Source organism: Mustela nivalis (assembly GCF_964662115.1).
Source record: "Mustela nivalis genome assembly, chromosome: 3".
In the NCBI taxonomy this organism is placed as follows: Eukaryota; Metazoa; Chordata; class Mammalia; order Carnivora; family Mustelidae; genus Mustela; species Mustela nivalis.
This window is the reverse complement of record NC_139022.1, coordinates 102,554,940-102,695,281: the sequence shown is the minus strand read 5'-3', so window position 1 is coordinate 102,695,281 and position 140,342 is coordinate 102,554,940. Positions and strand designations below refer to the sequence as shown.

At 45.3% G+C, this 140,342-nt stretch overlaps 4 protein-coding genes and 1 long non-coding RNA gene across 45 annotated transcripts; 3 read left to right on the top strand and 2 right to left on the bottom strand.

The window, feature by feature from the left end:
* Positions 1 to 25,363: 25,363 nt before the first annotated feature.
* Positions 25,364 to 41,402, top strand: DELE1 (DAP3 binding cell death enhancer 1). Of its 11 annotated transcripts, none has more exons than XM_082725265.1 (13): positions 25,489 to 26,146; positions 26,816 to 26,930; positions 27,022 to 27,145; positions 29,522 to 29,669; positions 30,627 to 30,788; positions 31,047 to 31,135; positions 31,236 to 31,332; positions 33,974 to 34,116; positions 34,948 to 35,106; positions 35,192 to 35,284; positions 37,491 to 37,656; positions 38,184 to 38,423; positions 40,577 to 41,402. In XM_082725265.1, exons 1-12 carry the CDS (start codon positions 26,116 to 26,118, stop codon positions 38,420 to 38,422), a joined length of 1,566 nt encoding a protein of 521 aa, XP_082581391.1. In that variant the 5' UTR covers positions 25,489 to 26,115; the 3' UTR covers position 38,423; positions 40,577 to 41,402. The 11 variants fall into 11 exon arrangements, with proteins under 11 accessions (XP_082581395.1, XP_082581390.1, XP_082581389.1 ...); XM_082725262.1 differs by lacking the exon at positions 40,577 to 41,402 and adding an exon at positions 39,213 to 39,772 and having other exon boundaries at positions 25,770 to 26,146; XM_082725266.1 differs by lacking the exon at positions 40,577 to 41,402 and adding an exon at positions 39,213 to 39,772 and having other exon boundaries at positions 25,992 to 26,146; positions 37,491 to 37,650.
* A 3,549-nt stretch (positions 41,403 to 44,951) lies between these two features.
* PCDH12 (protocadherin 12) lies at positions 44,952 to 59,438 on the bottom strand. The gene is made up of 5 exons (XM_082725246.1): positions 59,360 to 59,438; positions 55,625 to 58,902; positions 52,038 to 52,135; positions 49,920 to 50,071; positions 44,952 to 45,810 (listed from the first exon to the last, which is right to left on the bottom strand). Exons 2-5 carry the CDS (start codon positions 58,502 to 58,504, stop codon positions 45,335 to 45,337), a joined length of 3,606 nt encoding a protein of 1,201 aa, XP_082581372.1. The 5' UTR covers positions 58,505 to 58,902; positions 59,360 to 59,438; the 3' UTR covers positions 44,952 to 45,334.
* Positions 59,439 to 67,977: 8,539 nt separating this feature from the next.
* On the top strand, positions 67,978 to 87,446 carry RNF14 (ring finger protein 14). Of its 30 annotated transcripts, none has more exons than XM_082725291.1 (10): positions 69,770 to 69,874; positions 72,190 to 72,350; positions 74,183 to 74,352; positions 74,796 to 74,896; positions 75,405 to 75,556; positions 78,726 to 79,253; positions 79,917 to 80,145; positions 82,783 to 82,955; positions 84,344 to 84,474; positions 86,032 to 87,446. In XM_082725291.1, exons 6-10 carry the CDS (start codon positions 78,798 to 78,800, stop codon positions 86,087 to 86,089), a joined length of 1,047 nt encoding a protein of 348 aa, XP_082581417.1. In that variant the 5' UTR covers positions 69,770 to 69,874; positions 72,190 to 72,350; positions 74,183 to 74,352; positions 74,796 to 74,896; positions 75,405 to 75,556; positions 78,726 to 78,797; the 3' UTR covers positions 86,090 to 87,446. The 30 variants fall into 30 exon arrangements, with proteins under 30 accessions (XP_082581424.1, XP_082581417.1, XP_082581426.1 ...); XM_082725290.1 differs by having other exon boundaries at positions 69,812 to 70,090; XM_082725289.1 differs by having other exon boundaries at positions 69,812 to 70,090; positions 74,735 to 74,896.
* An 8,463-nt stretch (positions 87,447 to 95,909) lies between these two features.
* Positions 95,910 to 108,189, bottom strand: GNPDA1 (glucosamine-6-phosphate deaminase 1). 2 transcript variants are annotated; one of them, XM_082725305.1, is made up of 7 exons: positions 107,588 to 108,189; positions 106,565 to 106,694; positions 103,113 to 103,214; positions 101,525 to 101,707; positions 100,111 to 100,295; positions 98,298 to 98,493; positions 95,910 to 97,326 (listed from the first exon to the last, which is right to left on the bottom strand). In XM_082725305.1, exons 2-7 carry the CDS (start codon positions 106,686 to 106,688, stop codon positions 97,226 to 97,228), a joined length of 891 nt encoding a protein of 296 aa, XP_082581431.1. In that variant the 5' UTR covers positions 106,689 to 106,694; positions 107,588 to 108,189; the 3' UTR covers positions 95,910 to 97,225. The 2 variants fall into 2 exon arrangements, with proteins under 2 accessions (XP_082581431.1, XP_082581432.1); XM_082725306.1 differs by having other exon boundaries at positions 98,298 to 98,472.
* LOC309862017 lies at positions 106,708 to 110,929 on the top strand. The gene is made up of 3 exons (XR_014310285.1): positions 106,708 to 107,056; positions 109,019 to 109,121; positions 109,324 to 110,929. It is a non-coding gene; the product is annotated as an uncharacterized lncRNA (long non-coding RNA).
* The last annotated feature ends 29,413 nt before the right edge of the window (positions 110,930 to 140,342 follow it).

The following is a 140,342-nucleotide window of genomic DNA, read 5'->3' as shown; positions in this document are numbered from 1 at the left end:
TGTAGATATAGAAATGGTACTGTGTTCCCCAGAAAGGAGGGCAGGCAAAGGGCAGAGACTAGGAGAAGGCATCTGAAGAGGAGAGAAGCCAGGCTCCTGGGCTCATACCAAACTGGGACCTGTTGGCAAGTAGAACACTGTGCACTGGGGGCTCCTGGAAGTGATGCTGCCTGAGATTTCAGCTGAGACTGTTGCCAGGGATTGGAGCCTGGGGGATGCTACGTGTGGAAGCGGTTGGTATTCTCATGCCTATAGGCTCTTGCTGTGATACATGTGTACCTGGGATGAGCTCTGGCTAAGAGGACTAGGGTCTTGGAGGGCCTGGCACTGTAACAGAAGGGGTATTGTTTCTGATGGCAGCTCAAATACTGTTGCAATGCTACAATGCTGGTGTGCACGGGCTGTAGTCTGAACAACAACCAGATTACCAAAGAGTCTGTTGTAAGCTGTGTATGTACATGTGTGTGTTCATGTGTGCATTTTGAGGGGAGTGATGAAATTGAAATGCCATTGGGCCTGGAGCTCTAAGTGTAAGCTTTGCACCCCTGAGAATGGCTACAGCAAAGAAGCAGTTCTCCGATAATATGACGTAGGTGAGCTGTAGCTGGAGCCATTGCCTAGGTCCTAGGAGATGAGAGGCTGTTGCTAGGAGCCTATACCTGGGAGGAAGACTGTTACCTGGGATAAGAGCAAAGCTACTGTTGTGTATACGACTGTAGCTGGGATGCTATTGGTCCTGAAGCAACAGCTGTGATGACAGCGTACCAGGGATTGGCTATAGCTAAGATGCTGTTGCCCAGGCTGGTGGCTGTGCTGTTACTGTGTGCAGGATTCTAGCTGGAATGCTGTTATGCCTGCAGCCATAGCTCTGAAGCTCAAGTGTAGCGGGGAGGCCATTTCCTAGTAATATGGCTGGACCACTGTTGTGTGGGGGCCATAGCCCAGACTCTGTTGCCTAGGAGACGAGAAGCTGTTCCCCGAGATGCTGTTCTGGGAGGCAGTATGCAACCTGAGATGGGACTGATCTGTTGGAGCTGATTGACTGTTGTGCTTGGGATGGTTCTGAGTGTCTGTTGCTGCACTTGGGGCTGGCTGGGTGGGGGAAGGCAAGCAAGGTCTGCCTCGAGGTCTGGGAGATGCCAGGAGCCGGAGGCCTGGCGGGGGCTGCTGCTCTGGGGAGGCTTCAGCAGCTGCTCTGCCGTGGAGCTGGGAAGCCTGTTTTCATTACTGTTTTAACTCTTTTTTTAACCTTGTTTTTCTCTCGGCTGCACTTTCGCTCACTCATTAATTTTGGTATTTTTCTCACGGTGCCTCAGCCCCTGTCACGGCTGCCATGGCAACAAGAGGCAGTGTGCACAGCGCCAAAATATCTGATCAAAAAATAACCAAAATAAGCAAACACCAAACTGGCTGAGCTAGGGGCTATGGCCAAGAGAGAGCCCATGGCTTGGGTCCAGGAAAGCCAGGGCTTCTAAGGGACCCCTTTCACTTACCCCCTCCCTTCCCCAGGGAAGATTTGCTGAAACTCCTGATAACCTGGGAAGCTCCTTTCCAAGAGACACCCCCGCCCCGCCACATTCTCCCAGGACTCTGAGACTTCAGGTGGTCACTCCCCACTAGGCAGCTTTGCCTGAGGTGTAAACATGGGGAGGGTGTGAGGGCTAGTGCTCTCTTCCCAGGACCTGACAGTCAGGCCCCTAAGAAGTTCCCTACTTGCCCTAGGCATACACATCTACACCCACTGACTCACCCTTCTCCTCACCCCTCCTTCCTCAGGCTTCTTTCACCTTCTCTGCTCCCAACCCCTACTTGGCTACCTCTACTTTCTTCTCATACCCCAGCATCCTGACGGGATGGATGGGGGGCAGGGAGCTGCAGCCTTCAGGCCTGCTGCCCCACAACTCAGTAGAGGTGCTAGGGAGGGATGCCATGTAAGTACCCAACACTCCTAGTACTCTGGCCGCCTCTAAGTCCAGCTGCCTATGGGTGATTCCTGAACAGCCCTGAACACCCATACTGCTCCAATTTCCACTCCTCTTTCTTGTGAGTCTCTGGTTTCCTGGGGCCACATTCTCTCAAGTGAACATGTCCACAGAAGAGGTGATATGATAGGGCCTCCATGTGAAATAGGAAGGGGCAGAGATCTTGGTATTACTCATCTCCTTTCCTTTTTCACCCATTTGTTTTCCTTCTGAGGGGGCCTTCTAGATATCTGCAGCACTGAGAATTGGAGGAACAAGGAGCTCCCTGACTCTCCCTCAATCGCATCATGCAGTTATATCTCTGGCTACTCTTCTTGATGTTCTCTCCTCCAACAGTGAGTTTGGTTTTCAGCAGGTCTCTGTCCCTACCTGGGAATGGCTGGAACTCACCTCCTGCTCCTTACTTTCAATTCCTGTCCCCTGCCACCCCCTCCTCCTCCACTTCCAGCAGTACTGGCCTTGCCCTCCCAGCAGAGCCATCCTGGGCCTGTTTCCATAGAAACTGGGTAGTCTCTGGAGTTTGGGAAGGGGAGGGGAGACAGGAGCAGGGAGGAGGGACCAGACCCTAGGGCCAGCCCTGTCCGAAGGGAGGATGGGATCCTGATTTGGGAAAAAGAAAAAGGAGGTAGCAAAAGCTTGGTAGGTTCTGTCCCCACGCAGCTTGCTCTGCTGCCTCCTGAGGAGGGGACACCAGTTGTGTTCTCCCTGGCAAGGGAAGGGAGATTCCTCTCTCCCCAATCCCCTAAAATCCTTCTTTAATGGGAACTGCCCGATCCAGGAGAAACTCTTTCCCATAGCTACCACTCTCTAAGACAGAGACCATAGGATACCTTACTCCTCTAAGAGCTCCACACTAGCTCAAGCTTAGTGGCTCCAATCTCTGGAGGCTGGGCGGCCCTGGGACCAGTGGCCGCTGCTGACCCCGTGGCGTGCAGCTCTCAAAGGCCCCATTCATCTCTGGGGGCTGAAGGCCCCATTGTCTGGGGCTTGGGGGTGGTGGGGGCAGTGGGGGGTCTCGACTCAGAAGGAAAGAATGTGTCTGGAGAAGTTGCCCCCAGGGCTCCAGTCTCCAGATCGCCACCAGATCTCCATCAGGACCCTTTCACGACCCCAGCCCTTTCCCCCATTAGCTCCCAGCAGCCTTCACGCTTTCCTCAGAGAGGGAACTGCCCCACCCCTCCCTGTCTCTTCCAGCAAACCTTTTCTGGGGCTGGGAGCTGTCCAGCACCTCGGGTCCTGACAGACTTTAGCCTCGCCTTGATCGGACAAGAGGGTGCTCAGGACTTTCGGGGCTTGAGAGCTCTCCTCCACCCAGGCCAAGACCACAAACCACACCTGGACTGGTTGGGCTTGGGTGCAGTTCTGAACATGGGGATTCATCAGTGCTGAGAACTGACCTGAGGAGCAATTTGACTCCCACCCTATCTTACCAGAATTGAAGGGTTAAGATCCATCCGGCCACTTCCCCTGGAATTTTGTCTCCAGTAGGGGCAGAAGAAATAACCATGAGGTGTCAGGCCCTGCCTCTCCCTGCCCCCAGTCTCTCCCTCATGCCTCTGTTTCAGTTTTCCTCCCCCTCTCTCCCTCCTCTTCTCTTTCCCTCCCTGCTGGGTTGGGGGCTGCTGAATTATCATTTCTCGGCTCTGCTAATGTGCTTCCTGCTGCGGGGAGGGATCATAATTCTGGGAGATGATTAAGTTTCAAATTGTTTTTCTTTGTGTTGTGTAGATGAGGCTTTAATGTGGTCCCTCCCCAGACAGGGGGCCTGGCCTGGTCCCAACTGCCTGCCCCCATCCCTCCTTTGCTAGCCCTCTCCTCTCTTATTGCCTGGAGGTCTGGGACCATGTTCTTTGGGGTCCCCACTGAACTTGTGACTAGGAGATGGGGTTGTGAGGTATGGACCTACCCCTGATTCAAAGGAGAATACATATGATGTAGTGGTGAGGAACACTGGTTTTGAAGTTAGACAAGTTAGAATTCAAATCCTAACTCTGCCACTTACCATCTGTGTGACCTTGGATGAGTTACTTAAATGATCTGAGCCTCAGTTTCTTCATCTACTAATCGGGGATAATTTAATAATTGACTCATTCAGCGTTTCTGTGGATTTAAGATGATGCATGTAAGTGCTTACCAGAGTGCCTGGCTCATAGTAAAACTTAGCAAATGTTAGTGGTTATTAATATATGCATAACCCAACACACAACCACCCAACACAAAACAATCATGTGTGATCCTGCCTCCCCCATCCTCCCTAATTTTGTTCTCCAGTTCGGTAAATGTATATCTAATGCCTAGTATTTTCCAATACTGTGCAATCGAGATGAAGTTATCCAGGAATGAGGAGGTTGGTTTGCTTGCTTATCTTCCTTAAAACACCCTTTCATTCACCTCCATCCCTCCTTTCAATTTACGTTCACTTTCATTATACCCTCCCACCTACTTCTAGTTCTTCCTTCGTTATTCCCACTCCATTCTTCCTTCATTCACTGCAGTCTAATCACCTCACTTTGATTCTTATCCTCCTAACTCACATGCATCTTTCACCTTCTACATCATTCTTAATCCCATTTGGGGCCATCAAAGGGAATAAAGGGGTTGGATTTTCAAATGAGGAGAGAGAATCCTGAGTTGTACTCTGTGTGTGTGTCTAAGGGTTCACATTCAGCAGTCGGTCTATATGAACACTCGTATTTGAAGATTTTATATATTTATTTGTCAGAGAGAGAGAGAGAGCACAAAAAGGGGGAGCAGCAGGCAGAGGGAGAAGCAGGTTCCTCACTGAGTAAGAAGCCTAATGTGGGACTCGATCCGAGGACCCCAGGATCATGACCGGAACCGAAGGCAGATGCTTAACTGACTGAGCCACTCAGGCATCCCTGAACTGTCATATTTGAACTATGTGCTTATTTGCTTGTTTTCCCCCTATGTATAAGCCTTACTACACTTAATATAGAAGTCTGTTTCTTTGCCTACCTATCTTCCTTCTCTGCCCCTGCCTCTATCTTCTTTTTCTCTGAATGGGAAACCCTGCTGTTAGTCAGTAAGAGAAGCTGATTTATGATAATGTATTTGTGTCTCTGCTCAACTGGCTTCCTACCCTTCACCATACTGTTTTTTTTTTTAAGATTGTATTTATTTATTTGACAGAGAGAGAGATCACAAGTAGGCAGAGAGGCAGGCAGAGAGAGAGGGGGAAGCAGGCTCCCTGCTGCGCAGAGAGCCCGATGCGGAGCTCAATCCTAGGACCCTGGGATCACAACCTGAGCTGAAGGCAGAGGCTTAACCCACTGAGCCACCCAGGCACCCCACTATACTGGCTTTTTTTGCCCAATGTTTCCAAGATGTCATTTCACAACTCTTTGAGGGTTTGGTTCAGTGCAAAAACAGTAACTACTCTATGTATTTAAAAAAAAATTTTTTATCTATTTATTTGAGAGAGAGAGAGAGAGAGAGAGAGAGAGGGGTAGAAAGCACAGAGGGAGAGGGAGAGGGAGTACCAAAGTCCCAGCTGAGTAGAGAGCCTGACATGGGACTCAACCCCAGGACCCTGAGATCATGACCTGAGCAAAGGTGGCTTAACTGACTGAACCACTAAGGTGCCCCTACACGATGTATTTTAAACTGAAAGGAAATTAACATAGGGAATTCAGTGCTTACAAAAACAATATAAACACTTGTGGAATAGACCAATAAAGCTAATACCAGGAGAACTATGTATGTGCCATGATTAGGAAGATAGAGCTTAGAATGCCACCACTGAAACAACGGAACTAAAGAACACATTGCCTGAGATTTGCAATCTAGGAATTAGAAGAGACAGAACATTGGAATGGCTGTTGTAGGAGAACCCCATGTCTGCAGGATCCTGCTTACCAGCAGGAAGCCCAAAATAGCAGAAAAAAAGCCTCTTCCTCCTTTTTGTCTTCCAGTCACACAAGTGACTATAAGAGAGTGAGGGAAATGTATACCAGCTTTCTAGTCTTTGTAACACAGCAGAAGAAAGTAGGAATGCAGGATGCATGCCAGCTGACCATATTCAAGCTAAACTGGACTCTGGCCTTTAGGTGTTCACAAACACCTGAATCAATGTAGATGGAAAGGATGAGCCAGAAAGTGTCTGTGACAGACCATACTTCAGCCACATGAGGTATGGGACCTTAGTAGTCTTAAACTGATTCCAGATCTCATTTGGACTATGGAGCTCAAGCTTTGCTAATCGCTGGCGGAACAAAGCTGAAGACAGTCTAGTAAGGAAAGGGGAAAAGAGGAGACCATGACCCATTGTCCAAGACAGTTCTCACTTTCAGCAAGGGGCTGTATGTGGTAATCTAGGGGCAACCCTGGGTGCAGTCCCAAGAAAGAAGGGCCTATATTCAGTGGCAGCTCCTCCCACACCCTGGCTGGTTTTGGTTTATGTGGCCTTATCAGGCTCACTCATCACCTGCTTCAAGATTATCATTCTAAAGTGAGCCCCAGGATCACCACTGGAAGAAGAAAAGCATGAAGGAAAAAAGACTAAACTGGGCCTATTTCTTAAGCAGGTGTGCCAGCACCTAGGAGTGTTTTGCTAGGCAACTCTGAGGAACTGGCACCTTCCAGCTGTCTATATTTGCTTCCTCCAGTAATTCCAGATGTTTTGGCATCTCTCCTCTTCTATGACTCCAGGAATCAGGAATCAGGTCCAGTTTCTGGTACAATAATGGCAGCTTCCAAGATCCCCAATCAATCTCAAGTCCATAAATGACTTTAGTTTATATCTACTGAGTTAGTATGAAGGTCTAAGGATAAGGACTAGACTGGCATCTTCTGATGGGCTTAAAGTGGAAGGTAGCATATGCTGGTGAATAAAAGTGTGGCCCCAAGAGTCCTGTCCTGGATTAGCTGCTTCCTAGTTGTATGACCTTGAGCTAATGATCTAATCTCTCTGAGCTTGTTCCCCTTCTGTAAAATAAGAATAATATGTACTTATCTCAGAAGATGGTTGGATCATTAATTGAAATAATACTACATAAATATATATGAAGTGCTTACTCCAGTGCCTGGCATATAGTAAACTTCAAATAAATGGTAACTGGTAGTATTTTTGTTATTACTGTCAATATGGTATGTTCTCAGCAACAAACATCTTCCCTCTTAATTACCAGGAAACATATAGAAAAGGAGGTTCTTGGCATGCCTGGCTGGCTTAATCAGAGGAGGATGTCACTCTTGGTCTCAGGGTCTTGAAATTGAGTCCCATGCTTGGTGTAGAGATTACTTAAATAAGTAAAATCTTGAAGAAGGAGGAGGAGGAGGAGGGAGAGAGGGAGGCAGAGGGGATGCAGAAGGAGGAGGGGAGGGGGGAAGAGGGGAAGAAGAAGAGGTTCCTTATACAAAGCTTGTCCAGAAATATGAGCTCTTAGTCACATTCTGGAAAAGTGGTGAATCAGATAGGTCAGGATGCCCCCTCAATCCTGTTCCCTCCAGCTGAGAAGTCTGTCCCCTTCAATCCTAGTGCTGTCTCTGTGTGCTTCCATTGGGCATCTTAACACAGCCCAGGAAGAGAGAAGCATGCTGTCACTTGGACAGGTGAGAGACTGGAGATATTCAGAGGTCCAAGATCAAAGTAGTTTGGAACATCTGCTCTGAACTTGTGTGCCCCTTTCCCCACTCTGCTTTCCTTTCTCCAAACCCTCCAGCTTAATTTCAGTTTCATTGAGCATCTACTATGCACCAGGCACAGTGCTAGGCACTGCTGGTACAGTAAAGAATAGAGAGAAAGGCAATCCCTAACCAACTGGAACTCTCAGTTGAATGGGTCACAAACAATACAAATGTAATCACACAAATAATCACTTAATTATAGTTATAATAGGTGCATCCAAGGAAAATGTCAGAGAGTAATGAGAGTGGATAATGGGGGAAATTAGCCTCCCTTGTTAGTCTGGGGGAAGAGGGTACAGGAAAAGAAGGCCAGATCAGACCTGAGGATTAAGAGTCAGCCAGCCAAGGAAGAGGAAGTGCCCTGGGGAAGAGTGACTTCCTGCCAAAATGTTAGATGATAACTTTATGGTGTGTTGTCTTGACCAGAGGTATTTGATTCTTAACTGGGGACTCCCAAAGGGATAAATAATTAATGGTGGGATTTTTGAGAAGCATGTGACCAGCTGATAGGGTCAGAAGGCCTTCTCAATAGCATTCACACCAAACCATTTGGCCAGGAGTCCTCTCTCTGGGTAATTTGTGTGAGTGAATGTGAGTGTGTGTGTGTATGTAGGAGTGTAAATGCATGTTTGTGATTATAAATATCAGTGCAGGTGTCTGTGGATAAATGTAGAGCTGTAACTAATAATTTTGAGATCTGGGCCAAGCAGGAGAAACATACCTTTAAATCCAGGGGTGTTCCAGCTCATAGTGGAATTGAGGGAGAACAGAGAAGGAAGACCATTTCTCTACGGGCACACAGGAGCCCCAACAGTTGGGTTTCCTGCCCTTGACTTTGGACATCTCAGGTCATCCATCTCTGCCAAGTGTCAGGGGCAAAGTAGTAGCCAGCCCTGCTAGGAAAACATCGGTGCTAAAGGTCAGGGAGGAGGAGAGATTTTACATTTCCACAGGCTGTTAGAAAGTCAGTATTTAGAATGTTGGCACCCTCTATATTTTTATTCTTGGGCTCCTGGTGAGCATACCTTTATTGAGACTTTGAATGTATATATATGCATATATATGTGTGTGAACCTTAGTTGTATGTGCTTCTCTGTGTATCTGTATATTAGGTGTGTGTTTATTTTTTTAAAAAGATTCTATTTATTTATTTATTTGACACAGAGAGAGAAAGCACAAGCAGGGGGAGCAGCAAGAAGAGGGAGAGGGAGAAGAAGGCTCCCAACTGAGCAAAGAGCCCAGCACAGCAGGGCTCGATCCCAGGACCCCAATATCATGACCCAACCTGAAGGTAGACGCCCAATCAACTGAGCCACCCAGGTGCCCCAGATGTGTGTTTCTGAATAGGTGTTTGGGGACTACAATGTAAATTCTAATAATGAAGAGCCCCTGTGTGCTTGGGGCCAGCAGACATGTTCCTGCCCTCCTTCTATCCCACTATGCCTGTCTCCACTGAGCTCATGAGGAACAGAGGCAGGGATTATCTGCTGGTCAGAGCTGAGTACCTTCATATTAACAACAGTCTGCAAATGTACTGACCACAACAAGGCAAACAGAAATAATACGCTCACATTCACCTCCATTCCATAAAGTAAGTGGAATCTGGGCCCATTGCAGTGAATGAGCTTCAATAATTCATCCCAGCTGCCAATGTGATATTGATATAAAGCTAATTTAATGCTGGGGAAGCCGAGGAGGTGAGGAGCAATTATGCTTTCACCTGCAGCACAGTCTGCTGGCTCTCGGGTGCCACGGTGGAAAGCAGAACCCCAGAGTGGGAAAAGGGTCGAGAGTTCACTTACCCCCTTTTCTTTTTACAGACAGTTGACTTTCTGAAACTGTTAGAATGGTGTTCTATTGTCTTCTTGATGATATTTTTTTAAAGGTTTATTTGTCAGAGAAAGAGAGCACAAGCAGGGTGGAGAGCTCAATCCCAGGACCCTGGGATCATGACCTGAGCCAAAGGAAGATGCTTAACCAACTGAGCCACCCAGGTGCCCCTGCCCCTGATATTCTTTTGTTTTGTTTTGTTTTTTAAGACTTTATTTATCCATTTGACAGACAGACATCACAAACAGGCAGGGAGGTAGGCAGAGAGAGAGGAAACAGGCTCCCTGCTGAGCAGAGAGCCCAATGAGGGGCTCGATCCCAGAACCCTGAGATCATGACCTGAGCCTAAGGCAGAGGCTTTAACCCACTGAGCCATCCAGGCACCCCCCTGATGTTCTTGAATAGAGACTTTCTCATCCCCATCTCAGGATTCAAACCTGCCAACAGGGAAGGAGATGTTTCTTAGATCAGACCAATGTTTCTTCTATATCTCCTTCCAAGGAATCAAAACCACTGGCACTTTCAATGGGGTATAACAGTTAGGAAAGTGAGATTGAGGTTTGCCAGAGAGAAAGGGAATCTGTGGTTTTTAAATTATTTTTTATTTTTTTTTAAAGATTTTATTTATTTATTTGACAGAGAGAGAGAGAGATCACAAGTAGGCAGAGAGGCAGGCAGAGAGAGAAGGGGAAGCAGGCTCCCTGCCGAACAGAGAGTCCGATGCAGGGCTCAATCCCAGGACCCTGAGATCATGACCTGAGCCAAAGGCAGCGGCTTAACCCACCGAGCCACCCAGGTGCCCCTAATTTTTTATTTTTAGTAGGCTCCATGCCCAGTCTGGAGCCCAACACGGAGCTTCAACTCACTACTCTGAGAGCAAGTATAGTTACTATCTTAAATGATAGCTCACAACCCACTTGGTTTTCTTTCTCAAAAATGAAACTCACTCATTTAATGTCCCCAAAACATTTGAGTTCCTATCTTTCTTCCTTTATTCAATAAATGCTTAGTAAGCACCTATTGGCCCTAGGTGAATCAAACAGTCTGGAATCTTGCCTTCATGGGTTGACAATCTAATGGCAAAGAGAGGCATTAAACAAATACACAAATAAATATATAATTCCAAATTGTTCTTGTTGCTACTTATTTTTATTAATGCATTAATTCAACCATCAATTGGATGAGGGAGAATAACTGTAAGGAACAGCTTTGGAGGGGCGCCTGGGTGGCTCAGTGGGTTAAGACTGCCTTGAGCTCAGGTCATGGTCTCAGGGTCCTAGGATTGAGCCCTGTGTCAGGCTCTCCGCTCAGTGAGGAGCCTGCTTCTCCCTCTCTCTCTGCCTGCCTTTCTGCCTGCTTGTGATCTCACTCTCTCTCTCTGTGTCAAATAAATAAAGAATCTTAAAAAAAAAAAAAAAAAAAGGAAAAGGAAAGAAACATAAAGAGAACAGCTTTGGAATGGGATGACTTCTCTGGGCCCTAAAGAATGAATAGCCTGGAGAAGAATGTGGAAAGAATAGATTGGGGGAGGAAAGGGCACAGGTTTAATGTTTTGCTTCTTGCCGTAAGCACACGATTAAACCTTACTGGGGTTGGTGGGAGAAAAGATATTGGAAAAGAAAGATCTGAGTTCAAATTTTGCCTTTGCCACTTTATAGTTGGATTGCCTTGGATAAATTAATGCTCTCCTTCAAGTCTCAGTTATCTCATCTATAAAATGGAGATGATAACGTCCCCCACTTTATGGAACTATTGTGAAAAATTAAGTTAAATAATGTTCTAAAGTGCTTACCAGTGCTTGGCATATGGTGTCAATAAATTACTATTATTGCTATTTTGATTAGCCTCAGATGCTCCAAGTTCATTATTACCCCCAGGCTTTGGCACAGTTTGTTCCCTCTGCCTGGATAACGCCCCATTCCCTTTTCTCACTTATATGCATCTTTCAAATAACAGCTGAAATGCATTCCCTGAAAGGACTTTTCTGACCCCTATATCACTAGCTCTCCAACTTCAGTGCATATAAGAATCACTGTGTGTGTGCAGGCATGCACATGCACACTTATTACAAAGCAGATTCCCAGGGTTTTTTTTTTTTAAGATTTTATTTATTTATTTGATAGAGAGACATTGAGAGAGGGAATACAAACAGGAGAAGTGGGAGAGGAAGAAGCAGCCTTCCCAGTGGAGCAGGGAGCCTGATGTGGAGCTCGATCCCAAGACCCTGGGATCATGACCCAAGCCGAAGGCATCCGTTTAATGACTGAGCCACTCAGGTGCCCCTGATTCCCAGTTTTGACAAACTACCATAGTAATATAAGATGATAACATCAGGGGAAACCAAAACTAAATGAAAGATTTATAGGAATTCTCTCTACCATCTTTACAACTTTTCTGCCAATCCAAGATTATTCCAAAGTAAAAAGCTTATTTAAAAAAAGCAGATTCCTATCCAATCAAAATAATGATGAGATACCACTGCACACTATAAAACCAACCAACAAACAGAAAGTAACAAGTGTTGACAAGGATGTGGTGAAATTGGAACCCTGGTCTACTATTGGTGGGAATGTAAAATGACCACTTTGGCAAATAGCAAAAAGCAGAGGCTTTAACCCACTGAGCCACCCAGCCGCCCCAGTCTTGTCAGTCTTGTTGAAACCAGTTGGCCATAGATACATGAGTTTATTTCTGGATCCCTAATTCTATTTAATTGATCTATATGTCTGTCTTTATGCCAGTGTCACACTATTTTGATTACTATTGCTTTGTAGTAAGTTTTGAAATCAGGAAATGTGAGTGGTCCAACTCTTCTTTTTTTCAAGATTGTTTTGGCTATTTAGGGTCCCCTACATTTCCATATGAATTTTAGGATCAGCTTTTCCATTTCTTCACTGAGTCTAAAGCTCTGAAGTTGAAGTCCAGAAATCTGTTGTTTAAATTTCTTTACGATTTCATTTTATACATTTTTTAAAAATTTATTTGACAGAGATCACAAGTAGGCAGAGAGGCAGGTGGGTGGGGGAGCAGGCTACCTGCTGAGCAGAGAGCCTGATGCTGGGCTTGATCCCAGGACCCTGGATCATGACCCGAGCCGAAGGCAGACGCTTAACCCACTGAGCCACCCAGGTGCCCCTAAGATTTCATTTTTGTTAAGTAATCTCTATATATCCCATGTGGGGCTTGAACTCACAACTGTGAGATCAACAGCCAGATGCTCCACTGACTGAGCCAGTCAGGCACCCCTTTAAATTTTTTTTATTATGGTAAACACATATAAAATTTATCATCTTAATCATTTCTAAGTTTACAGTTCAATAGTGTAAGTAAATTTTTTGTCTTGCAAAACAGAAACTCTATATCCAATAAGCAAAAACTCCCTATTTTTCCCTCCCCACAACCCCTGACATCTACCCTTCTATTTTCAGTCTATATAAATTTGTCTATTCTAGATCCCTTATATAGATAATATCGTACAGTATTCTTCATTCTGTGACTGGCTTATTTCACTTAGGTTCATCCATGTTGTAGCAAATGTCAGAACTTCCTTCCTTTTTAAGGTTGAGTAATATTCCATTAGATGTATAGACCACGTTTTGTTTTGTTATTCATCCATCAATGAACATTTGTGTCTACTTTTTTGGCTGTTGTGAATAGTGCTGCTATGAACATGGGTGTACAATGATCTCTGAGATCCTGTTTTCAATTCTTCTGGGTATATAACCAGAAATGAAATTGCTGGATCATATGGTAATTCCATTTTTAATTTTTGGGGAAACCACCATACTATTTGCCAATAGTATGGCAAATGCAGGGAGCCTGCTTCCTTCTCTCTCTGCCTGCCTCTCTGCCTACTTGTGATCTCTGTCTGTCAAATAAATAAATAAAATCTTAAAAAAAAAAAAAAAACCTGACAAGACCACCCAATGGGACAAATAGTGCAACAAATAGTGCTAGAACGACTGGATAGCCACATAACGAAATGAACAAACAAAACAAAATGGAAAAATAAAAAGCAAAAAAAGAAGCTGGATCCCTACCTTACATTATATACAAAAATTAATTCCATTTGAACAGAGTTAAAACTATAAAACTCTTAGAAGAAAACTTAAGGGCATTGGAGTCCTCATACAATTTTAGTCAGCTTGTAAAATTGTGTAGCTGCTGCCAAATACAGTTTTGTGTTTTCTTAAAGAGTTAAACATGGAATTACCATATGACTCAACAGTTTGACTCCCAGGTATATATCCAAGAGAATTGAGAACAGGTACTCAAACAATTGCTCATACAAGAATACTCACAGTAACAATACTCACAATAGCCAAAAGGCAGAAACAACACAAATCTCTACTGATGGATAAATGGATAAACAAAATGTGGTATATCCATATAATGGAATATTATTCATCAATAAGAAGAAATGAAGTACTGACACAGGCTACAACATGAATGAGCCTCAAAAACATATGCTTACTGAAAAAAGGAAGACACGAAAGGGTCAGGTAGTATGATTTAATTTATTTATTTGAGAGAGAAGAGGGTCAGAGGGAGAAGCACACTCCCCACCAAGCAGGGAGCCCAATGATGGACTCAATCCCAGGACTCCAGGATCATGATCTGAGTCGAAGGCAGTTGCTTAACCAACTGAGTCACCCAGGCTCCCATGTGATTTCATTCTTATGAAATGTGCAGGATAGGTAAATCCATAGGGACAGAAAACAAATTAGGGTTACCAAGAGATGTCAGGAAGAGGAATGGGGTGTGACTGTTTGATGGGCATGGGGTTTCTTTTGGGGATTATGGCAACGTTTTGGAACTAGACAGAGGTAATGACAGCACAACGTTGGGAATGTACTAAATGCCAGTGAAGCATATACTTTTAGATGGCTAATTGCATGTTAGCTAATTTTGCTTCAATTTTTAAAAAAGCATATTCCTGGCCCCAGCTTCAGAACTTTTGACTCATTGCATTTGGCACGAGGCCTAGGAATCTGAATTTTGTACAAGTACCTCGGGTGCCTTTGATGCAGGTGGACCCACCTACCATATTTTGAGAAACTTCACTAAATTACGTTAAGCCTTATTTGAGCCTCTTACGTAGATCCCCGAGCCTCTCCTTTTGTAACACACCTCGTAATTGCAATTATCTTGAGCTTCTTTTCCCCTAGATTGTAAACTCCTTGAGGCAGGGCCCATGTCTCCCTCATTCACCACAAGATCCCCAGCATTTGAAAAGCACGTGGACATTGAATGTTCTCAGCCAATAGAGAGTGAATTGAATTACTAAACTGAATTAACGAGAAGGGGTGAAGGTAAAGGGGGAAAATCCTAAGGTGTCTCTAGCCCAGGAACCCAGAGTCTGTGTGGTGAGTCCAATCTTTCAACTCCTTTCTCTCTGGGATATCTACCGCATGACAAACCCTATCAGCCCTTGGTGTGGAAATCAGCACACTCTGGTCTGGAAAGGCCTTCCATAGCACCCCATGCTGGGCTCTTCACGGGAGGTACCTCTAGGGAGTGTCTGTACAGCCTGGGCACCAGTCTCTGTTCTGAGTGCTGGAGTTCTGGCTGGAAGACCCCGGTCAGGTTTTCTTGGCTTCCTGGCTAATCCCAGTGCCTTTTGGCTGGGTGACAATTCTTATGCTTGGCCATTTCCACGGTGTCTTAGAGCCCACAGTCAGCAGAATGGCTCCTCTCAGTCACTAAGCTGGGCCTGGGCCACCCTACTGTGTCCTGTGCTGACTTCTGAGGCCACATCCACACTGCAGGAAGAGTGACGTAGCCATGAGGATGTAGGTGAGACATCTCAGGGACTGGCTGGAGCCTGATGCCTAGGCCTCCCACGTCAGGCCTGCACAGATGCAATCGTCTCCTCACTGCTCTTAGCCCTCTCATCCGTGTCTCCAGTGTCCTCCTCCCCTCTGTGTCTTATCGGAGTGGAAGTCAAATTTTCTGACTCTGTGCTAAGTTTATGACTGTGAATCATATCATCACACCTTCTTAGCGCACATGGGAGTTCCAGAAAACAGCATGTATGGATGAAGGGTGAAGGGCATGTACATTTCTAGGGCAAGTTTAGAACCAAACCATGGAGCCCAAGATTTGCAGCTCCACCCCACCCTGCAAGGAGAGTCCCATATCACATCTGCAGAGAAGCTTGGACTGGGTGGGATAGACATCAGGAAGGAATGTGTGTTCAGTATGTGCTTCACAAAGGATGGTGCTGTGCAATCAGTCTCACACTTGGAGTAATCCCTCCATTCTACTCTGGACTGGAGATACAGCCTTGGGCCTTCGCAACAGTAGGTCTTACGGGGCTTGGTTTCTTACATTCAGATGATCCCATTCAGGGGTCTGTGGGTCTCCTAATATCTAGAGACATCCTCAAATAGAACAGGTAGCTCTGTAAGTGGGTGAGTTTTCTGCAATTCTCAGGGAAGTCTGCAGGGATTAGGTAGGAGACAGGATGTGATGACCTTAGGATCCTTTCCATATCTGGGCCTATGTTCTAAGTTTAAATGGATACTGTTTCAAGGTGTCAGACCTTCTGAGCCACTAATTTCTAGTCTTTTCTTCTGCCTCATGGAAAAGAGGGTACACCCTTTCTGCCAGGCAGATGGCTGATCCTGGGAAGCTTGAAGGAGCAGCTGGACAAGGGGTGAGGGTGAGATGGGATGAGGATGAGAAAGGCCAAGAAGTGTGTTTTGGTTCTGTTGTATTTCAGCAAATCTCTTCACTACTCTCGGCTGCAGTTTCCTCATTTGTAAAATGTATCTGAAAAAGAAGTCATCCCCATTTTATAGATGACGGATCGGAGGCTCAGAGATGCTAAATTGCTCAAGAATTCATAGACTCAGGATTCGCACTCAGGTAGTCTGACTCTAAAGTTGAAGCTCTTCCTTACTAAGACTTACCACTGGGGTAGGGGCTGTGCAGGGTGAGTTCGGAGGAGGAGGAAATACTGTAACTATTTCATGCGGACCTCCACTGTTAAATGTTTCCTGGCTTCCAAATGGTTAAACCGAGAGTAAGTGTTTTAGCTTGAAGGGAACGCACGGTATTGTGGGTGGGCAGGAAGGAGAAGGAATGGAGACCCTATGTGATTTGACTGTCTCATGCTGTTTCTTTCTTGGGTTTACAGCCTCAGGCAGGCCCCAAGCAGGGGAAGAGTCACATTAGCACGTGCCTAGGGCGCCTGTCCCCCAGGATGAGAACGTGGAGCAGGCCTTTTCTGCAGGGTGCCACTGACCGCCCCCCCCCCACGCGCCACCCCCCCACCCCGTGAGCCAAGGTTTAGAGGAGGGAGGTTGCCGTGCAGGCCGTTGCCACAGTTTATGCTCCTCTAGAGCTTCGGAGCAAGATTTCCCCAAAAAGCCATATTAAATAAATAAAGGGAACTTCAGCAGATGGGAACATGAATCAATGAAAACTCCCATATGAGTGTGAAGATTTATGTCAAAAAACAAAACATCAACATCTGGGAGCTGCCGAGTCTCCTCTTGGCTGCTCGCTCGGAATGGATTCTCAGTGTCGCTTTCCGCCTCTTTCTGGCCCTGGGAGAGGACAGAAAGAAATAAAGAATGGAGCCCATTTAAAAAATAGCCATTTTTTAATCAGGAGTGAACGCAGCGCCCCCCCCCCCCACCCCTACCCCCCGCCAAGGCTGGAGGGAACGTGATCCAGGCAGCGGGGGTGCGGCGCTCGGCCCCAGGATGGCGGGCAGACAGAGCCCCCTGCCGGATGCCGAGGGGCGCCCCTCGCTCCCTGGCCCCCGCTCCTCTCCGGAGTCCATTACTTCCAGATGTCACAGCTGCCGGGCGGCGCGAACAGACACCCGCTGCGGCCCTCCGCACTGCGGCCGCGCTCAGCTTCTCGGCGCTCGGCGCGTAGGTGGGGGCCGGGCCGGGCCGGGGACGACGCAGAGCCGGCCACCCGCCTGCCCTCGCTGCTCCTGTGGCCAGAGCCACCTCTGCGTAGGTTTCCGTGGAGGAGAACCGCACACACGCATCTGGTGAAAGAGGAGCCCAGGCCTGAGGAACACGCGGCTTGGATGAAAGGCCGCACACCACTCTTGGATGGCACTTGGCAGGCGTTGTGAGGGTCCTGACGTTTGGGTTCAAATTCCAGCTCTGCCAGACCAATTGTGTGACCTTGAGCAACTTAACTTTTCCTGGGCCAGGGTTTCATTATCTGTAAAATGGGAATAATAGCACCAGTGTCCTAGGGAACTTGTGAAAAGTAAATAAGAAAACTTATGTAAAGTACTTAGTACAGCCCTCATATACATAACATTGAATGTTCACTATTATCATTAGGATAAAGGCTCAAATTCTCATAGCCTGCAAGACTTTGCATAACCCGTGCTGCTAGCTCTGTGGCATTCCAGAGGCTACTGCCTACCTTCATCCCTGAGCTTTGACTGCATTCACCTTCTCTGGCTGCATTTAATCACCTGACAGCCTAGTTCCCTTCTGCCTCAGGACCTTTGCATGTACTGTTTCATCTGCTTAGAAGGCTCTTTTCCACCCTCTGCTTCAAACCAGCCTGACCTTCCTTTGAGCCTGAATTTACTTGTCACACTATCCAGGAAATTCTCCCTGATTTTCCCCTCCCCCTGATGTAGCCTCTTCTCTATGTTCTTATAGCAGCCTGGGCTTCTTGCTAGCACTGCTCCTACTTAACATATATCATCAGTTTTGTCATGCTTAATGTCCACCACCTCCTGAAGAGTTTGTTCCATGAGGCCAGAAGTCCATCCTATTGCAATCATCTGGCATCCCCAACCCCTGAACAGTGCCTGGCCTGGGTCCTCTATCTGTTGTAAATGACCCACAGTTGGTGGTGAGACCCTGAGGCCAGAGGGAATCTGGAGTCTTCCATACTGTTTCACCAGTTCCTTCCGATGTTCCTTCCCACGTTCAAACAGGGGCACCTTCTGCTTTAAAGTCAAAGCTCCTGTGTCTTTGGCCACTCTGGCTCAGAGCAAAGAGCTCTGAAGTTACCCTCAGCACGTTGCTGCCAGTAGGAATCCAGCCATCCAGAAGCAGAGAGGCAGGTGGGAACAAGGGGCTGAGGGCCAGGTGAAAGCTGTACACTCTGCTCCACACATTGAGCTTAATGAGGAATGTTCTCGAGGGTGGCAAAGGAGACCTGCAACGGCTCAGCTAGAAACAGGAGTGCCTCTGGCTTCTGTGCAGCCATATCCCAGGCACTGGCGGGAAGCCCCTGCCTAAGCAGCCTCAGCGCCCTGAGGGTGCTGTGCTCGCCTTTCACACCCACCTCAAAGCTCCACTGATCCTGCTACAGCTTCTCTCACTACCCCTGGGGCCTTTTTTTTTTTTTAAGGTTGGATTCACATCCTTCATTTGCTCTCTTAATGGCAGTCCTGCCTGCTCTCCTGGATTCCAAGAGTCAGCCAGCAAAGGGTTTGGAGGCTTACAGGGGAATGGTTCCTCAGGGTTTTCTCTGCTGAAGCTTGGCTGAAGTGATGTGGGGGTTCCTTCGAAGATTCAATGAGACCACCCTTCTTTGTTCTGGTCCCCTCCACCCTCCAGGGCTCAGAAATCTGCATCTTCCAGGAGTATCTGGTGAATTCTGACAGGTGGATCTGAGGTCACAACAGGACATCTAATGGAAAAGTCTAGCAGATGATGTCAGGCTAGAACTCAGGAAAAAGAACAAGGGTAAGGCTAATAATTGTTGCCATTTATTGAGTTCTTTCTGTGTGCCAGGTGCTGTGCTAACTAAGCACTTTACATGTGATTGCTCAGTGAATCTTCTCATCAGCCCTGTCAGGAAGGTACTGGTACTATCCCCATTTTACAGATGAGGAATTTAGACTCCCAAGTTCGCACAGCTAGTAAGTGGCGGGAGATTAGAATCCAGGCCGTTAGGACTCTGGAATTCAAACTCTCAACCACTCCGCTCTCCTTCAGGAGTCAACAACACAGAAGAGAGTTCGAGAAGAGGTCAATGGACAGAGGAGGACCCAGATCAGGAGGAGGAAGAGGCAACGGCAGACACAGACTGATCAGGAGGTAAACAAACAGGGGAGATGCAGAGAGGAGACAGATTCAAGGACCTGATGCAAAAGATGGTGATTTTTTATGGGTCTTAAATGTGGGAGTATTTAGCACCTTCAGGATATCTGTGCAGATCATGAGAAATCCAGAAAGAAAGCTAGAGAGAGGAGACTCACTTGATTGAGTCCTAGTTCCATGGTCCTGGTCTTTCCTGGGTTCTGCCTGTAGCCAATTTCCCTCCACTCCTCCATATCCTGATAAAACTTTTCCAAAAAGGTAGCTTCAGTGAATTTCCAATATTCACACTAAAAGTAAAAACCAGTGTGGGGAGGACAGAGAAAGGAGTTGAGCCAACCCTGAGTTCAGGGTTTCTTTCCTGAATGGCTTGGGGAAATGATACACTTGACAGAAATAAGGACGTGGGATGATGAGGTGGCTTTGTATGTAGAATTAAGGAGTGGACAGTCAACTGAGTCAAGTGCTCTGGGCCAAGGAGATTGAGCAAAGGCCCACTGGTGGTTAATGAGGTGGTCTTTGATGACCGCACTGACAGCTGTGTCAGAACAGTGATGGAAGCTGGGAGACAAACCTGAAAAGCAAAGGAGTCATGAAGTCAAGGGAGGCAGTATGTGCTACTTAATTAAGAAATCTGGCAGTAGAGAGAATGAAACAGAATGGTAGCTGAAAAGGGCAGGAGGATCAAATAAAGGATCTTCTCCCCAAGATAGGAAACGTTCTTGTGTATTTCATAGGCAGAAAGAAAACAACTAGTAGAGAGACATGCTTTGGCATGAGGGTCAGGATAATTATAGAGACAAGGTTCTAGAAGAGACAGGAAGAGAATAGGAGTAAGAGCAAACACAGAGTTTGGCCTTAGAACAAAGGGAAGAGACAGACATCTCCAAATGAGTCTATGTTCTTGTCATTTCCTCTAAATCCTCTTTATGCCTTACATTTATTTGTATAGTGTGCAACTAAACATCCACAGCTATACTCACAGCAGCTCTCAAGTTAGAACCTTCTTCATCGTCATCATTTATTGACCATGTGTGTGCCAGGCAGTTTATCTACTGATATCTCACAAGGAGACTATGATTGTCATTCCCATCTTCCTGGTGAGGAAAGTGAGGGAAAAGATTTTATAATTTGTTCTAAGCCTTTTAGTACTGTTTGACTTTTTCCTAGACTAGGGACTCCTTTAACCAATCTGTTACTTAACTGAAGGGTAAAATCCACTGAGCCTGGTCTGTTCCCTGTTCTTGGTAGGCAGGTTCTTCCTTAACACACTTTACACTTACACTTAGCTACAGATTGTTTGGCCACCTAGCCAAGGTCACGTCCAAATCCTACCAGGTAGCAGGCTTCCTATGCCATGTTCTTTTTATTTTTAAAAATATTTATTTATTTATTTTTATTTATTTAGGGAGGGTCAGAGGGAGAGACTCTCCAGCAGACTCCCTGCTGAGTGTGGAGCCCTACTCAGGGCTCCATCCCACAACCCTGGAAGGTCATGCCCTGAGCCATCCAGGTGCTCCTGGTGTGCTCTCTTTAAAATAAAAACAAAACCAAGAAGAGTTTTACAAAGGAGCTTGCATTTTCTCAATAATGAAAATTTCCACTAATGGGGTGCCTGGCTGGTTCAGTTAGTAGAGCATGTCTTTTTTTTTTTTTTTTTTTTTTTTAGATTTTATTAATTTATTAGGGAGAGACTGAGAACAACCAAAGGGAGTGGCAGGCAGAGGGAGAAGCAGGCTCCCCACTGAGCAAGGAGTCCTATACAAGATTCAGTTCCAAAACCCTGGGATCATGACTTGAACTGAAGGCAGACACATTCACCCAGGCATCTTGAGAATGCCACTCTTTTTTTTTTTTTTTTTAAGATTTTATTTATTTATTTGACAGGCAGAGATCACAAGTAGGCAGAGAGGCAGGCCGATGTGGGGCTCTATCCCAGGACCCTGGGATCATGTCCTGAGCCAAAGGCAGAGGCTTTAACCCACTGAGCCACTCAGGTGCCCCCTGAGAATGCCACTCTTGATCTCAGGGTCGTGAGTTCAAGCCTCATGTTGAGTGTAGAGAGTACTTAAAAGTAAAATCTTTTTTTTTTTTTTTTAAGATTTTATTTATTTATTTGACAGACAGAGATCACAGTAGGCAGAGAGGCAGGCAGAGAGAGAGGAGGAAGTAGGCTCCTGCTGAGCCCGATGTGGGGCTCGATCCCAGGACCCTGGGATCATGACCTGAGCCGAAAGCAGAGGCTTTAACCCACTGAGCCACCCAGGCGCCCCAAAAGTAAAATCTTTTAAAGAAAAATTCCCACTAGTAAAAAGTGAAAAGAACTGGTATCAGTGCTAAGGTGATGACTCAGTCCTCTCGGTGACAAAAGTGAGGTTGGTCACTGGATAGAAGGGTTTGGGTGAAAATGAAGATTTAACCCCCTGCAATCTGTGCCCCACACAGAGCCAAGAGCCTGTGTAGGGTCCCTCTGGCCTGATCATGCCCCTGCTTCTTTCCTTGGTGTACCATGCCCTCAGGACAGAGTCTAGACCTCTTGTGGGACTTATAAGACTTTATGATCTGGCCCTGTTTATCTCTCTAGACTAAAGGACTATCACTATCCCATACCATCCTCTCTATTACTTCTCCCCCCTACCTCCCACTCTACTCCCCATCCAGCTACAGCCACACTGATCTTAAATTGTGCTCTCTTTGCCTCTCTGGGACTTTGTACCAGATGTTTTCCTTGCCTGAACTACTTCCCCTTTCCTTCCTCATCTGCTTATTTCCCATCATTCAGGTTCATTAGTTAAGATGTTGCTGTTTCCAGGAAGTCTTCCTGACTTCCATACCTAGATGTTCTCCTTGCTAGCAACCTGTACTTTCCCCACTAAACCACACTTTCTAGTATTTGTGCTCACATGTCTTCCCCTCTGCATTGATTGTGGGCTGACTGTATGAACTGCTTTAGCCAGCAGAGTATAGGTGCAGGTTCTAGGCCTAAGGCTTAAGAAGCCTGGGCGCTTGCACTTTTGTACAGTGAGAAGGTCTGAGCCACCATGTAAGCTCAGCTGCTCAGCTAGAGAGACCTTGAGACTATGTGGAGAAGGAAAGAGGCTCAGCCATTCCAGTGTCCTAGTTGAGCCTTCATAGGACTCCAGCTGCAGCTGCCAGCTGACTGCCCTCTCATGAGAGACCAGAAGGGAGACCAGCAGAATTACCCAGCTGAGCCCAGTCAATCCACAGAACTGTGAGAGGTAATAAAATAATTGTTTTAAACTGCTAAATTTCAGAGCATTGGTTATGCTGCACTAACTAAAACACCATGCTGTATTTTACTTGTCTACTGAGTGTGTCTGCCCTGCTAGACTATTTTCTCTGTGAGGACAGGGACCACATCCATTCTTTTTTTTAATATTTTATTTATTTATGTGAGAGAAAGAGAGTATGAACAGGGGGAGAGGCAGAAGGAAGAGAGGGAGAGAGACATAATCAGACTCCCCAGTGAGCAGGGAGCCCAAGGGGGGCTCGATCCCAGGACAACTGGGATCATGACCTGAGCTGAAGGCAGTTGCTTACCTGACTGAGCCATCCAGATGCCCCGACCACAACCATTTTTTAAAAAGTTGTAATATACTCAGGACATTCTCTGTAGAATAAGCACTAATTTATTTGATTAATGTAAATTAAGAATCTTTACAAAAACAGACAATAAAAAATGTCTAGAATATTCACTCTGAGGAGTATAAAGTGTCATCAACAAGAGGTGAGGCCTGGATAACTGGATAACTGGGCAGTAGCTTCCTTTTTTTTTTTTTTTTAAGATTTTTAATTTATTTATATGACAGATCACAAGTAGGCAGAGAGGCAGGCAGAGAGAGAGAGAGAGGAGAGGAAGCAGGCTCCCCGTTGAGCAGAGAGCCCGATGTAGGGCTCGATTCCAGGCCCCTGGGATCATGACCTGAGGTGAAGGCAGAGGCTTTAACCCACTGAGCCACCCAGGCTCCCCAGTAGTTTCCTTTGTAAATATTTTATTCATTTATTTTTCAGAGAGAGAGAGCATAGGCAAGGGGAACGGCAGGCAGAGGGAGAAGCAGCCTCCCCATTTTGAGCAAGGAGCCCGATGCCAATCCCGGGACCCTTCGGATCATGACCTGAGTTGAAGGCAGACACCTAACTGACTGAGCCACCCAGGCCTCCCCAGGCAGTAGGTTCCCAATGTTAAGTTAGATAGCTTATCTCTGTAGAAGGATTGAGTCAAATTGTCTGGGCCACAAGCCAACAACAGACAGCAACTTTGGGAGCTAAGAAGAAAATAGTCAATGGCTTTAGCAAAGGTAAAGGCAAGGGAACAAAGTTGTTCTGATGGTGCTCCTCTAGGCAACACTGAGCAGGTGATCTGGTGTGCCACTGAGGACTCCAGCTGCCCTTGCCATGGCACATAAGTGGTCAGTGTTTAGATTTCTAGAGATAAGAGATGGTGTCATTTTACATATGAAAACAACATATGTTATCATCACAATGTTTCAGCTAGCTTCAAACATGAAGGACCCTCAGGATTTATATGTGGAATGAATATGTTAATACCCAAATCAATAAATCCCTGATTGGGGTCTGGTGCTCTTGTCTGTAATTATCTTCAGCACAAGGTGTCCAGTCAAGAGACACTGTTTGACAGTTCTTGTCAAGTTCTATGTGGGACACAAAATGGGAAAATGCCATCCCTCCCCTGAGGGAAAGAACTGGGGAGAGTAGACTTACACAAATGAGATAATTAAATAACAGGACAACATATAATTACTGCTAAATTGTGTGGTAAGAAATTAAGTGCTACAGGAATTGGGAAAAGCAGAGAGCAGTGAGGGCTCAAACAATTGGGGAGTTTTCACTGAAGAGCTGGATGTGGCCAAGCCTGGGGGCATGAAAAGGATTGCAGACAGGCTGACAAGAAGAAAGGTGCAGAAGTCCCTGGAGGAAGAACAGAGCCAAACCAGCACGCTGGTTATTTTGAGGCAGCAACACAAGGAATGTGAAAGGTGGCTGTCCCAAATCCCAAAGCAAGGGTATCTCTGAATAGTTTCCCAATATTTGCACTCCTGGGCCTTTATTTTTTGTTTCTTCTGCTTGTAATGGCTCTCCTTTCTCTGCCTAACCAACTCTTTACTCATATGTAAAGGTCCAGCTTGAATGTGACTACTTTCCTGAATCCTTTCTCAGTGTCACCAGTGCTCATACTTCTATTGGGACATATCTATTGTTCTTGTCTACTCACCTCCTCCACCATTGCAATTAACAGCAAATTGCATTAGGCTCTTACTATGTGCTAGGGGCTATGCTAAACATTTTAAATGGATTATGTAATCTTCAATTTCAGAGGGTATCTTTTCTATGTTATAGATGAAGAACCTGAAGCTTAACGTGCCTAAGTAAACTGCCCAAGAACACATAGCTAGGAAGTAAGAAAGCTAGGGTTCAAACCATTTGCGGAATTCCAGAGGCTATTCTTAAAACACAAGATGGTGTATTCAGGGAGGTCACAAATGCTCTTTACTTAACTGTCTTCTCAGATTCTAGGATGGTGGCTGCCATATGGCTTAAATATTGTTGAATAAATACAAGTGTCTTGTCATGCCAAGGTCTAAAAGTAGGTGATCCCAGTAAACTGTTACCCCAGCTGTGGACTTCCACCCAACCATAAGTCATGTACCTGGGGGAAAGGAGGGTGGAAGTCCAAGCATCTTACATTTGAATGAGTTCCTTTATAGATCCGTGTGAAAGCAGAACCATTCTCTTCCACACAGAATAACGCACAGATAACACTGGGTGGGTCTGTGGCAGGCTTTGATTAACAGGTGTGTGTGTGTGCGGTGGGGGGTGGGGGAGTCTTCTCTTAAGTATTTGGCAAGCAACTTCCGCGGTTCCTGTTGAGCCAGCAAGGACTAGTCGAGATCACTCCATCAGATCCTATCATGGCGCAGGCTGAGCCCCGACAGGAAAAGGGGTCGTGCGGAGGCTACACGGTGACACAAAACTGAGCCACAACTGGAACCCCGGAATCAGAACGCTGCCTTTTTTCGATCGCCTACCCCTTTGGTCCGGGCCGCATCTCTAGCAGCGGGCCTTGGACGGGAGAGCTCGGACTACGAGCTTCTCTCGTTGGACCCTTGAGCTCCTCTCCTTCAGCCACTGGCCCTGGCTACTCGTCCAGTGAATGGCTGGTGTCTACAAAGTGGTCCGGCACAGGCGCGACCGACCTGCGCAACGGAGACCCCCAGGCCCGCCTCTCCACAGTCCCGTTTCTGACGTGGTTCGGCTCCGCCACCTGCGAAGCCCCGCGGCTGCGCGCTCTCCCCGCTCTCGGGCGGGCGGCGAGCGACGCCTCTTCCAGGGGGAGGTCGGGCCCACGTCCATGTCCTTGCTGCAGTTCACCTCCTCGCCAGCCCTGAAGACGCCTACACACCCCCCACTTCCTTTCGTGCAGCGCCCGGCCTTCCGGCTGTGCCCCTTTCTAATTGGCTGACAGAGTACTTCCTCAGGACTCGGCCATTCGGAGGGCGCCACAGCGGTCCCTCTAGCCGCCGCCCCGTGGCCGGCCCTCGGTCTTGGGACTGCGAGTTCTCTATGCTGTTGGCGACGGCATGTGGCGCCTACCGGGACTCCTGGGCCGCGGTAAGAGGCGTCGGAGCCGCGGGTCGTGAGGCAGCTGAGATCCTGAACTGGAGAAGGAGGACTGACCATGAAGACTGAACCGAAGCCTTAGCAGGAGGGGTTGAAGTTGGGGGAAGGCGGAGTCTAAATGGGCGGGGCTACACCCGCCTGTCAGGGCTGCGGAATTCGAGGTGTAGGTGGGGCTCATGGGAAGAAGGTGGAACGTAGAGCCACGGAAATGGGTGGGGCTATTGGAAAAGGGGAGGAGTCAAATAGCCGGGCCTTGGAGTCCGAAAGACCAGTACGGCCCGGGGAGTAGGCGGAGCCAATGAAAAGAGGTGGGATTTAGAGACGGAGCCTTCAAACACTGAGCGAGGTTGTGTGTAACTGCCCGGTAATTTTATTATGACAGTGATCGTCAGCCCTGGGAGGATTTCAGAGTCACCTGGGGAGCATTTTCAAAATATGCCCTGAATGATCCTGATTTATTGGTTTTGGATGGCACCTTAGAAACTGCACTAAGCAAGAGTCACCATATATCCTTGTCTAAGAACAGTAGAGGCAGCCCGCCAGTGATTCCTGGGTTCCTGGGGTGTGGCTCTGTCAAGCGGACAGAGGAAAGATGGGTGGGGCCTTCACTGCCAGAGTTCTGTTCCTGTCAAGGTGACTGATTTTTGTTGTTCTACACAGCTCTTCCCCGTCTGCTGGGACCTGGCCTCTGGGGGGTGACCCCCAAGTCCACTAACCCAGCTGGGCCGCAGGCTGCATCCTCCAACCTGCTGGTCCCTGTGCCCAGCTTTGACAGGTGAGATACTCCCATTCTGTCACCCATCTCTTCCTCTGGCCTCCTTCTCCCACTTGGGCTAGAACTTGATAGTCTTTCTTGCCTCGTCTAGGTCAGGCCCCCATGGCCCAGGCCCAGGCACAAATAGGGGCCCAAGGTCCCATGGGTGGAAGGATGCCTTCCAGTGGATGTCTTCCCGTGTTTCCCCAAACACCTTGTGGGATGCTGTATCATGGGTAAGGCTTCCCCAGTCATGTCCTTGCCCTTCTGTGTGGATGAGAATGATCCTACATGGAAATATAGCCTAGAAACAAGAGCTAGGGCATCAGTGTTCCCACACTCAAAATTTGAGTAACCCATGGCATTGGAGCATATTTGGTGTGAGGTATTGCTGCTCCCCTTCTCCCTGCCTTCTTCCTCCTTTCATTCAGTAAGAATGTGTTTAACACCTCTGAGCATTTTTGTTAGGCACTAGTGATACAATGGAGAGCAAGGTAGATACGATTCTTACCTTGATGAAGCTTACAATGAACAATACTAAATTGCTGACATTTTATGTATTAATGAAATATTATATATGCATTATCATTTTTAATCCTTATAAAAATCTTGCAAAGAAATATAATCTTCGTTTTATAGATAAGGGAACTCGGTCTCTGAAACTTTAGGTAACATGCTTAAGGTCATACAGCTATGAAATAAAGAAACCATATTTATTCTGGAGCTCATGATCTTAGCTCCAAGGCTCTAGAGCTTATTGTTTATTTCTCTGTGTACTTTAATTTTGTCTTTCTCCCTTAATGAAGATGTAAACTCCATGGGGACAGAGACTGTAACTTGTCTTTGCCAGTGTACGCAGCACCTGTTGTAATAAAGAAGTATTTGTGCACAGAAAGGGACAGGGAAATGCTAGTACAGATCTTCGTATATGATAATTGCTCAGAAAATATTTGTTGGGGTGCCTGGGTGGCTCAGTTGTTAAGCGTCTGCCTTCGGCTCAGGTCATGATCTCCGGGTCCTGGGATCGGGTCCTGGGATCGAGCCCCACATCAAGCCCTGCATTGGGCTCCCTGCTCCATGGGGGAGCATGCTTCTCCCTCTTCCACTCCCCCTGCTTGTGTTCCCTCTCTCACTGTGTCTCTCTCTGCCAAATAAATAAATAAAATCTTTTAAAAAAAAAAAAAAAGAAAAAAAGAAAATATTTGTTGACTCTCCCATAGGTCAGTTGACTCTAACCTATAAAGTCAGGTGCTCAGTAGCAAATATGCAGTCCAACAAGGCAGAATGTTTGCCATCCAGGTTCTGTACACATCACTTTCGTATCTGTCACATCTTATCCCTATCACTTTCATGCTGTATACTTTGGGCAAGTAACTTGACTTACCTGAGCCTTAGTTGTCTCCTTGTAAATTGGTTTTATCAGCAGAATGGAGCCTGGAATGCCTCTGTGGCAAGGCCTCTTCTCTCTGTGGAGCTGTGGACTAGGGGCATAGCATACCCTGGAGAGCAGAGCATTTTCCCAATTTGTTGAAGACCTGAGCCCTAGAGCAATTCCACAGTGAGTCCCTTTGGAAACTGTGTCTGGATTCCAGGGGTCCTGATGCTGTCCCTCAGCTCTGTCACTGTTGACCATGTGAAAGGGCCTGGGTACAAGCTGTCCCCACTGCCATGGATACATGTCCTTGTTATTACATACTGGCACCTTCTCTTCCTTCTGGTCTCAGTTCACACATCACGCCTCCAAGAGAGGCTTTCTTTGATGCCATATTTTCTCAGACCTCCCTCTTATGCTCTGTGAAAACTTCTGATTTGTTTTGTTGGCATTTAGCATAACTTGTAGTTATTGTGTTTATATTTTTGTGTACTCAAAATCTGTCTTTCTCCCTCAGTGAAAATGTAAACTCTATGAGGACAGAGACTATAACTTACCTCAGCCAGTGTACTCAGTGCCTGTTGTAATAAATAACTATTTGGGTGTTCACAGGAAGGGAAGGGAAGGGGAAAACCAAGCAGTCACTGGGCTAGGAGCTAACTTAGGTCTTCCACAGACCTGACAGAGAAGAGACACCGAGACACTTTCAGCAGGCCTGTACCTGTGACTGTGTCTCTGGTGGGGTGGCTTGGACAGAGGGAAGGGAAGACTTGTGCCTCAGGCTACAGAAGGAGAGTGAACCTGATGGGGAACTCTGACCTGTCACTATAATTGTGGCCAAGCCCCAGCTTACCACATTATCCTTTTGCCTGCTTAGGCTTTATTTATTCATTAACTTATCATGCATTTGATAAATACATGTATATATTTATTAGTATTATATCTTAGTACTCTCTTAGGCTCTGGGGATACATCAGTGAACAAAACACACACGATTCCTGCCCTCATGGGGCTTAGATACTAACAGGAGAGACAGAGCTTAGGTAAATAATTATCGAGGTGATTGTTGAAGCCCCAGTGTAACCAGGGCTCTATAGGGGAAGTTGGGGCACTGGGAGATTAGTTGGCTTCAGCCGGGAGTCTGGAAAGACTTCTTAAGGAAGTGATGTTTGAGCTGAAGGGTGAGACTGAAGGAGGTGACTGGTGCAGAGCTGGGTCCCTGATGTGCTGTCTTTTCCAGGGCACTCTGGCTGTGCTGGCCCTGCAGCTGGCAAGGCAGATCCACTTCCAGTCGTCCCTGCCAGCAGGACCTCAGCAAGCAGGGTGCTGCTCTTGGCACAGTCCCCTGGACCGTTTCCTCTCATCTTCCTTGTGGCATCCGTGCTCCTGTGAGTTCTCAGTCCCAGGGATAGCAGGGCTAGGCTGGGAGTTTCTCTGGGCCAGGAAGTGTCTCTGGACACACCTCAGGAAAAGAGCCATCAGCAGCTCCTTGCCTTTCCTATCTGAAGTCAGAGGAAAGGGAATGTGAGGAAGTTCTATCCGCCCAGGGTGTGGGCCACACCTGCTCTTCAGTGTCCTCCCATGTCCTCCCCTCACCTTCCATGGAGGGAGCCCCACAGGGATCCAGGCTACTTCAGATCCTGGGTGTGGCTTCCTGCTTACCCCTGAGCTAGTTGGGTCATTCTCTGGTTAGTCATTCATGAATAAGTGAATCTTCATTGAATAGCTGTCATGTAGTATGGTACCCAGGCAGTACAACCCAAGTGGTTAAGACCCTGGAGTTAGTGCCAGGGTTCAAGCCCCAGAGCTGTCACATACTAGTCTTATGTCCCTGAACAAGTCACTTTTAACTTCCTTGTGCCTCAGTTTTGTCATCTATAAGATGGGATAATAATAAAAATCTACCTCATAGGTTTCTTGGGAGAAGTAAATGAGTTAATATATATCAAAGAATTAGAACAGTGTTTTGCACATAGTAAGTACCCAGAAAGTATTAGTTTAAGTTCTTGTTCTTAAGATTACAATCATGATCCATATTATCATCAAAGTGCTAGGTGCTGGGGCTACAATAGTGACTAAGGTAGATGCCTCCATGCTACTGGAAAACTCTAGGCAGAGGAATGATTTATACCCAGAGCAGGTGATCAGCATAAATGGTGACCTGTCTGGACCCCTACAGATAGAAACCAGCAAACGAAATGGAGGAGGGAGGTCAGGGTGTGTGAAGGAGGTGACAGGAGGGAGATTCCATGTTCTTCCCCCAAACCTCGGGGAACCCTTAGGCCAGCTCAGGCAGACCATGCTGATCCCCTCCTGAAGGGACTGCTCTTATTGGGCATTTCCAGCACTTCGGAGACACATCCTCCCCAGCCCTGATGTCCCAGCTCCCAGGCATACTGATCCCAGGGAACCCAGGCTGGGCCAGGAAGAACGCTCCACTCAGCCCGAGAACCTCTCTTCACACAGCTCCTTGAGGGCGTCTGGTCCTCAGGGCCCTTGTGAGGAAGGTATGTTTCCACCTCCTATAATCAGCCAAAGGTGGGGGTGTGGGGGGGAATAGGGCAGATAGACCATTGTTGGTGCGTATGCCGGATGAGGGGATTGTCGTTTGTGTAGGGCACCTGCTTTCTGGGGCACTTCAGAATGAATCTGTTACCTGGTAGTGGCGCTGGCTGGAGGGGTTGGGAAGACTGGGACAGGGAGAGAAAAGGAGAAACCACACATTCTGCTTTGCCCTGACTGGGTGCCACCCATTTTCCTTGCAGATCCCAGTGATCTCAGCTTCCTGTCCACCAGTGGTAACTTTCAACCCAGGGCAGAGCCAGCCCAGCTTCAGTCCACTGGAGAAAAGCAGGTATTGTTCAGATTTGGCCTCCAGATCCTCCTAACATTCCCCCGGGGCGGGTGGCAGTTCCAACAAACTGTCCCACGGTGAGTCTTTATTTCTTCCCCAGGAACAAGAGAAGTCAAAAACTCTTTCCCTTGAGGAGGCTGTGACGTCCATTCAGCAGCTCTTCCAGCTCACCATTTCCATTGCTTTCAACTTCCTGGGTAATTGGGTGGACCTTACTTCAAGGCGGGTGGATGGGAAAATGGAAAGGCTTTGGGGCTGGTCAAACAGAGTTACGGTAGGGAGTACTTCGAACAAGAGAGAGTTTATTTTCGCCCAGGTAGGTAGACCAAATCTGGCATGGTGGCACAGTCAAGTCAGGGACCCATCCTCTTGATTCTGCCATTCTTAAAACTGGTTTCCATCTCAAGGCCAGTTTGGCTGTTCTGGCTTTTTTCTGGAAGGGGAAAGGTGCGCAAGCTAAAGGATCACCCTTTGCAACCTGCAAGTTGTATAAATCATTGTCCAGAGTATAGGCTTATGGCCATGCCTACTTGCAGAGGAGACTGGGAAATGTAGTCTGTAACTGAATGACCAGGTGCTTACCTGAAAATTCTGTTACCATGTAAGAAGGAGAAGAGAAATCTTGGAGGATACCTTGCATCTTCTAACACATCTAGGCAAGAACAAGCTCCTGAGGTCTGGAGCAGGCCCTCAAGTACACAGACAGGAGCACTTTACCCACATCTGGAGACTCCAGGTGCCTTTCCAATGTCTGTCCTGTTCTCCATGGTGACTTGGCTTAAGTTTCAGGCCTTTTAATGTGGCGACTCAGATAATTGGCAGATGGGTGAGAAGCTGGGATTCATTCAGTACAAATTTCACCTTTTGCTAGGCCCTATTTTAGGTTTTAGGGATACAGTGATTCATAAGACAGAGTCCTTACTCTGATGGATCTGACATGTGAATCAAGGTGGTGGCGGGGAGGGGGTGGGGGTAAATAAGTGGGCAAACAAGAGGATTTCCAGTGGTAGTAAATGTTATAGAGAAAGGTAAATAGGGGAGTGTGTCAGTGACTTGGGAAAGTCCTCACCGATGGGAAGAACTTTGTGCTAAGGTCTGACTGACAACACAAGCTAGTCTTGTTTCCATCCAGAGAAAGAGCTATCCAAACGGAGGGAACAGCAAGTACAAAGGTCCTGAGACAGGATTGAGTTTTGCTTGTTAAAGGAACAAAAGAAAGCTGAGTGTGGCTGGGACTTAGAGAGGACCAGGAGTTTAGAAAAAGATGAAGTCAAGAAGCAAGGAGGGGCCAGATCAGGCAAGGCCTTCCGAGCCACAGAGGAGTGTGGTTTTTTGAAGCAAGATAAACCAATGGAGGTTTTACCCTGGAGCAGGAGGAGGGACCATCACATGATCTGAATTACTTTTTCAGATTTCTCTGGTTATTATATGGGCAGTCGTGGAGTACAGAGATGTCAGAGGAAACAGGAGGCTAGATTGGAGCTGTTGCTGATAGCATAGCAAAGCCTCATGGTGGCTTGGTTTTGGTTAGGGGCAGAAGAGAAGGAGAAGAGAGATGGATCAGGGAGCCAGTGGGGTGGGGGGAATGGGCTCAGGGTGGTATCCTTCGCCCTCTCTAGTCTTCTCAAGGACAGAGGGCTCTGAATCCTGGACAGCGAATTTTCAGGGAGCAGGGAGGTGACTTTAATTCACTGTGGGCTGAATGGAACCTCATTAGCTTTTTGTGATTTTGATGGGCAGACAGTCTCTTCTGAGAATTTTCTTGCCCATTCCTTCATTCATATATTCATTTATTCAGCAATGCTAAGCAGTGTGGCAGAACACAAAGGGAGCATAAGCCCTAATCATATTTTGCATTTGTATAGAGCTTTCACCCAATGCAAAGTTATTTCTTCTACATTCTTTTTCTGCTTCTGCCTCCAGGATTTTGCAGTCTAATTGAGGAGACAGGGCTTGTACTCTGGAAACAGTCTAGTTCAGAGAAAAAGGCTTATATATTAAGTAAATGCCAAAAGAGTGTTTAAAGCCTGAGTGTGGTCTGAGGTTCTAGAGATACAGGATGGGAAGGCCTGATGGTGGAGGCAGAGAGATACCCCAGGCAGGAGAGACAGCTCAGGAAAAGGTTTGAATGGGAACTCAGGGACTTGACTGCACCCAGCCCTGTCTCTGTTTTTCATTTGTTTGTTTGTTTCTTTGGATGAAACAAAGCACATGGGCTTGATTGTCGGACATCCCTGAGTTCATCTGTCTTGTAGTTCTTATATTCTCTCTGATGAGTTCCTCCTAAAGCAGGATTAACAGTATCAGCTGTTATCAGTTACATTTAGATCGTTACAAGCAGCTCAAACCCCCTCTGGCTAGCTTAAGCACAGAAGGAATCCGTTGGGATCTGTTGACTTGCCATGTGTCAGAAAGAACAAGAATGAGGGGGGCAGTGACTTAGGGACAGTGTCTTCAGAGTGACAGTGTCTTCAGAGTGCTGCTTTTAGAATAAACCTACAAAACTGTTTCTCTCATGCCTCAACCAGGTTAAGATTCCAGTTCCTGAGTGAGGGACTTATTGGTGGGAAAGAGCACAGTACATAGATTGGTAGCATGGGGAGTGGGGAAGGGGGAGCGTCTCCTCCCAAAGGGAGATTGGGATGCTGTCACCAAGAGGAGGATGCTGTATAGGAGGACAGAAGCCACTGAGGTCTTTGGCAAACCAGTGGAACATTTGGAGGATGGAAACATGCAAAGTGTCTAGTACCAAAAAGCAAGGAAGCAGCCTATGAGTTGGCCAAGGATGTGGGGACGTTCACAGAGAAAGCTGTATTTCTGCCCTTTGCTTTCTCACAGGCACAGAGAACATGAGGAATGGGGACTATGTGGCAGCCTTTTCTTACTTCCAGAAAGCAGCAGACTACGGCTACAGCAAAGCACAATACAACGTGGGCTTGTGTCACGAGCATGGCAGAGGCACCCCCAAGGACCTGGGCAAGGTACCAGACCTTCTCTCTGTCCTAGGCCTGTCCACCATGTTGCACTGTCGAGAGGTGACCTCCAGAAATGAGTAGTGGGCAGGGCTTGGAGAGAGTTCAGCTTCTGTTTCTCAGCCACAAGGGAAGAAGAAGCTCCTAACTTCTAGGAATTTAGACTCAAAAGGAGTCAGGGACCTTGTTGGTCTTTGCAGCTGTATCGTCGCGACCTAGAACCTTACCTTGGGGAATGAATTAATTCATTCTAAACAAGTAGGAAAGTAGACAAAGATGTTCTATACGAGAGTGAATTTCTTAGAATTGTGTATGATGGCAAAAGAAGAGGGAAGCAATTTGAAGTTCCTTCCATAGTGCATTGGTTTATAATATCTATGTGGGTCTTACAAATAACGGGCTAGGTCTATATTAACTGGCAGGGAAAGACATTCTCTGTGTATTGTATTGAAAAAATAGGTTACAAAATTGTGAATGTTGTTCTCTGTCTCTCTGTTTATTTTTCCCTGTTATACACACATACATTTATATACGTCTGTGTGTGTGGATGTGTATGCGTGTAGGTATAAACACATGTGTGTGGGGGAAGAAATTTGCAAAGCTGTGAACTAAAAGGTGAGCCGAGAATGATCTTTAGAAGGCAGAATCTCTTGGGATTTCATGTTTCTATTTTCAGTTTATCTGTATTTTGAAATTTGGGCTTATCTGTATTTCCTGACTAATCTGTATGGATTAGGTTCTATTTAATTAAAATAATTTTTACAAATTTCATTCAAAGGGAAAGCTGGCTTGCAGGGGTACCTGCTAACTTAGGGAGGGGGGTCTCTCCCTTTGTCCCAGGCAGTCCTTTCCTACCAGCTGGCTGCCAGTCAGGGCCACAGGCTGGCTCAGTACCGCTACGCCAGGTGTCTGCTGCAAGGCCCGGCCTCCGAGGGGGCTCCTAAGCGTCAGAGGGCAGTGTCCATGCTGAAGCAGGCTGCTGATTCGGGCTTGAGAGAGGTGAGTGCCCAGGCGGGGTGTCTTCTGGAGCACGTGGGGCCAGGAAGGAACCAAGATAACATTTCTCCTTCCTCCCTGGCCACAGGCTCAAGCTTTCCTCGGGGTGCTTTTCACCAAGGAGCCACACCTGGATGAGCAGAGCGCTGTGAAATACTTTTGGCTTGCAGCCAACAATGGGGTAGGACATCTGCAGCGTCCCACCATGTTGGGGGATCAAGTTTGAGGAAGGAGGGGATTTGGGAACTGGTACCGAGCTCCAGGATGCACAGGATATGGTTGACAGGGACACATGGGTTGGGCTGGCTTCAACTCTTAACTGTCACTGACTTAACTTTGTGACTCCTGGGCAGGTCTAGTCGCACATGGGAGCTGGCTTACACCAGTCTGCAAGAGGTGCTGGGGGGGGCCTTAAAATCAGCTGTGGAAGTAGTGTGTGCCATACAGAAGGGACTCAGGATTACAAAGCAGGGCTGGTTGGACTGCTGGTTGGACTGGCTGGACAGCCGTGATTACATTTATCAGCACACAACTAGGCTGGTGGCTTCCTGTTTCCCTTGTCTCAGACTGCCTCACCTGTCTGCTGCTTCGCAAAGTTGTTGTTGTTGTTGTTGTTGTTGTGAGGAGCCCAGTGTACCTAAGGTAACAGGTGTGTGAGCGAGCACTTGGTAAGTGGTGCACAAGGAAGGTGCATCCTCACGAGCTGTGCGGTTCAGGGAAGTCAGAAGACACGGAGCAGTTTGGGGGTGGCGGCACATGTAGGGGGGTATTGCCGCCCAGCCTGTAGGACCCAGAGTATATCCTCTGGAGTATTTGTTCCAGGCGGTGTTTGTAAGTAATCCCAGGGAAAACATGGTCCGAGGGGTTTGGAAATACTGAGCCAACCAACGGTCTTCAATGCAGGAGATCTCAGAGCTTTCTCTCTGTGCTGATCACCAAAAGAGCATCTCTGGTTTGCTGTACTCCTCAAGTGTACTTGACCAGGATTTTTCTTTTTTTGGTGTGGCCTCTTGGAGGACCAGGAGTACTGGATTAACACGAGCCATGGCCTTGGATGAGAATTGCCCTGCAGAGGGGCCCCTCTGTGTTTTGGGGCCAGCACAATGATAGCTTCATCAAACTCTTGAGCATCAGAATACTTTCTTATTTTTACTTGGTGTTATCTGTCATTGCCATCGAAAGGGGGGCAGTGTCACTCACCAGTACTGCCTCTGTGCCTGCCTTCCTTGAGAGAGCCCCAGGACCTTCTCGGGCTGAGGGTGCCTCACATCCTTCACGAGCTGGACAAGCCTAGGGGCCCCTTGGCCTGCTTTAGTCACCCAGCATGCTAGGAGATGTGCACAAAGTGTGCTGGGCACAGTCCTCACACTCACCCACTCCAGCAGGAACTGGGTCTCTGTAGGTTTGTGTTGAGCAGTGTGGCAGGGTGGGAGTTTTGGACTTAAGAGTGTCCGGTGCTGGCTGTGAGCCCACTATATTTATGACGTAGACTTTGATGCGCACGTTATAGAAACTCGGTCCAGAAATTTGACACTAGAAGGTAGAAGAGAAATGGGACCGTGGTTGGGAATACAGAGTATTTTGGTTTTTTTTTTTAAGTTGGGGGCTTGAATATAACGATAATATTCCACCACAGAGGGCAAGATTAATGATGGGGGCAAATAAAGGTATGAAAATAATAATAACAGTAATTTAAGCATTATTCATGTATTAATGTATGTTATCCTTGTAACAATGCAGTAAGGTAGGTACTGTTACTATTTCACACTTTATAGATGAGGAGACTGAGGCACAGAAGTGTGGAGTACTTGCCTAAGGTTCCTCCACTGTAATTGGTGGAGCCCAGGCAGTCTGCCTCTATAGGTTGTGCCCTACCTGCTCCTAATTGTCAGGGAGAGAGGGTTCAAAACCTTTTAATCTTTCAAACGGGGAACATTCTCTGGACCGTATGTTTTGCGGGGCCTCAGTAGAGGTTCAGAAGACATGCAGGGCTTTGGGGAAGCTTAGCCTCCCCTCTCGCTCCTGGCTCTTTCAGCTGAAGTAGGAGCCTGACTCCCGGGTTCCCCGTACTTGGGCTGGCTGCTCCCCGTGGCCCTCATGTCTGCCCGCCTTCTGCACCAGCCTCGGCCAGAGAAGCAGCCATGCTGCTCTGGCTCGAATCTCCCTGGGCAGAAGGATCCCCAACTCCTCTGTGTTGGGCACACTCCAGGCCTCCGGCTTTTTGTACTTGCGATCCCTTGGTCCAGAAAGGGCCAGGACTGGGCCTTGAACCTGCACAGATGAAGCCCCGGCTTGTCTGACTGCTCCACCTTCCTCCTGCCTTTGCATTTCAGTTCTTCACTCCTGCAGGTGTACACATCTGTGTGTCTGTCCATCTTCCCCTTTAGGACTCACAGAGCAGGTACCACTTGGGAATTTGCTTTGAGAAGGGCCTTGGTGTGCGGAGGAGCCTGGGAGAGGCTATAAGATGTTACCAGCAGTCCGCAGCTCTGGGGAATGAACCTGCCCAGGAGAGGTTGCAGACCCTCTTTTCCATGGAGGCGGCAGGTAAAGGTGCGTGTCGAAGCCAGCAGGTTCTCTCCCATGAGCTAATTACCCTGTGACAGAGAAGGGGGTGGCTTGGTCCGCTTGCTGTTTCCTGCCCCAGTAACGGGTAAGAGTATAGCTTTTTGAGTCAGACACGCCTGAGTTTTAACTGCTGCTCTGTCACTGAACTTGGACTTGGTGTCTTTGAGCCTTAGGTTCTTCACTTCTGAAAGTGAGGGTACTACTGGTACCTCTGTCACTGGGTTGTAAGGATTAAATGGGATGACTCTAGAGGGTTCAGCACAACCTAGCACAGAGCAGATATTGGATAAGTGGGAGCTAATCTGATAATTTTTCAGGAGAGACGGTCTCCCAAGATATTGCCTCATTGTCCTGAATTACCCTTCAAGTCCTCTGAAAGTCCTGTTCACTCATGAGTCACTCGGGCTGGCCTGGGTTAACAACGCTAGAGCCCACTAAGTCTTTGAAGAAGTCCTTGCTCTGAAGTAGGAACCCACAGTATGAGTAAGAGCTGCTCTCATTTCTCCTCACAGCCCTGGGGACCAGCAACCTGGCAGTTAAAGGATTGAAGTCCTTCTCCAGTCCCTCCCTCCACAGCTTCAACACTCTGCTGGCAGGGGCCTCCCACCTTCCACATGCCTCGACCACAGGGAACCTTGGCCTCCTCTGTAGGAGTGGGTGTCTCAGAGCCAGCCCTGGAGCCCCCAACATTACTCTCCCCCCGTTCAGCTATCCCTTGGAAAGGAGTCTCGTCAGACTGGGTTTTGGCTAAGGTGAGATAAGACCTAGTCACTGGTGCCTCTTACTGGTGTTGGGGGGCAGGGCAGAGAGGTTGGCTGGTAAGAAAAAATGGTGTCAGTGTCCTTTTCCAAAGGTGGACATGCCAGTGGGAGCTGAGGGTCTCAAGCAATTTCAAGCACATGGCCCATGAATGACTTTGACCTTTCCCCCAATTGGTAGCCTCCCAGATGAGAAGTGGAAACATCCATAGTGGTTTCTGGTTCTGTGCACAAAAGGGATTCATTCAGTGACCTGTGAAAAACTCTCCTGAAGGGTCCAGAGACCCTGGACCTCACCTTAGCCTATGACCTTGAGTAAAACCCTTACCTGTTTCCTCCCATGCCTCAGTTTCCTCAGGCTCCGACTATATCAGTTTTTGCCAACATCTGATGTATGTGCCTCTGGTGGTTCATGAGAGGATTTTAGGTACTCAATATTTTCTATCTTACTAGTTGGATATTTAATAAATGGATAATTAATAATGTAAAAATGTGACTAGCACATCATGGTTTCACAGATATTAAAAATAATCCATTTAAAGAAAAACATTGTGAAATTGGATAAAGGGGAACACAGATCCGGAGAGGTGGCAAAAACCATGAGGGTGGTTCCATGAATGGCTAAAACTCAGAGAACACTTAATCAGGCCATTCTCAAGATAAGCCCCAACATTCGCTTTTATTCATCCCCTGTGAATTCATGATCATCTCCCATTTCACCTTTGATTTGGAAGGAACGAGTTTCTTGCCTACATGCTTACCGTATCTGCTTGACTTTTTCAGATCCTCTCACTTCAGCCCTAAAGAAGGGAGCCTGTAGGTTCTCAGAGAGATACCACAACTTGAGCCCCAGAGCAGAGGCCAGTTGTTCTCAACTTCCTAAAGAACCTTAAGTACCTGCCCCAGCACAGTAAAGAAGAAAGTGTGTGAAGACCCAGGTCTGGACCATGTCCGCTTGAAGCAGTGACCTGACCCACTACACTGTTTTCTCAGTTGTAAACCAAAGGCACTGGTGTCTGCCCTTCTACCCTACTGAGCCTATGTGGGGCATTTTGTGGCAGAAAGGACCTTGGTCCTCACTGAAGCCCAGGGAGGCGGAGTGGTGCCCATGGTTACCAGGAGAAGACCCAGGCCCCCTGACTCATAGCCCAGGGCTCTTTTGTGCCTTTCACACTGTAGATTTACCTGAAAGTGTTCTTGTCATCTGGCCAATGTGAGGGAGGAAGTGGAGACTGAGCGCCTGGAGGTTTGCAGCAGGGAAGTGTAGATTTAGAGATCCTTGTTTGTGAAAGGTATGCCAGAAATGGATTAGAGTTTAATAAAATAGATATTGGATTATCTCATCACTCTTGCCCTTGAGTATGTTGGGGAGACCTGGGGGTTGGGCAGGGGGAGCTGAAAGCTGAGGCTCCAGCCTCATTTCTAAACTCTCCATTAACCAATTTGAAGGGTCTTAAAAGCTTCTCCAAGAGAGAGACTTAGGAAAAAATGATTTCTGAGTCAACGCTAATGACTCCAATTACTGAATTTGTGCATAGCTGTTCCCTGGCTTCTGGATGTTAGCCCAAGTTCAATAGCATAGATGTGGTGGGGGTGGGGGTGGGGGAAGGACTGAGGACCAAACCCTCTAGTAACTGTTCAAATGGGAAAGACCACCCAGCTCCGCTATTTGAGAGGTGGGAGGAATTGGGCAGGAGAGGGTTGTCCATGTTTCCCCCATCTCTCTCCCACCGCCCAACCCTGCCTAGTGGATCCTACCATACTCTTCTAGCATTTCCTCTCACTACTGGCTTCCTCCAGCTCCAGCACCTCCCCCTGACTGCTGTTCCCTTTCCAGGGCTGTCTTGCACACTGGCCACCACCCCCCCCGCCCCACCCCCACCACCTTCCAAACCTTATGCAGTTGCCTCCCACAAATGGCTCCTTGGGATCTAGGACCTTGTTGTCTTTGTAATCTGGAATCCTCAGCACTTAGCACAAGGCCCCTTGCTGTTATGGGCTCCATATACACATTGGTTAAAGCTCAGGTTTTTACATTGTGCAATGCACTAATCTCTCTGCAAAAAAAAAAAAAAAAAAAAAAAAAAAAAGGTTTCTGTGGTCAAATAAGTTTGGGAAATGCTGTACCAGACATCCCTTTTTTATAGATTCACAGTGCACATCAGCATCTTTAAGGTTCCAAGAAGTCCTGCAGTGAAGAACTTGGTTAACCCTTTCCCAGCCTGAGCTGAGCACAGAGCCCCGGCTCCATGCAGACTGCCCATCAACCCTCCCGAGGCACCTTCTGGAGACTGTCATTTCATGCCCTCCTGCAGAGCCCAGCTCTTCAGCCTCTTCCCTTCCTGTTGTCATTCTGGGTTCCTGATTCCTTCCAGGGAAGGAGGGGCAGTTCACACAGCCCTGGGACAGTGGGTGTCCTGTGCTGGTGATCAGAGGCCACTCTCCCTTCCAGTCATTATAAGTTAAGTACTGATTCAATTTGGGGTACCAGCCATGGAGGTAGGATATTTTTAAGCTCTCCTGGTGGAAAGGGAGGATGGAAGAGTCATGAGAGAGGTGTTGTCAAGGGACCAAAAATCCTTGGCTGTTCAGTCTCTGCAGGCTCCACATGGCCCCAGGGGATGGGCTTCTTCCACAGATGGGGCCCTGCTGTGCTTTGCCATTAAAATTCCATTATTAATGACTCATCATCATTGCCCTGAAAGGACATACTAAGGGGGAGGACAGGGAAGTGGCCCTAGCCTGGGTTAAAATACTGGGCGACTCAAGTCTGGGGACCTAGGGCCCTCAGTGATGAGACTTTTGTGCAATTCTCTGCTGCCTCAGTTTCCTTATCTAGAGATGCTGTTTTCAGGGAGTCCTGATGCTATAGTCAGAACAAGGCTGTTTAAGTCATTATATCTTCAGTGCTAATACACTGAATAAATATTTATAATAAATAAATTTATAATAAATAAATATTTATTCAAAGAATGTGTGGTTTTATGCATTGTCCCCCTCTCCATACAATACCTAGCACCAAGCCTAGCTAACACATAGTAGGTGCTTTAAATGTTGCACCAGTGTTTCTCTATACTCCCCACTGCTATTTCTGACACAGCAATCACTCAATAAACACAAAGTGTTTGTTGAATGAATGTTTCTGATCATGGCTCTCTCCTCTCCCTACCCATTACATTGTACTCCCTCCTTAGTAGGAGCTGGAAAAGGCTGGCCTATTTTCTAGGTGCATACTACGTGCCCAGCCAAGCCTGTGCTAAGACAACCTCCCTCCCTCTCCTCTTTTCCTGTGGGGATTGGGTTCTCTCCAGAGTCCCCTGGGTAGTGGTTGCCATCTCACGCTTGTTTCAGCCGGAGGAGAGGCAGGGTCAGTGAGCTGCCAAGCTGAAGTTGGGTGACAGACAGGAGGCTGCTATCAATCTCTGAGCTGCCCCCAGGCTCCAAGTGAGCACTGCAGCGCACGCCTCGTGCTGAAGAATGGCTGACTATTGATAAAAAAAAAAAAAAAAAAAAGTCCCTCTGCGCTTTCCAAATTAAGACGACATTTAACTGAGTGCTGGCTGGCTTGCCTGCTCCCTCAGTCTCCCAGGGGAGAGAGCCCATCTTGGCGAAAACTGTTCTGAGCATGTCCGAAGTCTCAGCTTTGACATCTGGGCTGATGCAAAGACGTTCAGCATGCCCCATTCTGTCAGCATCCCCCCTGTCACTCTCAGCCTATTGCTGGGAAAAGGCTGAGTGTCCCCAGACTAGGAGGGGGTTGCATGGGGCCGCAAGAGCGCTGACCTCATGTACATACGTCCCCATGCTGACTGGACATCAGTTGCCCTAGAACGGAAACTACTCTAGCCAGGTGTTCTCTAGGGTCTGTGGGCAAGGCAGAACCGAGGACCAACAGAGAGGATCACAGGGGTCCTCCATCTTCTGTAGGTCACAGACCCCTTTGACAATGTGGTGAAAGCACCGACTCCTTCCCATAGAAAAGTGGGCATCCTCCCAACTGTGCACACAATTGAGCTGATTCTGGGATCCTGAAGGCCAACCATGGACCCCAGCTCAGGAACTGTTGATATACTAAAAAGAATGTTAAGGGCACCCAAGTGGCTCAGTTGGCTAAGCGGCTGTCTTTGGCTCAGGTCATGAACCTAGGATCCGGGGATGGACACCTGAGTTGGGCTTCCTGCTCAGCGGGGAGCCAGCTTCTCCTTCTCTCTCTGCCCCCCCCACCCCCGCTCATGCTCTCTCTGTCTCGCAAATAAATAAATACAATCTTTAAAAAAATAAAATAAAATCCTGTGAATCCCAGATTCAGATCCTGGCCCTGCCACACACCTGTCATGACGGCTTTGCGCAAGGCAGATTTTTCAGTCTCGCCTTTTCCTTGGCGATAAAATGTTCTAGCTCCTTATGACTAAAATTGCCTGTGTTTGTGGAGATCGAGGCCTTGCCTTAAACCAGTGCAGCATAACCTTTCATAGGTCAGTATGTGCCTTAGAGAATCTGATAAGGATTTCCTATCCTCTGCCTAGAAAAATCTCTGTACACAATGATTCTCTAGTAATCATGAGGTCTAAGGACTACAGATTCAGGACTTCTGACCTAGAGTGAAGCAGTGATCCACGGTATCTAACAATCCAGCTGACAGCCATGCTTCCAGGTTTGTTTTTAATTAATTAATTCACTAGGTGCCAGGTTTCTTAGGTTGCCTCTTCCCTCATCTCTTCTCTCTACCCTCCCAACACCAGCCCTGTGTCAAAAATCCACTAGTAATTGAGGAGGGGGGTGATGGCAGTCAACATTGTCTACTCCAGTTCTGTGGTTTTTAGACTTTTTCACTTAACGGAAACTTTTTTTTCTTTATAATGACATCTTAGCTAGAGCTCCAGTACAGATAAAAAGGGACTTTGAAACACTGATTTATTCATTTATCCGTCCATTCCTGCCTTCAACAAGTAAGTATGCATAAGGTGTTGCTTTGGGTCAGTCTCCTGGCTGGTCAGGCTGGTCTCCGTGCCTGCTGAGTCTCCCCTGGCCTCTCTCATTGGCTTGGGGAACCCAACAGCTCGAAAATCACAGATCTTGGAAGGAAGTCACTGGCGCCTGAAGTGATGTAATCAGAGCCCCAGAGATTCTGCTCTTTAAGCCCTTAACTTTGGGGAGCCTCATTTTTATCATCTGTAACGTGGAATAACAGGATAATGGTGCCACATTGGATTCCAAGTTTACATGGCTTTCATTATCCTTGGTGAGGAGTATGATTGGCCCATTTCTTTGGACAATGAACATGAGTATTGGACTCCAAGAGGGATGGAAGGAAGAGCACAGAGAGGAATTTTTGCCTTCAGTGTCAAGGACAGCCCTATGCTACTGAGAGGCCTGAATGGCTAACTGAATGACTGCTTGGAAATTTCCAGGAAAATTATAAGGCTGAGCCTTGGAAAAATATGGGCTATTTCTTTGCTCCCTCTTGCTCTGGAAGTTTTGCTGCTGTCAGTATTGATTTCATAGACCCCATTTGTACACTGTCTTCTAGGGCCTGAATTCATGGGCCCAAACCTGCTACGACAGAGGAAGGTTTACCCACAAATGCTGGGTCCATGAAGATGACTACTATACTTGAGGGGCTAATCGCTGGGAAAGGACAGGAGCCTGCAGAGGCCCAGGCCTGCATCAGATCAGATCGAAGTCCCTCTTATTCTATGCTTGGAAATGCAGAGCCGTTCCGGCCTGAGCAGCTTTAGAAATGTTCAAGTGTTTCATGAGGGGAACACAGACAAGTTCACTACTGGCAAAAGCTCACCTGTGGGGTCTTTTCCTTTCTTCTTCTTGGTTGGCAGTCTAGAATCAAGTTCAAGGGTACAGGTTTTGGTGTTGGTCAAGCCTAGTTCCAAGTCTTGGCTCTGCCTCTATTCTTTCTTTCTCTCTTTCTTTTTAAGATGTATTTATTTATTTTAGAGACAGAGAGTGAGAGAGTGTGCATGTGCTGGGGGAGGGACAGAGAGAGAGGGAAAGAAGCGACATCCTGCTGAGCAGGAGTAGCCTGACCTGGGCTTGATCTCATGACCCTGAAATCTTGACCTGAGCCAAAATCAAGAGTTAGACGCTTAACCAACTGACCCATTCAGGTGCCCCTCTGCCTCTACCCTTGATCTTGGGCAAGACCCTCTATTTCTCCAAACCTCCTGTCCTTGTCTGTGAAATGGGGATAACACCTCCCTCTCAGGGTTGTTGGAAAATTAAATTAAATCCTAGTGTAAAGCCTGGGGCCTGCTTCACATAAACATTCTATAAATAGTCATGCTTTTCTTAGCCCTAATTTTGCAGCCGAGAAGCAGATTATTTGATAATGTAGCAATAGAGAAGTGAGGTCAAGGGTCCACGTGTTCATCACTGTGTATTGACCTCTGTGTACCCATATGCCCTACTCATGTCCAGGTCCAGCTTATCTTCTTGCCAGGGAACAGGCAACAAGGAGCCCTCACTCTGTTACCCTTCCCTCCCACTCTTGACAGGTGCACACAGGAGAATAAGCCAGCACTTTTCCTTTATTAGGAGGTCAGAGAGCTTCACCTGGTACCCCAGGATCCAGCCCCTACCCTTAAGTATATGATGAGGCCAGCTTTTCTTGCTTAGGACACTCCTTGGCATCTGTCCCACGGGGAGGACTGACCCTCCGTGCTCTACATGTGTTTTGCCTGCAAACACTCATTTCAGCCACAAATGTCTCCATCCTCCAAAAAATTCACAGGCAGAGTCAGCCCCTAACAAGGGGCTGCTCTGATCAGCCATCGATTAGTTGTGGGGCCCTTGCCTCCTCTGTGGGGCACCATCGGTCACCTTAAAGTTCTTGGGCCACCTCTGGACCTCGAGTTCAAAGATTCTAGAAAGCAGCTCATGTCCCAGCATCCTCAGGGCCTGGGCTCCCTGCTGTCCCCGGGGGCCCCTGGTTCCTGGATCCACAGGCCCCTGCTGCTGCTGCTGCTGCTGCTGCCAGTCCTGCCCCCGGCCCCCTTAGTTCCCCCTGGACCCCCCTGTTCCTCCATGCCCGAGGCCCCGCTGGTGGCCAGGTCCAGACTGAGGGTCCTCCCGCAGACAGACAGCCGCCGCAGCACCTCGGACGCGGCCTCCATGGGCACACCGGAGCGCTGTTCCAGCAGCATTTCCAACAGCGAGCTCATCTCCGAGAGGAAGGTGCTGGCCAGCCGCGTGCCCGTCAGGCTCAGCTCCGGCCCCGGCGCCTTGCCGAACGTCTGGAAGGTCCTCGGCTCCTCCACGGCCGGAGTGTCCGGTGAGAACACGTTGTCGCGGTAGTTCGTGGTGAGGGGCAAAGAGAGCCTCGCCATCCAGGCCGGGTCGGGGGCGCTCAGGCGGTCCAGGGCCAGGCCTGTGCGGGGAGGAGGGGAGCCAGTGAGGGCCGGGCCCGGGGCAGGGCCAGGCAGCCCAGGGCGGGGCTGTGGGCCAGGGCTCCGGACAAAGGAGGGAAGGGAAATGGCGGGGGACAGACAGGGAGCCCCGAGGGGGACGGGAAGGAAGAGGCCCTGACAGGGAAGCTTGTTGGGCAGGAAGGCTGCCGACTGAAGTACCCACAGGAGCTGAGTGGGGAGGAGGCAGGAGGAGGAAGGAGGCCTAGAATTAGAAATTGGCCCTTTTCTAAAGAATTTCCCGATCCTGCTGTATTTCAAGCTAGGTGTCTTCAGCCAGGCTTTTCACTCCCTCAGGCTGTGAGTAGCTGGAGCAGCTGCGGATGGAGGGGACACCCCTTTTCTTAGGCAGGGGTGGAGTTCCTGGCTTGGTTGCTGCCCTCTGTTTGTATTCATAGTAATAGTGACCATTTATTAGGTTCTTCCCCACCAAGCAATTTATGGAATCCTCTTATTTAACCTCCGCATAAACCTTTGAAGGGAAGAGTGCTATTCCTTTTTATGGATGAGGAAACGAAGTTCCAAGAAGTTGAATCACCCATCCTACTAGACAACCAAACCCAGATTTGACCCCATATCTGATGACTTCAACCCCCATATGCCTGTACTATCCTACCCACTCTCTGAGTAGCTTCCCCCCCATTTCCCCCAGGGCGCTGAGGGTGTGCACCTGTGGCCTCTGGGTTCCCCAGGCCTGTGAAGGTTTGTCCAGTCACCATGCCCTAAACTCCCCACCTTTGCTTCTCAGGCCGCAGGAAACAGGCTTAGAGGCAGGCTGAGAAGGGGTTGTCTGCTAAGCACTGTCCCAGGAAAGGGAAGGGGAGCAGTGAGAAACTGTCCCCTAGATCCTTAATATCACCATCACACTTTTCCTTTTCCCATCTCTTCAACAAAATCGCTATCTCAAAAAACTAGCCCTAGACCGGATGGTAGAGGCCAAGCCAAAGAAAGAAAGTCTCTATTATGGTTAAGAAACTGTGCCTTTAAAAAAAAAACAAGCCCAGCATACACTTTAGCATGTGTTTAATGTTTGCTTAAGGTGAGCTACTTTAGAATCTGTGCATATAATAAAAGACTAAAAGGAAGTATGTCAAATGTGAATCTGTGCATATAATAAAAGACTAAAAGGAAGTATGTCAAATGTTAACTGGAATTACCCCTGGACAGAAGTGATTTATTTTCTTCTCATTTACCTACATTTTTCTACCTTAACCAAATGTTACTATTGTAATTTGGGAATGTTATCCCAAAATACAGCTAATGGCGGTTTATATTGATAAATGAGTCTCCATCATGCCTTGTCAGGGCAGAGTCTTGAAGGCTATGAGGCAGGGCAGGCGTCTTCCTACCTGGTCCAGCCACGCCTGGGACTTAGTGAGCATTTCTTGAATGACTCAGTGAACATAAATATTAACCCTGGGCATTTGGGGAATGTAAACCTTAGTTCCCTGAGCCTCAGGGGTAATAAGGTTGAAACTCTTTTGGCTACAGAATCAGGCCTTTGTACCAGGGTCAGAGAGCTTATGAAGCTTGGAATTAGAAAATCGCTAGAGTGTGTGAGAATAGCTGAAAAGCAATGGGGAGTCCACCTGGAGGCAGGTGGGTGCTGGGCAGGCCTGGGCTTGATTTCTCATCTCTGCCATTTATGACCAGTGTGACCTTGGGAAAATTGCTTAACCTCTCTGAGCCTCCTTCATCTCTCATAAAGTGGTGAAATAGTAATACTCATCTTGTCAGGATTCCATGAGCATTCACTGAGCTCATACAACCATTAAAATGTCCCCATCACATCATAAGATGGATGCATCCATGACCCCTGGGGTCAGCAAGCTCACCAAAAGCCCCTGGCAGTCCTGTCCTGTGAGCAGCACAGGTTTTTCTATCCCTGCTGCCCTCAGCATCCCCCCACATCCTCCATGCCCTCTTTGCCATAGAGAAGCAGGACCATGTGGCAGCTGAGCCCACAGGTTCCAGCCCAGAGCTGGCTGGAACAGATGTAATGTGAGCCATAGAGGTCATTTTCAATTTTCTAGGAGGCAGGTTAAAAAAGTAAAAAGAAAAGGTAAAATCAAATTGTAAAACATTTTTAAACTTAATATCGTTTTATCATATCATGAATATTTTTTAAATTAATGAGATTTTTTACATTCTTAAGTCTTCAAAGTCTGAAAGTATGTTTTATATGTTTATCACATCTTTTTAAAAAAATAGTAAGGTATACTTTTTTTATGCTTTTTATTTTTATTAAGCAAACTCTATGCCCAATATGGGGTTTGAGGATGGATGATTTTTTTTAAAAGATTTTATTTATTTATTTATTTGACAGAGAGAGATCACAAGTAGGCAGAGAGGCAGGCAGAGAGAGAGAGAGGAGGGGAAGCAGACTCCCTGCTGAACAGAGAGCCCGATGCGGGGCTTGATTCCAGGACCCTGGGATCATGACCTGAGCTGAAGGCAGAGGCTTTAACCCACTGAGCCACCCAGGCGCCCCGATGATTTTTTTTAATAGATTTTTTTCCTTTTTAAGTAATCTCTATGCCCAATGTGCAGCTTGAACTCACAAACCTGAGATCAGGGGTTGCATGCTTTGCGCACTGAGCTGGGCAGGGCCCCCCATCTATCACATCTTGACTGTAACTGCCATTTTCTTATGTGGCTAGTGGCTACTGTATTGGACCTCACAGCTATAGAGTCTAGACAGTGCTGTCCTATAGAACTTTCTATATGTGTGCTGTCCAAAGCAATATCTGCTAACCATATGGGGCTGATGAGTGCTTGAAATGTGACTGGTATGACTGAGGAACTGAATTTTTCATTTGACTTCATTTTAATTAGATTTAATTTTACTTACTTTTAATTTAGAGCCATATAGCCAATGTTAGTAACCATTTTCTGCACAACCTTGGGAAAATTATTAAACAAACTTGCCCCTCGGTTTTGCCTTTATGAGATGGTGATAATGAATAATTCCTATCTCATCAGATTTTCTCATGAGGAACATAGAACAGGGACTAGCGCATAGAAAGCTCTCAATAAATATTAGCTCTGTTTTTTTAACCAAGGAAAAGGAAGCCCCTGCCATGCTTTCAATGTGTTTGCAGCCAGATGGAGCACACAGGATACGTCCAGTTGAGAAATGGATTATTAAACTAAAGAAACAGAACACCGCAGTGTAGGGATGGACAGAGTATAGTGTGTAACCCAAAGGAGGCTCACCAGTGTCCAGTTAGCACATTCTTTTTTAATTTTTTAAATTTTATTTTATTATTTTATTTTAATTTTTAAAAAGATTTTATTTATTTGAGAGAGAAACAGAGAGACAGAGAGAGTTTGAGGAGTGGGGGAGGGGCAGAGGGACAGGGGGATAGGGGGAAAGGCTTGATCCCAGGATCCTGAGATCATGACCTGAGCCAAAGTCAGATGCTTAACTGACTGAGCCACCCAGGTGCCCCAGCTAGCATATTCTTGAATTAAAGTCCATACTATGGACTTAACTGTGAAAATAAATTGTTTCTCTAGAAAATATTATTTTTATTTCAATTAGAAATGTTAACACATTAAAGAGTTGACTCAGTTCTCAGGATGGAAGGATATTTAAACCCACCAAAGAAACACAAATGGGTGGTTTAGGAAGTGGGGAGAGGTCTCCTGATGGCAGGCAGACCCAGACTGGTTCCCCATCAGTCCCTGATGAGCTAAGTGACTCTGGGCAGGCTGTGGTACTTCTCTTAGCCTCAGTTTGCTTATCTCTAAATTGGAGTTCATAACATCTACTTCCAAAGACTCTCTGGAAGCTTAACTGAGCTAATGTGTATAAGATACTTCCTAGTATCTGGCACACACCAAGAGCTCATTTACTATTCTTAGGATTTTTAAAATGGACAACCAAAGTAGAATCTGGTCTTTAAACAAATGAAGACTGTCTGAAGCGTTAGGGAAAGTAAAATTTTCCTGATATTCCTGCCCAGAAAGAGAATGTCTGTGTTCTCCTGTGGAGAAGGCTGATACCTAGACATGCTGGCGGGACCATGAGTACAGAAGCAGGCTCAGGGCAATCCCGAGGAGTCCCTACCTGTGTGTGGGTCCAACAGGCTTGATAGCTCTTCTTCTAGCAGCTGTTTCACAGAAAGGTCCTCTTCAGGATCCATGCACCCTTCCTCCTGGTCTGGTTCTGCCTGGCCACCAGCCCTGGCACCTGTGCCATCTGGGTCTGGGATTGTGCTCCTGTAAAGGAAGCCAGCCAGTTCACAAGGGAGGAAATTCACACACAGATTTATTCATTCCTGCTCATGAGCCTTCTTCTACTCATGCCAGCATTCATCCATCCACATAAGGAGGTGGATACACAGCCTGGCCTTCAGAGTCAGATCCACCTGGGTTACTTGGTCCCAGGCCTCCTGCCTACTTGGCCTCTGTTGCCTCATCCGTGAAATGGAGGTAATAAATAACACCCACCTCAAGGGGCAGGCAAAATGAGACAGTGTATGTAAAGAAAGTGGTACCCGGCCCCTTGTAAGCACTGAGCAAATAGAAGAAACAATGAATGCATTGATATCATTATTCACCATCATCCCTCCCATTCCTTCACAGTGCGCAGCCCAGAGTAGGAGTGTAGTAACTCAGCTTGAGATAACGCAGTCATCCGTCCTTCCACCCATCCATCCACCTCCATCCATCCGAGTATGAGCTCCAGTGAGAGCAGAAATTTTTGTCTGTCTCGTATCCTGGTCACCAGAGCTCAGAACAGGGCCTGGCACATAGTAGGTGCTTCATAAATACTTTGTGGACAAAGCGACTGAATGTTCCCTCCTTCCTATTTGAGGTCCAATCCCAGACCAGAATAGCAGGGCAGAAGAGGACGAAGCTGGGGTGAGGCCACAGAAGGCCACTGAGACTCTCCCTGACCCCTGTGGTCTCCATCCTGGCCCCTCCCTCCCACAGACCCTGCCTGCCCCCTGGAAGAGGCCAGTTCCTGGGACTGCCTCAGTATGCATAGCCAAGTCTGGCCTCACATTCCAGCAGGTGGGAGGGCTCCTTAAAGGGCTTTAAGGTCTGGGGTCCTTTCTGCTTTTTTTTTTTCTGTGATGGTTTCTGCCGTCATGAAGGGATCAGTAGGGAGACAGCAAGTTTGCAAGTGATGATGAAAACAACAAATGTTTATAAAGCAATCACTCTGAATCAGGCCTTTTGCTGATTCAGAGTGTATAGGCACCTTATCCTTAAACTTTTCATATCTATAAAGGAGTTCTCTTGTTATCATTCCTATGTTGTGAATAAGAAAACTAAGACTTGTGAAAATTATGCACCTTGCCCAAGATCCTGCAAAAATTCAAATCCAGGCTGATGTGGCTATGGAGTGTGTGCACTCACTGCTACTCTACTCTACCTCCCACCATATTTGCAAAAAGGAAGCTACGAGTTGGCAGGACAAGAGCACCGAACCTGGAGTCAGTGAGGTCCCCTGAGCTGGTCTTAGCTTGGCCACTCACTGGCTATGTGACCATGAACAAAGTCACTTTGGGAGGAAAGGATTTTAGCACCAGTTGTATACCTTCTATGTGCCAGTCACTGGGCTATGGGTTTAAAATACATTTGCTCATCAAATCCTTACCCCTTCTTGGCAAGGATGTGTGATGATCTCCAAGGATGTGTGATGATTACCCTAAATACAGGTAAGAAACTGAGGCCCCAAGGATTTACCTGGCTTCCTCAAGTTGAGCATAGCTGGGTTGTATCAAAATACTTAGAGCCCCAGTTTCTACATCTGTAACAAAAAGGAGTTAGATTTGATGTCCTCTTGAGCTCTCTTTAATTCCAGGACTGCCCAAAAGAACACACCCACACACTCATGTCCTTAGCCAGGGAAACTTCATATTATGTTTAAGATTCAAGACAAAGAATGCTGAAACTTACACATTTAAAGCCCATAGCCTAGCACCTCTGCAATCAGGGGACAGATAGAGCCTCAGGGATGAAGTCATTTCCTTAGAGACTCTGGGTCCTGTAAAAACTATAAATACAGTTGCTCCGGGACCATGCTGCCTGGGATGGGGGGAAGGATGCTGTCCGCTGCTCTCCCAGGGGTCTGCTGTCTGGGATGTGCTCACCCTTCCTCAGATCACAGAGGCTCCAGGGGTAAAGGCAAGCCAGTGGGGGGCTTGAGAAGCCTGTGGGTCCATGTGTTGCTTACCTGCTGCCGCTGGGCTTGGCCAAGTACTTATTTCCCCGGTGGTTTGGTTTGGGCTGGAATTGGCCCTGATGCAGCAAGGACAGCAGCTGGGAGATTTGCTGCAAGACAGGAAAAATCTGTTGACTCCACACAATTCCGACCCAGCACACTTCCTTGCCGGATGTTTCCCTCAATGCCGGCGCTTTCTTTTTATAGTCTTTCCTCCAGCTTCAGATGTTTGTGTGATCAGATGGGGGATGGTGAATGGTGACGGAGGCAGGGAACTGTACAGGCAGGATCCTTGCTTTGTCATGACACCGCAGGACCTGGATGTCTGAGGGTGAGAAGAGGGACCCCCTGGGCCGACCCCTCGTTCTCAGAATTAACGTGCTCCCGCTGGAATCTGTGGGATGGGGCTGAAAAGGGCATTTCCTGACCATAAACTCATTCTTACTTTGATGAGGATTATCTTAAGGAGTTACTTCCCCACCTTCAGCGGTACTCAAACACTCAGCCAGTTTTGGCGGGGCCAGATGCAAGGCTCTGCTGTGGAGAAAGCAGAAGGCTATCATTCAATCATTCATTCAACAAGAGTGTGAATGAAAACAAGGCACTGCAGGCTGAAAGTCTGAAGGAGAGGGTGGAGGTTCAGGGAGGCTGTGGAATGGCTGGGGGGCGGGGGGTGGTGGGGCTGGCTGAGATGTCAGGGCCAGACCCTGCAGGGCCTTCTGAAGGCGAAGGCAATACACCAAGTCTCAGGAGACTAAGTTCTAGTTCAAGGTCATTTCTAGTTTGTGTAATGTCAGGCAGGTTTTTAGACATGCTCATACCTCAGTTTCCTCGTCTCTAAGTTGGAGCTGAAAATACCCATCCAGCCTTCTTTACAGGGCAGTCAGGATTAATTCACGCAGTGGTATGAGAATTTAAAATGCTCAGAGAAAATGCTGTTTCTCTTAGAAAGACGGCCTCTGGCTCTTGGACCTACCAGGAGCCAGTCTTCCCTGAATCTTCCCTGTCTTCTCTGAGAAGGCCAGCTCAGCCTCTCTAGGCAGCTCAAGCTAGAAAGTGCCAACCTCAGAGGACAGTTGGAAGAGAGCTGGGGCCCAGTTGCCTGCCTCAAGGCAGATCACATCTCCTGACCCAGGCCCCAAAGCCCTCCTAATGTCCCTGCCACTCTTCCAAGCGTTAGCTGGTAGTTCAGGGACACTCCCTGAGTGCCACGGCCTGAACATAGCGCTGTCATTCAGGGTCTCTTCATAGTCAAGAGTGTAGACTCTGGAATCAGTCAGACTCAGATTCAAATCCTACATCTGCCCTGCCCCAATTCCCTCTGGATTTTTTTTTTTTTTTTTTTTTGAGAAATTCCTTCAGCATTTTGAGCCTCAGTTTCCTCAGCAATAAAAAGGGAATAATATCAAGGTCCATGTGGGTTGCAGTATAAGGATCAAAAGAGTGAAAGTATATCTTTCATTTATTTATTTAAAAAAATTTTTTTTTCTAAGTAATCTCTGTGCTCACTGTGGGGCTCGAACCCATGACCCCAAGATCAAGAGCCAGCCAGGAACCCATATGATTCATTTATTAATAGATCTTTTGAAAAGCACTTAATAATTCTAGTGTGGTATATAATCTCATTTAATTCTTTTTTTTTTTAAAGATTTATTTATTTATTTATTTGACAGACAGAGATCACAAGTAGGCAGAGAGGCAGGCGGAGAGAGAGGAGGAAGCAGGCTTCCCGCCGAGCAGAGAGCCCAATGTGGGGCTCGATCCCAGGACTCTGGGATCATGTCCTGAGCCGAAGGCAGAGGCTTTAACCCACTGAGCCACCCAGGTGCCCCTCATTTAATTCTTATAATAACCCTAGGGAAAATATACTATCATACCCATTTTGCAGATGTGTAATATGAGGCTCAGAGGGGCTACACATTCAGTTAGTGGAAGGGCTAGAATTTAAACCCAGATCTGACTCACTGTGGTACTGTGCTGCTGGAAAGACATGAGCATTAGGCAAGCTGCCTCTTAACCTCACATTGATCTCAGCAGAGCACCCTTCTTTCCATCACCCCAGTGGGTTTACCCCCAGTGCCTGCTCTCTGCTGTCTCTGTTCAACAATAACCAGCACAGTGTTTGATTCAAAAAGCTCACTCAGTATCCATTTAAAGAAAGAATGAATGAATGAATGGCTCTGGGCAGCGTCTGGAGCTACAGAGGGCTCAGGGTAAGACTTCTAAGAGAGCCGTGGGGCTCTCCAGGTGGCTTCCTGGGGAGGATATGGGGGAAGGAAACTGTGTCCTTGCTCCACAGGAAACCTGAGTCGATTGCCTGGCCAAACACACATGTGTCTTGAGCGGGCAGCCTGGCACAGGGAAAATGTTTTCTTTTTAAACAAATTGTTTTAAATTTTATGTATTTATTTGACAGAGAAAGGCATAGCAAGAAAGGAACACAAACAGGGGGAGTGGGGGAGGGAGAAACAGGTTCTCTGCTGAGCAAGGAGCCCGATGTGTGACTGGATCCCAGGATCCTGGGATCATGACCTAAGCCAAAGGCAGACACTTAATGACTGAGCCACCCAGGCATCCTTGGCACGGGGAAAATTATCTTAAGTGCAGAGGAACAGAGGTGGGTGTGAGATCGGGTACTGTCCCTGAAAAAGATTTCCAATTTTTGTCTAGTAAATCCCAGGTCACTAGCTATTTTGTCCTTTGTTATGCCATTTAATCCTCAACCCCTGGGAGGCAGACACAGGGTAAATTTGGCATCATAACTGCCATTTGAAGAAAATGAGGCTCTAATATTAGACAGACTTGCCCAAGGTTGACCAGCTTCTGAGTGCCTATACTGAAATGTAAACCCAGATCAGATTTCCAAGTTCTGAGACTTTTTTCCATTACCCCATGCCGTAGGCTTCACCATCACACTCTAGTCTCAGGCAAGTCAAATTCAGTCCCTGAGCCCAGAGTCAATGATGCCTGTGCTGGCCAGCTTCATAGGAAAGCTGCCCAGATGAGAAGAGGGCAGGAGGAGATGAAGAGCTTTGCGGAAGTCATTGTAACCATTTGCTGAGTGCTGACTGTGTGCCAGACATTATTCCAGGCCTTAAGTGCACTCATTTCATCTTCAAGCAAATTTAGGAGATGGGTGCTATTAACATAGATATCTTCAACAGAGAAGCTTGAGTAACATTCCTGTAGTTCATAGAGAGGAAGAGGTGGAGGCAGGATTTGAACTCAGGCGGCCTTATCCCAAAGCTTGTATTCTCAAATGTGCCTTTTGCTGTGTGTCTACTTGTGCCAGGCACAGTGAGTACTTGCTTTATAGGAATTAACTGATCAAATCCTCAGGACCACTCTGCAAGGCAGATGCTCTTACCATCATTTCTGTTTTATAGACAGGGAAATGAAGGCTCAAAGACAATAAGTTGCCCAGGATCACACAGCTAGATTTTGTTAACCCTAGAGCTGTGCCCTCACCCACTGCCGCCAATGTACCATAAAGTCCCTGGAGAGCCTAAGGAACGAGTGTGACAAACATAAGGGTAATGGGGGTGTCTGATGTGGTGGTCCGAGGGTGACCACAGAAAGAGCTGCCCACACCCGGGTACCTGAACAGGAGGAGAATCCATCGTGAGCTCCTCGACGGGGTTCCGCTCTGCAAAAGCAGCCACAGAGAGCCGGACCAGACTCCGCAGGATCTGCCGGGGACCTGACTCTTTCTCGGGGGTCACTTTGCCATGGAGATTCGGCTGCCGCCTCAGGGTTGCAGAGGAGGCCGGTGGACTCAGTGGAGCCTCCTCGCTGCCTGGGTCTCCTGGAAGCCTCCCTGTGGGGCTGCCCGTAACCTTCGGGGGCCTTGAGCGTGGCTGTCCCATCACAGACTGGGGTTCAGGAAGGTTCAGGTTCTCCCGGGAGGCGTTCCTCTGCCTGGGATGGTTGAAAAGGAGGTTGACAGTATCTTGCAGCACCTCTCGGCTCTCAGCCTGTGCTCCCTGGTTGCCTTGGTTACGCAGGGTTCTGTACAGCGTTGGTGTGAGGTGAAAGGGGGCCTGCAGGCAGGGGTCCCAGCCCGCTTCCATCATCCCTTCCTGACCTGCTTCCTTGTGGGGCTGCCCCACTTCACCAGGCTCGTCTGGCTGGCCCCGGAGTACAGGCACAAGATGGATATCTGCCTTCTGAATGTGTTTCTGGGGCCTCTTGGGCTGGTGGCGGTAGGTAGATTCAGCCTCCCGACAGTTGTAGGCCCTATTGTCCTTCTTCTCTGTCCTGCAGATGGACATAATCAGAGCCAAGATCAACCCAAAGATGGCCAACAGCACAACCAGGCAAATCACTGTCAGCACCGATGTGCTCAGGGTCCCAGGCTCCCGGGCCCGGTCCCTCAGGTGATCCACGCTGGTGACAAACAAGACCCTCAACAGGGCTTGTGTCTGCAAGGAGGGGCTGCCACGGTCTTCCACCACTATCTCCAGCTCCCACTCACTCCCAATGAGGCTGCTGGCGTTGGTGATGTTGATGAACAGCTGGCCCAGGTGGGGGCTGAGGACAAAGAGACGGGCTTCATTCCCACGCCTAATGCTATAGAGGAGCTCTCCATTTGCCCCCGAGTCTGCATCTCTTGCTACAATGGCAACCAAAAGGAATGGCCTGGAACTGGGGGTTGCCAGTGGCAGTGTGTCAGCCCCTGCTGGTCCCAAGGCGTTAGGAGTTTCAACAGGCACCAGAAGGTAGCCTGTGGAGGCATTGACGAGCACTGAAAGGCTGGCTTTTCCATCACTGAGTATAGGGTGGATCACCTCTGGGGTATTATCATTGACATCCAAGAGGCTGACCCACACAGAGACGCTGGATGCAAGCATGGGCTGGCCCTTGTCCTCTGCGATCACACGGAACTCAAAACTGGTCATCTGTTCATAGTCTAGTGACTTCTGGGCAGTGACATCTCCTGTGTCTGAGTCAATAGCTACCAAGTGAGAAACTGGGGAGTCCTGGATACGGTATGAGATTTGTCCATTTAGGCCCAAGTCTGCATCATGAGCCTTGACACTAATGAGGTGAAGAGAAGGTAGGTTGTTCTCCCGAGTAGAGACCTCATACCTGCTCCTCTCAAACACAGGTGCGTTGTCATTGGCATCGCTGATCTGAATGCTGAGCTGTTTCTTGGCTGATAATGGCTGGAGTCCTTGGTCTTGAGCCAGCAGAGTGAGGGTATATTCGGGCCACTGCTCTCTGTCCAGTGTGGTGTTGGTTAATAGCATGTATGTATTGCCGTTAGTCCTTTTCAGCCTGAAATGGCCCAGTTCTTGGCTCAGCCAACAGTGGACCAGACCATTATTTCCTGAGTCCAAGTCATCTGCCATGACGAGAGCAATGAAACTATCCTTTGGAAGAGCCTCTGACACCAGAGATGGTTCAGACGCCCACGTGATGTGGATGCTTGGGGCATTGTCATTGACGTCCAGGACCTTGATGAGGACTTTGCAGTGGGCTGGGATGGGATTGGGACCTAAGTCCTTTGCCTGGACGTCCACCTCATAGGCAGGATTCTTTTCATAGTCTAGGCGTTGACGCAGAATCACCTGCCCCGTCTTTGCATCGATACTGAAGGTGTCCAAAACCTCTGGAGGCACATGTTTACTGAGGAAGAATTCCACCTCCCCATTGGGACCTTGGTCAGGGTCTGTGGCAGTCAAGTTTATGAGGAGAGTACCAGGAGCAGCATCTTCTTGGATTTCTAGTGCCAGGGAGCTCTCCGCAAACATAGGACTATTGTCATTGGAGTCCAGGACATTGACCTTGACCAAGCTGGTGCCTGACTTTGGGGGGCTCCCGCTGTCATAGGCAGTTAGTACCAGATCAAAAAATGAGTGGATTTCCCGGTCTAGCTCTTTCACCACTACGAGTTCTGCATGTTTGGTTTCATCTGGCCCCACGATGACATCCAGGGCAAAGTGCTCACTGGGAGACAGTGTGTATGAGTGCAAGGTGTTGGAGCCAGTATCTGGGTCCAGGGCTCTGTCCAGGGGGATCCGGGTGCGCAGAGAGGCACTCTCAGAGATTTCCAGCTCTTGCTCACCTTTGGGGAACTGTGGCTCATGGTCATTGATGTCCAACACCTGGATCTCCACATGGATCAGAGCCAAGTCCCCTGTGGCAAGCACGTCAAAGGAAACCAGGCAGGGGTCCTGCTGCCGGCAGAGCTGTTCTCGGTCCAGCCGGCTCCCCGTGCTAAGCAGGCCGTCCTCAGGGTCCACCTGGATGGGGAGTGCCTGAGACAGCTGCAGGACCTGGAAGGCAGTCTTCGTCTGCCCACGCCCCTCCTCCCAGCCCAGTTCCTGGGACAGCTTCCCTATCACCGTCCCAGACGGCACCTCTTCTGCCACTTGGTATTTCACAGTGAGAGTGGCCACTTCCTGACCATGCCCTGGAGGGAAAAAGTAGCCACCTGGCCCCAAAAGCCCCAGCAGAAGTGGCAGAAGTCGCATCATGCTTACCGCCAGAATGGGCTAGACTCAGAAACCACTACAGTCCTTCAAAGGCTAGGCAAGTCCTCCACGCTTTCCCGAGGGGCCTGATTAGCCCCGTTCTCCTGCCCCCAGACCTGCTGTCACAGTCTCGTCCCATAATTAGATGATGATGGAAGTAGCAGGATTCCCAGGCAAGGCCATTTTCATCTGAAGAGATATCAGAGGTCCAAGCACTGACGAAGTGAAATTGCCAAGGGGCACCCTGCACAGGGGCACCCGCGGGTCCCCTTCAGTAAATGATGGGCAAAAGCCGGTCCAAGAGGGACTTGACCCAGTAAAGCAGGATGTGGGGATCCGACTTCCAAACAGTTGCTGGGCTGGGGAAATGGAGAAGCAGCTTTTTCCTATGGAAACCCCACCTACAGGAAAAGGGAGGGCTGTAAGTTTCAATGCCAATTAGAGAAAGAGGGCTTCCCGTGAAGCCCAAGGGGCCTGCGGTGGAGGAGGATGGGCTGCGGCTCCGGGACAGGGCAACAAGGTGCTATCCACGCAAGGTGGCCCCTGAGGGAAAGGGAGCCACTGTGTAGGCAAGTGGACAAAGAGCCTGAGACCCTGCCTACCCCAGTACCCCTCCTGGGTGTGTCATGCTCTTTTCCACTGCTCTCTTTGTTTCCTTCATATCCCCATGATTCCTCCCCCGATCCAGTCTTCTCTCCATACTCATCTACCTCTAAGTCCTGACTCTTCCCTGATCATCCATATTTGTCTCTTGGGAAGCAGCTATGATCAAGAGCGTGGCCATCAGAGCCAAACTGCTTAGGTTCAGATTCTGACTCTGCAATTTACCAGCTGGGTCGTGTGGGACAAGTCACTTACCCTCTCTGGGCGTCCTCCACTTCATCCTTAGAGTGTGGATGGGAATAAGCATAGTAGCCCTCACAGCAGGAAATTGTGAGGACAAATGAAATGATGCATGAAGGGCTGGGTCCTGGCTCAGAGGACAGGCAATGACGTTTTGAAAGTGGTAGCGAGTGGTAGGTGTTTAGAATGGAATAGCTAGTCTCAGCTTGTAGCTCTGGCCCTTGCACTGGCCCCAGGGCTGTCCCTGCTTACACGGACCCACGAGGGTGCCTATGGCCTTGGCTCCTGAAGCCCTGGGATCTCTCTGACCTGACCGTGTGGCTTCCCTCCCCCTTCCCTTCCTGCTCTCCAGCCTGGAGGCCCATTGTTCTCTGCATCTGGTCCAGCCTGAGTCCCTATCTGGGGGAATCCCCGGGCCTCCCGCTCCCCTTTCTTGGGAGGTTTTTATACTTGTCCCTCTCCCACGCCTTCCTCTCCTTATCCCTCCCTTCCCCTGATTCTTCTCTCCCCCCCTGCTGTTTATGACTGATTCTCACCAACAGTACTCCATCCCCATCACCACCACTTCTAGGGAGATGGATGTTTTCAGATGTGCCCTCCCCTCATTTACCTCCTCACAGAGGTAAGGCCCAGGATCACCTGGGTGGCATTTGTGGTGGCTTGTGGCTTCTCATTTACCTCCTCACTTGCTGCACCCAGCACCCTCCTGGTCTTCTACCCTGCCTCCGTCTGAGTTTAGAGGTTTGTAAAACATTAGAAGTGTTGGGAATTTAAGGCCTGCTTCCTTTAGGTGGCTGTTTGCAACTGAGTCTTTGAGGCTGGAGGTGCCCATTGGGACACAGGGGACCTCCATCAGGGCCTGTTGGCTTGTAGGCCTGTGGCCATTAGGACAGGGGCCGCTGAGGGAGTCTCAAGCCTCAGAGCCATCTGTGCCCATCCCTGCCCCCATGTTTTCTTTCCCACGCTCTGTCCTTTACTCCATGTTCCACTCCTTGAGGTTCCCTGTCCTTGTCACTTGTTGAACCACAGCAAGGGCCTGAATCCATGGGCCCATCTCCTATAGTGTGGCCCTACAGACAGAACACCCACAAGCTTGGAGACATTGCACGAGTCACTTAACTTCTCTGCGCCTCGGTTTCCTTCTCTGTAGAGTGTGGCTGTCACCCTCCTCAGGAGATTATGTAAGGATTCAGTGAGATGATACCTAGAAGGGCCTAGCAGAGGGCCTGGTCCAAAGAAAGCATCCATTCCATGTTTCTGTAGCTTGTATTATTTTCCAGGTCTGATGCAAATGGTGAGGATGACCTTGCATTTGTCCCTTCACTGTTTTTTTTTTTTTTTTTTAATTTAAAATTGTATTTATTTATTTTACAGAGAGAACAAGCAAGGGGAACAGCAGGCAGAGGGAGAGGGAGAAACAGAGCCCCCTGCTGAGCAAGTAGTGGGGCTCAAACCCAGGACCCTGGGATCATGACCTTAGTCAAAGGCAGACATTTAATCGACTGACCCATCCAGGTGCCCCTGCCCCTTCGCTGTTTTCTCTGCCTGCATGGCCAAGGAAGCTCAATTTCCAGGGCTTTCTCAGCCCAGGCTGGGGCCAGGTGCTGCCTGTGCTTCAAAGGGAGCAAGCACAGGCCCCAGGCCCCTGTTGCTCAGAGATGGGCCCTAGGCTTACTGCCCTTGGATGACAGCCTGCATGGCAGCCTCACTCTCTGGCCCTCACTTGTCCTATCGTGTGCAGTGCACCTAGCAAGACAAGGTGTCCCACAAGTGGCTTGCAGTCTAAGGAGGGAGTGGGGAAAAGGAGGAAGGGGGCACAGTAGCTCTGTGTTTGGGCTTAGTGGTCATGGGCGGCTCCTCACGGAGGGTATTGGGCCAAATCCTGAAGACAGAGGAGTTAGCCAGAGGAAGGTGAGTAAGCAAAGGAGAGGCAAAACAGGCAGAGGGAACAGAGTAGACAAAGGCTGGAGGTGAGTGAGCTGGCTCCTTACAGTATCTCCAGAGGTCTGTGTGGAGAGTGGGGAGGAAGAAGGTAGGCAGGGGAGGTCAGAATGGGCTGCCAGACCCTCCTGGAAGTCCTGGAGTCCCATGTTTAGGATTTGGACCTTGTCTTACCGACCATGCGGAGCTTTTAAATGGCCCCAAGAAGGAAGATGAAGACAATAGCTCTATGCCAGGCCTTGTCTCGAGTGCTTTACCTATACCCTCCTGCTCCTCCCTCATTGCCAGGCCATCAGGATAAGGGGTAGCTAACTTGCCCAAGATCACACAGACTGGACCTCCATAAAGCCCCTTGGGCTGCACTCTGGAAAATGGAATGGAAGAAAACAGAGGAGGGAGTGGGGAGGGCCATTGGGAATAATGCAGGGGAGCTTTGGTGCAGAAAACTCTTGTGCTGAGAATGTTTCCAGAATGCCATCTGGTGGCCAAAGGCAGAGAAAAAAGCCCAAAGGCAGAGAGGTGGGTACCTGGAGCTCACACATAGGCACAGCTCTAGACCTGTCCTGCATAGAACACACTGGAAGGAGCTTACATGCGATGACAGTCACTTATCATGAGAAACCTAATGTGACCCACTGCCCATGGAAGGATTTATGGAACTCACGATTTTACCAGTGTTAACATTTATATTCTCGAAAGGACATTGTCCTGTTCATGCTCTGTGTGTATGTGTTGCCTTCACTGTACCCTCATTGCAAAAAATGGACTCCCAGGTCACAAAATAAGAAAGTTTTTGTTTTGTTTTTAAGATTTTATTTATTTCTTTGCGAGAAAGAAAGCACACAGGAGTGATGGGGAGGGGCAGAGGGAGAGAGTGAAGCCTACTTCCCACCTAGCAGGGAGCCTGACACGGGGCTCAATCCTAGGACCTTGGGATCATGACCTGAGCCAAAGGCAGATGCTTAACCCACTGAGCCACCCAGGCACCCCGCAACAAAGTTTGATTCCGCAGACAGTTTTTATGGCTATGGTTTGTTTGTTTTATTCATATTGGGGGCAGAATCCCAAGCCAGCAAATAAGACTTTTTTAAGGTGATAATCTCTGGGAATGAGGTCCCGCTTAGTAATTTTCTCTCCTCCTTTCTGGCTTCAGGGATCAGCCACATGTCAAGGGGCAAATGGAGATGTCACTGGAGTTTGCCTGGAGAGCCTTTATCCCTCTGAGTTTTGAAAATAGATGTGAAGTTGCACAGGTCCCCTGAAATTGGTTTGGAAACGCTAAGGATGCCTCCCTCAAGCCTGAAATATTTTTTTAAAGAGGGCAAGAATCAGGGCTGGTGTTTGGAAGTCTGGCTTGCCACCAACCTTGAGGTCATTCACACTTGGGCCCTTGGCTATGGGGGAGTGTTGGGGGATGAAGTGGGAGGTGTGGGGGTGGGTCAGGATTTTTTTTCAAAATGCCTGATGTCGGGGCACCTGGGTGGCTCAGTGGGTTAAAGCCTCTGCCTTCGGCTCAGGTTATGATCTCAGGGTCCTGGGATCGAGCCCCGCATCAGGCTCTGCTCAGCGGGGAGTCTGCTTCCCTTCCTCTCTCTCTGCCTGCCTCTCTGCCTACTTGTGACCTCTGTCTGTCAAATAAATAAATAAAAATTAAAAAAAAAAATGCCTGATGTCCTGAGGATCCTTGGGGGGTCAGACCAGCAAGGTGGGACTCTGACCCTTGGGGGACTCCCAGGTCCACTGGGTGAAGGCTAGGATCGTGCCTCACCCTATGAACAGGTTGAATGGCTGGTGGCCCACCCTTGGGGCTCCTTGTGAATATGCCGAGCAGCTGTCACAGTCACTGTCACCAAGGCCGCTTGGTGAGGCTTGGATGCTTCCTCTTCCTTAGGATCGTTCCCATTGGGAGGGTGATAGAAACACCCAAGGTCAGCCTCTTTCTTTGAGCGAGACCTTGTTGAAATTGGAGCCAGTGTGGCCAGGAATCTTGACTGGGAGACTCAGGTAGATGGGTCACCTGCTCTTGATGTGACACTTTGTGCTCTTTGTTGGGACAGATGACATCTACTCCCACACAATAACACCTCTTTCTGGGCCCAGTGTAGGAAAAAAAAAAATGTACTTTGTAGGTAGATATCTGCCAAATAATAGAATCTTTCAAGAAATGAAAAGGCGTTGTGTCTTGATTGTCTTGCATTAGAGTGGTAGCTCTCAAAAGGGGACAAATATCAGAATCACTTATCTGAATACCAAGGAAAGGGCGAGAGAATTCATACTCTTCCCCTTTCCACCCTGCTAAAGAGAATTTCATAACTGCCAGCTCCCTTCGAAAAGACTTCCCTTTTCATTTGGGACAGAGTTGGGGAAGTTGGTTTGAAGTTTTTTTCTGGAAAGAGAGGCTTAATTGAGCTACATAATAAAAGGAAAATAGGAGAGGGGGATTGATGAAGGCTGAGGGGACCATGGAGGGGGTTCATGAGAGAACAGGGTGGGGGGCTGTGAGAGGAAGTAGTGTGAACATGAGGACTTGCCAATGAATCGTTGTGGACTATGGATCTCCTTCATGATTTTCAAGAAAAATGCAAGAGGAGACTCAGAATTTATTTTGTGCTTTAGTAACCATAACCGGGCCCCATAAATTCTGAGTTAATAAAGGTTACCCATATGTTTTGTCTTTCTCTCCAACCTTGGAGGGAAAGTGAGCCACTTCTAGCATGTAGATTTTAATTCTGTATGCAGTCTGACACATGCCCCGTCTCCACCTCAATGTCATTGAGAACCACTGATTTAGAACTTCTTAGAACTACTAGCAACTTTGTAAGGGCCAAAGCTCTACAGCCATCAGGATTTCTTACTGAGCACCCTTCTGGTCGCCCCTTCTCCCTCATGCCTGTGTCACTGTTCAGCTAAGGTCTGTCCATAGCCGGTTCTCCCCCCATGTTTCTACAGACTCTTCCTTGGTTTTCCTTCCTTCTGACTCCCAGGGATGGGCATGTCCCCAGACACTGTCCTCAATCTTCTCTTCTCCATAGGGTTATTAGCCCAGAAATTGTTTGTCAGATTTAGCAAATAAAAATACAAGTGCCAGTTAAGTTTTAATTTTAGGTCAACAATGACAATTTTTTTAGTATATTTTCACCAGGCCATCCTACTCAGAAGTAGTATATACTCTCAACACGAGTTTCTCTTCTGTTTTTCTGTTTTCTTTCCTCCTCTTCCTCCTTCCTCTCCTTCTCCTTTTCTTCCTTCTCCTCCTTTTCCTTCTTCTTTAGAATTTTGATTTACACTGTGAATTTGAAAATCTATCAGCGAACACAAAAATCAAACACATTGACTGGAAGCATCATCTGTACATGAATATTCAGAAGCTGACTGTGTTGATTGGCCTTGTTATGTATTCAGCATTTCTGGGTGACTCCAGGATCGAACTGTTCTCACACTGACAGAACCACCCTTGGGGAAACCTGGCTCACACTCATTCATTAACTTATTTGGTCATCCAATCATTTAATCATTTATCTGGTGGAATTTAGCATGTTCTTCTTTATTTACAAGGTTGTTTTTTTTTTTTTTTTTTTTTTTTTTTTGCAAGGGAAGTAGCTGAAGTTGACCCACATTTTTCTTTCCTCTCAACCACTGGTTTGGTTCTCTTTCTTCACATAGAATCTAATCAACCTAATTCTTGCGTTGCTTCAGAAAGGTTCTTGCAGGAAGGAAAATGAGTCTTCCCGTCATTACATAAATTCTCATGGGGCTTCCCTTTATAAGTTTATGACAGCCAGGAGTTGAGCCTGGAGCTCTGAGAGAAACAACCACACACTGATTTATGATGGCAGCTGCTGCTAAATCTTACCCCTTTTCCTTCTTACAGAGCCGTGTTACCTTGGGGTTACAAAACTCTTTTCCCTGTTATTCAGGGGAATAATAATAAAATGCCAGGTTGCAAGTATAAACATGATCATTCTGTGCCTATTATTGTAAATCACATTTTACCTTGCATCAGAAGCACAGAAAACATTTTATGCTGTCAGCCACCTCAAGTCTCTTTAAGAATCTGTTTTTATATAACCCTGGGATGACCTGAGGTATTGTTGGATCTGCCTTGACCAGGGAAGCTGGTCACACAGGTGATCCGTTTCTCCTTACACACCCAATTAATCATTTTCCTTAAGCAAAGCGTTAACTTGATCTGAGCATAGCAATGGGGTTAAGGATGTGGGCTCAAGTCTGCAGTTGCTTGGGTCCAAAGCATTTGTGTGACAGTGAAAAGTCACTTCACTTCTCTGTCATCAGTTTCCTTAGTTTTATTTTTTAATTTTTTTTGAAGAGATTATTTTTATTTGCCAGAGAGAGACACAGCGAGGGCAGGAACACAAGCAAAGGGAAGGGGAGAAGGGGAAGCAGGCTTCCTGCCAAGCAGGGAGACTGATGCAGGGCTCAATCCCAGCACCCTGGGATCACGATCTGAGCTAAAGGCAGCCACTCAGGCTCCCTAGTTTCCTTAGTTTTAAAACAGGAATGATAATGATGCTGGTAATTATGTTTTCAAGTTCTGTAAAGTTTGGCGTAGTCAGTACACAGCATTTAGAGCAAGGCCTGGTATGTGGGTAGCCCTTTAAAGTTTAGTTATTTATAATTGTGCTTTTAAGGTAGTGGTTCCTCATTTGTTTTTTACCCTGAAGCCCCTATTTGAAAGAAAAACCAATGTTTCAGATTCCCATGTGATGACTGGAAACCTTTTAGGAGGGGCATCTGGGTGGCTCAGAGGGCTAAGCCTCTGCTTTCGGCTCAAGTCATGGTCTCAGGGTCCCGAGATCAAGCCCCACATTGGGCTCTCTGCTCAGCAGGGAGCCTGCTTCCCCCTCTCTCTCTGCCTGCCTCTCTGTCTACTTGCGATCTCTCTCTCTCTGTCAAATAAATAAATCTTAAAAAAAAAAAAAAAAGAAAGAAACCATTTAAGATCTACATGGTGAGGGAACACACAATGACAAGATGCTAGTAGGAATCCAGTGATACCCCTGTCTTAGAGTGGAGCTCACCACCATCCAGACCTATCCCAGAGTTGGGGCAGGGTCTTTCCTTCTACACTGCTACCCATCTGTTGTTAAGGCTTGTTTCAGGGCTGCTCAGGAATGGTAGCCATTGAAGAGGTGACTGTTAACACCAGGCAGGTGGGAAGAGCTCAGCAAAGTCTCTGGAGCAACCACTGGATGCCCCAGTGATGGATGGGGAGAGGTACAGGCACTGATGGGAGCCTTCTGGTCCTTCCAGTCACCAGCATATTCGGACTCACTCCTGCTTCTCTACTCGATGGTCCAGCCATGCAGGACAGAGTGCTGACCTCTGTTCTAGGTCACACATCCCATCCTCTTCTAGCCTGCAGCTCCATCATCTTCTGTGCTTGGGGACAGGCGATGGAGGTGAGTCTCTTTTCTTTTTCTCTCTATTCTCATTCTCACCTAATCTAAAGTCATAAAATCTATTGCTGACTTCCTTAGGGTTTTCCCCCTTAATTCTTTTTTTTTTTTTTTTTTTTTTTTTTTAATTTAAGAGAGAGAGCATGATTGGGGGGAGGATCAGAAGAAGGGGAGGGGTGCCTGGGTGGCTCAGTGGGTTAAGCCTCTGCCTTAGGCTCAGGTCATGATCTCAGAGTCCTGGGATGGAGCCCCGCATTTGGCTTTCTGCTCAGAGGGGAGCCTGTTTCCTCCTCTCTCTGCCTACTTGTGATTGCTGTCAAATGAATAAATAAAATCTTAAAAAAAAAAAAAAAAAGGAGAGGGGGGAAGCAGACTCCCTGCCGCATGGAGCCCAACATGGGGCTCAATTCCAGGACTCCAGGATCATGACCTGGGCCGAAGGCAGCCAGGCAGATGCTTAACACACTGAACCACCCAGGCGCCCCTCCCCTTTAACTCTTAAGGGAAGAACGATTTTGTTCTCTCTGTATTTCTGCTACAACAAACGCAATTCTTTTAGAGTCTACAGGAGAGTGTCGAACCTTGGAGGAGCTGGTCCTAATCCTGTATTTCCCCACCGTATGACAGACATCGGTCAGATAACTTCACCCATTAGTGCCCCAATTTCCTTAACTATAAAATGGGGAAACAAAATTGCCTCCGTTCTGAGATCCTGGGTATTTAAATGCAATGATGCATGGAGTGCCTGTGTGGCTCAGTCAGTTGAGCATCTGACTCTTGGTTTCAGCTTAGGTCATGATCTCAAGGTTGTGAGTTCGAGCCCCATCTTGGGCTCTGCTCTCAGTGGGGAGTCTGCTTGAAGATTCTCTCCATCTGCACCTCCCCCCACTCACGCGTGCGCTTCTGCGCTCTCTCTCTCAAAGAAAGAAATAAATCTTTAAAAAAAAAAACCCTAAAGGAAGTAAATAATGCATGATAATGCTTAGCACAGTGGAAGGCTAGGCACACGGGGAAAGCTGAATTTAAAAAACTCTACAGGCACATAAAACGAAAGACACAAAAGTCTCTTATTTTTATGGAGTCTAAAACCGAAATTGATTGGAAAACGCTCTTTATCCATTCCTCACCTCAACACTGGACTCTAAATATTTAGTCCACATTATTAACACTGCTTTGACATTCTCTTTTCTAGTCCCTCCATCCTGTGACCTCTGGCATGATGTCATGATGTGATGTCATAATTCACCTCCTGCTCCGATTTGTGAGAATTTCCCGAGCTGGTTCTTAGGCTCCCTCACTTCTTGCATCTGGGAGGTTGCTGGCAGGATTCATGGTCTCATCTGTGAACTCTCAGAGGTAAGTTTGCCATACATTTTGCTCTTGGTTTTACTTCCTTGGCCTAACATGAATAATGATATTAGTGAATGGCTTCAGATACTCTTCCTCCATCTTTGTGTCTTTAAGGAATATGTTTCTGGTTTGGGTATGATCTATGACAGTACAGAAAATTAGGAGTGATTATTTAAATCTCAAAAGTTTTCCCTCTGTGGAAGTCAGGTAAGCACCTTTAATGCCCTGATTCACCCACTTGGTTTTCTTCTCTCCTGGGTGCAGGATGAGCTACATAATTTGTGGAACCCAGTGCAAAATGAAAATGGAGAGCTTCCTGTTGGAAAATTAAGAATTTCAAGATGGCTATAGGAGAGCATTAGACCAAGAGCAGTTTTCAGCTCTCTTGGGTATACACCTAGGAGTAGAATTGCTGTGTCTTACTGCAACTCTATGTTTAACCTTTTGAGGAACTGTCAAACTGTGTTCTAGAGCAGCTACACCATTTTATGTTCCCAGAAATGTATGAGTGTTCCAATTTCTCCCAGTCTCATCAATACTTGTTATTATCTGTCTTTTTATTATAGCCATCCTAGTGAGGGTGGTTTCTCCTTGTGGTTTTGATGTGCTTTTCCCTGATGGCTAATGATGTTGAGTGTCTTTTCATGTGCTTCTGGACCATTTGTATATCTTCTTTGGAGAAATGTTTATTCAGAGCCTTTGCCCATGCTACAACGAGTCTAAAACTTAAAAACATTTAAAGTTGGGATTTTTAAATCTTTTTTTTTAATTGTTGAGTTACAGGAGTTCTTTATATATCCTGAATATTAGATAAATGATTTGCAAATATTCCTATTCCGTAGGTTGTCTTTTCACTTTCTTGATAGTGCATTTGAAGCACAAAACGTTTTGAATTGTGTTGAGTTCAATTTATCTATTTCTTTTTATTTTGCTTGTGCTTTTGGTTTCTTATCTAAGAAACTGTTGCCTAATCCAAATTCATGAAGATTTACTCCCACATTTTCTTCTAAGAGTTTAACAGTTTTAGCTCTTACATTTAGGTCTTTGATCCATTTTGAGTTAATTTATACATACGATGTAGGGTAGAGGGCATGCAATTTTAATTCCCGCTCTGCCTCTCAATAATCATGTACCCTTTGGTAAGTTCCTGAACATCCCTAGGTTTCAATTTCCTCATTAATAAAGTGGAAATAACAAATAGTACCTAAAATCTCAAGGTTACGGTGAAGATAAAGAGAAAATGTACATAAAGCCCTTAGCAAAGTCCTTGAAGCATCCTAACCGTTCCATAAACGTGGTAGTTATTACTGTTATAATATGAACAATGAGTAAATGCTTTCATGGAGGAGGTACCATTAAGATGGGCAGCATCTCTGAGAAAGAAATTGGGATGCGGGAGACTTGCTTAGTCTACCTGAAGGAGCAGGTGTGGGATTGTTACTGGAGTGTCTGTTTTGAATAGACCACTGCCTTTCGTTCACCTCTTGGGACTGGCAAAAATTTTAATTCCCGGGCCCATCCCAGAACTACGGCAAGAAGCCCCCGGGGCACAAAATCTGTATATATGTCAACTCGTCCAGAAGCACACTTAATTTCCAGGCGGGGATGCGGAGGTGGTGACGCAGATCGCGCCGGCAGCGCCGCCGTTAGCCTTCAGGGGGCGGCCGAGGGTCCGGGGCGGTCATGGCGGCTGCGCAAAGTCCTCCCCTCGCCGGGCCGCCCCAGCCGGATCCGCCGGGCTCAGCTGACAGCTCCAAACACGGAAGAGGCGGTGCCGAGCGCTGGTTGAGCCGGGCGTCTGTAGGCCGGCGCGGCGGTGGTGGTGAGGAGACCAGGGCTAGGGCGGAGGGCGGAACTTTCGGGCCCGGAACGGCGGGGTGGCCGGAACGTACGGTGTGGACCGCGCTCCGGGCGCGTGAGGCCGAGAAGAGCGGCCGGGCCGGGACTGCACAGTGGGCCCGAGCCCCCGAAATCCCGGACGGGGCGTCCCCAGCCGGGGCCGGCTGACATCCCACCCACCCCCGGGCGCTCCGAAGAGGTAGGGGAAGGTCCAGGCCCTGCTGGTTGGGGACGCCTGGGACCGGCTCCTACCTCCCACGTTCGTACAGCGCCCTCCGTGTCCAAGGGCTAGGGCCGGTGGCGAGGCTGGGGCTTGCTCCCTGGTTGTAGGTGAGTCGCACAGACAACGACTCAGCACGCCTGGTGGTGCCTTGGCGGCGTGCTGATTCCGGAGCCAGGGCTGACCCCAGCTCTGCAGTTTGCACGGTGTGGCCTGGGAGAATGAGTAGGATTTTCCCAGGCCGAAGGGAAACCCGGCGGAGGAGGGCTTCCCTCCCTGGTGTAGTTGCCAAGGCTAATATTAAACTTGCTGTTCATCTCTCATCGGATGGCGCAGGGGTTTATTCTAGTTCCTGGGTTCCAGATGAAGAAACAGAGTGGTCTGAACCCAGATTTAGTTATCTACTAGCGGTGTGACCTTGGGCCCTAAAGGGACTTAAACGGTCATTTTTCTCATTTGTGTAATGGAAGCGGTAAGAGGACTCGTTTCATGGAGTTGTGGGAATCTAACAGGAGGTAATGCATTTAAAGGGCTTAGCACAACGCCTGATACACGCTTAAGAGCCCAGTGTTACTTTCTTGGTGTTATTGTGAATCCTGCTACTAGTGGGATGTGACAGAGCGGTCATTCAACCTTAAGGTTCTGGTCCCCAGTTTCACCACACTTAATCTCACACCCGTTCAGTTACACTTTTTTCCCCAGTGCCAGACACAGGGCACTACTAGATGGCGAGGACAACACACAGATGGAAAAGATCTGATATTTGCCCTTAAGGAGCTAATGCAGTCTGATGATACAAGTTCAGAAACTTCGATAGTGCCAAGGGTTGATGTGGTAATGTGGGAAAGTTAGAGTAAAAAAATGTTGTCTGGATCTTTAAAGACTTAACATGTAATTGGAACATTTTTACATAGAATAGGGACTTTGGACGTGGCTCTTGAGAGCTGAGTGGATAAAATGAAACTGTGGGTCTGCCTTGTGAGTTAAGGGACTGGACCAGGTGGCAGCTTTAGATGGTGGGGTCAGGTGGGATAGGTTATTGGGAGCTGTTTATGGGAGCCAGTGTTTGGAGTAGAGCTTCTAAGTCCTAGCTGCACTTCATCACCTGGAGAGGTTGGATAACTACTAATGCTGATTTAATTGCTGTAGAATATGGCCTGGTTATTGAGAGAACACAGTTCTCCAGGTGATTCTAATGTGCAGACAAGCTGGAGAACACTAACCTAAAACCAGAATCATTATAAATTCATCTTTCACCTTATTTATAAATGTTCAAACAGAAACGTAATTATGTTATCCCCACGCACTATGTCTGGTAAAATTGTTTAAGATTAAATAAGATAGTGTGAAAGGACGTAATACAACATAAAGAAGGTGCTCAATAAATGCAAATTGATTTCTGAATTTCATTCTTATTTGGGAGTCACATCTGAGAATCTGGTTTAAAAATTCTGCTTCATATAATATTTTTGCACATAACTTCATGGTGTTCTTAGGTTTCTCTGTAACGACCCTCTCCTTCCCCCTTACTCGTAGTTAAGAAGTCTGTCTCTCAGATTTCCAAAATTGAACTTAAAAGTGTGTATGTGTGCATGCATGTGCACGCTTTTGTTGTTTTGTTTTAAATATCTTGCTGTCATGGTTAAATTGACCTAATGTTGAATGTCCCTAGCAGGAGTAATTCATTAGTAGGTGAGAGGAAAAACTGGAGGGGGATAGGAAATGAAGAAGAGGAGAAGCTGAAAAGGAAAGAAGAAACAAAAACAAAAACCCAAGAAGATGTTTAGATGCTTGTTATGGGACTTAGTGCGCTCCTGTCACGTGTGACCTTGGTAGTCCACCTTGGCTCCTCCCAGGGCTGAAGGCAGTCAGATAAGGCTTGTCTCCTCACTGGGGACATGCAAATACCCCTTTAACCACTTGGCTCAGTTAGGCTCTCCTAGGGAAAGTAATATGCAGCTGTAGATTGGCATCAACTCTGTTAGGATGTGTTTGACTTAAATGGTAATAACAGAAATTCAGAATTTAAATTTGGAGAGTGTCTTAACACCATCTTTTGTATTTTTTTTTTTCTGCAGATGGCAGGATTTCTATGGTATATCTAGTATGAGTTCCAGATCTTGGCCTTTTATCCAACTTCAACAGTCACATCTCCACCTTCTGGAGGATAAATGGGATTTGCATAAATTCCAAATTCTGAACTGAAAACAGGCTGCATTGCTAATATCCTTTTCTTCTGGTTGTTATCAACAGGTACCAACTCACCTCAACTGGAACATGTCACTGTATTCTGTTTGGGGTAGGGATGCTGCTTAAGCAGAACCAAGATCATCATCTGGCAAAAAAATATTTTTTGAAAACAGAGTCATTTTAAATGAACTTGTTCAGGTTTTGTAGTGTTACTTTTTATAATGTCCTAATTTTTTGGTTGTGTACATTTCAATTAAATTTTTTTTTTTAGTTGAGAGGGTGCATATTCGCAAATCCAGTTATAGTCCAACATTTTAATTGATGGAATGGTAATTTTTATTGTTGCCTTAATAAAGTAATTTCCTTAGATTCTCATTACACATTTTTCCACATATACATTACCTGAAACTGTGCATCTTTCAGCTGATGCACTTGAAAAGCCTTGATTTTACATTGTAATTGTAGTGTATTTTCATTCTTAGTTTTGCCTAAAATAATGGTGAATTTTATAATTGTTGTGACAGAGTGTTGTACTTGAAAAATTTAGTGTTCCTTTGCTGGCCTCTAAGTTATCTAACCTCTCCTATAGTATCTGTCTCTGTAACATTCTTGAGAACAGAGTGTTCTCAACTGGGAGCAGTCCCTCTGCTGCACCCCTGGGGGGGCACATTTGGCTATGTTGAGGGGGAGGTATGCTGTTGGCATCTAGTAGGTTGAAGCCAGGGATGTTGGTACATCCTGTAGGGCACAGGACAGCCTCCCACCACAAAGAACTACTTGTTCCAAAGTGTCAGTAGTACTGAGGTTGAGAAAACCTGCCCTAGAGATTTCTATGCATTAAAAAAAAAAAAAAAATTATTGATTTTTAGGAAGTGTATCACATATACTTTAATCTTTCTGTGAGTAAGGCACTTTGCTTGTTTTGGGTGGCAAGTCAAAATAATTTGTGATTTGTTCTTTTTTTTTTAAGATTTATTTTAGAGAGAGAGCTTGAGCAGGAGGGGCAGAGGGTGAGGGAGGGAGAAACTCAAGCTGACTCCACGCTGACGTTGGACCTGATGCGGGGCTCAGTCCCACAATCCTGGGATCACTACCTGACCCAAAACGAAGAATCAGAAGCTTAACCAACTGTGCCACCCAGGTGCCCTAATGATTTGTCCTTTTTAAAAATTTTTTTTAAATTCATGCTTTTTCCCCCCTAAATCAGTGATACCTATAGCTGATATAGTCGGCAATTAGAAGCACCACAGCTGGGGCGACTGGAAGCTTCAGTGGGTTAAGCCTCTGCCTTCGTCTCAGGTCATGATCCCAGGGTCCTGGGATCGAGCCCCACATCAGGCTTTCTGCTCAGTAGGGAGCCTGCTTCTCCCTCTCTATCTGCCTGCCTCTCTGCCTACTTGTGATTTCCCTCTCTGTCAAATAAATAAATAAATCTTTAAAAAAAAAGAAGCACCACAACCATTATTTTTGAAAAAGCTGTTACTATTGAGGCATCTGGTTGGCTCAGTCATTAAGCGGCTGCCCTCAGCTCTTGTCATGATCCCAGGGTCCTGGGATCGAGCCCCGAATTGGGTTACCTGCTCAGCAGGGATCCTGCTTCTCCCTCTCCCATTCCCCCTGCTTGTGTTCCCTCTCTTGCTGTGTCTCTCTCTGTCAAATAAATAAATAAAATCTCAGAAAAAAATACACTGTTTAAAAAAGAAAAGCTGTTATTATTGCAAAGTTACTAGGATATTAGATATCTCTTATCATTTCTAGTTGAGCAGAAAAGTGAGAATATTGATTCTTCGCAGTTGTTTGTGAGGAACTTTACTTTTTTTTTCTTTGGTGCCAAACTCTGTGCCTTTTCTATTCTTAACTAATTGGAATAATTGTCTTCAGCTTCTCAGAAAATTAAATGTCGTCAGAAGATCGAGAAGCTCAGGAGGATGAATTGCTGGCCCTGGCGAGTATTTATGATGGAGATGAATTTAGAAAAGCAGAGTCTGTCCAAGGTGGAGAAACCAGGATCTATTTGGACTTGCCACAAAATTTCAAGATATTTGTGAGCGGTTAGTTAATAATATTCTCTTAAACAGATTTTTCTAAATAAAGGTTATTCTCAGTTTCTTAGTGTACCCTAAATTATTTGACATCTTGTGTTCACAGGCATTAGTAGTAAATGATAGTATTACAGATTGAACGCATGTTTCTCTTTTAATTGAAAATTGGACAGAGGGTAAATAGTTCTCAATTTGATTCGCCTTTTGACCACTGAATTGGGATATTATCCTACATATTTTGTGTGTTCTAATCGTCTAGCTAGCAGTTTATCAGCTATGAGTCATTGGCTGTTAAATAGGGATAATAAAAGAGAAAATGACATAATGTATGTGAAAATGCGTGGAAAGCTTTAAAATACCGTGGTGGTTGTTAATATTATTTGGTTTCCAGAATCATTTCAACTACCATAAACCTGTGATATATGCTGTTACTCTGTGACCTTTTGCTTCAGAAAAAAACAAAAAACTGCTGCTTTTGATAGAAACGTTCACAGAAGACTTTGGTGCACACTTTCTCAAAAAGTTTCTACTATAAAGGCATTGAGTAAAGAAAGTAAGTGTGATAATTTAAAATGAAACTTTGATTGTGAGAGTGTTGTGTGCTGTATCTTGCCCTCGAGCCTGAGATCATTGTATTGGCATAAATTCTCCTAGCTATGATTCATGGATAGTTGGCACGTGCTGCTCTAAGTAGGTCATGGCTCTTAATAGAAATAAACATCCTTTTCTCTAGATGGTGTCCATAATCATCTACTGTAAAACAACAACAAAAGAAAACATTGTATATTACTTGCTTTCAGTTAGTGTTAGGAATTTGTACTCAAAAGTATATGCGATAATAAGTTATGTGCCTTCATTAGAAATTTCATGGTGCTTAGTAGATTTCTCAAGGGCTTACAAGATTTTTTTTTTTTTAAGGTGGTGGCTACGATAGAAAATGCTTTGGGGGAGGGTCTTTATCCCCTCAGCTAAAGCATTAGTCTTTCTTGAGCACCGCTCAACAGTGATGGACACTCAAGTGTTGACCAACTGATTCTTTCTAATCTTTGTTTTTGGTTCAGGCAATTCAAATGAGTGTCTCCAGAATGGTGGCTTTGAATACACCATTTGCTTTCTGCCTCCACTTGTGCTGAACTTTGAACTGCCACCAGATTATCCATCCTCCTCCCCACCTTCATTCACACTTAGTGGCAAATGGCTGTCACCAACTCAGGTTAGACCCGAAACTTAATTTCTCCTATCCATTTTTAGAAACTTAAAAAACCATCTTTAATTGAAGACTACCTTGATGATCTTAATTCAGTGCATGAAGAACAAATGGCTTTGATTTTGTAATTTTTTCCCCTTGGCTTCATGAATCCTAATGTTAATGAATTGAAAATGTTGGGTATTAGAAAGGAATGGCAATGATTAGGATGACTAATCATTTTGAATTGCAGTAAGAATAATTTTTAATCAAGTATATATATATTTTTCTGTATCTTGCTATTTACGCATTTAATCTGCATTGTAATAGAGACAATAGGGTCCTCCTCCTGTTCCTTAGATGTTGGTATTACTTTACTTTTATCCAGTCCTTAAATAAAAAATTTAACTGTAATTAGGAGGACTAAAATTGAGCTGATGTACTTAGAATAAACACATTTCCTAAGTAAACATAGTAAGTGCTTTTATTTTTAGAGATCTGTGTATTAATAACAGATATTTGTTGACTGGTCTGCCATGGATATAAATGCACGCAAGTAGAAATGTGTATGATTCCTACATCTCCTTTCTCATGAACCTCGTATTGTGAAATCTTCATTTCCTCCGGCTTACATATCCTTTCCTAGTAACAACCTTGGCTCTTGATTGAGATGTAAATAGGACTGGAAGCTAATATAAAGTACTCTGGATAGATAATGGATCAATAGCAGCTACTTTTCTAGAACTCGTGATGAAGATTGATAGGCTGATGTATATTGAGACAAAAGCTGTCAGAATTACTTGACCTCAAGGAACAGCTTGTCAGTTTCTCTCTTTTGATCCATGGAGTTTTCATTCCACCCCACGGACTAGTCTAATCTTTCAGATGAGAATGGTTTTGTAAAATTGAGCTTATGATTTTAAAACAGTTTTAAAAAAGGGTAATACATGTCGAATAAAAAAAGGATATTACCTAACATCCTGATATCTGTGGCAGAGGCAATATATGCAAGACAGTGGATAATTTGCTCAAGAATATCAAGGCTATTTGACATTTAGATCACAGAGAGTTGACTGAATTCTTTAGATACCGATAATCTCATTCCTCCAGAGAGCTCATGATACTTCATATCCATGCATGTGTGCACATGCGTACACACAGGTAGGAAACAAGGACGGATTCAGTGAGTGTGTGGTTGCAGTTTCAGATTCCATCCAACTAGCATCTAGTTTTTCTTCTGGCTTTTGGGAGTGTGGGGAGAGGAGAGTTGTTCATTATTTAATGTGTTACAGCTGAAATTACATCAGGATTCTCTATCAGATAAATTCTTGTGCATATGATTGATGTTTTTTTTTTTTTTTAAGATTTTATTTATTTATTTGACAGACAGAGATCACAAGTAGGCAGAGAGGCAGGCAGAGAGAGAGAGAGAGAGAGAGAGGGAAGCAGGCTTCCTGCGGAGCAGAGAGCCCGATGCGGGGCTCGATCCCAGGACCCTGAGATCATGACCTGAGCCGAAGGCAGCAGCCCAAACCACTGAGCCACCCAGGCGCCCCATGATTGATGTTTTAATTGGCCTCATATCCCTTCTTGGTTCAATTCTTGTTTGCTGGACCCTGATTTCTTTTTTTTTTTAATTGATTTTTTTTTTTAAAGATTTTATTTATTTATTTGACAGAGAGTGAGATCACAAGTAGGCAGAGAGGCAGGCAGGGAGAGGGGGGAAGCAGGCTCCCTGCTGAGCAGAAAGCCTGATGTGGGGCTCGATCCTGGGACCCTGGAATCACGACCCGAGTTAAAGGCAGAGGCCTATCCCACTGAGCCACCCAGGCGCCCCTGCTGGGCCCTGATTTCTTGTGATTGTGAATCTCACCTGTTGATAGAGAAGTTGACACATGGTCCTGGCTTTCCCTGGATTGGTTGGTACAGAGAAGGGAAATGAATTTAGCCTCATGGTATTTTCCATTATGCTTCTCCCACTAGATATACAAAAACACAGTCTCTCTTACTCTTTTCCTCTCTCAGTTCCCCCCACCTCACATTTATGTGCATTCCAGCTGCCTCTTTTGAGAAGGGGCTGGAAAAGAAAAGAAGATGAAGGAGAATGTCTTCTTCATTGGACTTGGTGGCTCAAATAGCACTCAGAGCTCCCCTTTTAGTATTTATAACATTTTACACATTTCAGCAGGTTTCTCAGAAGTATGATTTATCTTAGAAGCATATTCATGTAAATGTGAAAAAACATTTTGCATGGTATTTAACATAATAAGTTTTCAAGTTCAGGAAGTGTTTATGTTTGTGCCTATGGAGGGTTTAGTGAATGGCATCATGTAGAACAAGGAATAGAAAATGTGGCCCTTTTTCACTTGTTATTTAAATTTACACAATTTGTCTGCATCTGGAAGGCTTATTTTTTGTGTTTGGCTAAAAAGAAAAGCTGCTTATAATTCTGAGCTCTACTTACTAATATTCTACATTTCTAATGGAAAATCCTCTTATATTTCCCTTTCAAATTGAACAAACCACCTTTAAAGAGGAAAAGTCAAAGTAGTTTAAACTTTGGTTGCTTAGCTTAGGAAGTGTGAAACCATGTTGAGGGTTTATAATCATGTCCAGGTTCCATATCAGTCTGTCTCCCTCCGTTAATCAGGATCTCGTGTAAGCCCAGATCGCTTAGTTAAAACCGGCTTATAAACCTGACTAAGGAGGCTTCTGAGGTTGGATTCTGTTAGTGATTCTTTCCCATGAGTTGACTTTTTGATGGGACTGAAAAAGTTAGAATTAATAACTTGGATGATATTTTTAAACTGCTCTCCTTCTTACCATTATGCAGGGTACCTATAGGACAAGGACCCCAGAGGAATAGAAGTAGTGCATTTTAGAGTTCCATCTCATTCTCCTACATGAGATATGTAGCAATACTAAAAAAAAAAATACAGACAAGATCCTCCATTTCAGTGGCTCATACGTAAACCTGTAGTCTTGCCATTTCTCTCGTTTTCAGCTTCTTTTAGCTTCTGACTGTGTGTTCTGCTGTGACTCACATTGTTGAATAGTGTAAGAAGTGCTCCACTAAGATCGTGTTAGGAATTGTAAGGGCTTAACTCAGAAGTTAAAAAGATTTCAAGGGAAATGAGGAGTTGACAGTATCCTCATCTTCCCACACTCACCAGCACCCTCCTGTGCTCTCTCCTAGCTCTCTGCTCTCTGCAAGCACTTAGACAACCTGTGGGAAGAACACCGTGGCAACGTGGTCCTGTTCGCTTGGATGCAGTTTCTTAAGGAAGAAACGCTAGCATACCTGAATATTGTCTCTCCTTTTGAGCTCAAGATGGGTTCTCAGAAAAAGGTGCAGAGAAGGACGGCTCAGGCCTCTCCCAGCATGGAGCTAGAGTTTGGAGGAGCTGCTGGATCAGATGCAGAGCAAGAGGAGGCTGTGGATGAGAGAGCCGTGCAGGATGTGGAATCCTTGTCGAGTCTCATCCAGGAAATCTTGGACTTTGATCAAGCTCAGCAGATAAAATGCTTTAACAGTAAATTGTTCCTGTGCAATATCTGTTTCTGTGAGAAGCTGGGGAGTGAATGCATGTACTTCTTGGAATGTAGGCATGTGTACTGCAAAGCCTGTCTAAAGGACTACTTTGAAATCCAGATCAGAGATGGCCAAGTTCAGTGCCTCAACTGCCCAGAACCCAAGTGCCCTTCCGTGGCCACTCCTGGTCAGGTAATCCTCTACTCTGCTGAGAGCTGCCTCCTGATTCTCTTTCACCAAGGGGGGACATCTTCTCAGGAACTTCCTTGATGGGGCTCCTCTGGGCAGGCTGAGGCCTTGGTGCCAGGTTCAAGTTCTTTCAATGTATCTGTCAGGAATGCCTTGATCTTCCTCAACTTACTCAGCTGTTGAAGTGAATGTAAATGCTTCCTCTGCTGGCCTGGGCTAGTTCTTGGCAATTCTTGGCAGGGATGAGTGTCAGAAAAGTAATTATAAAGCATTTTGGTGATTTACTTTATCTGCTGGGATCCCATCAACCTTGCATAATCACTAGCCTCCCTCTGTGTGAGGTTGAGATCTGAAGGGCGCATTCCTTGGCATGGTTAACTGAAGCAGGGACAACATCCTCGCTTTGACCTTTTTTTTTTAAATCAACTTTATTAACCCATAAATGTACCCATTTAAAGTGTACAGTTTACTTAGCTTTGACACATGTGTAAACCCATGTAGCCTGCATCTCAGTCAGGGTGTAGACTTGGCCACATTCAGTTTGGTTTTGAAGTAAAAGAGTTTGAGTTTGTGTGCGTCTAGTTAGCACCGGCATTTTAAGGATCGCCTCAGAATCAGAACTGGTTGGGAAATCCTCACATTTATGTATTTTCTATTTCCCTTCAGGTCAAAGAGCTAGTGGAAACAGAGTTATTTGCCCGTTATGACCGTCTTCTCCTCCAGTCCACCTTGGACCTGATGGCGGATGTGGTGTACTGCCCCCGCCCGTGCTGCCAGCTGCCTGTGATGCAGGAGCCTGGCTGCACCATGGGCATCTGCTCCAGTTGCAATTTTGCCTTTTGTACCTTGTGCAGATTGACTTACCACGGGGTCTCTCCATGTAAGGTGACTGCAGGTGAGTTGTAACTGTGTGAACGCAATACTCCTGTCCTCTGCACGCATGTACCTTTGCACGCACACACACATACCCCACCCCAAGAAAAAGCTTAAACACTTATACACACACACACACACACACACACACACACACTGCCCCAAGAAAAAGCTTAAACACTTGAATCGTGCGATTTGGAAGTGTTCGTCTAACAGATACTTTTTTGTTTCAGTTACTATCCTAGCTAGGCTCTGGAGATACGGGAGTGACCAAATACCCCCATGGAACTTAAATTTTAATGGCAGAGACAGGCAAACAACATAACAAGATTAGATGGTCATAAGAACTATGGAGGAAAAAAAAATGGGGACAGGATATGAAATGTTGTGTTGGGGAAGTGGCTAAGGATTTTACTTAGGGAAGTAAAGGGGGAAGACCTCAGTGGTAAAGTGGTTTCAATAAAGACGTGGAAGAACTAAGGAAACAAGCCATGGAGATAGCTTGGGGGAGGGGGGACATGACAAAGAAGGAATGGCAAGGTAATTTCTGTCTAGGAACCTAGGATAATGCTGCTCCTACTTGGCCAGTGCAGACCATCTTAGCTGTCACTCTTGTTTTCATGGCACGTATGTCTGATTAGTCATCAAGTTCTTTATCATTGGGTCAAGGAAAGCCTCAGAATCTTCCTTCACCCTCAGGGCTTCAGAAAGCCACCATTTATTGAGGCAGGCACAGGAGGTGAAATCTGTTCCTAACTCTGATCTAAATAAGGATTGAGAAATCAGGCCTTTGACCTCAGTTTTACTGGACTTTGATAGCTTAGTCTTCTTACACTAAGGGGGTAATGATAATAGCTATTTCATAGGGTTGTTTTAAGGTTCAGGTAAACTATCTAGTGCTTACTCGGAGCTCATATCCTTGTTACACTGATTTGTGACAAGAGAAATAAAGAAATGGAGAGACAGGGCTAGAAAGTTGCAGCGATTTCACAGTAATTTTATGTGTGAACTAATAAAAATTAAAGCTTATGTTTCTTGTCTTTTTATAATTTTTCTAATAATTCATTTGATTGTATTTTGCAGAAGTTTTGGTTTTTGACAGAGTGGTGGGGGAAAAAACTGGTCCTTTACCATGGATAGTTTGAGAACAAAGGGCTTATCTATGGAAAATGCAAAATGGTAACCATTAATGCCATTATTAGGATGGTTGCTAATTGTTCCCATTAGCAGAGTGTTATTACCTCCAACAAAGTGACCCTAAGAGAAGAACAACTAGATTCTTCCAGTTGCCTAGAGCAGAGTCTTGTAGTGGGTATGGTCAGATGGGGTGGAGAATTCACCAGGGTAAAATAGAAGTCTTTGCTTTAGACTTCTATAACCTTACCCTTGAGAAGCTGAAGTACGTCTCATGTGTTTCATAGCATTTATGGAAGAAATCAAAGAAGCTTAGGGGCTTCAGCAAGATTAAAACTTGCTTTCTATATCTATATCTGTATATATATATATATATATATATATATATGTACATATTAGATACTATATAAAGTATATGAAATACTAACAATTATTTTGAGAACGCTGGAGCAGTAATCTTTGTTCTTAAGAAATCTGGAGACACAAACATGCTTTGAATTTTTAGAGCGATAAAAATGACAGGATAAAAAGGTACATGTCCGCTCCATCTAAGTAGAGGTGATGGAACATGGAAGTGCACCGTGCAAAGATATCTTCCACAGAAGATCCACAGCGTAAAAAGGGAGTCAGACATCTAATTAAGACAAGGAGAGTAAACTAATAAAATAACTAGGACAGTGTTGAGAGAGGTCTTCAATTAATGGTGTTGAAAAATTAAGTTAACAGAATGTGAACAAAAGCCTCTGTCCCCAAGTAAAGCCCTTGAGAATGGCTGCCCGTTCCATCCAAGCTAAGCGGTGGAACAGTACCATGAGATTGAAGAATATCAGGGGAAGGGTTGACAGGAGGAACTTGGCAGTACCTGTGGGTGGCAAATTTTAGTCACTGACTTTTTTTTTTTAATTTACAGAACTGAACAGTCTTTGCTCTTGAGCCAAAGATGCTTTTGTTTATTTGGTAGGGCTTTTTATTGTCATATGATGAATGATGCTGACTTTGTGGAGAATCAGTGTCTCTTTCCATCTTTGTGTCTTTTAGCTATGTCATTTTTAAACTGTGTGCTACTAGTTGCACAAACGTGCCAATATTAATAAGTCAGAACCAACAAAAAAGATGACCTCTTATTCTGATACCTTGCCCAAGTCCAACTTCTCTAGCTGGAGCTTTCTTTTATGTTCTTTGTCATTTGTACTTGTGTCATTTTTACCTACTTACAACCTAAATATTCCTTCTGGATTCTGTAATGAGTGTTTTAATTGAGTTGTAGCCATCTCATAAGTTTTTAATAACTAAATATTATGCCATTAAGTGGCTCTTTCCCATGTGGTTATTCCTTTGGACATTTAATTTGTTTGCCTTTGTTATATGCATCTCCATGCATATAACTGTACTTTGGATTATTTCCTCTTGATTAAAGTTCCAGTAATAGCATTACTGAATAATCAAGGGTTATGACCATTTTTTAATGGTTTTTAGTCAGCTTTGCTTAGTTGTATAAAAGTTAATTTTCCATTTCACTTTCCAGAGAAATTAATGGACTTGAGAAATGAGTACCTGCAAGCAGATGAGGCCAATAAAAGATTTTTGGAACAGAGGTATGGTAAGAGGGTGATTCAGAAGGCACTGGAAGAGATGGAAAGTAAGGAATGGCTAGAAAAGAACTCAAAGAGCTGCCCATGCTGTGGGACTCCCATAGAGGTAAAGCTTTGGGCCCGACTTGGCAGACACACTTAATGAGCTTGTTACGATTGCCTTAAGAAGCCTATTAATTTTATGACTAAGAAAATCCATTTATTAAACCTATTTATTTGTACAGTGCAAATTCACTACCAAATATTGTTATTGATCTTAAATGCAGGTAGACTTACCTTTTTAAAATAGAGTGGTGGGTTATGAGGAAGGCCTAGTAGAGCTACAATTAACTCTTAATTCACTTACATGATTAAAAAAAAAATCAAGCCTGACTTCTTAGAACTGTTCATCCTGGAATTTAACACACCTGCTTAAGAAGTATATTGGGACGCCTGGGTGGCTCAGTTGGTTAAGCAGCTGCCTTCAGCTCGGGTCATGATCCCAGCGTCCTGGGATCGAGTCCCCCATCGGGCTCCTTGCTTGGCAGGGAGCCTGCTTCTCCCTCTGCCTCTAGCCTGCCACTCTGTCTGCCTGTGCTTGCGCTCTGTATCTCTCTCTCTCTCTAACAAATAAATAAAAATCTAAAAAAAAAAGAAGTATAAACTTAGGAAATGCAGACATTTTCCTATTAATCTAAGCCAAAATAGACATTTTAAATCTATTGATTCTTGACAAAATCACAATGTTTGAAAATCGGAATTTACCTATGGTTTTGATTTTCCTATTCCAGTCTATTGTATCTGAACTGGACCTGGTGGTGATTCCCCAGTTACTATATTAAGGAAACTGGCATTCTGTTTAACTACATCAGACGTGTTTCAACCCCATGTTATTTTTTTTAATTTTTATTTTTTTTTAAAGATTTTATTTATTTATTTGACAGGCAGAGATCAGAAGTAGAGAGAGGGGGGTGGGGGGAAGCAGGCTCCCCGCTGAGCAGAGAGCCCGATGCAGGGCTTGATCCCAGGACCCTGGGATCATGACCCGAGCCGAAGGCAGAGGCTTTAACCCACTGAGCCACCCAGGTGCCCCTCAACCCCGTGTTACAGTGGAGTACTTGATACTAAGTATTTACCTAGATGTGTGTAAAAAGTTTAAAGTCACACATATTAAATCCAAATATTTTAATCGTAGTTTACACGTTCAGCTTATAATATCTATGTTTGGTTTGTGTCTACTGTTTATCGGAAAAGATTTGGGGGAAATATCTAGTTGTAACTTGCTAAATATTTATAAATATGTAATAGCTAAATATGCTAAATATTTTCTGTATTTTACTTGTAAAGCAACAGAGAAAGGCATTTAATAGTTACAGTGTGTTCCTGTATAGCTCAACCCTGCATGGGGATAAAGGAGATGACTTAGAGAAAGTATGTACTCAGTCTTGTTGGCATGTGCTTTTCTCTTTTGCTTTTATAGCCTTGATACTATTCTCTTTCTGTCTTTTCCACCAGAAACTAGATGGATGTAACAAGATGACATGTACTGGCTGTATGCAGTATTTCTGCTGGATTTGCATGGGTTCTCTCTCTAGAGCAAACCCTTATAAACATTTCACCGATCCTGCTTCCCCGTGTTTTAACCGGTATGTATACACCATCCCCTGCTCTCAGCAGCAGTTTTTGGTACTTCATTTGTAGGCCACTTTGCTTAAAGAGTTCTCCTACATATTTTCTCACATATATCGTCTTACATTTTCTTGAAAGTGAATTTATGACCAAAAATATGCTGTCCGGAAATTTTCTTTTTTATCCTCCTCAAGTTTTTATAGTGAAAATTTTCAAACACACAGAAGAGGTGAAAGTTGAAAGAGTATGATTATTAGGATACTGTCTAGCAAAATGAACAAGTGATAATATTTTGCCATATTTCTTTTCTAATACATGATCCTAAGTTGGAGATAGGGTGCTTTCTCTCTAAATACTTCAACATTGTCTTCTAAGATAAGAATAATTCTTCTATACAATAATACTTACATTTAACAACGATGGCATATTATCATTTAATAAACGTGTTTTAAAACTTCATAGTTATCCCTAAAAAAATCTTTTGAAGCTGTTTTACTGAACCAGGATATAATCAAGTTCAAAACATTTTACTTGGTTCTGTCTCTTCAGTCTCTTAATATAGAAGAGTTTTGCCTGCCTTTTTTTTTTGTATGTGTTGAGGGGCATGTTGACATTTGAGAGAGTCCAGACCACTTGTCCTGTTGAGAACATCTTACTTTCTAGAGTTTTGTCTGTTGCTGTTGTCTTTTTTAGTTTCTTTGTCCTATTTCCTGTAAATTGCAAGTCAGATCTGCACTGAGTTTGAATAGATTTCGAGTAACATTTTTGGTAAGACTACTTCCTGAGGGATGATGTGTACTTCATATCAAATCACATTAGGTCCATAATGTCAGGCTGTCCTGCATTAGTATGTTGCTCAGTTCTATTGTTGGCTCCATTGTAAGTATAAGTTTTCTTTTCTGTTGTCAATAAGTAATCTCTGGGGTGATTTCTTGGCACAGTGTGAATATCCTGTTTTTCAGAGGCTCTGATTTCAGCATCCGTTGATGACCTTTGTGAAGAGGCATCTCTCTAGTATCTACAGTCATTGGTGTTACTAAATTATAAGAGAAGTTGAAGAAACAAGCTCTGTCCATGAACCATTGTAAATCTAGTGTTGAAAACTGCATACATTTTAGATAACATAGGGAAGGAAAACAAGTTGGCAGCTTTAAAACATTATACCAGTGGAGCGTTCAAGGGCAATGAAGCAGAGAGTAGAGTGATTCACATGTAATAGAATTATGGTGATTTGGAAGAGTTCCCCTTCTAGATTGCCTGACTTCCCCAATCCTGGCTTAATTCCATTTACTGTGTACATTGAGTATCAGTTTTTTGATTCCCATTTCCAATTATTGTTAATCCTTGGCCCTAGAGAGTTGGTCTGGATCTGAAAAGGGCTATTCCTGTAAGCTTCAAGACAGCTTGTTCAGAGGGAGCCGTATTTCAGCCTTCCCTGGTGTAGTAATTAAAGGAAGGAAAAGATACACAAAAATGTTTTCAGAAGAGTACAGAAAGTAATTTTGAGAGAAGGAAAGAGATGATAATGAGTTTTTCCCATGTACCTACAAATATGCCTTATTTTATGGTTCCAGGTTGTTCCATGCTGTGGATGTTAATGGAGATATTTGGGAAGATGAGATTGAAGACTAGTTAACTCCTGCTCAAGATAAGGAAGTGGAATGGTTTGCCCTAATCTTTTGTTGAGTATACAAAATAACTTTGCAGGATATTTAGGGTACCATTAATTCACTCTTCCTTTATAGAAGATGTGGAAGAACAAGGTTTCTATTTTCGTGTGGTACTACTGACTAAGGCACATTCTTATGTTTTTCAATGTAACATAAATTATAAGCCAAAGGTTCAGAAAATGAAAACTAGAGAATATTAAATACTACAGTGTGCCCGAAGCTCTGAATAGTTAAAAAGTAAATATTTATTTTCATCCCCAAGCTTTAGGTGAGGAGAGGAGTAAAGGGTTAAACCTATAGACCTTTTTATCTGAAAGCATCCCTCTGAGGCATTATGTGGGAGTCCCCTCAGTACTACGCCTTAGAACTGGGGTGGGTAGAAAGAAGCCTTATTAAAATTGTACTGAGAGCCTGATCTCATTAACTCCGTGTTACATTCCTTTAAACCTATGTTTCTGCCAAGTTCGTTTTCTTCGGAGGAAGCCCTTTACTCTGTAACTGATTGGCTGGCTCAGCATCATTTTGATCTACTGCTTCTCAGAATAGAAATTTATAGATAATTTTAAAAATATTTTTTATGCCACAAACACTGTGGGTTGCCTGGTATTTATTAGTGGTGTGCAGTCTACTGGTTTTGAGCCAAGTCTAGAATTTAATGATCCTGGCCCAGAAGAATGTCAGTCCCATTCAACTCTTCTGGACCATAGAGCCCAGATTCAAAATGACTTGTCTTTGCTACCTTTTGTTTATCCTTCTCTTCCTTCACTCTGACCCTACCTTCCATCAGTAAGGACGATTTTAATATTAACTCCAGCGTCTCATATTTTTATTTCTGCTGGTGTAAGAGAAAACCTAATATATTCCCAAGCTGAACAAGCTGTACTTTCCTTAATTACCTCCATTTTGAACTCCATACTATTGTAGTTCCAGTCCTCATTTTCTGGATTCTTTTTAAAGGTCTTCTCTAATGGCTTCCTATCCTTTTTTGTAACAACAATGTTTGGGGCGATAATTTTAATTCCTAGATCCCTGTTTCTGGGTTCTGATGGCTTTTTGAAAAATTCTTTCCTTATTTTGAAAAAATGTCTTTCCATTGGTGAATGGCGTGGTGAGAAAATAAGATTTTTTTGAAAAAGAGGACAGAGGGATCCAGCTGCAGCTGTGAACATGTTCTTTTTCCCCAAATTGTCATTGAAAACTGGGGAGTCACTTTCAACCATTTGTGTGTGTGTATATCCAGAGTCAGCAAGGACTGTTTCTGGATTGTCAATGAGGCTGCTTAATCTTAAAATAAAAGTAATTTTAAAATTGTCTTATAATTAGAGCAGAGTTCCTGCTATTCTGTCTCCAAGGCAACTGATCACATTAAAAAAAAAAACTGTATGGCATGTAACACATGTTCTTAAAGTGAGCAGAAAAAAGTCATGGAATAGCACCTCCTCTCTTAACCAGACTCGTGACTGAACTTAGGTTTTAGTGCCCATATTTTGTTTGAACCATATGGTTCATGAGCTTTCATTTTGCACATTTTATATAAGAACTAAAGTTAAAGAATAGAAATGGAAATTAAAATAGTTATACAGTATACACCTAAGAAGAGTGGCTTCATGATTGAATAGGAATTGAGGGGAGGTTTTTTTAGTAGGAGCCACTCAGAAGCTCCTCGGTTCACAGACTGGTCGTTATTTACTAGAGGTTATTTTATTTTAGGCTTTTGCACATTGTGTTGATGATATAGTGGAAGTAGGACAGAAAGCTTCACCATGAAGTTTTGAGAAAGAAATGGGAGGTTCCTCTTTCTTCATGATTTTAAAAAACATAGCAAGTGGTCAGTCTCAGACTTGTTTGTTCATCTGAATGTTTCATCCTTTTTTCCTTAGATACAAAGCCGTCAATTTTAACAAGGAGTAGGGCTTGTAAGGTCTTAATTTTGAGATATGAGTTATGGGGTAGTTTTAAGGTAGTGTAGTTTGGGGTAGAATATTTTTGTCTTTGAGTAAAATGAAAAATTGAGATAACCCCCTGAATGCCCTAAGAAATAGCTAGAAGGTTGGCAGATAAAGAAACTATATGATAGAACAAAACAAATTACACCATTTAATTTCATGAAGGCCTGTTGTGTTGTGTTTTGTGGGTTTTTTTTTTTAAAAAAAACAAGTGGGCCAAGATTTGTCCTACATTGACAACAAACCTTCATGTGTGCTTTTGGTGAGAGCGAGAGCCAAGGATCCCTGTCCAGACTGCAATTTCATCATGCTCAAGGCAGTTTGAAGAGGTCCCGTCTCTTGATTTAAATAAAAGTTTTGAGTCTAGAACAGATAGATGAAAATAAGCTACTAAATAACTTTTAAAGCCAAAAAAGAAGTTTTATGAGTTTTTATGCTTGTGATTGAACTGACTTAAGGGCCCGCTTTTGTCAGTTGAATTGCATCTTGTCCCGTTCATTTTTTTAAGTTAACATTTTTAGAAGTTTCGGATTGACAGAAAAATTGCAGAGGTAGTACATTGTTCCCATATATTCCATGTTCCTATTACTGGCATCTTCTGTTGTTATAGTACATTTGTCACAGTAATGAACAAATATTGGTACATTGTTCGTAACAGAAGTCCATACTTGATTCAGATTTGCCTAGCTTTTTCCTGTTGACCTTGAGCTGTTCCAGGTTCCATCCAGAATGCTGCATATTAGGTTTTGTCATGGTGTCTTCTTAGACTCTTCTTAGCTAGCACATTATACCACCTATTTTTATTATTAGTAAAACTTAAATACCCCTTAGATCTTGATGTACCTAGATTGGTCAGACCCTGAAAACCTTTTCTTGGAAACTAATGACCTAATCCTAGCAGGGTCAGCAAATCACTGAATTTTTTTTCTTTATGTCTTTTGGTGGCTTTAAATCAGTTATTTCTGCAGACACTTCACTTAAGTTTTTTTTATGGAGTTTTATTGCATGTACCTGTTATGGTCATTTTCCTACTCAGCTTCACGAGGAAATCATCAAACTGGATTCCAGGTTTTTGTTGTTGTTTTTTAAAAGATTGTATTTTTAAGTAATCTCTGCACCCAGCATGGAGTTCAAACTCAACAACCCTGAGATCAGGAGTTGCATGTTCCACTGACTGAGCCAGCCAGGCGCCCCTCACCTGGATGAGTTGATTAGACTTGCGGGTCATCTGGACCCACAGGTCTCTGCCCTGGCGTGAGAGGATAAGCTTGCAATCTCAGCTAAGTACTGAATCCAGTGAGTGAGCATTGAGTGGACATCTCTTGCTAAAGAAGATGGATAATGGAGTAAACACTTGGCAGCCCTTGGCTACTTGGCTAGACTGATAGCAATCTCAGTGAGGTGTTTTTTGTTGTTTGTTTGTTTGTTTAGTTTATTTATTTCAGTAATCTCTGCACCCGGTGTGGGGCTCAGACTCATGACCCCTAAGACCAAGAGCCATCCGCTCTTCCAACTGAGCCAACAAGGCACCACAGCAAGGTCATTTTTTGGTAGTAGAGGTTCTAGTTTACATTAGAAATCCCTTAATATACTTAATTTTTAATTTATTTACTTACTTGTTTAGATGAAGAAAAAAATAGAGTTAATTAGTTGGGATAATCATTACACCATTCATTCACCAACAATTTGGAAGGAATTTTTGGAGATCCCAGGGAGTATTAACTTTGTCATAAGCATGACCTGCAGGTGGCAGCAGTTCTCATGTTATAAAAACGCAGTAAGGAAGACCGGAGTACTTTATTTGATTAAAGAAACAGGTTTCTTTTGGGGATTTTAGTTTTCCTCCTTGAGTCCCATTATAGTCCGCTATACATACTGGTAGCTAGAATGGCATCTAGTGAGACCATCGAGGCAGAAATAGCAGTATTAACAAAAAAATATAAGGCCAATTAAAACTACACTTGAACCATATAGTTGGCATTGTGTTGTTACATAGAAAGTGTCAGTCCTGATAATAACACTTGTCTCCATCCACTGAAGGAAGCAAATTAAGTTCTCTCTGACGCCCCTAATTATGACGGATGTGGTACCCGCTGATACTGGTAAAAATAGCCAGATGGTCTGCTCCCTGAACTTGGGCTCAATAAAAAAAATTGGCCAGCAAACCAGGCTGAGGCTTTGTGGTCGGAGAGCTGGCTTCGAGATGTTCTCACCAATGTTAGTGATAATTATCAACTTGCAGCATTCATGGGTAATTACCCAGGTCAGCTAAAGGTTTACCACTCCCAAGAATTCGCATAATTTTTCTGAGCCAGAGGGCACTTTGGAGAGGATAGTGCATGTTGAGAACATAGTGAAATTCTGATGCCAAAGTTGTAAATACAAAGTCAGCACAGTTACTTCTTTTATTTGCTCAGCTATTTTTCCCCCTCCTTCATTGAATCAACAAACTAAACTAAATTAAACTAGTATTAATGCAATGTCAGTGCATAGGAATTTGAAAGATGATGGTGTGTCATACTCTCATTCCCGTTCCATTTCTTGCAGCCTTTAGTGTTTCCAAGTATTCATTTACTTCCTTAACAAATATTAATTGTACACCTCATGACGGGCCTTACTGTCTTTCTGGGTGCTGAGAATGTAGCAGTGAATAACATAAACATAAATCTTTCCCCTTATACAACTTAAATTCTGGTGGAAGGAGACAGACACTAAGGAGATGACAAGGATTATCACCAGTGAAGTGCTAGGGAGAGAAGTTGGGAGAGGCCATACGGAGTTAGGCAAGACAAAGTGTTGTTGGAATTTTCAAGAAGGTAGAAGACTTCCTCAAGATAGCACTTGGACAAAGGCTTGGCAGTACCATGCGGGCACCTGGAGAAGAGAGTCTAGATAGAGAGTATGGCAGGGGCCCTTGGAGTGAGAGCATGTTGGAGGGCTCTGGGCACAGCATGGGAGCCAGTAAGATCTGATGTGGATTAAGGAAGAGAGAGTAGTAAGAGGTGGGGTAGGAGAGAATAGCGAGAAGGGAGATGGTGGAGGCCGACTGCTTGACTTGAGCTTCTACCCTGAGATGGGAGCTTTTTGAGGGCTTTGAGCCAGAGGTGTGATAGGGTCTTAGGTTTTAGGAGAGTGTGTGAGCAAGGGTAGAAACAATCAGTTAAGAGACTTCTGCATTAACTCAGGTGACAAGTACACGTGGCTTGGAGCACTGTGCCAGCACTTGGAATCCTGATAAGTAGTCAGATTCTGTACTTACCTTGAAGATGAAACTTCAAGGATTCACTAAAAGATTGCGTGTAGCAAGGAGAAAGTAGGCATCAGAGTTGATTTCTAACTCCTTTTGTCTCAGTAGTTGAGACGGGAAAAGCTATAGGTAGCAGAGATTTGCTGGTAAAGATCAGGAATTTATTTGTGGATAGATGAGTTTGAGATGCCTGGTAAGGATCTCAGTGGAGATGTTGTGTAGGCAGTTGGGTATTATAGTCCGAAATTGGAGAGAGTCTCAGCCTGAAGATGGAAATGCAGGAGTCAGTGTATAGATGGTATGTGAAGTGATGAGACTGGATGAAATTACCAAGAGAGTGAGTGGTATGGGAGGAAGAGGTCCAAAGCCTGAGTCTTAGAGCCCCTTTCTCAAATGCCACGAGTTCAGGGTGATGTAAAGGGCCCAACAGAGAAGAGAGCGACTGGCCAGTAAGGTAAGAAAATTGGAGTGTGATGTCCTGGAAGCCAGGTCAAGTGGGAAGGAAGGAGTGGTCAGCTGTCAGGTCAAGTAATAAGAGCTCTAAGTGTTGACTTAGTGATGCGTGTGATCATTGGTAACTTTGACAAGTGTCAAAGTGACGAGGTGAAAACCTGGAGTATGTTTGGGAAAGAATGAGGTATCACAATAAGATAAAATGCTAACCAAACTGAAAATCAACTTTTCTTTGATCCATCAAAGAATGGAGATCACAGGGAAAACCACCACAAAAACTAAAGAAGAAAGAAAATGCAGAAAATACAGATCAGTTCACCTAAAGGAGAAGCTGCTGGAGCCAATTAGGATTGAAGGAATTACTGGGGGCTGAATGTGGACTCACTTGAGAGTTTAAAACTCCTGGGCGTTAGGCTAAGCAATCCACTTTGGTGGGTTTTACCTCTAGAAGTTTCCCCAGGCTCTCAATGTAAAGATGGCAGAAAAATCCCCTCCTGCAAAGTGGAGGGGGAGAGGAGCCATTTCAAAATAAACCCATGGCTTTGTTTCCATGGCAGAAGGCCGCATTCAAGGAAAACTGCTTTGCTAGAGTCTTCTCTGACCTTGGAGAAAGGCAGTTGGATGTCTTAAGCCCCCTCTAGCCTTTGTGTCTCACATTAAAAAAAAAAAGGCTAAGATAGTTCTGAAGGTCTTGGCCGAGGGACTCCAGCTCACTAAAAAAAGAGAAAACAGATTTAATCATAAGATAGAGAATAATTCTCCTTAATACCACACCATCAGTAGGGCTCCAGTATTATAACAATGATTACAGCTTTTGAGAACGCTGTAAGACACAGACTCTATTTCAAGGAGTTTCTGGGGAAACCCAAACACAGAAAGGGAAGACAAAAACAAGGACACCAAAGGAAATTGAAACCTCTGACATAGGAGACATTGAACACAGCCTAGCTGCTAGTTGTGTAAACATAAAACCTCACTCTCAAGGCCCATTGACCTCAGTTCCTGTTACCCAAGATATATCATGTCCAGCCACCAATAGAAGGTATACAAGGATGCTAAGACACAGGGGGGAAAAGGCTGCTGAAACAAAGCAGGCATCAGAACCAGACTCCGATATGGCAGAGGTTTTAGTTACCAGGCTGGGAATTGAAAGTAACCATGATCAACATGCTGAGGTCTCTTGATGGAAAAAGCGGACAATGTATAGGAACTGTACTGTACACAAAAGAGAAAAACTCTAACAAAAAAAATGCTAAAAAAAAACAAGAGAAACAAATGCCTTTAAGGGGCTCATCTGTCGTCTCAAAACACCTAAGGAAAGACCCAGCGAGCTTGAAAATATGTCAAGAAAAATGTTGCAAACTGAAATCTGAAGAGAAAAAAAATAGTTTTTAAAAACATATGGAATATCCAAGAACTGTGAGACCATTACAGAGGTATGACATATGCATAATGGGAATACCAGAAGAGAGTGGGGGAGAGAGAAGAGAGCCCCAGTAGAGGTAACTCCAGAAGCTTTGCAATAAATGGGATCAGAGAATAAGGCTATGATAGGAGGGGGCAAACGGGGTGAAGAGTTGTGTTTTTAGGGGCTCCTGGGTGGCTCCATCTGTTAAGCACCCAACTTGATTTAGGCTCAGGTCATGATCTCAGGGTCATGAGATTGAGCCGTGTTGGGCTCTGTGCCGGGCATGGAGCTGCCTTAAGATTCTCTCCTCCTCCATCCCCAACCCCCAGTCTTGTGCATGCTCGATCTCTCAAAAAAAAAAAAAAAAAAAAAAGTTGTTTTTAAGGCTGGCTTTGGTTGCTGCAGGTTGGCGAGCGTCTTGCTGGAACAATGCCCTCAAGGAGGCAAGAGAAGGTGGGGTCTAGTGCACAAGTGGAGGGACTAGACAAAGAACAAATCATAGGAAGAAGGCAAAGCCTGAACGCAGGGCTGGCAGGTGGGTGTGTGTGATGGTGAAGCTTCTGGAAGTTTTATTCCTGATTGCTTCCATTTTCAAGGTCATAGCTGAGAGAAAAGCTGGGAGAAGAGCAGGTGGAGGTTTGAGGCCTTACAAATTAGTCTTAGAAGAGACTGAACAAACGGGGCAGGGGGAATATAATGTGGTTGCCAGCTGGTGTTGAGGCCTCCTATAAAGCCCAAATGATTATGTTCTGTTTATTATTATTACATAACTCAGTGTTCTGTCACAGTAAAATTTGTTGGGAATGTATCCCTGCTTCACTAGCATCTCCTCACAGTAAGGACTGGGGTTCCCAGGAGTTAGGCATCAAATTACACAGTTAGATCTCCTTAGTAGGCCAGCTGACTAATCTGTTATCATACGATATGCTGTTATTTCCGCTGGTTATTGTGTATGGTCATTTCTCTTGGCATATAGTTGAATAAATTGAACAGGTGCCTTCTGGACATCAAGGTACTGAGAGGGATGGGATAGAGCAGTATTTAAGGTCTGCCCTCATGACCCTTTCATTTTGTGGGGAACAAAACTCACATCAGGTAGTAAAAGAGCAGGATGAAGGGTAGGGATTCTGGATTGCTGCTTGATATTGAAGAGTCAGGGAAGATCTCTGATAAATTATATTGAAGCAGAGACCTGAAGGAAGGAGGGGAGTAAGCCTTTGATATATATCTGGGGGGAAACTGTGGGCCAGGCCCTTGCTTGCATCTATGTCTGCTTTCTAAGCAGATTAAATAAAAGAGATGACACCCATTTATGTCAACATACTGCTGGCTTTTCCGAACTGCAAGAAAATGTTAAACACATTCACTCCTATCTTCCTGAAATATAATACCATTTATACTCCATGGTACCTTTTTCCTCTTTGGGTATCAGATTTGGGGTTTTATAGATTCAACTTGTTCCACTTAGCTGTATTTAATATTTCCTTACCGACTACACTGTCGCAACCTGTCCACGGGGAGCCCCCTTAAACTGGCTGCTTTGTCCTTTCAATACTGCCTCAAGCCTTTTTAAAAGCACCCTTATTTTTTGGCAGCAAGGTATTCTAGGCCTGCTGTAATCCCTCTCACCCACCAAAATACAACTAGCTGTTTTCCACAGAGTCCTGAGTAGTACCAGAGGCCTGGTCCAGCTGGGGAGTGTACCTCCCACTTGACTGGCCTAAGAACTGGTTGTAGCCCGATTACACTGCTGTTGGGCCACCAGGAAAACACAGGCCTGGGAAATAGATCTTTCTTAAAGTCTCGAGTTCACACAGGCATCTCCAGTGTAGCCGTTCTGACTGAATTTTTTTCATTTCATTCTAATATTTTTTTCTCGAACATACCTACTTAAAATGTAATCCCTTCTTTACCAGATTAACAAAATACGGTATTTCTGTACCACACAGTACTGTTTAGCAATAAAAAGGGAATACTCATACATGTTAAGTAGATTCGCATTATGCATCAAAAACATTATGCTTAGTGACAGAAGCCAGACCCACAAGATGCCATGCGGTAGAATTCCACCGATACGAAATATCCAGAAAAGGTAAATTGTAGAGACAAAGCAGATCTGTGGTCACTTAAGGCTTGGGTAGGAATAGGAAGCTCTTGGGAGGATGGAAAAGGACGTGGTAGGAAATCGCACAGCTCCATAGACTGACTAAATATCATTGAGTTTATATTCAAAATAGATGACTTTTATGGGCATGTAAATTATTTCTTAATACAACTATTAAAAAATTGAACCCTTCTGCCAATTTCTACCTGTACCTCAGTTGGTTATACTAATCTAAGATGTTCCATTGTATTTTCTTTTCTAACCAAAAAATCCCACCTAAACCTATTTTCCACACCCTGTGGTTTTTATAACCCTCCTGATCACAAGTCTCCTTATTCTTTTTAGAAGCCATGTCCTTGTTTGGATCCCAGGTACAGCCAGAACATCACAATTCATTGCTCATCTGTTCATGCTCTCCATTTTACATGGGTGCCTCATTTTTATGAACTATTTTATTTCCCCCCTGATGACTGAAGAGGTCAGCAGTTGCCAGTGATTGTGCCTTCCTTTAGAGCTGCTGTGAGGAGTCAATGTGAAGCTTTGCTCACCAGCTGTTCCCAAAATACGTAAATATCAACCCAAACCACCCTCTGACCTCCAGTGGTGCAACTCCACAAAGACACATTTTATTTGAAAATACTGGATTTAATAGAAAACATCACATTGTAAACAATGATCCATTGATCCATTAGCCTAAGACAGAATGACAGCACAATTATATAAAAGCTCAAGACCAAACACTGGTACCAAACACAGCACTTGAAGAGAGACCTGAGCTGGTCTCTGAAAGATCTTTCCAGAGGAAGCAGCAGCTTCAAACAGGCACAGAAACAGGGAGGGGAAGGCAGCATCCACTCCACGAAGGCTTGAGAGTCAAAAGGCAGAGCAGTAAACTCATGTTGTGAACAAGGAGTGAAGGATAAAGGGGCAAAAGGGCTGTATTTCCCGATGGAACAACAGAGCATGCCTTAGGAACCTGAGCAGGTTGGAAGGGCAGGGTATTTTAAGTGGGGAAAGGCTATTATTAGGCAACTTTAGAAGCATTTGGTATGCTGTCTTGGCACTCACCACTCAGGGCAGCAGGAGAACATGTCACTCGTGTTGTGACTAAACTTTGGCCTAACTGAGCTATTGCCCTGGCCCCTATCTCCTTAGCTGAACACACTGACCCTGTGGCAGGATCTGTTGCCCCAGTGAGACCTTGGAACAAAAACATGGGGCTCTGGGGGAAGAGGATTTCCACCTTCCTCCAGGTGCCAGAGGGTCCCAGAGGGAGGGGAGTTTGACGTGGTTAGGCCCCTTGAGGCTCTGAGTTTATCAGCAAAAGCCTTCTTTTTGGCCCTAGCCACCCAGGTCCTCCTCCCCCAAGGAGTCCTCCAAGTTCATGGAAAGGCCAACTGTGAGAGCAGGAAAAAAAGAAAAAAACAACAACTATGGAAAGAAAGTAAGGAATCATTTTCTTTTCATGGCACTTATAACTGAACAGAAGGTTGAGAGTTTGTTCCTTATCTGGAACAGTGATTCTCAAATGAGAGGCTGGCCTACTACCCAAAGGGCTTTCAAAGGCTCTACTACCCCTAGTTGAGAATCAGTGTACGTAATGGTAGAAATTCCTGACGGGAGTGTGGTTGTACAGGACAACAGTGCCAAAGGCAGAACAAAAGCTAAAAAACCGTAATCTCTGTAGGGCAGACATCAAAATTATGGAGTACATTTTTCTAAGACTTTTTTTTCTAATTAAAGTAAGTTAACAGAACAAGTCCTTCTCCCTGTAGCTACACTCATGACTGGGCTCTGTGCTACATAGCCAAGAACAGTAAGAGTACACATTGATCTGGAGTAACCATACTGGATTAAAGAAATACAATTCTGTCCTCCTAAAGGCCATTTCCAGAATTGCTCTGTCCTAAAGAGATACTCAATGCTAGGATGAACACAGGCTAATCACCATATGGTTTCTCGGAAGACTGGTTTTTCTCTGTTTCTTTCTCTTTGATACTGTACAAGGGATCCACCAACTTGTTATGAACAAGCATTAAACCTGTGAAAAATTAAAAACAAAAGTAGTAAATGCAGGTAGAGGCAGAGTTCCATGATTATGAACAGTAATCTCAGAGCTCTCAAATTTTGTCCTAGTACTAAAAATCATCTTTTCTCTATGGCTCTAAATGATAAAGCTACTAAGAGTAGGAAAAGAATTTATTATTCCCAATAAATGCTAGAATGAATGCTAGAATGAATGCTAGAATCCACAGCCTTCTGTAAATTCATTCTTTAGAGGTGCTGGCTACTGAAAGGTTAATTTTTTCACCAAAGCATAAATTCCTAATTTGCCTGCTTCGTTAATGATGGTTTTCCCCTAAGTTGGCTTAAAGCAGTGTGTCCTTTTTCTTTTGTTTATCTACTTTTAAGTATTTTATTTTTAAGATTTTAAGATTTTATTTATTTAGCAGTGAGAGCACAAGCAGGGGGAGTAGCATAGGGAAAGGGAGAAGCAGGCTCCCCACCAAGCAGGGAGCCTGACTTAGGGCTCGAGCCCAGCACCCTAGGATCATGGCCTGAGCCAAAGGCAGACACTTAACTGACTGAGCCACCCAGGTGCCTCGCAGTGTGTCCTTTTTTAAAATAGAAAGAGATCCTCATGAGAGTTCAGTGCCCTACCTAGAGGGAAAAGGCCTGTATGAGACCTTGAAAGATTAAAAAAAAGAAAAAAAAAAAAAAACCCAGAGCTTCAATAACCCTGCCAAGAGATCACCGCATAGCCCATGGACTACTTTTCATTTCATTGTCTTTTTGCCTCCTTAGAATGAACAGGCCTCCAGAAATAGACCTTTGCAGTCATGGATGGAAGAGCAATGACTCTGTATTCAGGGACCGTTAAGGTTCGGTTTTTATTAAAATCAGAATTGTCTCTGAAAATGGACAGAGCAAGAAAATGAGGTCCACTTCTCACGCCCGGCATACCCCAAATTTGGCCGCCCACTGCCATACCTACCTTTTGCCTCCCCTCACCTTTGAAATACTTGACCGTTTTCACTTTCAGCTCCAGGGTGGCGTCCTCGTCACACACAAACACCGTGCGGGGATGCTGCTGGAAGGCGGATACGGTCCACATGTGGCTCACTCCCTCCTCGATGGCCTTGTATAGGGCAAAGGCCTTGTGAGCACCTGTGATGAGGATCATCACCTGGGGGGTCAGAAAACAAGCCTGTGCCAGAAGAGAATGAGCACTGGGACCCAGAGTCCAGAAACCTGAGTTTTGGTCCCGTCACCACAACTGGCTGTAAGCACTGTTGTTTTTAACAGACCGTTTTATGTTGTTAGCCTGCAGCACACAGTGCTCACTGCTGTCCGCCTTCCCGTGGATCCCCGGAGGCTGGGAGCATCACAATCCCCATGTTCTAAGATGAGGAGATGCACTCCAGGGGCTTAAGTCAGTTCTGATCTGGAGTCAACGCTCTAGGCCACCCTGTGGTGGTGTCTCCTGGTACCTTTGATGACGGCTGCGAACGTGTATGCCAGACAAAGGCCCACGCCACTTATCCCAGCAGTTGGGACACTGAGTCCCAACGGGTCTTAGCCTGGGTGAGTTTTCCCAAGGGCAGTCTGAACAATAGGGGTTCCAACCTGCACCATCTGCTGGGGGCTACAGAAGTGACAGTAATGGTTATATGTGTAGCCCCTGACATTTGATCCCACAAAGGCTGCCCCTTAATCTGGTCACTTTCAATGTCAAGTATTTGACTGATAGGAGTTGAGGTGATGTTTTATGTTCAAATAAATTGAGACTCCCTCAACAGTTAAAATATCAGGAACATAAGCGCTGGAAAGTGATTGTAAAGGAACTCTGCTCTCTCAGTCTCCTCTCACTGTAATTCGATTATACCATGGAGTTGTGAATGGGATTTACTGTTTCTCTCCTAAAAGATGAGACACCAGAGGCATAGAGAGAATGCCACTCTTTTAGTTCTGGATCCCAGAAGTCCTGATTTCCAGACCCAGGTCCTTTCCCCAGATCCCAATATCCTCCCATGACAGGGAGAGCCCTCACACCCTAGTGTATCTAAGCTGTAAGGCCAAACACAGCAGAGTGACCGCCAGAGATACTGGGTCAAGGTCACCCAAGAGAAAGCTGGTAATGTCATTCGTCTCACAAAAGTTCTCTTGAAATAGGGAGCTTTTTTTTAATATATGGAGATGCTTGTTTACAGATCTGGGCAATGAAACAAGCTACAATGTTAATAGCTGCTTCCCACTGAATATACCCCTGAAAGGAAGAGCAAATGCTTTTAAAATTCTAGTGAAAGATAAGAAACTGGAACCACAGAAAATTGATACCCAACTTTCTAGGGAATAACACACTAAAGTGCATTTAGACACTTAGGTTTAAATCACAGTTCTCTGTATTTATGACTCCTCGAGCACAAGGCCATGACCAAAAATATCCTGGGGTAGCAGAGGGAACCCCCTTCAAACAGTGACCTCCGCCACCTGCAGAGAACCAGCAGTCCCTCTTGTACCTGGGCAAAGGCAAATTCCTATTCAGACGTTGAGTAGTGCTGGGCTCCTCTTTGCCTTGAAAAGCTCCACAAGGGCGCATAAGCAGAGGCCAGGGAGCCCGCAGCCTCCCATGCAGCCAGTGTGGAAAGGGTTCTGCTGAGAATAGACTAACAGTTGCCTCCAAAGAGGAGGGAGGACCAGTGAGGATCAGCTGGGATTTTAGCCATATTTTTAGTAACAGTGTAGTCAGGTAGTACCTGTATAGTTGGCAACAAAAAGTCAAGTCCGATCTCCAAGGAAGGTCTGGGCTTCCAGGTGCGCTTACCTCTCTAGCATCCATGAGAGTGCCTACACCCACTGTCAGGGCCATGGTGGGCACCTTGGTGAGATCACCATCAAAGAACCTAGCATTGGCCAGGATGGTGTCCATGGCTAGAGTCTTCACACGGGTTCTGGACACCAGACTGGAGCCCGGTTCATTGAAGGCAATGTGTCCATCAGGGCCAATGCCTGCCGGGAAGAAAAGGCCAGGGCAGCCCTGTCAGTCTCAGGGAGCCAAGAGTTCAAGAACAGACAATTTACCCTGCCCCACCTTGGGTATATAATACCCTTGAAATCCTAGCTCTTTTCTCACTCACCCTGGGCAGGTACATTTTAAGCATAAGGTCCTCTCCTTTCTCTACCTCCTGCCCGTTTCTGTTTGAGGTACACACACGTCCTGGTCACCCTGTGATACCCCTCAGAAAACTAAGTAAAAGGTGCTCCAAATAGCTTCCGCTTCTCTAGGTCACTGAAGGGTAACTTCTCTCTCCTGCCAGTAGTCAGGGGGCCTGCTGCTGGGATAGAGCAAGTAACCAAACTGACTCGACAAGGAGTAGCAAAGTTTATAAAAGCTTAGAACACGAGTGCTCTTAGCCTCTTCCTCTTACTTTGAATTAGAGAATTAAGTCTAGGAACACCTGGGTGGCTCAGTGGGTTAAAGCCTCTGCCTTCGGCTCAGGTCATGATCCAAGGGTCCTGGGATCGAGCCCTGCATCGGGCTCTCTACTTGGCAGGAAGCCTGCTTCCTCCTCTCTCCCTGCCTGCCTCTCTGCCTACTTGTGACCGATCTCTGTCAAATAAATAAATAAAATCTTTAAAAAAAAAAAAAATTAAGTCTAGAGCAGTAAAAGGCAGCCATACTCCTGTGGGCGGCTCCAGAGGTGGCAAAAGATGGAAACATAAGGGAGCACCCAGGGAAGGAACAAAGCACAAACTGACAAGGGGACACCTTGGGTGTCCTGCTTTCTTGCCACTGCTCCAGCTGACCTGGGGCAAGTCACAAAATTTCTCTGGGGTTCAACGGCTATCTATAGTGTGAGGGGTCTGAATGAGGAATCTTCTCCAACTATAGGAGTCTGATTTTAACTGTTCAGGTGAGTCCCATGGACTGATCCATAGAAAACCTTATGACTAGGGAATAGACTTGAGAGTCCCAATCCAAGCATCTCACTTTACCACCAAGGCACGGAAGTGCAGAAAGAGATGTCCAAGATCACATGGCCACTAAAGCACAGCCAAGGCAGGGAGAGAGGGCACCTATGTCTTTCCCTGCCTCCTCAGGGGAATAAATGATTTCCGCTCTTACTAGGGCAATGAGAAAGCTGGTGGGAGACAAGCCTGGGTCCTGTCCTGTCCTTCCATGTGTTCTCAGCACCCTGCACCTGCCCTGGACACGTGCCGCCAAGTGTCAATCTCACCTCCAACGAACAGCTCAATCCCCCCTGCAGCTCTGATCTTCTCTTCAAAGGTGTCACACTCAGCTTGCAGATCAGGTGCATTCCCATCCAGAATGTGGGTGTTTTCTGGGAGGATGTCAATGTGCTTGAAGAAGTTGTTCCACATGAAGGAGTGGTAACTCTCCGGGTGGTCTCGAGGAAGGCCTATGGGACCATGGCAACACTTAGTCATGCCCCAGCTAAGCCAGAGCCACCCTTCCAAGGCGGATACCAGGATGCCCTCAGACCTCCCCAGACACTTTGAGAGGAATGCCCATCAGGGGCCCTGGGGCATCAGTCTGCAATCAGCCATGACTGGCTGAGATCCCTGTGTCCACCCACCACCACCACCTGTGACGGCAGGACTGGACCACACTGACTATACACCGGGAGCCTAAGAAATCCCCTCATTTTCATCTCCTTTTCACAAGGGAGTAACTGTAGACAGGAGGCCAGGGCCACTCTGGGTTTCTGGAGGAGGCCTACAACCTGGGGTTAGAGCTTGGCCCATCTGGGAAAGCAAGTAAGTATACCCCTTAGTATACCCCTGTGCCTCCCATCCCACCATTCATCCCCAGATACACCCCTTAGCCTGAACCCCAACTTGAATACCAGCTGGTTGGAGACAATTATCTCAGGGCTTCCCCAAAACGATTTTTAGCCAAGAAGAGAAAGTTTCAAGTGAGTGAGTGTTTCATTAAACATGAAGAATGTTTAATGTCAGCTGTAAAAAGGAAATTCTGACACTCTACAAGGACAAACCTTGAGGACATTTCATTGAGTGAAATGAGACAGTCACAAAAAGACAAATACTCTGTGATTCCACTTAAATGAAGTATCTGGAGCAGTGAAATTCACAGAAGCACTGAAATGGTGGTTTCTAGGGGCTGGGAGCATGGGCCATGGGCAGTTGGTGTCAAATCGGTATAAAGTTTCAGTTTTGTAAGATGAAGACTTCTGGACATTATTAAAAAAATATTATAGTTTTGAAAGAAAAAGTTCTGGAGATTGGTTACACAACACTGTGAATATACTTAACACTGCTGAACTCTACATATGAAACCGGCTGGATGGTAAATTTACCACAATTGAAACCAAAAATATTCCGAGTGAAGCCTTACAAAATGATGGCAGGGGGGAGGAGCGGGTAGGTGGAAGTGACAGAAGACCAAGGTATAGCTTTCAGCACTGGAAGGGACACTAGTCTCTGCTCCTCTCCCAGTGCCTGGCATAAAGGGGAGCAGGAGGATGAACACTGGAGACAGCAACCAGACAGAAACTGAGGGACAATCCCACCTGTAATCACTGGTTACAGAAAGAAATGGCACGGAGTCGGGGAGGAGGTCTAACATTCACAATGCTTGCTCTGTACAAGAGGCTTCCGTATCTGTTAGATCACATAATGCTTATGACCTAAGGTCAGCCTTCAAAGCATTGTATAGCTGAGTACACCAAGGCCTGGAAGAGACAGCTTTCGCTAACTGAACTTAGCACCAAACATCACTGGTTCCCGGAGACCTCCCTATTCCTCTCCTGGAATCAGGGAAGACCTGGAAAGAGACAGACTCACCCACATACTCGTCCATGTTGAAGGTCTTCACATATCTGAAGGACAGGTCTCCATTCTTAAAGTACTCAATGAGCTTCTTGTAGCAGCCAATAGGGGTACTCCCTGTGAGAGAGGCCACAGCCATGAACACCCTTCGGCTCCCAGCTCCTGATGACTCCCAGGAAAGAGGGCTACTCAACAGGGAGAACCTGGCAGATCTCAAGTCCTCCCCCGGTGCCCCAATCCTAACGGCCATCCCATCAGTGCTTCTGAAGGCCAGCTCCCCACTAGACTGGAAGCTCCAGGAGGCCAGGGCTATGTCTGTCTTGTCTGCTGCTGAATCCCAACACTCAGCGCACTGCTGACTGGAATGACTGGAATTAGTAACCTGAGTAAACGTCACACTGACCTATTCCATGAGCACCTCGTATGGGAGACAGTGGGTCACATGACAGGAACACAGAGGGCAGAGAGACACAGCAGCCATTTGGAACGAGCTCACTGGCTAGGACTGGGACATGAAGCAGTATGTCAGCTGTGACCAGGTTAAGTCTGTGGGTTCAGGGAAGACTTCCCTGAGGAGCAGCATACTCCGGTGAGTTGAGTCTCAAAAAAGTCAAGGTCATAAAGCACACGAAAAAAGCAGGAGGACCTCTGTAGAATGAAGAACTAAATATGCATGAAGTCTGGACACTGGATTATTGGGGGGGGGACTATTAAAAGATAAATATGGACAATGAGGAAAAAAAGTTACTAGCATCTCTGTATATCAGATGATATTACGGAATGACTTTTTTAATAGGTGATAACTATTGTAGTTAGGTAAGAGAATGTCCATGTTCTGAAGAGACAGATGCCAAAAGATTTAGAGATCAAGTGTCAGGTTTAGGACTTATTTTCAACTGGCTCATAAAAAAAATGTGTGTGTGTGTGTGTGTGTGTGTGTGTGTGTGTGTGTATGTAAATGTGACAAATATTAGCAATGGGCAAGCCCAGGAAAATGGCACTGTGCTATTCTTTTAGCTTTTGTGAATATTTAAAATTTTTTAAAGAAGATGGAGAGAAAAAAGCCGCACCCAAATCAGATCTCTCTTCTCAAAGCCTACTAATGACTTCTCATTTCACTGGGTAATAACTGGTCCTAACAAAGTCTCTGTAAGGTGGCCCTGGGTCACCACCCTCACCCGTCCTCATCCTGCTCCAGGCAATTCCACCTCAGCCCTCACAGCTGTTCCTTCAGGTCCCTGCATGACTCTCACCTCTTCTGGCTTTTACTCAGATGTCGCCTTCTCAGGGGGCCTTCCCTGCCACCCTATGTAACACTGCCGAGCCCCACCCCTGCCTCAACACTCCCTGTTCTCCCCACCCCCACCCCCACCCCCGGCCCACCGTGCTCCCTGCTTCATTTTCTTCCTTTACTCATTGCCATCTAATATACTCTGTATTTTGTCAAGTAACTTGCTTATTAACTCTCCCTCCTACTATCATTTAAGCTTCAGGAAGGCGGGAGTTTGTCTTTTTTGTTTGTCGTATCCCCAGCACCTAGAAGAGCTTGGCATACGGTGGGCATTCATCCGTGGGTCTACGGTGGGCATTCATCCGTGGGTCAAAGTTCCCTCCCTGCCCCCATCACCAGTCTGCCCCTGTGCCAGGGCCTCAGCCACGCCTGAGCCACACAGCCTCCCTGGACTTCCCCTGAACTTCGTCATATCCACCTTCCAAACTTCTAGCTTTCCCCTCCATTCTGTGAGCTCCCCATTATCTAGCCAATAAATTCCTCTCCTGCTTATGTCAGCCAGAGCTGCTTTTTTGCTTTCCACCCGGAGCCCCCGACTGGTGTTTCCCCTAACGGAAGCCATGTTCCAGGGAACCCAGATGGAAATGCTGTGTTGGTTCGAGGACGACAGTCAGGAAGGGGCCAGGTCTCAGAGGGCCCCGAAGGCCACACTGAGGAGCAGAGATCTGACTGTGCAGGTGATGGGGAATTGGGGATTTGGGAGGGATCTCAGCAGAAGCAGAGACTCTGACCCAGAGAAGCTCCACAGTTAGAAAACAGGATGTTAGTGCAGCCCTTCCTGGGCCTGAGATGTTAGTGGTTTTGCAAATACGTGCAGATACTGCTCCCACAAACCTCTAGTGCAGAGGCCCGCAAACTTCATCCCGCAGCCCACATTGGACAGCCTGCCTGTTTTTATACAGCCCATCAGGTAAGAATGGTTTTTACACTTCTTAAGTTTATAAAGAGTGTGACTTTGTGACATGCGAGAATTATATGAACTCAGACTTCAGTGCCCATCAGGTTTCATGGGTAGATGGCCAGGCACATTGGTTTATGTGTTGTCTGCGGCTGCTTCTGAGCCACAAGGACAGTTACGTAGTTGTGACAGAGGCTGTATGGCCACAGAAGCATCAAATATTAACGATGTGACCATTCACAGAAAAACTTGGAAAAGTTCAAGAAAAACTTGGAAGGCCCCTGCTCTAGTGAATGGGACACTGGGGCAAATCCCCCCAAACTTGGAGAGAAAGAATCAGGACATATGCCTTGAGGAGCTGGGGTAAAAGAAATATCCTCCCATGAAGGCAACAAGCTGATTTTTTCATAAGAGACTGAGACTGGGGTGTTGAGCGTCTGCCTTCAGCTCAGATCATGATCCCAGGATCAGCCCCACATCAGGCTCCCTGCTTCTCCCTCCCCCACTCCCCCTGCTTAGGTTCCCTCTCTATCTCTCTGTGTGTCAAATAAATTAAAACTTTAGGGGAAGAAAAAAAAACCTTTTCACATAGGTCCTATATCTAGTTAAACCTTACAGAAAATGCTTTGAGTGGATGATCTTCTCAATTCTCCCATGGATGGTGCTCAGCGCACAGTACTCCAGATGCACAGAAGTTCATTCATTACATAAAATGTATGCCTGAAGGATTTAATTCTGTTAAGAACTCCTAGACTCCCGGGGCGCCTGGGTGGCTCAGTGGTTTGGGCTGCTGCCTTCGGCTCGGGTCATGATCTCAGGGTCCTGGGATCGAGCCCCGCATCGGGCTCTCTGCTCCGCAGGAAGCCTGCTTCCCTCTCTCTCTCTCTGCCTGCCTCTCTGCCTACTTGTGATCTGTCTGTCAAATAAATAAATAAAATCTTTAAAAAAAAAAAAAAAAGAACTCCTAGACTCCCAAGACAGCCTGTTGAGGACAGGGCTGACTTAGAATGGAGCCTAAAAATCTTCTTGCCTAACCAAGATCCCTTCTACTCCAGAACTCTTCAGGAGCAGGCAGCATCTAAACCAAACTATAAAGGAAGCCGTGTCCTCTTGTTTTGCATTTTCAGGAAGCAGGGCTGTTCACTCATTGCGCCAGCACCTAAGAGCCCTCCCTGTAAGTCCTTTGGTTCAGTGAGCCGACGTACCCAGACCCCTAAAAGCCCTAATGCCCACTCACTCCCCGACAATCCACAGCACCCTCTCCATCCCCCAACGCACCAGTGGGAAGTCCCAGGGTGAAATACTTGTCTGGCCCTGGGTTAAACTGGATGATGCGATTCCTTATGTATTTGGCTGCCCATTCGCTGGCCTGAGAATAATGGTCCAGGATGATGAGCTTCATCTTGTCCTGTAGGGGGCAGGTGACAACAGGAATCAGTGGTAAGGGAGAGGGAGATAGGGATGCAGGTGTCTGGGGAGAGGGGAGAAGCCCTTCTCACCCAGCAACAACCTCTCCCCTGGGTTGTCTGAGCAAGGAAGAGGAAGAACCCAACTTTCCTTTAACAGAGGAATTAATAAACTGGGCCAAGTGCCTCCACCACCCACCAGGAGGCGCTGCTGTGAGACAGACCGGGGTTCTAATCTCAGTTCCTCCATTTACCAACCACAGGACCTTGGTCAAAGGACTCAAGTTCTCCTAGCCTCTTTCTTCGTACGTGAAAATAGGAACAAGAGGACCTAGCCGACAAATTTCACGACGGTGAATATTAAGTAAGGTTGTATGTAAACCACACAATATTCAATATGTTGGCTACAGTAGTTCGACCCAGCCCTCTTTCCCCACTTCTCCAGCACTACACGCTGGATATTCTGTACCCACGGCCTCTTCCTCAGTAGAGGGGTCATGGGATCATACGGGGCCACTCTTGCAGGTGAGACCTATGGGGTCTGCCTGGAGAGGTGTATTCTCCTGCAGCCCTGGAGAGGGGTGCTCCCGCCGGCCTGCCTTGCTCTGTGGACCCTCAGTTTCCCCCAGTGCACACGGGGCCAATGTAATCGCCCCTCACTGCGATCAGTCAGAGTGGGAGGAGGAGGTGGCAGTCTGGGTCCCCCGAAGGATACAGGAGTATTTTCCCGACAACGATGGCGATCCCATCGCCCCTCCGGCGCTGCACCGGGAAAGGGGGTCCCGGCAGCTCGCTGGGCTCCCGGCTCCTGGGGACCGGAATCTGGGGCAGGGCCTCGACCCCCGCCCGCGCCCACCCTCTAGGAGGGTCCCCGCCAGCCCTGCTCCCCACTTACTCCGACACCTCCCGCCGCGGCTGCAGCAACTGTACCGGCGGCCCCGCCCCGCGCGGGTCACGTGGCCCCGGGTCACGCGGAACCGCTCTCCAGCGGAGCGGCTGACTGCGGGGCTGTCCGCCGGGCCCTGGCCGCGGGCGGACTCTGCCCTGCGTGGGGTTAGCCATCGTCTCCTCTCCACTCCAGGAGCGCGCAGGCCTGGGAGCAGCTGTAGGAGGCGAGGCTTGGAGACCGGTTTTGTGCAGCCCGGAGACTTGGGGACCCCAGGTGGCCCCAAGGAATGAAGTGCCCCGGCCTGGGGGCTGGAGTCAGGTCCTTAGTGCTGGGCGGAGGGAGGGGGAAGGAGAAGCAAAATCGCTTACTTAGAGTCTCCAGGGTTGGGCCAGGCTCTGCCTTCAGTTTAACTTTTTTTAGATGTCATTTTTTTAACCTAAATATTACAACTTTTTTGCTTTAAAAATAATTGGATTTTTCTTCCATTAATCTTAATCTTCACAGCAGCCTATATTAGAGAAAGAGGGAGGTCCCTGGTCTCCCCAGCCCCCCACCCAAGATAACATTGCTAAGAGTTTAGGCCACATTTCCACATTGTTTTTCCCTGAAGATACCTAACATTTTACAGAACTGGGAACACACCACACATAACGTCCCCAGGGAGCTAGGTGGCCTTATTCCACAGGTCCTGATGTTGGTCTCACCCCCCCCCCCCCGGGGACCTCCCTGTGTGGGGGGGTGCAGCTCCAGCCCAGCTTGATAGAGGGGGTGTTACTCTGGTGAGGCCCTGATGAGATGAGGGGATGGAGCTAATCCCTCCACAGTTCTAAGACTTATTCTTTGGCTTCAGGGTTGGTTTAGTCATCTAAAAAAAAAAAAAAAAAAAAAAAATGCAGCCAGAAACCTCATCCCAGCTTGGGCACTCTAGATGTTTCACAACCCCAATCTCCAAATGCAGCAGATAAGGGGGCCTGGTGTGCAGCCACTGCATTCAGATCGTTCCAGAAAGAGTGACTTCATGTGACTTTAATTGGGCCTGGGGCCCTCACTTGCCCTTCCTGGAGGGAACCAGTTCCAGGTCTCTCTTAACCCTGGCAGGTCCGGAGTCAGCTAGGGGACAAATCAGGAAGATCTGGTCTAGTCAAGCCCTGGTTCTTGAGTGAGTGACTCAAGCAAATGACTCAACTTCTCCAGCTCCCTATTTTCTCCTCTAGAACGCAGGAACTAAATGGGAATAAGTAATCCTGACCTCAGGTATCTGTTGTGAGTACTGGATGGAACAGTAGCATAGCTTGGCATTCAAGGCCAGCCGTGGTTACCCCTTATGGCCTCCTTACAACCTACTTTCTGCCCTAACCTCCTGCCTCGTCGTGGTCCTCCCACTGCATGCCTGGGTTTGAACTTACCTATGCCCATTCTTCCATCCTCTTATTTTAGAACTGAAATGGACTTATTCAAAGAATTGTGGATTCATCCTTACAGTGGAACACTCTGCAGTTTTTGTGGATGGATGTTTTCGTACTCTTTCGTTATCCTTGCTGTGAGTAAACACATTGCCCCAGAAAATCCTGCTTGGGCCCTGGGGTTCACGTGGGTTTTGTGAGGCTGGTCCTAGCCTCTGGCCTAATCAATTAGAGAGCTCCATGGCCCTGGCCGTGATTGATTCAGGGATTCAGACGAGGAAGATACGAACCCAACAGCCACTCACAGCCTCCCTTCTCCTTTGCTGCTTCCCACTGTAGCCTCTGGAACGTTAGCTACTCTCCCAGCTTCTCAGCCAGGAAGTGGCCAGGTAACCTAGTTCTGGCCAACGAAGTCAAAAGACGGCTCTGGGAAGATACTCTACTTTCTGAGAAAAATGACATGCTTGCAAAACAAACTATCTGTGTTCCTTCCCTTTTCTTCCTGCCTCGAAGGCAGATGTGATACCTGGAGCTGGAAAAGCCATTTTATGACCATGAGGCAACTAGACTAAAAATAGAGTGGAGAATAGAAAGAACATAAGTCCTTGATATTTGACCAGTGCTGGGACTCCTGCTTCTGGACTTCTTCTAAATAAGTCATAAATATCCTATGGTTTAAATGTTAAGCCACTGTTAGTACTGAGTTTTCTGTAACTGAAGTTGAAAACATGACTCATCATTACAGTGGATGACTCAGGTCTTCCTCAGGGTTTGTGATGGTATTTTGGGAAGATACATTGTGGGGAGCTGTAAAATCCAGGAAAGCTTAGAGCTACCAGTGAGAAAAGTAGAACCAAGAGAAGAGACACAGAACCCTGATGACATCACTTGAACCACTTAGATCTAGCCATGTCTGAAGCCAAATATATCCCATTAAGTTTAATGACTGGGTGAATGAATTAGTGAAAACATAATTTTTTTTTTTTACCCTGAGGCTAGTTAGAGGAAATTCTGGAAGGATACTTGGTTACCTATATTGCTGCATAATAGATGATCCCAAAACTTAGTGGCTGAAAACAGTAAGTCCAATAGGAGCCAAAGAGAAATGTACTATGAAGCCATGAAAAGACTAGGAAGGAAACTCAAAGATGTGTCACAGAGAGAAATTGATCTGAATAGGCTATGTCTGCTATAATATTCCAACGATATAATATTCTGGAAAAGGCAAAACTAGAGAGTAGAAAGATCAGTAATTGGGGAGGAAGCTGTTAGGGAGGAGGAAGGCATGAATAAATGGAGTCCAGAGAAATTTTAGGGCAGTGAAACTGTTCTGTATGATGCTGTCAGGGTGAATACGTGTCTCTCTACCTGTACAAACCCAGGGAATGTACGAGAATGAATCCTGATGAAAATAGTGGGCTTTGGCTGATTACAACATGTCAGTATGGGTTCATCATACAAATAACAAGTGTTTATTATATTTATAATAACACACATGCCCCCCTCTGGTAGGAGATGGTAACAATGCGGGAGGCTGTGCGTCTGTGGGGACAGGAGGCATTGAGGCATTCTCTGAACCTTCCTCTCAATTTTGCTGTAAACCTAAAACTGCTCTAAAAAAATCCTTTAGGGTGCCTTGGTGGCTCGGTCAGTTAAGCATCTGCCTTCAGCTTGGGTCCTGATCTCAGGGTCCTGGGATCTCAGGATCCTGCATGGGGCTCCTTGCTCAGTGGGGAGCCTGCTTCTCTCTTTGCCCCTCCTCCCATTCATTCTCTCAATCTCTCTCTCACTGTCTCAAATAAATAAAATCTTAAAAAAATAAAAAATCCTTTGAAAACCATTTATTTTTTATGATCTCTCCTGGTTTCTGTATGCTAGATATTCAACAGGGTACAGTAGAGATGGTGAATAGAGCCTTGAATATAAGACTCGAAGCCTGAAGCTGGAATCCTGAGGCTCGTTTACCCATGTCTGGTGGTTGATGCTGGCTGTTGGCAGAAACACTCGCCTAAGGGCCTCTCCTTGTGGCCTGGGCTTCCTCACAACATGGCGGCTGGGTTCCGAGGGCAAGCATATGGGACAGACCTGGGTACCATAGTGTGGAATGGACTCCAGACCCATACTGTCTGGATTTGAATCCCAGCTCTACTGCTTGCTGATTGGGTAGTTTATGCTAAGTCACTTAATTCCTCCATGCCCTTATTGCTTCATCCATAAAAAAGGAAAAATATCTTCCTTATAGTATTTACTATTATAATGAAGAATGATTACCTCAGGGAGGAATACATGATTTAATAGATGTAAGGTGCTTAGAATAATGCCTGGCATAGAGTTAGCCCTCGCTAAAGGGATCATTTTGAGATGGGTCTTGAAACAGAATTAGGATTTGGTCAGTGAAGAAGAGGAGGATGTCACTGCAGGCATCAGGGGAGCAAAAGCATGGAGGCACAGAGGCCGCAGCCGAGGTGTTCACCAATGTAAAAAATAAAAACACGGAACACCCAATTAAATTTGAATTATTCCTAATTGCCTACAAGTATATACTTTGAGATTTTAAAAATTATAAAAAACACACTTGTTTTTCTTTCTTCCTTTCTTTCTTTCTTTCTTTCTTTCTTTCTTTCTTTCTTTTTTTATTTCTTTCTTTCTTTTCTTTTCTTTTTTTTTTTTTTTTTTTAGGATATACTTATTTATTTGAGAGAAAGAATGCAGGGTGGGGAGAGGAGTAGAGGGAGAGAGAAAATCTTAAACAGACTCCCTGCTAAGTGTGGAGCCTGACTCGGGGCTGGATTCCACGACCCCTGAGATCATGACCAAGACCAAAATCAAGAGTTAGATCCTGGGGCGCCTGGGTGGCTCAGTGGGTTAAGCCGCTGCCTTAGGTTCAGGTCATGATCTCAGGGTCCTGGGATCAAGCCCCACATTGGGCTTTCTGCTCAGCAGGTAGCCTGCTTCCCTTCCTCTCTCTCTGCCTGCCTCTCTGCCTACTTGTGATCTCTCACTGTCAAATAAATAAATAAAATATTAAAAAAAAAAAAAAGCATTAGATCCTTAACCCACAGAGCCACCCGGGTGCCCCAAGACATAGTTATTCTAAAAACAGGTTTGTTATTTATCTGAAATAAATTAGAAGTATCTGAATTATGTACCTATTTATTTCATTATATTTCCCTGGTGATTTGGCTCTCCTTAATGGTTCCTTGTTTTGAAGAATTTGCTTATACAGTTCCCTGAAGTTACTGTCTATGTTCCATTTACATTTTAACATGATTTCTGTGGTGGTCATATTCAACTTATTCTGTTCTTGGCCAGTGAGAAATCATGCTCAGCGTTGGCATTACGAGCCAGGATACGGAAGGCATACTTATGAAGAGTTCACATCACTAAGAATTGCTCTTCAAATGAGATTGGTTGAAGGACATAATATCATCATCTTTCATAGCATAACCTGCTTTTCCACTCTTTCGGATTACATTGCATCTCTCGATCAATAACTCTGTGAAGTGTCCACTAACAAAAAGGAGCATTGCCATCAATTTCTATTCCTTTTTTCTTCAGTACTGCACATGTTGATTCTACTTGTTCCCGTGCTGAAAGAGCGTTTAGTAACATCTATGTAAAATAATTGAATTTTTCAATGGCGAAATCCATTTCAAAAGGTAGTCATAGCAAATGCTGAAATAATTATCCACTTTGGGCTGAAATTTATTTCCCAGCTCATATATAATATCCCTTTGAAGAATAACTTTGAGGGGATCCTGGGTGGCTCAGTCGGTTGAGCCTCTTAGTCTTGATTTCAGCTGGGGTTATGATCTTGGGGTCGTGGAATTGAGCCCCACATTGGGCTCTGCGCTCAGTGTGGAGTCTCTAGTCCCTCGCCCTCTGCTCCTCCCCCTGCTCTCTTTAAAATAAATGAATAAATAAGTTTTGTTCTTTTTTTTTTTTAAGAATAGCTCCGATAGTCAAAGGGATAAACTTTTCATCAGTTCTTCACCACATCCAACAAGTTCCTTAGCAACGGAGCACTTCCATAACAACTGTTCTTTGAATTTGCAGGATCCCACTGCAAAATTGATAATGGAAACTATGAACAAGAAATAAGTAAACTTCATTTGGTTCAACATTTAAAAAGCTAACGGGAATTTTGGCTCAACAACTGACTTCTTAGAGAGTATTTCTTAGGGAAGAAACCCACCTCCCCCCCTTTTTAAAAAATATTTTATTTATTTATTTGACAGAGAAAGATTACAAGCAGGCAGAGAGAGGGGAAGCTGTGGAGCTCCAGCCCAGGACCCTGGGATCATGACCTGAGCCGAAGGCAGAGGCCTAACCCACTGAGCCACCCAGGCGCCCCTAGAAAACCCTTTCCTTTGGAATCCAAGAATCCTGTCATGGCTTCACAGGAATGGAGAATTTTCTCCACTGTGTTTACTAAAGCAAACCAGCAGTTTCTGAATGTGAGAGGAATGAAGAAGGTTGAGTGCCAATAAAATCACAAAAATCCTAAATTGCTCACTTAGAACAGTATCAGTGCTGAAGTAGGAGAGTAATTTCATGACAGTTGCTTCGATCTCAGTAAAAAGGCATCAGGTCCTGCTGAGTAGCATTATACAGAACATGAGCAGGATAACCAACCATGGAATTACTTATGCTGTACTTCATCTTGAATAGCATTGTTTATACCCTCATTCAGATATCCACCAAAAGTTGTGATTGTGGGACGCCTGGGTGGCTCAGTTGGTTGAGCGGCTGCCTTCGGCTCAGGTCATGATCCCAGCGTCCTGGGATCGAGTCCCATGTGGGGATCCTTGCTCGGCGGGGAGCCTGCTTCTCCCTCTGCCTCTGCCTGCCATCCTGTCTGCCTGTGCTCGCTCTCTCCCCCTCTCTCTCTCTGATAAATAAATAAAATCTTAAAAAAAAAAAAGTTGTGGGGGGTCTGGGTGGCTCAGTGGGTTAAGCCGCTGCCTTGGGCTCAGGTCATGATCTCAGAGTCCTGGGATCGAGTCCCGCATCGGGCTCTCTGCTCAGCAGAGAGCCTGCTTCCCACCCCCCGCTCTCTCTCTGCCTGCCTCTCCATCTACTAAAAAAAAAAAAAAAAAAAAAAAGTTGTGATTGTATTGTCTCCAACAAAAGTAGTACAGACATTTTTAATGACTCTTTTATATACACAATAAAACTGCATATATTTAATGTATGTAATTTGATGAGTTTGGATATATGCGTATACCTGTGAACCATCACCCCAGGCAAGGTAATACACACATACCCATCACCTCCAGAAGTTTCCTGTGCCCCTTTGGTGTGTGTGTGTGTGTGTGAGAGAGAGAGAGATTAACTGTGAACTCACTAAGAGAATCTGCATAAATTTGCTGCTGTTTCTGAGGTCTTGTTTGGAAAAGATTCTATTCACAATGGCCTTATTAGCACACTTTTTTAACAAGAAAAATACTGCACAAAGGAAAAGATGTTTCTGCACTGAGATTACTTGCACTGTGGCTATGGCATAAGGCGAGAAATTTAGATCTTTGATCATCTCTGTAATGCCAAATGGAGCTTCTATACTTTTATTATAGCAATGGAGTTCATCCTACCATTTGAAATTTGCTCGCAATTTTGTTTTTGTCTTGTTATGTTGTATTTGTTTGTTTTTGCTTACAATTTTGGAACCAGAAAACACTTTAAGGAGTAGTACCTTCAGGTGGTTATTTGAGCTGCAAGAGTGATCAGGATATACAGTGTGGAAGGTCATTACATTTCTGCTGCAATTATTTTATCATTTTAACCTGAATTTTTCTTAATTAAAAAACAATCTGTTTACCAATTTCCTTAACACGAGTTAAGGAAATTATACATCTCTTGTGCGTAGCTGTTAACAAATGCTGGTTTATATCTGGCTTACCACCTTTTTAAAAATACTAAATAAACAGGGTGCCTGGGTGGCTCAGTGGGTTAAGCCGCTGCCTTCGGCTCAGGTCATGATCTCAGGGTCCTGGGATCGAGTCCCACATCGGGCTCTCTGCTCAGCAGGGAGCCTGCTTCCCTCTCTCTCTCTCTCTCTCTCTCTGCCTGCCTCTCCATCTACTTGTGATTTCTCTCTGTCAAATAAATAAATAAAATCTTTAAAAAAAAATACTAAATAAACAATTGCCTACTGCAGAAGTCTTTAAAAAGAATTTTTCCTCGTTTAATAAATGACTATTGCTCAGAAAGTTCAGCACAAAATGTATCCTTGCTTTTGGTTTTGGGGGCGGGGGGTAGATTCAAATATGCAGAAATAAAAAATAGATAATAGAAACTGCTTCAAGGGACGCCTGGGTGGCTCAGTTGGTTAAGCAGCTGCCTTCGGCTCAGGTCATGATCCCAGCGTCCTGGGATCGAGTCCCACATCGGGCTCCTTGCTCAGCGGGGAGCCTGCTTCTCCCTCTGCCTCTGCCTGACATTCTGTGTGCCTGTGCTCGCTCCCCACCCCCCCCTCTGGTAAATAAATAAAATCTTTAAAAAAAAAAAAAAAAAAAAGAAACTGCTTCAAGAGTCAAAGAGCTTGAATTTGAAGATCTCACAGCTTCAACAGTGCGCCTGCACTCACAAGTCTGACCTCACAGCTAACCATCAACAGGGGTCCAAATGTTCAATGGGCTGTAAATTTGCAAACTAACATTAAATTGAACTTGACGTCTGATGCAAGAAAGATGAACTTCATGTTCGCGGGAAAGTGAGAAGGGTGTTTTTAAGACTTAATCAGCTAGAGATGGTTTTAGGTAAGGCTTGGGGAAGCCTGGCACAAGGGGCTGGTGGAGTTCCAGAAAAGAAGTAGGCAGGGATGTTAAGGACTCTCAGCTGAGTAGATGTACCACTGCAGCTGGGAGGCCTTTGACTCAAGCTTGGGCTCTGGAGTGAAGAACTTGCTGATTGGCTGTTTGGGCGTGCAGGGTCTGTCGCTGATTGGCTGGCTTTCAGAGGCTGGGGGGTGTCCTTCATTGCTGATTTCCCAAAGCTTGGTTACCGGGGTTAGATTATCGCTGATTGGCTGGTTTTCGGAACAAAAATCGTAAGTTATCTCTTATTAATGGTGCTCACTGTTCACGACTTAGGACTTTAGTCAAAGAACACTCTTTTCCTTTCCTAAATATGAAAATAAGTACCTTTAATTTGCAGTCTTCCCTTTTATGCTTCCCTCAGTTAAACCTGCAGGAGACCATATTGGATTGTCCAGATCTTTATTTGTAGAGATATGCTTTTCAGATAGTGTGGCCTTTAATTGATTTAAGTGCCAATTACGGTGGAGGAAAAAATAGCTCTGATGCTTTTTTTTTTTTTTTTTTTTGGTAATTTAATTACCAAAAAAAAAAAAAAAAAAAAAAAGCTGAGTACAGGACTTTCATGGGATCCTGTCAGTAGGTAGAGAGCTTGGGACACAATACAGGACATGTCCTGTATATACAGACAGCTCTGGGGAAAGTGGAGGGAAAAGAAGAATCCCCATCCCCAACAGAAAGATAACTAATTCTCATTTCCTTATAGAAGGGCATTCATTATAGCCCTGCTTGTTAAAGGAAAATGTTGGAAACAACCTAAGTGTCCATCATCAGGAATTGGTTGGATGAAGTTTTGCAGATCTATAAAATGGAACACAATGCAGCAGTTAAAAAGGAAGGATTCTTATTTATTTATTTATTTATTTATTTTCACCATAGCGCATACCCTTCCCAGTGTCCATCACCCAGCCACTAATCCCTCCCACCCTCCTCCCCTCCAGCAACCCTCCTTTTGTTTCCTGAAATTTAGAATCTCTTATGATTTGTCTGCCTCTCTAGTTTCCTCTTGTTTCATTTTTCCCTCCCTCCCCTTATGATTCCCTGTCTTGTTTCTCAAATTCCTCATATCAGTGAGATCATATGATAATTGTCTTTCTCTGATTGACTTATTTGGCTTAGCATAATACCCTCTAGTCCATCCACATTGTTGCAAATGGCAAGATTTGGGGGGTTTTGATGGCTGCATAGTATTCCACATCATCTCTATCTATTCGTCTGCTGATGGACATCTAGGCTCTTTCTATAGTTTGGCTATTATGGACATTGATGCTATAAACATTTGGTGCACGGGCCCCTTTGGATCACTACATTTGTATCTTTAGGGTAAATACCCAGTAGTGTGATTGCTGGGTCATCCGGTAGCTCTATTTTCAACTTTTTGAGGAACCTCCATAGTGTTTTCCAGAGTGGTTGCACCAGCTTGTATCCCACCAACAGTGTAGGAGGGTTCCCCTTTCTCTGCATCCTCGCCAACACCTGTCGTTTCCTGACTGGTGTGAGGTGGTATCTCACTGTGGTTTTGATTCATATTTCCTTGATGCTGAGTGATGTGGAGCACTTTTTCATGTGTCTGTTGGCCATCTGGATGTCTTCTTTGCAGAAATATCTGTTCATGTCTTCTGTCCATTTGTTCTTTGGTTGTTGAGTTTGAGAAGTTCTTTATAGATTTTGGATACTAGCCCTTTATCTGATATGTTATTTGCAAATATTTTCTCCCATTCTGTTGGTTGTCTTTTGGTTTTGTTGACTTTAAAAAGGAGGATTTCTGTGCTTGCTTCGGCAGCACATATACGAAAAAGGAGGATTTCTGTGAACTGCTATAAAGACTACCTATAGTTAAGGGTCTTTTTGTTTTGTTTTGTTTTTGTTTTGTTTTTAAAGATTTTATTCATTTATTTGAAAGACAGAGATCACAAGTAGGCAGAAAGGCAGGCAGAGAGGAAGGGAAGCACGTTCCCTGCTGAGCAGAGAGCCCGATGTGGGGCTCGATCCCAGGACCCTGGGATCATGACCCGAGCCAAAGGTAGAGGCTTTAACCCACTGAGCCACCCAGGCACCCCTGTTTTTTTGTTTTTTTGTTTTTTTTTTTTTGTTTTTTTTTTTTTAAACAAGATGCAGGAGCATCTGGGTGGCTCAGTTGGTTAGCCATTTGCCTTTGGCTCAGGTCATGATCTTGGGGCCCTGGGATGGGGCCCCACATTGGGCTCCCTGCTCAGCACGGAGTCTGCTTCTCCCTCTTCCTCTCCTCTCTTTCATGCTTGCTCACATGCTCACTGTCTCTCTCTCTCTCAAATAAGAAATAAAATTGTGAGGAAAAAAAAAAGCGGGATGCTCCAGGTATGGTATCATTGGCCCTAAAGGATTAATGTGGGTCATGGAGATAGGAATAAATGTATGTTCCTACATGCATAGAGTATCCCTAGAATGACATTCAAGAACAGTCATGATCTCTTTGGAGGAGGAGAAATGAAAATCTGTGAATTTGAAGGGAAAGGAGCAGGAAGAGTCTTCCTTTTCATGCTATATCCTTTTGATACTGTTTGACTTCTTTATCCTTTGTGAGTGCATTACCTATGCTAAACACTTCAAATTATTTTTAAAACAATGATTTAAAAAATCTAATGTGAGGGGTGTCTGGGTGGCTCAGTGAGTTAAAGCCTCTGCCTTCGGCTCACGTCATGATCCCAGGGTCCTGGGATCGAGCCCCACATCAGCTCTCTGCTCAGCAGGGATCCTGCTTCCTCTTCTCTCTCTGCCTGCCTCTCTACCTACTTGTGATCTCTATCTGTCAAACAAATAAATAAAATATTTTTAAAAAATCTAATGTGTTGGGGTGCCTGGGTGGCTTAGTTGGTTAAGCACCTGCCTTTGTCTCAGGTCATGATCCAAGGATCCTGGGATTGAGCCTCACATCTCATCAGGCTCCCCTCTCTCCCTCTCCCTCTGCCCAGTCCCCCTCCCCCTTTCATGCACATGCACGTGCTCACCCTCGCTCTCAAATAAATAAATAAATACAATCTTTAAAAAAGAAATCAAACATATGACCTGGGCATGGACAAGAGGCACAGGTTTGATATGTTTGGGGGAGTGGACAGAATGTTTTCTGAGCCTCGTGACCCTTCTGCACCAGGATGGACCTCTGAGGCTGGTGGACCAGCTGTGTGGAATGTTTCCCATATCTCCAAGTCTCTTCCACATCACAGAGCACAGGAAGCAGCCTGGGGCTGGAAGAGGAGCAACATCATCCCACATAGCACATGACCAAGAAACTGAGCTCATAGTAAATACGCCAAATTGCAGTATTGTTTATGTAGAATTCACTTCCTGAGGGCTCTCTGTTGCTGATGGAGATGAAAACCAAGGGTCCTCCAGAGTGGCCTTGAGATTTCAGAGCTGGAGGTCTTCTCATGGGAGAGTCAATCTGCTTTGGAAAAATAGCTTTTTCCTGGCAAAAACAGATCTCTGCAGCCCAGAATGTATTACAGAGACAGAGTGTGAGAAGAACTTTTAAAAATAGAGGGGTTGGGAGCAGTAGCACCCACTATCACAGACAATCACCATTATATAGGAGGTGATATTTACTGAGCGTTCATTGCCTGTGTGGACAGGTGCTTTGCATACGTTATAATCTCAGTCCTGAGAACAGCCCTGTGAGATAAGCACAGTTATTCCAATTTTACTGCTAAGAAAGTTTAGAGTTTAAAATTTCACCCAGGGGGGTGCCTGGGTGGCTCAGTTGTTAAGTGGCTGCCTTCAGCTTGGGTCATGATCCCAGGTTTCTGGATCAAGGCCCCATGGCACTTCTCCCAGCCCCAGGTACACAGTAGGTACTCAATGAATGCTTGATGCTTTTATTTATTTTTTTATTTTTAATATTCATTTATTTTAGAAAGAGAAGCCATGAGCAAGGGGAGCGGGGTGGCAGGGAAGGGGCAGAGGGAGAGAGAATCCTGAAGCAGACTCCCCACTAAGCCCGGTGCCCGACACAGGGATCGATTCCATGACCCTATCATGACCTGAGCCAAAACCAAGAGTAGGCCACTTAACCCACTGTGCTACCCAGATGCCCCTGCTTGAGGCTTTTAGTTGGTTTTTAGGCTGCGTTGAAGAAGCCCCCTTTTGGAGGCCGTGTGAGTGAATGGCTAAGAGCAAACAACTTGAGTTCAAGCCCCAGGTCACCCCCTTACATGACCCTGGGTGAAATTCTTTTTTTTTTTTTTTTAAGATTTTATTTATTTATTTGACAGAGAGAATGAACACAAGCAGGGGGAGTGGGAGAGGGAGAAGCATGCGCCCCGCCGAGCTGGGAGCCCAATGTGGGGGCTCGATCCCGGCACCCTGGGATCATGACCTGAGCCAAAGGCAGACTTTCAACGACTGAGTCACCCAGGCATCCTCACACCCAGTGCTCATTCCACCAGGTGTCCTCCTTAACACCCATCACCCAGTTATCCCATCTCCCTACCCACCTCCCTTCCTGCAACCCTCAGTTTGTTTCCTATAATAATCACTCCCTTTAATCACAACTATGGCAGAGTGGGACTGCAGCCTATTCTCTGTCCCCAGCAACAAACACAGGGCCTACAGACAGAGAGATGTCATTTAGGGTTCTAAGGAGGCAAGCAGCAGAAACCAAGTGGCTTGGTTAAACAGATATTCCTGAAAAAAAAAAAAAAAAAGATTAGGGTCGCTTTCAGAATCAAAAGAATAAACAGGCAGTCTTCCAGAAGGCCAGTTGGGGACAGGCATGTCAGCACTGGCCCCTTGTAGCTCTGCCTTCCCTGCGGCTCTGCCTTCTCTGCCCCTATTCTGACCTCATCGCTCACCTGCTGGCGCCCTGCCCAGTTCCCCAGGGGCTGACCACCCCCCACCCCAGCTCAGGCTGTTGCAGGTACTGCCTGTAATTGGAGGGTGGGCTTTGCACCGCTCCGGGGGGGTTCGTCATGTTATGGTCATCCGAGGCTCGCCTTCTCATTATGACACTCTTCCAGCAAATACCCGTTCATGTGTCTGGAGGAAAAGTGTCTCTGTCTGAAGTCACTGCTGGGGCCGAAAGAGCAAAACCAGGCCTGGACTGACAGGGGACATCAGCTTGCAGTGCAAATGAAAGAAACCAGGAGGACAGAGAAGATAAAGCCAGTGGGAAAGCTGCCAGGAAACACTGTTTCTCCCCAAGTCTTGCAGAAGCTGTGAGATGTCATAGGGACCTCTCTGTGGGTGACCAGTGCTTTCTGATCTGTGACAAAAGTTAAAAGCAAAGGCACTGGCATCGCTGTCATCATGGGGAGCTGGGCCAGAGTGCAGGGTCCTGGGCCCCACCGGAGGCACACTGAGGTTGTATCTCTGGAGATGGTGCCTGTGAAACTGCAGTTAGCATGTCTCTTGGTGGAGAGCTATAATCTTAGTCTATTATCAAGGAGAAAAGGCCTGGACCAAGGCTGGGGTCACTGTCAGAAGAGCAAGTATGTTTCACTAGTACTTTGTGGATGGCTATCTCTTTAGGGGTCTCCTGTTCAGCTCTCAACATGTCTTCCTTGCACAAGTTTTCATCATGGCCTCACTTGCCTTTTTAACATCACTTCCTTATTACACTAGTGCTCTAAGAGTAGGCCTCTGGAGAATGCCACCGGGAGCCATGGCTGTCCCTGCTTCTTCCCCCAGATGCAGTTCTGCTCCCAGAGGCTGCTTGCATAGGAGCTGCTGTCCTTCCAGGCTCCTCACCCTATTTCTTTTGGTCTTTGCTGCTGCTCTTTCATCACAGGGGAGGCAGAGAGAAAGCTCCTAGAATGTGAAAGACCCATTTGCCTTTTGCAATTCAAGGATGAAATTCACATGAATCAGTTTTCCTTTGGATTTGAGGCACTGATATTTTGTACCTAATTTACTACTGGTTGGATTGAGAGAACTGAAGCCTGTTTGTTTATGCCCTTGGCTGACCTTCCCTTCCTTCTTTCTGCTTTTGTTTATTTCTTTTCTCTAGCTGGGTTGCCAGTTTCCTTTATCAGTCTGACTTGCTTTGGGATGCCAGGAGAGGAGGTGGAGTGTGAGTCTCTACCTGGCTGGGGGTTTAAGTGGAGGCTCTAGAAGCACTGTGGGAAGAAAGGAATAAATGCATATAAAACATCTTGCTATAACTCAACAAAACAACAAAAACAGATCATCCCAATTGAAAAATAGGCAGAGGATTTGGATACACCTTTCTCCAGGGAAGATACACAAAGGGCCGATAAGCCCATGAAAAAAAAAAAAGCCTCACTAACCATTAGGGAAATGCAAATTGAAGCCACAATGAGATACTGCTTTGTACCCATTGGGATAGTTTTCATCAAAAACAAACCAACCCCGAGGATAGCAAATGTTGGTAAACATGTGGGGAAATTGGAGTTCTTATGCACCACTGGTGGGAATGTAAAATGGTGCAGCAATTGTGGAAAATAGTGTGGTGGTTCCTCAGAATTAAAAATGAATTTACTGCATGAACCAATGATGCCACTTTTGTGTATTAACCCCAAAGAATTGAAAGCAAGGCCTCAAGAAGATACTTGTACCACATTCCTAGTACTACTTGTCACCAAGGTCAGAAAGTAGAAACTCCCCAGATGTCCATTGACAGGTGAATGGATAAACACACTGTGGTGTCTCTATCTCATGGAATGTTATTCAGCCTTTAAAAGGAAGAAAATTCTGGCACATGCTACTACCTGGATGAATCTTGAGGACATTAGGTTAAGTAACAAAAGCCAGTAACAGAAGGATACATATTGTATGATTTCATTTATATGAGGTACTTGGAGTAGTCAAATTCACAGAAACAGAAAGGAGAATGGTGGTTGTCAAGGCTGGAGGCAGTGGGGAAGGAAAGCACATTTTAATGGGTATGGAGTTTCAGTTTAGGAAGTTGGGAAGAATTTGGAGGTTGATGGTGGTGATGGTTGTACACCAGTGTCAATGGAAATTCCCAACATGGATGTACTAACAGACTCCAGAAAGAGCGCCCGCTCACAGTTAGGGTACTGCTCTTTGTCTTTGTTCAGTGACTCTGGGTTCAGGGATGTGCCCTTCCCCTGATTTTCCTCTCTTTTCGGCTTCGGCGGTCAGTCAGTCCCAGAAGCAGTGGTTTTGTCTGAGGGCGCCATGGACAGGAATTGCCATGTGGAGAGAGCTGCTGCTGACCTGGGGGCCCTGGGCTTTGGCTGGGTGAGGAGAGCAAACAAGAATTTCTGCTGTGACTATAACATATGCTCCTCTGGAGAAACCTGCCCTAGTTGGTTTTCTCTGAGGTCTAGGTTTTTTCTAGAAAATCACCTTTTCGACTTCCAACCAGGTAGTTTCTGATGCCTCTTGCAGACATTCTGAACAAATTGCTCATCTTTTTTTTCTATCTGATAATCACCCACATGGACCAATCCCTTAAGTATCTCTGCCTTCCTCATCCCGAAAAGCTCGGGTGTCCAGGATCATTTCATGAAGGAAGGACAGTATAGAAACCATTGTTTTCTAAAATTCAGAGATTGCATGCTGCTTCTTTCATTTTTTGGTTGCTGTTATCCATGTTCCACCTGTGTTACTATTTCCTTAATATTTTGTAGTCATCGTCTAATCTTTAGCACTATCCTAATGAGTTGTTACCTATGAAGTCATGGATTTTTATGTTCCATTATACACATATGGACTTATACACACTTTTTGTATCCTGACACTTGACTGAATTCCTGTACAAGTTCTAGCAGATTTGGGGTGGAGTCTTTTGGGTTTTCCACATAAAGTATCATATCATCTGCAAAGAGTGATAGTTTGACTTCTTTGCCAATTTGGGTGCCTTTGATTTCTTTTTGTTGTCTGATTGCTGAGGCTAGGACTTCTAGTACTATGTTGAATAGTAGTGGTGATAGTGGACATTCCTGCCATGTTCCTGATCTTAGCAGAAAAGCTCTGTTTTTCTCCATTAAGAATGATATTTGCTGTGGGTTTTTCTTTCTTTCTTTCTTTCTTTTTGAAGATTTTATTTATTTATTTGACAGAGAGATCTCAAGTAGGCAGAGAGGCAAGCAGAGAGAGAGGGAGGAAACGGGCTCCCTGCTGAGCAGAGAGCCCGATGTGGGGCTCGATCCCAGGACCTTGAGATCATGACCTGAGCCGAAGGTAGAGACTTAACCTACTGAGCCACTCAGGTGCCCCTCACTGTGGGATTTTCATAGATGACTTTGATGATATTGACGTATGTACCCTCTATCCCTATACTTTGAAGAGTTTTGATCAAGAAAGGATGCTGTACTTTGTCAAATGCTTTTTTCAGCATCTATTGAGATTATCATATGTTTCTTGTTCTTTATTTTATTTATGCATTGTATCACATTGATTGATTGGCTGATGTTGAACCAAACTTGCAGCCCAGGATTAAATCCCTCTTGGTCATGGTGAATAATCCTTTTAATGTACTGTTGGTTCCTATTGGCTAGTATTTTGGTGAGAATTTTTTCATCTGTGTTCATCAAGGATGTTGGTCTGTAATTCTTTTTTTTTGATGGGGTCTTTGAGTGGTTTGGGGATCAAGGCAATGCTGGCCTCATAAAATAAGTTTGGAAGTTTTCCTTCCATTTCTATTTTTTTGGAACAGTTTCAGGAGAATAGGTAATAATTCTTCTTTAAATGTTTGGTAGAATTCCCCTGGGAAGCTGTCTGGCCCTGGGCTCTTGTTTATTGGGAGATTGTTGATGACTGCTTCAATCTCCTTACTGGTTGTAAGTCTGTTCAGGTTTTCTATTTCTTCCTGGTTCAGTTTTGGTAGTTTATACATTTCTAAGAATGCATCCATTTCTTCCAGATTATCAAATTTGCTGGCGTATAGTTGCTCCTAATATGGTCTTATAATTGCTTGTATTTCTTTGGTATTGGTTGTGATCTCTTCTCCTTCATTCATGATTTTATTTATTTGGGTCCTTTCTCTTTTCTTTTTGATAAGTATGGCCAGGGGTTTATCAATCTTATTAATTCTTTCAAAGAACCAGCTCCTGATTGATTTGTTCTACTGTTTTTTTGGTTCCTATTTCATTCATTTCTGATCTGATCTTTATTATTTCTCTTCTTCTACTGGGTTTAGGCTTTCTGTGCTTTTCTTTCTCCAGCTCCTTTAGGTTTAGGCTTAGGTTGTGCACTTGAGACCTTTCTTGTTTCTTGAGAAAGGCTTGTATTGCTACATGTTTTCCTTTCAGGACTGCCTTTGCTGTGTCCCACAAATTTTGAACTGTTGTGTTTTCATTATCATTTGTTTCCGTGAATTTTTTCAGTTCTTTAATTTCCTGGTTGACCCATTCATTCTTTAGTAGAGTGCTCTTTAGCCTCCATGTATTTGGGTTCTTTCCAACTTTCCTCTTGTGATTGAGTTCAGAGCATTGTGGTCTGAAAATATGCAAGGAATGATCCCAATCTTTTGGTACCAGTTGAGACCTGATTTGTGACCCAGGATGTGATCTATTCTGAGAATGTTCCCTGTGCACTAGAGAAGAATGTGTATTCTGTTGCTTTGGGATGGAATGTTCTGAATATATCTGTGATGTCCATCTGGTCCAGTATGTCATTTAAGGCCTTTATTTCCTTATTGATCTTTTGCTTGGATGATCTGTCCATTTCAGTGAGGGGGGTGTTAAAATCCCCTACTATTATTGTATTATGTTGATGTGTTTCTTTGATTTTGTTATTAATTGGTTTATATAGTTGGCTGCTCCCATGTTAGGGACATAGGTATTTAAAATTGTTAGATCTTAGGGCACCTGGGTGGCTCAGTGGGTTAAAGCCTCTGCCTTCAGCTCAGGTCATGATTTCAGGGTCCTGGGATCAAGTCCCGCATCAGGCTCTCTGTTTAGAGGGGAGCCTGCTTCCTCCTCTCTCTCTCTCTCTCTGCCTGCCTCTCTGCCTACTTGTGATCTCTATCTGTCAAATAAATAAATAAAATCTTTTTAAAAAATCGAATTGATCTGATATAAGGATTGCTGTCCCAGCTTTCTTTTGATGTGCATTAGCATGGTAACTTGTTTTCCACCCACTCACTTTAAATCTGGAGGTATCTTTGGGTCTAAAATGAATTTCTTGTAGACAGCATATTGATGGGTTTTGTTGTTTTATCCATTCTGATACCCTGTGTCTTTTGATTGGGGCATTTAGCCCATTTACATTCAGGGTAACTATTGAAAGATATTAATTTAGTGCCATTGTATTACCTGTAAGGTACTGTTATTACTGTATATCATCTCTATTCCTTTCTGGTCTACTACATTTAGGCTATTTGCTTAGAGGACCCCTTTCAATATTTCCTGTAGGGCTGGTTTGGTATTTATAATTTTTAGTTTTTGTTTGTCCTGGAAGATTTTTTATCTTTCCTTCTATTTTCAATGATAGCCTAGCTGGATATAGTATTCTTGGCTGCATGTTTTTCTCATTTAGTGCTCAGAATATATCATGCCAGTTCTTTCTGGTCTGCCAGGTCTCTGTGGACAATTCTGCCTCCAATCTAATATTTTTACCATTGTATGTTAGAGACTTCTTTGCCCAAGCTTCTTTCAGGATTTTCTCTTTGTCACTAAGTCTTGTAAGTTTTACTATTAGATGATGGGGTGTGGACCTATTTTTCTTGATTTTGAGGGGGGTTCTCTGTGCCTCCTAGATTTTGATACTTGTTCCCTTTGCCATATTAGGGAAATTTTCTATAATAATTCACTCCAATACACCTTCTGCCCCCCTCTCTCTTTCTCTTTCTTCTGGAATCCCAGTTATTCTAATATTCTTTTATCTTATGGTATCCCTTATTTCTCAAATTCTCCTCTCATGGTCCAGTAGTTGTTTGTCTCTCTTTTGCTCAACTTCTTTATTCTCCATCATATGGTCTTCTATATAACTGATTCTCTCTTCTGCCTCATTTATTCTAGCAGTAAGAGCCTCCATTTTTTTTGCACCTCACTAATAGCTTTTTTGACTTCAACTTGGTTAGATTTTAGTTCTTTTATTTCTCCAGAAAGGGCTTTTATTTCTCCAGACGGGGTTTCCCTAATATCTTCCATGCCTTTTTCGAGCCTGGCTAGCACCTTGAGAATCGTCATTCTGAACTCTAGATCTGCCATATTACCAATGTCTATATTGATTAGGTCCCTAGCCTTTGGTACTGCCTCTTGTTCTTTTTTTGTGGTGAGTTTTTCTGACTTGTCATTTTTTCCTGATAAGAATATATGAATGAGAAAATAAAATACTAAAAGAGTGGCAAAGACCCTGGAGAAATGTATGCTAACCAAATCAGAAGATGGGGTGCCTTGGTGGCTCGGTGGGTTGAGCTGCTGCCTTCAGCTCGGGTCATGATCCCGGAGTCCTGGGATCGAGTCCCACATCGGGCTTTCTGCTCGGCAGGGAGCCTGCTTCCTCCTCTCTCTCTCTGCCTGTTTCTCTGCCTACATGTAATCTCTCTCTGTCAAATAAATAAATAAATAAAACAAAAAAAAAAAAAAAAGAAAGAAAAAAAAGAAGAGACCCCAAATTGGGGGGAAAAGAAAGGGAGTAAAAAGAAATTTTTAAAAAATTTTAAAAATATATATCAGACTGGTGAATAGAACAGAGCCATCTACTTGATTTGGGGTGTGTTTTGGTCTCTTAGACCAAAATTTTAAAGAAAGAAAAAATATATATACAAAAATAAGAGTAAATATGATGAAGGGATGGAATATGACTGTAAAGATGAAAATTAAAAATTCTAAAAAAGGAATTGATACGATAAGTTGGTTGGAGAAGGAAAGAAAAAGAAAGTGGAGAGAACTTGTTCAGGCTGGAGACTGGAACAAAGCCCTGTGCTAGATTTAGGGTATATTTTGATCTATTAGAAGAAATTATATCCCAAAATTTTTTAGAAGAAAAAATCCTGTATGTATATAAAAAATAAAGTTAGATACAATGAAGGATAAAATATGACTATAATAATGAAGTTTCAAAAAGATTTTTTTAAGAAAGATATTGTTAAGGTAAACTAGTTAAAAAAGGAAAGAGGAAAAGTTAAAAAATTAGAATAAGAAAAAAATAAAATTAAAAAAATTTAATTAACTTTAACACTAAAGAATCACGGGGAGAAAGCCATGAATGCCATGCTTTGCTTTCCCCTCCTTTGGAATTCTGCTGTACTCCTTGATCACTAAGTTTGGTCTTGGCTGGATGTTCTTGCTGATCTTCTGGGGGAGGGGTCTGTTTAGTGATTTTTAAAGAAAGTCTTTGCCCGAGGCAGAATTGTACCGCCCTTGCCAGGGGCCAAGCTAAGTAATCTGCTCAGGTTCTCTCTGGAGCTTTTGTTCCCTGAATGCTTTCCGTAGAGCTCTGGGGGATAGGGATAAAATGGCAGCCTCCCAATCTCTAGTCCAGAGGAGCTGAGAGCTCAGGGCCCCCCTCCTCAGGGGGTCCTCAGAGAAAAGCACTCAATCAGTCCCATCTCTCTGGCCTCCTGCCGGGATCCGAGGTCACCTGGCCTGTGACCGAGCTTTTCTGTCTGGCCCACAGCCCCATTTGGAGTCTCCAAACCCAGCAGATTCCTGCTGCTCTGCTTTTCGGTGGAGGAAGGTGGGTCTCCCCGGATCTGCTTCTTGTGGGGTCCCTGTTCAATGAGTAGTGGCATGACTGAGCTGTGGTTCACCGTTTAAGGTAACCCCTAGCTGAGAGCTCACTCCTCGGCTCCGTCTCTGTAGCCGGCTTTCCCACTCTGATACCTGTGAGCTCTGCTACACTCAGACACCCCCGATCCTTCTGTGACCCCGCGGGACCTGAGACCACACTGTCCCTGCAAGGGCTCCACCCTCGCTTAGCCTCTAGAGTGATGTCCCTCAGTGGAGCAGACTACTATAAGTTCCAATTTTGTGCTCCATTGCTCCGCCCCTTGCCGGGAGCTGGCCCCTGCCCATGCAGTCTCTCTTCCCTTTGCTTCAGATTTACTTCTCCACACGTCCTACTGTTCAGAAAGTGGTTAATTTTCTGCTTCTAGAATTGCTGCTCTTCTTCTTTTCAATCTCCTATTGGGTTTGTAGGTGTTCAGAATGGTTTGATAACTATCTAGCTGATCTCCTGTGACCTGATGTCATCTCAGTCTGCTACTCCTCTGCCATTTTGACTCCTATACACCCATTTTAAAAAAAGATTTTGTTTCTAAGTAATCTCTACACCCAACGTAGGACTCAAACCCATGACCCTGAGATCAAGAGTCACCACTCCACCGAGTCAGCCAGCCTGGCGTCCCTATACACACAGTTTTAAATAAACACATAACAAGTGGGGGAAAAAAATACAGAAATCATCAGGTATATATACTCTCCCTCAGGAGCACAGGCCTAAGTTACAGTGCTCTGAGTGAAGCTGTGGAGGCAGATTCTGTTAGGCTTAGCTGTGGCCCTGGGGACCTCTCTGGCCAGTGGGTTCCTCACCTCTGGTGGCAAAACCAATTAGAAAGCCCTGTGTTTATTAGAATCTCTCCAGGGAGCCTGGGTGGCTCAGGTGGTTAAGCGTCTGCCTTAGGCTTAGGTCATGATCCCAGGGTCCAGGGATCAAGTCCCATATCAGGCTCCCCACTCAACTGGGAGGCTTTTTCTCTCTTTCCCCCTGCCTACAGCTCCCCCTGCTTGTGCTCTCTCCCTGTCTTTGTCAAATAAGTAAATAAATAACTAAATTCTTTAACCAAAAAAATAAAATAAAATAAAATAAAGAAGAATCACTCTAGCCTTCTACTAGTATTGGGGCATTCTCCCCAAGTTTTACTTCTTCCTTCTCTTAGAGCTGCTGTTTGTACCCTGCTCCACCACACCTTGGACCGAGCAAGTCAGCTGACTTGCCAGATTGCCCTTAGAACTCTGCCCAGTAGCCTCAGTCCCAGAGAGGGCTGGGCAGCTGAGCTAGGCAGTTGTAGTCTGGTTTTCTTTGTTGGATGTGGTCTCTTAACCCCGTTTATAAAAAGGTTTATTTAAAATATGTTTATTTGATCAAGGTACAATGTTTGTATCTTAAATGTACAGTTTGATGATTTTTTCTATGAGTAGATACCCATGAAGCTAGCACTAGCACTCAAATCATGGCATAGTCTTGTGCCGTTTGATATGGTGGTTATCAGCCGTGTGTGACTATTGAGCAATTGAGGGGTGGCTGGATGAGGGGCCCCTACGTTGGCTTCGTCACTCTTGATCTAGGGTTTAGTTTGAGCCCCACATTGGGTGTAGAGATGACTTAATAAAATTAAAAAAAAAAAAAAAAGGTGACTGCTTGGAATTGAGATGTGCTGTAAGTATAAAACACACTTTCAACAACTTAGCACAAGAAAAGCATATATATTATTGATAACTTTTAAATAGTAATTAAATGTCCAAATCACAGTATTTTGGACATTAAATAAAAATATCTCATTAAAATTAAATTTCACTGGTTTCTTTTTAGCTTTTTATTTGTTTTATTTTTCAGCTTTATTTCTAATTTTATCATATCAGTTATTTGTCAGAGAGAGAGAGAGAGAGAGCACAGCAGGGGGAAGGGCAGGCAGAGAGTGAAGGAGAGGCAGGCTCCCCACTGACCAAGAAGCCTGATATGGGACTCAATCCCAGGACCCTGGGATCATGACCTGAGTCAAAGACAGACGCTCAACTGACTGAACCACCCAGGCATCCCATCTTTAGCTTTTTAAATATGGCTACTAGAATATATTAAATGACACATATAGCTTGCATTATTGTTTTTCTGGACAATGGTGGTATGGAATATTCCCAGCACCCTGGAAGGCTCCTTTGTGTTCCTTTCCCATCAGTACCATCCTACAGGTAACCCTTATCCTGATCCCTATCAGCATAGCTTCATTTGGCCTGTTTTTGGCCTTCATGTAAATGGAATAATATAGTATATACTTTTCAGTATTAGGGTTTTTTCATTATTAAACATTAGATCTGTGAAATTCATTCATGTTCTACCATGTTGAAATGGTTTGCTATTTTTTATTGTTCTGTAGTGTTCCTTTTTTTTTTCTTTTTCTTAAGGTTTATTGTATTTGACACAGAGAGAGAAACAGCAAGAAAGGGAACACAAGCAGGGGGAGTGGGAGCCTGCTTGAGCAGACAGAGAGCCCGATGTGGGTTTTGATCCCAGAACCCTGGGATCATGACCTGAGCCAAAGGCAGGCGCTTTACGACTGAGAGACCCAAGCATCCCTGTTCTATAGTATTCTGTGGTATGAATTGGCAACACTTTATTTTACTTATTATGTTGCTGATGAACACTGGTGTTTTCCCAGTGTTGGGTTATTGTTAGTAAGGTTATTGTTAATAAGCTATAATGATTTTGTGTGTGTACTTGGTGCACATAAACACACACTTCTATTAGTATATACCCAGGAAAGGAAGAGCTGGGTCATGGGGTGAATGCAGGTTTTGCTTTAGTAATGTCACATGACATTATTCCAAAGTGGTTGTTAGAATTTGCACTTCCATCAGCCGTGGATGAGTGTCTTGTGGTTGTACATCCTCGCTGACACTTGGTATTGTCAGTCCTTTTGATATTACCTAGTCTAGCAGAGGGGCAGTCACATTTGGCATTGAAAGTCATTCTTACCATTTTCTTCTCTTTACAAGGTGACAGACAATACACCCACCTAGAGGATGTATATAATATAGACACAGGCAAAGTAAAGATGATAAAAATATCCGTCATCTCACTCAAGTCAAGTACTGTTAACCTTTTTTTTCCTTTTTTTTTTTTAAAGATTGTATTTTTTTATTTATTTGAGACAAAGAGAGAATGCAAGGGAGGGAAGGGGCAGGGAGCCCAGTGCAGAACTCCATCCCAGGACACCAAGACCATGACCTGAGCTGAAATCAAGAGTCAGATGATTAATTGACTGAGCCTACTGTTAACCTGTGATATATATCCATCCTACATTTATTAGTGCATATAGTGAAAAAAATGGCATCATACTACAGTAATTTTTTTCTGACAATTCACCATGTTCCATCTTTCCATGTCTGTCAACATTCATCTACAGCATAGTTTGTTTTTAAGATTTTATTTATTTATTTGACAGACAGAGATCACAAGTAGGCAGAGAGGCAGGCAGAGAGAGGTGGGGGAAGGAAGGCTCCCTGCTGAGCAGAAACACTGATGTGGGGCTTGATCCTAGGACCCTGAGATTGTGATCTGGGCTGAAGGCAGAGGCTTAACTGAATGAACCACCCAGACACCCCTACAGCATAGTTTTTAAAAGCTAAATGATGTTCCATTTTATGGATGTGCCATAATTTGATCAGTCCCCTTTTTCTTGAGCATTTATGCAATTACCAATTTTTTACTATTATAAACAGTATTGTAATAAGCACCTTTTCTCACTAAATCTTTGTTATCATCTTTAAAATTTTTCCAATAGGGAGTTGCCTATTAAAAATGTTGACATGGGGGTGCCTGGGTGGCTCAGTAGGCTAAGCCTCTGCTTTCGGCTTGGATCATGATCCCAGGGTTCTGGGATTGAGCCCCACATTGGGCTCTCTGCTCAGCAGGAAGCCTGCTTCTCCCCCTCTCTCTGCCTGCCTCTCTGCCTACTTGTGATCTTTGTCTGTCAAATAAATAAATAAAATCTAAAAAATAAAAAAATTAAAATGTTGGCATGCGTGTTTTGAAGGCTGCCCGTCAGTCTCTCTGAGCAGCTCCCTCCCCAGGCTTGATAAGAAAACCCTATCTCTTTCCAGTAAATGACATTTTGAAGGCAAGAGGGCAAGAGAATTTTCTCTAGAACACGGAGTTAATCTTTTCCAGATCTAAAGTGCAGGAGGCCCTGGTCTCCTAAGAATGCTGGGTCAGTTAGTGAGGCAGAAGCTCTGGCAGGTCATGTTCCCAGGGCAGAGAGGGAGCCTTTGGGTTTCCCAAGGAAGAGATATCTGGACCAAGGAAGGGGAATGTGTCTCTGTGAGAGGGCAAGTGCTAACTAGGTGAGTCAGACCTGAGGGATCTCTTGGGTGAGGTCTGTAAAAAGGGTTTGGGGAGGGGCGCCTGGGTGGCTCAGTGGGTTAAGCCTCTGCTTCCGGCTCAGGTCATGATCTCAGGGTCCTGGGATCGAGCCCCACATCAGGCTCTCTGCTCAGTGGGGAGCCTGCTTCCCCCCCACCCCCCACCTGCCTCTCTGCCTACTTGTGGTCTCTGTTTGTCAAATAAATAAATAAAATCTTTAAAAAAAAAAAAGGAGTTTGGGGAATAACATATCATTAGGTCTTGGCTGCTGTTAGGGCTTTAATCCATATCCCCAACGGCCGCCATTGCTCCCTCCATCTAAGTGGGATGTTTTCTCTGTGGGAGAGAGAATAAATGTCTGAAAGCACATGGAAGGACTTGTCTCCCTACCCACTCCTTTGGGCTGACTTGAGCACTCTACAAAGAGAGGGGCTTATAGAAAGAAGCTGATGGAGCAATTCAAGATGGACACCCCAAGATGGAGGGCAAGCAGAGTCACTTGAGGGCCCAGGTGTGCTGCTGTAGCTCAGAAGCAACCAATTCCATCCCCAACCCCCAGGGCACACTCTGCTCTGGGGCCTTTCATGATGGCTGGTGCAGAGGTGATGCTTTTCCAAAGTGATTCAGGAGCCACAGTCAGGAAGTGGTGCTAAAGAGCAAAATAAAAAGGCCTGGTGACTACAGAGGGAGGGCTGGTTGGTGTGTGCTTTTGAGGCTCCTCTCAGGGCTTCCCAGAGAGACCTGGGGCACTCTGAGAGGGGCACAGTTTTTGCTGTTGCGATCACAAGTATCACAATATTTGTCAGTCATAAGCAGACAAGAACTAAACCTTTACTAGAAAGAGCTCGTACAAATTCATTTGAAAAAATAAAAAAGACTCTAAAACGTGTCCCAGAAGTATGTCTCTTGTACTGGGTAAGTACAGAGTAAGGGTGCAGAAGGAAGGTTGTATGGGCGGTATTTGCCCTGCCCACAGATCATTCCAGAGGCCAGGATGCAGGTTGAACGAAAACTGTTGGGGGCTCTGGAGGCTGGTAGCTGTCATGCTGTAGTGCGGCTGATCCAAGAAAGATTGAGAAGCAAGCCACGTGTCTCTTGGGACCCGGCCTCGTGAGCCACACGCTGGCACTTAAACCAGCCATTATGTCTGTTATGTTACCAAGTCCAGCTGACACGCAAGGGGAGGGGAATTACATCCCTCCTTTTGAAGGGGACAGGGTCATGGATTTATGCACATATTTTAAAACAACAGGAACCAGTGATACATCCCCACAGTCTGCACCTTTAGAAAACATTACTGGGAGTGAAGAGAGTTATTAGTTCATAAATGGTATTGTGATAACCAGATACCTATTTGGGAAAAACACAACAAGGAAACAGAAACTTAGATCCTTACCTCACATTTTGCACCAAAATAAATTCCAAGTTGAAGTGTACAAAATTGAAATAATTGAAGTCTACAAAAGTATTGGAAGAAAACTTAGATAAACTGAAATAGGGCGGATATGGGAGTCCTTAGTTCTGTTATGCTCATATTACTACAAACTCAGGCTTTTAAGGGACGTGTTGATGGGTTTATAAGAAATTATTTTCATTGGATAAGAAAAGGAAGTAGAAGGGCATATTGAATCATGACATCGCAGCTTAGGCAACACAAAAGGGATGATTAGTTGATAGGATCATCCACATGTGAAAATTAAACACATGAGTGGAGAAAAACCAAGTAAAAGAAAATGAAATCTGGGGGCGCCTGGGTGGCTCAGTGGGTTAAGCCGCTGCCTTCAGCTCAGGTCATGGTCTCAGGGTTCTGGGATCGAGTCCCGCATCGGGCTCTCTGCTCAGCAGGGAGCCTGCTTCCCTCTCTCTCTCTCTCTCTGCCTGCCTCTCCATCTACTTGTGATTTCTCTCTCTCAAATAAATAAATAAAATCTTTAAAAAAAAAAAAAAAGAAAGAAAGAAAATGAAATCTGAACAGCAATATTTGTCAGTCATAAGCAGACAAGAACTAAACCTTTACTAGAAAGAGCTCGTACAAATTCATGTGAAAAAATAAAAAAGACTCTAAAACGTGTCCCAGAAGTATGTCTCTTGTACTGGGTAAGTACAGAGTAAGGGTGCAGAAGGAAGGTTGTATGTGCGGTATTTGCCCTGCCCACAGATCATTCCAGAGGCTAGGATGCAAGTTGAGTGAGTGTTGATTATGGCTCTTTGTTTTGGTTTAAAAAATGTCTGTTTATTATTTCTCTTCCTCACCCTTCAGTTCTCTCCTCTCTTGCTCAGAGAAAGCTCTTCCAGATACTTCCTGTGCAGTTTGTGACTCACAGCTAGATTATGGCCCAAGCAGTGCTGATTTCAGCAAGAAATCCTCCCCACAGCATAAACTGTGTCCCTGTGATGCCCAGAGAGTGAATTGGTACTGGAAAGTCAGTGCAGCCATTTAGCACCTCCTTCTTAGGCCCTTATTATGAATCTGGAGCCCTTTTTCTTTTTTTATGATTTTATTCATTTATTTAAGAGAGAGAGCGAGCCTGAGTGGGGGGTGGAGAGGGGGAGGGAGAAGCAGACACCCAAGCTCAGGTGACACAAAAGAAATGATTAATCAGGGCTGCCTGGGTGGCTCAGTGATTAAAGCCTCTGCCTCCAGCTCAGGCCATGATCCCAGGGTCCTGGGATTCAGCCCCACATTGGGCTCTCTGCTCAGTAGGGAGCCTGCTTCCTCCTCTCTCTCTGCCTGCCTCTCTGCCTACTTGTGATTTCTCTCTGTCAAATAAATAAATAAAATCTTAAAAAAAAAAAAAAGATTAATCAATAAGATCACCTGTGAGCAAGGAGCCCAGTGTGGAGCTCCACCCCAGGACCAGGAGATCATGACCTGAACTGAAGGCAGGTGCTTAACCGACTGAGCCACCCAGGCACCCCGGAACCTTTTTTTTTTCTTCTTCTTCTTCTTTTTTTAATCTGAGTGTACACATGAGGGAGAGTATGGACAAGAAGAGGCTGAACAAGAAAAAAGGGCATGGCCTGGAGATCCAGGTTTGGGGCCAGCTCTGCTACTTTTCATCTCCATGACCAGACAGGTCCTCCCCAGTCCTGGGCCTCAGTTGCTTCCTGTGTAAAATGAGTCGGGAGACTAGGGGGTCCATACAGGGTCTTCCAGCATTTACATCCAAGGACTCAGCTCATTTTCTCTTTTTCACACGTGGGCTCTGGTAGCTGTTTAATTGTACTTGAGAAATTTTGAAAGTCCTTTGAGAGTCCTTCTCAGAGTTTAGAATCCACTGAGAGTAAAATAGAAAGTGCCTTCAATTACTGGAGTTTTCCCTCCATTTTCTAAAAAAGATCCCATCCCACTCATTTGGAAAAAGTAAAATTGTGATAGAGCGAAATGACTAAGGTGGCGATAGTTAGGTGTTGAATCTGACAAGATCCCCATCTTCTGATCTGGCTGCAGATGTGGGTGTGGGAGCCAGGGGGGCACCAAGAACTTTAGACTTAATTTTCCTGGACATGTGATTGAAACAAGGTTGGCATGACATACATGATTCTGGGAGAGAAGGTCTCTGTCCCTAGGTCTTAAACTGCCCATGGTGCTGCTAAGCTGAGAGGATGTAGGTCTGAGCAGAGGGCAGTGGTCATTCTTATACATGGAAATAATCTGATGTGGCATGAGGCCAAGCAGAGGCTACAGAGATGAGAGGTGGTGAGAGTGTCATGGAAAGAGGGCATCAATGAAATAAGAAACAAGAGGGAGATTCAGAGGGGACTAGAGAGAGAAAGAGAAGTTCACCTTGAAGCTGAAGTCTTGGTTCCTGTAACTGCCCCTTACCGTCTGGAAGCTACCTGACTATCTTGCTAGCTGGGGGAGTTCATATATCCCCTCTTTGCTTCAGATAATTTGAATTTGGTAGTGTCCTGAATAATGTACTAGTGTAACTCCAGGAAGCTCTTCTTACATTGTAAATGTGTTATCCAAAGGGATGACACATGAAACCAGGAATGTAGGTTAGGTTTTCAGATAAGCTGTGACTAATATGTAGAACAGATACATTTTGACAAGATAAAGCAAGAGTATCGCTAGAGAAAAGAGGTATTTCTAGAAAACGGGGAATTTCATATGCTGCCGAGGGAATGGAAAATGGTACAGCCACTGTGGAAAACAGTTTGATACTTCCTCAAAAAATTGACCATATAGGGTGCCTAGGTGGTGCAGTCAGTTAAGCATCTGACTCCTGGTTTTGGCTCAGGTCATGATCTCAGGGTGTGAGACTGAACCCCGAGACAGGCTCTGCGCTGGCCGTGAAGTCTGCTTGGTCGTCTCTCTCTCTCCTTCTCCCTCTGCCCCTCCCTCCACCTCCATCTTCACCCCCCACTCACACACTCTCTCTAAAAAACAAAACAAGACAAAAAAAAAAAACAATGGAAAAAACTTGAACATATGTTATAGAATTTAAGAAACAAAACAAATGAGCAAAAGGGAAAAAAAAGAGAGACAAACCAAGAAACAGACTCTTGAGCACAGATGGATGGTTACGGGAGGAGAGGTGGGTGGGGTCGGGGGTGCAGCGGAGGAGGGGGAAAGTGCAAAAAGTCCCCTGTTGTGATGAGTACTAGGTGATGTATGAAAGTGTTGAATTACTATACTGTATGCCTGAAACTAATATAATAACTGTATGTTAACTATACTAGAATTAAAGTAAAAAAAAATTTTTTTTAAAGATTTTATTTATTTATTTGACAGAGACAGAGATCACAAGTAGGCAGAGAGACAGGCAGAGAGAGAGGGGGAAGCAGGCCCGCTGCCGAGCAGAGAGCCCGATGCGGGGCTCCATCCCAGGACCCTGGGATCATGACCTGAGCCAAAGGCAGAGGCTTTAACCCATTGAGCCACCCAGGCGCCCCTAAAGTAAAAATTTTTGTTATCTCATGAGCCAGCGATTCTACTTCTAGTTGTATACCTAGGAGAATTGAAAACATATATTCACGCAGAAACCTGTAAGTGAATGCTCATGATAGGATTATTCATAATAGCCAAAACCAATTTCCATTCATTGATGAACAGATAAACAAAACATAGTATATCTGTATGATGGGCTATCACCCAGCCATAAACAGGAATGGAATTCTGATGCATGCTACAACAGGAACTTGGAAAATATGCTAAGCGAAAGGAGCCAGTCACAAAAGGCAACATATTGCATGATTCCATTTATATGAAATGTCTGGAACAAGCAAATCTATGGAGGCAGAAAGCAGATTATTTGTTGCCAGGAGCTGAGGCAAAGTGACTTGTACACTTTAAAAGGCGATTTTTCCCCCCAAGAACCCCCCCAAAAAGGTGAATTTTTGGGGTGCCTGGCTATCTCAGTCTTTAGAGCATGTGACCCTTGAGCTTGTGGTTGTAAGTTCAATCACCCCGTTGGGTGCAGGAATTACTTAAAAATAAAATCTTTAATAAAAAAATAAAAATAAAAAATGATGAATTTTTGGTCTGTGAATTACATCTCCATTTAAAAAGTAGGATTACTTTTATCCAGGTCATTCCCATCTTTATATCATACCATCCAGAGTACATTTTGTAGTTTGACTCTGATTCTCCCCCAGACATCCCTCTTCTAGTCCCCCATCCCACCCCAAATCCTCCACAATATTTAGAACCCCTAGAACACTTCCTCGTACAAGAAGCGGAACTGGGGCTCACTTCTCTTTCTAAGAAGCCAGACTCTTTTTCTTTTTTTTTTTTTTTTTTTTTTTTAAATTTTTAGATTTTATTTATTTATTTGACAGAGAGAAATCACAAGTAGATGGAGAGACAGGCAGAGAGAGAGAGAGGGAAGCAGGCTCTCTGCCGAGCAGAGAGCCCGATGCGGGACTCGATCCCAGGACCCCGAGATCATGACCTGAGCCGAAGGCAGCGGCTTAACCCACTGAGCCACCCAGGCGCCCCCCTTTTTTTTTTTTTTTTTTAATTTTTAGATTTTATTTATTTATTTGACAGAGAGAAATCACAAGTAGATGGAGAGACAGGCAGAGAGAGAGAGAGCAGACTCTTTTTCTTGCAGAGTTATTTTGTTGGATAAAGGACCAGTCTTATCAACTCAAAGGGGATAGGTAGCAGGGGACTGAAACTAATTCACAATTTTGTTTAAATTTACTTGTCAAAGACAGAAATATTCAATTTCATGCATACTCCCAATTCCCTGCCCTGGGAGCAGATTTCCAGGAAGCAATTATGTAGAACAAAATGTAATGGGTAACAGGGGCTGCCTGTGAATTATTCATAATCCCATAATGATTTTAACCCATTTTTAACATTACCTGCTATTGGTGTGAGCTTCTGGAAAGTTCCCAAGGTAAGCAGCAGAGAAGCTTTCTTTAGCTATGCTTCTATAACCATAAGCCTCCTGCCTTTCCCCAAACCACCTGAATAATTAAAACGAAAAGAGGCCTGGGAACCCTTTCCTCCCTGAGTCTACACAGCAAAGGTAAATGCTGCCTTATGGATTTTCATCTTGTTCACCCATCAGTCCTCCTTCCTATCTTCTCGGGGCGGTGGGCATGGCATAATGCCCAGCAGAGTGCCTGGTTCAGAGAAGGCATACAATATTTACTTGGTTTGGGTTATTTGAGTGAATGGATGATGGAAAGAATTAGACATTTGTGGTAAAGACGACCTGGGCCAAGTAGTTTTGCTGTTTACCAGCTGTGTGATTTAGGCAAGTGCCTTGCCCTCATTATTATTGTTGTTTTTTCATCTGTAAGATGGAGCTTTGTGGGGTTTTTGAAAGAATTTGAAGACATAATTATAAGTGTTCAATAAGCAGTAGCTATTCTTTAGTCTTTCTACTAGCAGTCCTGTAACGTCCCACCTCTAGTAAACAATAGAGAAACAGCCCAACCTTTCTTAGGATCCAAAGGTTCCCACACCTGAGTGTGGATTGGAATCACCTACAGGGTTTTTTTTTTTAAATACATATTTCCAGATTCTGCCCCTGGAGATTCTGATTTAGTAGCAATAGGATGGGGCCAGAGAACATATATTTTTTGTTTTTGTTTTTTTAAGCTTTATTCATCCATTTGAGAGAGAGAGCTAGTGCAGATGTGCTCTCACACATGGGCGGGAGAAGGGCAAGCAGGCTCTGTGCCGAGTGCGGACTCCGATGCAGGACTTGGTCTCATGACCCTGAGATCATGAACTGAGCCAAAACCAAGAGTCAGTTGTTCAATCAACTGAGCCACCCAGGTGCCCCTTGGTTTTGTTTTTAAGTTAAAGTAAAATGTACCTACAGGGAAATGCAGTCTTCACAGCGTAGTTGGGTGCATTCTGGCAAATGTGTGGGTATAGAACATTTTCATGGCCCTAGAAAGTCCAATCAATCCCCACCCTATATTGATAGATCACCCCTCTTCTGATTTCTATCACCATAGATGGGTCTTTCCTGTTCTTGGATGTCCTATCAATGGATGTGTCCCGTTTCTTTTTTTCTTTTGCCTCTCAAGAAGCTTTTGGGGGCGCCTGGGTGGCTCAGTGGGTAAAGCCTCTGCCTTTGGCTCAGGTCG

What these genes read in the sequence shown, in the direction of transcription:
- DELE1 (XM_082725265.1), top strand. Translation starts at nt 26,116, where the DNA reads ATGTGGCGCCTACCGGGACTCCTGGGCCGCG. An exon ending in TGTGGGATGCTGTATCATGG is followed by an intron (nt 27,146 to 29,521) that starts GTAAGGCTTCCC and finishes TGTCTTTTCCAG; the next exon opens with GGCACTCTGGCTGTGCTGGC. An exon ending in CCCCCAAGGACCTGGGCAAG is followed by an intron (nt 34,117 to 34,947) that starts GTACCAGACCTT and finishes CCTTTGTCCCAG; the next exon opens with GCAGTCCTTTCCTACCAGCT.
- PCDH12 (XM_082725246.1), bottom strand. Translation starts at nt 58,504, where the DNA reads ATGATGCGACTTCTGCCACTTCTGCTGGGGCTTTTGGGGCCAGGTGGC. An exon ending in TGGATTCTCCTCCTGTTCAG is followed by an intron (nt 52,136 to 55,624) that starts GTACCCGGGTGT and finishes CCTGTCTTGCAG; the next exon opens with CAAATCTCCCAGCTGCTGTC. An exon ending in GCCAAGCCCAGCGGCAGCAG is followed by an intron (nt 50,072 to 52,037) that starts GTAAGCAACACA and finishes CTTCCTTTACAG; the next exon opens with GAGCACAATCCCAGACCCAG.
- RNF14 (XM_082725298.1), top strand. Translation starts at nt 74,199, where the DNA reads ATGTCGTCAGAAGATCGAGAAGCTCAGGAGGATGAATTGCTGGCCCTG. An exon ending in TTTCAAGATATTTGTGAGCG is followed by an intron (nt 74,353 to 75,404) that starts GTTAGTTAATAA and finishes TTTTTGGTTCAG; the next exon opens with GCAATTCAAATGAGTGTCTC. An exon ending in GCTTCCCCGTGTTTTAACCG is followed by an intron (nt 84,475 to 86,031) that starts GTATGTATACAC and finishes TTATGGTTCCAG; the next exon opens with GTTGTTCCATGCTGTGGATG.
- GNPDA1 (XM_082725305.1), bottom strand. Translation starts at nt 106,688, where the DNA reads ATGAAGCTCATCATCCTGGACCATTATTCTCAGGCCAGCGAATGGGCA. An exon ending in CTCTCATGGATGCTAGAGAG is followed by an intron (nt 98,494 to 100,110) that starts GTAAGCGCACCT and finishes CTTCTGGCACAG; the next exon opens with GCTTGTTTTCTGACCCCCCA. An exon ending in AACGGTCAAGTATTTCAAAG is followed by an intron (nt 97,327 to 98,297) that starts GTGAGGGGAGGC and finishes AATTTTTCACAG; the next exon opens with GTTTAATGCTTGTTCATAAC.